The 144,179-nt window shown below is 39.0% G+C and overlaps 1 long non-coding RNA gene across 1 annotated transcript; it reads right to left on the bottom strand.

Moving 5' to 3' along the window:
* Positions 1 to 73,402: 73,402 nt before the first annotated feature.
* LOC106998871 (uncharacterized) lies at positions 73,403 to 140,978 on the bottom strand. The gene is made up of 5 exons (XR_001445435.3): positions 140,858 to 140,978; positions 139,825 to 139,920; positions 135,534 to 135,655; positions 97,976 to 98,093; positions 73,403 to 74,175 (listed from the first exon to the last, which is right to left on the bottom strand). It is a non-coding gene; the product is annotated as an uncharacterized LOC106998871 (long non-coding RNA).
* Positions 140,979 to 144,179: the final 3,201 nt, after the last annotated feature.

Raw genomic sequence — 144,179 nt, 5'->3', positions numbered from 1 at the left:
TTGTGCATACTGTTTGTTATTATACCCAGGAACCAATGCAAACCCTCTCCAGCTAAATTGCACACATACTTCAGCGCCTGCATACTCATGTTGACTCTCACTATTCTAAACTCCATACCTCTTGTTTTAATGGCCACTTGTCACTCCAATACTTCTTCATATTATTAAACTTTTTGTATGTATCTTTTCTCATCAACTGTATTCATTTAATCTTCAAATATTCACCAAGTACTTCACATGGTAGGCACTGTTCTGAATTCTGGGAGACCATGTTTATCAAAACAGACAAGAACATGAGCTCCTTCCAATCAGAGTCAATGCTTCTTTGATTTCTCTAGTACCTACAACAAAGTAAGGATACAGTAAGTGAATGAAAAAGATACTCATCAAGTAGCTATAGAGGTCTAAGTTTAAAAGAAATAAGTGGAAAACAAAAATAGGGAATATTTTGACAGGAAAAAATTTGATGCCTTCCCACTGGGTTTACAGTCTAAGTTAGATATGTTCATTGGGTCACTTACATAATATTTTATGATTACATTTATGACAGCATTCAACCCACTGCGTCATTTTCAGAATTTTTTAAACATCATCGAGTTATTAAGTCAATTAACTATCACATACACGAGGCTATCTGCTGAACTCTTTCATAGAAGAGAATATTTACCTTAATCATAAAAGGTGAAGCGTAATAGTTACAATAAAGGCTAAGCTACTTTTAAAAAGTGAGAAAAATTACTGGCCTATATAAGATATAATTTATTTCTCTTTCATGTAATGATCCCAAGGGGAGTGTTCAAGGTTGCTGAAGTGGCCTTGATCCACAAGGTCCTTCGGGCTCATAGGTGCCTTTCACCTTATTGCTTTACCACTTCCCCTAAGGTGTTATTTTCATCTGCATGTTTGAAGTTGGGTCACAAGAACATTATGTTCTATTTACAAGAAGGAAAAAAATACACAAAACCCAGGGTAGTTTTTGTTTTTAAGAAAATAAGACAAAAATTGTCCAAATCACTTCTATTTCCACTCCACTGGTGATAACTTAGTTGGTGAGCACCAGCACCCTTGACCAAGAGTCCCAAGAAATGTAGTTTCTAGTTTTGTGGCCATATGCTCCAACAGAGAGAGAGAGAGAGAGAGAGAGAGAGAGAACAGTAGAAGGAAATTGGGAGCAAAAAAATCATCTGCCAATCAAGTTACTTTAGCTGTGCTATCTGTAGAAGCTAATGTCTTAGATTTTTATTCCCTTTGTACATAACACATTAGGGAACTACCAAAAGGCTTCTAATCCTAAGCCTATGCCTGTTGAAGAAAGCACTATCGTGTTCTGTTCAGAATTCACATTGTCAGTTTCCAACATTTTACGTATGCCCTGGAAGAAGACTGGTAAAAGGAATGTTTATCAATTAATGAGTTTTAATAAATGTTATTGATTTATTATATTACTACTTTATAAAATATATGGGCCTGCCTCAAAGCTCATATGACTTCTGAGGACACCAGCAGAATGCAGCAAACAGAATTATAAATGCATTTATAATTCTTACACAGTGCATTTAGCATTAGCTCAGATGAAATTATAAAGTATGCAATATATGACACCTCTCTTTTTTCCCTATTTCAACATTCAGTATCTTCCCAAGAATAACACCAATTATCTTTAAAGGCTCCTCTCTTCTTAGAAAAAAACCAATATATATGAAAATCTCTAACATCTGAGTAAGTTTATTCCAAGTACTAGTCTCCAAGAGAATATTCACCTTTAATAGACATTCTGGAGACAAAAAAAAAAACTGAATCGGTAGTGGTATCATTTTAGGATCCAGACCTCTATATGAAACAAGAACTTAAGGTAATCTAATCCTTTATGGATCTTCCAAGTAATAGAATATAAGGATATAGCTCATTATAATCCACACATGGCCTGACCTGCCTGAATTCACATCATTTAACAACAATGTTTGTATTCCCTGTTTCTTGAACAACTTCACATGCGCAGTTCTCTCTAGTGGCTAAGTTTGCCCACCAGTTATACCGTACATTGACATTGCCACCCAGGACAAACTGTTGAGTTTGATGCTTCCTTAAATGAAATGATTATGGTCTTAGAATTCTAGTTTATGGCAATGACCCAGAAAATTATAAGAATATTGCCTGCTGGCAACCTTGAAACATATATCTCATTGAACCCAGTCCTTGGCAATGTCACTCAGACTCAAATATTAACCCACAAACTTGTCTCAGCTGGCAGCTAGGTTGCAACTAATACAAACAGATAGGTAGGTATAGGTATGTGGATAGACACATAGTTTGATACATACATAAATAAAAACAAGAGATGTAATTCATATTCATTTCTCTAAATCCCGTAATTGTTCAACCATATTCAAATGTTGGTTTTAAAAAAACACCTTGTTATGATGGTGTTAGAAGACTTTTAGGAATAAAATCTTAATAAGGAAAAATACAGTGTTCTAGGTTTTTATTGTGACATAAACAGGTATTATTATGATCTCTCACATTTCTAACTTGACCTGAACAGCCAGACAGCTTTTTTGGAATCTCTGGCTGATTGCATTCAGAAAGAACCTGGAGCTCAATGAAATCCTCTGAAGTCTCTGTTGGACTAACATCCAAGATGACTCACTCATATGACCAACAATTGATACTGACTGCAGGATGGGGCATTCACTGGAGCTGTTATCCAAGTCTTCTACACATGGCTCCCATGGGGCTTTAAGCCATACAGGACGGTGGTTTCATTCCAAGAGTATCAATTCCAGAAGACAAGAGGAAAAGCTGCCATTGCCTTAAGATATAAACTTGTTGGGAGGCCGGGGAGGGTGGATCACGAGGTCAGGAGATCGAGACCATCCTTGCTAACACGGTGAAACCCCGTCTCTACTAAAAATACAAAAAATTAGCTGGGCGTAGTGGCGGGCGCCTGTAGTCCCAGCTACTCGGGAAGCTGAGGCAGGAGAATGGCATAAACCTGGGAGGCGGAGCGTGCAGTGAGCCGAGATCGCGCCACTGCACTCCAGCCTGGGCGACAAAGCAAGACTCCGTCTCAAAAAAAAAAAAAAAAAAGATATAAACCTGAATACTTGCACTGCATCATCTCTGCCTTATTCTAGTTTCAAAGCAGTCACAGTGGTCACCCAGATTCAAAGGAGGGACTATAGCCTTCACTTAACAATGGAGAAGTGTCAAAGTATTTATGGACATCTTTAATTGGTCACACACGGCTACATACTTACTGCAGATGTAAGGAACAGCAAAAAGATTATTAAGAAACTTTCCTTGTAATAACAGGTAATTAAAGTAAAAGTGATACTTTAGAACAAAATAATTGACTTTCAATTACTTCAAATGAAGTTCATCTTGCCTCTGAGGAATTTTTAAAGTCCTGTTATGATTATTATTTTGTAAGTAATGAAGTTCTCTTTAACAGAACCAAAAGCTTAATAATTAAAGTAAGATCCTAAGGTAACAATAAATATAAAAAATAAAAACTTAATGGTTAAAGTCAGAATACCCTAAATTGTAAGGAAAGAAATAATGAACAAGTCTTTTATGAAAAAGCAACAAGGATAAATTTAAATTAATACATCAGCTACCACCTGTTCATCATTCAAAGTGAATTTTAAATAGAGAGATCTAATTTCCCCAAAGATATGCCAATTACACATAGAACATTTGTAAACAAAAAGGCACTGTGGCAGAGACAGACTGTTTGCCAATTCCATTTTCTCTTTCTAGCACTCAAGAAGACTACATATCCCTGCTTCCTTTGAAGTTAGTTAGGGCTACTTCATTGGGTCCTGCAATGTATACAGAATTGATGAGTGCAACTTCCAGAACTAGCCATGAACAACCTGTGTGATTCTGCATGCTTTCCTTCTTGGCTTCTTAGCCAGGCTGATGAAGGAGATCCAGTGGAAGACTCCTAGTGGCCTCTGAGGGTCAACAGAGACAAGTCACCCTCTGGTACAGCTATGCCCTGTCAACCACCTGATATAATCAAGACAAAATATAATTTGTTGTGCTAAGCCACCGACATATATGAGTGTTGCTTGTTACAGCCATTTGCATTAAATAGACTGATCAAAGTATTTAAAAAAGTGAAAGTTAGTATCCCAACTCCATCCTAAAAGAGACACTACAATCACTTCTTTTGGAATATTCAATATCTTAGAAATTCAAAGTTGACAGTCACCATAGATGTCATCTGGCTGATCTATTTACTCAATGCCAATAACCACGCACTATCATCAATGAATAAAACACTTATAAACACCCTGACTCAGAAAAACATACAGTGAGAAAAGCAGGAGTGTGGAATCTTGTGTTGCCATGACGACAAGAACCTAATTCCACTTCAAAAGGATCACCAGCTCCTGTATGAAAAATAAACTTCTCTTCCAAATAAGGTTTTTAAAGTGTTACATGTAGAAAGGAAAGTACTGAACATCTCACTCCAAATAACTGATGACATTTTTCAGTACCATCAATACCAACTATGACCAATAATAGTAAAAACCAGTTTGGTTTCCTTAGGTATCCCTAAAATGTGAATGCCAAAAACAAAATGAAAATTCCAGATAACATTGTATGCCAGGGAATAAAGTAGCTTTGCCTTGAATGAAAATAATCATATAAGCTTGGTAGTTGCCTCAAAAATGAAATGCTTTGATCTAATAAGCTAAACTTACGTATAAACTCATATTCTAAAAGTCTTGCTGCTTTAAGTAAATACATGATTACATCAACACTGCATGATACTGAAGTTCTTTGAAGTTGTGTGATAGCAATATTATAGATATAGGCCATTTTTGAATTTTAAATCCTACAGATCATTCAGTCCAAATTAGGAAACTGAGACTCAGAGAAGTCTAGTAACTCAACGAAAGCCACAAGGTAAATTAATGCTTTTTTGTACTATTTTACCATTTTTGTATTACTACACTGTTGATACTATTTTTTTACTGTACAGTGTTTTCTATTAAAAGTAATTAAAGTACACATACTTCCAATAATTACTTTACAATGCTTACATAGTCAATATTGTAATCTTTATGTTTTTTTAATCTTTTGCCAAAATTATACTTCAGCATGTAGCAGTAACTTCTAAAGTAATCTGACTCTAAGAAGCTTATGAAACAATATATTTATTTCTTAACTGTTTCAAACTCTTCTTTGTCCTTTACTGTCCTTTGCAAAAACTAATGCTGTAAAACTTTATCAAGTTGTATTAATTGTAAAAAAAAAGTATCTAATAAAAAATTGCCGTTAATATATATCTCATTATAAATATAACAAATTTTAGGTGTATAGCATTATTATTCCAGTTGTATACATTAACCAAGTTATCCAACATTAAAGTCCTGCTATAATGAATATACAGGAACACTTTTTAATTAAATTATTGAAGAACCTGAAATTGAATTTATGTGTTTATAAATAGCAATTACACTATATTACATTTGGAGTGTTTCTAAGCTGGCTGAAAACAATTCATTTATCTAATTAGGTAGATGCACAATTGAAATTACACTCACTGTTAATTTCTTAGTATTTTTTCTTTGAAAATATAAAGGTACATATCTGTTAAGCCTGTATTCAAACTGACGTAGATACATAATCAAATTCCAAATAAAATATTTTTGTATATTAATAATGACAACATTTAAATGACAAGAAAAATTAAGTGTGGAGGAAATATCTATTCTCACATTTTCAAAAATGCAAAGAATGGGGAAGGTTAACAAGAAGCTTATAAACAAATAAGTCTTTTCCTTGAGCCCCTTGTAAACTCTAATTATTTTTAAGCCTTAGCATTGAAAAATAATCAGTTTAAAAAATAGATCCATCAATATTCTGCCTCAGGTAATTCCTTATTTATTTTAGATAAAGGTGGAAGAGCAAAACTACGGAGAAGGACAAATATATGGATTGATAATACATGAGTTTCCCATCTTTCACCACTACTAGAACCTTGCTTTTCTTGAGGTTTTCTTTGCATCACAGCCAACATCATAAAGTAGATATACCCACCTCCTCGCAGTTTCCACACACACACACACACAAACGCTGAAAGGAGATCTAGTCTTAACCATCATTATTTGGCATGTATTAGGAACAAGGTCTGAATAAAAACAGAAGCAATGGGCTAGACATACCTACCAGCAGCTCATTTCCTATGCTATATCAAATTTGATATTTATTTAACAAATGTCTTCTTTAATTTAACCCTTTTTCCATCTTAATAAAATTAGTATGGCATTGAAAAGAGATTATGGGTCTTATTTTTAATCACAAAACAGAAATAATAAATATTCAAATGGAAAAAGTAATTTTGGCAGCAGGAGATTTATAAATTGTCCCTTTATCTAAAGAACCACACCGTCTCTTTATTCACAGACATACCTGTGTGGAATTACTGACAGAATAATATGAATATATGATAAAATCATCATCAACATCTATACTTGAGACTGGCCAAAGATATTTGTCTCCATCTCAGTGTAAAAATCTCAACACAATCACAAAATGTTGTAAGGTTTTTGTGTGTGTTTTCTGTTTGGTTTGGTTTCAGAATAATGCATCTTGTCCACTTAATGTAATGAAAATCAGTGATAAAATGTTAAAGTGAAAATTAAAAACTCAAATTTAATTTTAAAAATTTATTTCTATTTTTAATATAACTAGAAGATAAAGTTTTCTTAACACCATCAATCACATTATCTTTGGACACTGAGGTCCAACCCTAATGTGGGAACTTAGGAACCAGTCCATCTCTTTGCCAGTTTGGTGGCCTTGGGGAAAAAGTTGTCTGTTAGCTTTCCCTCTATATCCTTTGCTCTTCAACTTTTCTCCTCCATTACTTAGCCTGAGAACCCTGGCAATTTCTCTATAAAAAAGAAGTGGTCATGATTGAGATATTCGATGTGCAAGACTAAAATCTAATAAAAGAAAAATTGGGGCATTATGAGTAACTCATAACCTAGGAACTAAACAGGAGTAAATTGAGGACAAAATGACTGAAATACATGAAAACAAATGTCCATAGTCCATGGATATATTTTCAAGAAAAATATATTTAAAAGAAAATAACGCTTCTAATCCCATCTCTTATAACTAATTTTCAGTGTTCTTACAACTAACATTCAGTTATTGGGTATGTCTTGCAACATTTAGATGTGTAAGGAAGGAGATACAAGTGACTCCTGTCACACTCTGGCCAATGTTTAGTGTGTTTTCAATGCCAGTCTTTACGGACACTGGTCAGCTCCCTCTGGCATCTCTTTAACGTTAATGAAAAATAGTAGATGCCATGTTAGATTAGAAGCCCCACTAATTAGAAATACAGAAGAAAAGAAGTAGCATCCATGACTCTTGAGCAATGAGTGCCTCAGATTTGATTTATAACTGGGTCGTCTGAATTATATTACTCAAGTTTACTTAGCAAGTAAGGGATGAAATTTGTTTAATCCATATTTTTGCTTAAAGAGAGGACAATGAGGACAATAAAATCCAACCCCTTCAACTTTACCAAGCCACAGAAAAACACCAAACCATACTAGAAAAAAGTGTAATCTCCTGATGTAAATCATTAAATTTCTAGATTTATATCCTATATGGAGAGAATTTAAGAATACACATGAGGATAACTGCAAAATAATGCAGCAGCACTTCCAAATCTAATGAAATGTTATTTTAAGTGTTTTATAATATGGTTATATCATATATAATAAGATCTAATTTGTATATAAAACAAATGTGTTTATTTGCAATATGTTTCATAATAATTTTATCCTATTATAGTTTTCACTTTGGCAACAAATATATTTAGACACATTTATTACTATCCAGAGGTCTAAATAATGTTCATTGAAATGTTGGGCATAATGGAATGCATCAAATAAATAGTAGCAAATACAGAGCTTGATGACTAAAAAAAGACATAAATTAATAAATTATATATACCTGAAAAACATATTTAATGCACTGGAAAGATACTGTGCTGTGGACATGCAACTTTAGAATTAATAAAACACTGCATATACCCCAAACATCATTATGTAAAACCAAAGCCTGTGATAACTAGCCCTGAAGACATCTATGCATACCTATGCATATTATATCTTTCTGTAAGTGAAAATTAGTTACTCATATTATTTAGCACTGAGAATATCTGAAAGCCTGTTTTTTAGAAAGAAAATAGGCACACTCAAGCAAGAAGATTATAGATAACAACAGAGTTCCTTTTGGTTATTCTTTATCTCCATTACTATAGGTCTTTCTCACTCAGTTCATTCTTGCTGGGTATGGTATGAAGGGAAGTAAGATAAACAAGTCATTTTCCAAAGGTGTTCACTTGCTCTAGAAGCTATCATGAATTTAATTACATGCCACCTACCAATTTTCTGACCACTTTTTTTAAAAAACAAACCTTAAAAAGCTGTTTAGCTTTTATAGATTTTTAGAGTGTCCTAGATCTACCTTTGAGAAAGGCCAAGAATGTCTCCCACACTCCCATTATTGGTTTGTCTGTGTTTGAATTCTAAAGACTCTCTAATTTTCAAGGCAGCCTGCCACCACCAAAGAGAGAGACAGCGGAGAATATTAGGAAGAAAAAAAAAAGCAACCAACCTCAAGAAGAATTAAAAAGCATGAGAAGGAGGGGCAGTTCCAAGAAGGCCAAACAGGAACAGCTGCAGGCTACAGCTCCCAGCATGAGCGACACAGAAGATGGGTGATTCCTGCATTTCCAACTGAGGTACCGGGTTCATCTCACTGGGGCATGTCGGACAGTGGGTGCAGGACGGTGGGTGCAGCCTGCCGAGCGAGAGCCAAACCAGGGTGAGACATCATCTCACCCAGGAAGGGCAAAGGGTAAGGGAATTACCTTTCTTACCCAAAGGAAACCGTGACACACAACACCTGGAAAATCAGGTCACTCCCACCCTAATACTGCGCTTTTATAAGGGTCTTAGCAAACGGCACACCAGGAGATTATATCCTGCACCTGGCTCAGAGGGTCCCATGCCCACAGAGCCTCCCTCATTGCTAGCACAGAAGTCTAAGATTTAACTGCAAGGCAGTAGCGAGGCTGGGGGAGGGGCACCCACCATTGCTGAGGCTTGGGTAGGCACACAAAGTGGCCTGGAAGCTCAAACTTGGGGGATCCCACTGCAGCTCAAGGAGGCATGCCTGCCTCTGTAGACTCCACCTCTGGGGACAGGGCATAGCCAAACAAAAGGCAGCAGAAACCTCTACAGATTTAAATGTCCCTGTCTGATGCTTTGAAGAGAGTAGTGGTTCTCCCAGCATGGAGTTTGAGATATGAAAATGGACAGACTGCCTCCTCAAGTGGGTCCCTTTCCCCCGAGTAGCCTAACCAGGAGGCACCCCCAAGTAGGGGCAGACTGACACCTCACACGGCCGGGTACCCCTCTGAGACAAAGCTTCCAGAGGAACGATCAGGCAGCAACATTTGCTGTTCAGCAATATTCACTCTTCTGCAGCCTCCACTGCTGATACCCAGTCAAACAGGGTCTGGGGTGGATCTCCAGCAAACTCCAAGAGACCTGCAGCTAAGGGTCCTGACTGATAGAAGGAAAACTAACAAACAGAAAGGACATCTACACCAAAACTCCATCTGTACGTCACCATTATCAAAGACCAAAGGGAGAGAAAACCACAAAGATGGGTAAAAAACAGAGCAGAAAAGCTGAAAATTCTAAAAAGCAGAGCGCCTCTCCCCCTCCAAAGGAATGCACCTCCTCGCCAGCAATGGAACAAAACTGGACATAGAATGACTTTGACGAGTTGAGAGAAGAAGGCTTAAGATGATCAAACTTCTCCGAGCTAAAGAAAGAAGTTCGAACCTATCGCAAAGAAACTAAAAACCTTGAAAAAAGATTAGACGAATGGCTAACTAGAATAACCAAAGCAGACAAGTCCTTAAATGACCTGATAGAGCTATAAACCATGGCATGAGAACTACGTGACAAATGCACCAGCTTCAGTAACTGGAAGAAAGGGTATCAGTGATCGAAGATCAAATGAATGAAATGAAGTGAGAAGAGCCGTTTAGAGAAAGAAGAGTAAAAAGAAACAAACAAACCCTCTAAGAAGTATGGGACTATGTGAAAAGACAAAATCTACGTCAGATGGGTGTACCTGAAAGTGACAGGGAGAATGAAACCAAGTTGGAAAACACTCTGCAGGATATCATCCAGGAGAACTTCCCCAACCTAGTAAGGTGGGCCAACATTCAAATTCAGGAAATACAGAGAATGCCACAAAGATACTCCTTGAGAAGAGCAACTCCAAGACGTATAATTGTCAGATTCACCAAAGTTGAAATTAAGGAAAAAATGTTAAGGGCAATCAGAGAGAAAGGTCGGGTTACCCACAAAGGGAAGCCCATCAGACTAACAGTGGATCTCCTGGCAGAAACTCTACAAGCCAGAAGAGGGTGAGGGTCAATATTCAACATTCTTAAAGAAAAGAATCTTCAACCCAGAATTTCATATCCACTTAAGTTTCGTAAGTGAAGGAGAAATAAAATCCTTTACAGATAATCAAATGCTGAGAGATTTTGTCACCACCAGGCCTGCCCTACAAGAGCTCCTGGAGGAAGGAGTAAACATGGAAAGGAACAACTGGTACCAGCCACTGCAAAAACATGCCAAAATGTAAAGACCATCAATGCTAGGAAGAAACTACATCAAATAACAATCAAAATAACCACCTAACATCATAATGACAGGACCAAATTCACACATAACAATATTAACCTTAAATGTAAATGGGCTAAATGCTCCAATTAAAAGATACAGATTGGCAAATTGGATAAAGAGTCAAGACCCATCAGTGTGCTGTATTCAGGAGACCCATCTCACATGCAGAGACACACATAGGCTCAAAATAAAGGGATGAAGGAAGATCTACCAAGGAAATGGAAAACAAAAAATGACAGGGGTTGCAACCCTATTCTCCGATAGAACAGACTTTAAACCAACAAAGATCAAAAGAGACAAAGAAGGCCATTACGTAATAGTAAAGGGATCAATTCAACAACTAGAGTGAACTCTCCTAAATATATATGTACCCAATACAGGAGCACCCGAATTCATAAAGCAAATTCTTAGAGATTTACAAAGAGACTTAGACTCCCAGACAATAATAATGGGAGACTTTAACACCCTACTGTCAACATTAGACAGATCAACAAGACAGAAAGTTAACAAGGATATCCAGGAATTGAACTCAGCTCTGCACCAAGCAGAACTAATAGATATCTACAGAGCTCTCCAGCCCAAATCAACAGAATATACATTCTTCTCAGCACCACATCGCACTTACTCCAAAATTGACCACATAGTTGGGAGTAAAGCACTCCTCAGCAAATGTAAAAGAACAGAAATTATAACAAACTGTCTCTCAGACCACAGTGCAATCAAATTAGAATGCAGGACTAAGAAACTCACACAAAACTGCTCAACTACATGGAAACTGAACAACCTGCTTCTGAATGACTACTGGGTACATAACGAAATGAAGGCAGAAATAAAGATGTGCTTTCAAACCAATGAGAACAAAGACACAACATACCAGAATCTCTGGGACGCATTTAAAGCAGTGCATAGAGGGAAATTTATAGCACGAGATGCCCACAAGAGAAAGCAGGAAAGATCTAAAATTGATACCCAGACATCACAAATAAAAGATCTAGAGAAGCTAGAGCAAACACATTCAAAAGCTAGCAGGAGGCAAGAAATAACTAAGATCAGAGCAGAACTGAAGGAGATAGAGACACAGAAAACCCTTCAAAAAAATCAATGGATCCAGGAGCTGATTTTTTGAAAAGATCAACAAAATTGATAGACCGCTAGCAAGACTAATAAAGGAGAAAAGAGAGAAGAATCAAATAGACTGAATAAAAAATGATAAAGGGGATATCACCACCGACCCCACAGAAATACAAACTACCATCAGAGAATACTATAAACACCTCTACACAAATAAACTAGAAAACCTAGAAGAAATGGATACATTCCTGGAGACATACACTCTCCCAAGACTAAACCAGGAAAAAGTGGAATCCCTGAATAGACGAATAACAGGCTCTGAAATTGAGGTAATAATTAATAGCCTACCAACCAAAAAAAGTTCAAGACCAGAGGGATTCACAGCCGAATTCTGCCAGAGGTACAAGGAAGGGCTGGTACCTTTCCTTCTGAAATTATTGAAATCAATAGGAAAAGAGGGAATCCTCCTTAACTCATTTTATGAGGCCTACATCATCATGATACCAAAGCCTGGCAGAGACACAACAAAAAATAAGAATTTTAGACCAATATCCCTGATGAACATTGATGCAAAAATCCTCAATAAAATACCAGCAAACAGAATCCAGCAGCATATCAAAAAGCTTGTCCACCATAGTCAAGGAGGCTTTATCCCTGGGATGCAAGGCTGGTTCAACATATGCAAATCAATAAATGTAATCTAGCATATAAACAGAAACAAAGACAAAAACAACATGTTATCTCAATAAATGCAGAAAAGGCCTTTGACAAAACTCAACAGCCCTTCATGGTAAAAACTCTCACTAAATTCAGCATTGATGGAAAGTGTCTCAAAATAATAAGAGCTATTTATGACAAACTGACAGCCAATATCATACTGAATGGGCAAAAACTGGAAGCATTCCCTTTGAAAACTGTCATAAGACAGGGATGCCCTCTCTCACCACTCCTATTCAACATAGTGTTGGAAGTTCTGGCCAGGGCAATCAGACAGGAGAAATAAATAAAGGGTATTCAATTAGGAAAAGAGGAAGTCAAAATGTCACTGTTTGCAGATGACATGATTGTATATTTAGAAAACCCCATTGTCTCAGCCCAAAATCTCCTTAAGCTGATAAGCAACTTCAGCAAATTCTCAAGATACAAATCAATGTGCAAAAATCACAAGCATTCCTATACACCAATAACAGACAAACCGAGAGCCAAATTGTGAGGGAACTGCCATTCACAATTGCTTCAAAGAGAATAAAATACCTAGGAATTCAACTTACAAGGGATGTGAAGGACGTTTTCAAGGAGAACTACAAACCACTGCTCAACGAAATAAAAGAAGACACAAACAAATGGAAGAACATTCCATGCTCATGGATAGGAAGAATCAATATCGTGAAAATGGCCATACTGCCCAAGGTAATTTACAGATTCTATGCCATCACCATTAAGCTACCAATGACTTTCTTCACAGAATTGGAAAAAATTACTTTAAAGTTCATATGGAACCAAGAAAGAGCCTGCATTGCCAAGACAATCCTAAGCCAAAAGAACAAAGCTGGAGGCATCACGCTACCTGACTTCAAACTATATTACAAGGCTACAGTAACCAAAACAGCATGGTACCTGTACCAAAACAGAGATATAGATTAATGGAACAGAACAGAGCCCTCAGAAATAATACCACACATCTACAGCCATCTGATCTTTGACAAACCTGACAAAAACAAGAAATGTGAAAAGGATTCCCTATTTAATAAATGGTGCTGGGAAATCTGGCTAGCCATATGTAGAAAGCTGAAACAGGATCCCTTCCTTACACCTTATACGAAAATTAATTCAAGTTGGATTACAGACTTAAATGTTAGACCTAAAACTGTAAAAACCTTAGAAGAAAATCTAGGCAATACCATTCAGGACATAGGCAGGGGCAAGGACTTCATGTCTAAAACACCAAAAGCAATGGTAACAAAAGCTGATATTGACAAATGGGATCTAATTAAACTGAAGAGCTTCTGTACAGCAAAAGAAACTACCATCAGAGTGAACAGGCAACCTACAGAATGGGAGAAAGTTTTTGCAATCTACTCATCTGACAAAGGGCTAATATCAGGAATCTACAAAGAACTCAAACAAATTTACAAGAAATAAACAAACAACCCCATCAAAAAGTGGGCGAAGGATATGAACAGACACTTCTTAAAAGAAGACATTTATGCAGCCAACAGACACATGAAAAAATGCCCATCATCACTGGCCATCAGAGAAATGCAAATCAAAACCACATTGAGATACCATCTCACACCAGTCAGAATGGCAATCATTAAAAAGTCAGGAAACAACAGGTGCTGGAGAGAATGTGGAGAAATAGGAACACTTTTACACTGTTGGTGGGACTGTAAACTACTTCAATCATTGTGGAAAACAGTGTGGTGATTCCTCAAGGATCTAGAACTAGAAATACCATTTGACCCAGCCATCCCATTACTGGGTATATGCCCAAAGGATTATAAATCATGCTGCTATAAAGACACATGCACATGTATGTTTATTGTGGCACTATTCACAAACCAACCCAAATGTCCATCAGTGATAGACTGGATTAAGAAAATGTGGCACATATACACCATGGAATACTATGCAGCCATAAAAAAGGATGAGTTGATGTCCTTTGTAGGGACAGGGATGCAGCTGGAAACCATTATTCTCAGCAAACTATCACAAAAACAGAAAACCAAACATCGCATGTTCTCACTCATAGGTGGGAATTGAACAATGAGAACACTTGGACACAGGAAGGGGCACATCACACACTGGGGTCTATTGTGGGATGGGAGGAGTGGGGGGGGATAGCATTAGGAGATATACCTAATGTAAATGACGAATTAATGGGTGCAGCACACCAACATGGCACATGTATATATATGTAACAAACGTACACTTTGTGCACATGTACCGTAGAACTTAAAGTATAACAAAAAATAAAGAAAGAAAACAAAAAAAAAGAATGAGAAGATAATTTCCTAAATGACCCTTCCTTTTTCTTTTACTCTGAGATTATTTATCTCAACTTTACTCAGAATCTTTCCTTCCTTGTCATCTAATTTCCATTATATTTATTTTGGGCCATGAGATGATGTCTAGTTAATCTTCCTAGTATATACATCTATGTCAGATCATTAAATTATATCCCTTGGGGTGCCCTCCCTGACACATTCCTCCACAAACACAATAATCTCAAAGTATTACTTAGATTAGGAAGCTAAGACCCAAAGAGATTGAGCTTTGGCCATTGTCTTAAATGTTTACTTCTTTTTTTGAGCAAATATTAGGTTTTTTATATCTAGCACATATTGTCAATTAACCCTAACACAACACCAATAAACCAGTAAGCTCTATCAAGAGAGATGCCTAAGTTTATCTGGTGGTTATCCAATGAGTATTTCCTTTTAAGAGAAGTTTCAATGCTGTCTTAGTGTTGAGACAAAAAGAAAAAGGAAGAGAAAGATTGGCAACTCAGAAATATTTTCTGATTATCTCAGCAACAACCTCATTAGTTATTTCTATTTCTGATTCTATTAAATCCTTTCTAAAATTTATATTTAATGAAAAAACACAGTATTTAGGATTTTTACCTAAAGAATGTCCTATATGAATCCTCTTTTTATTTTTCTCCTAGAAGTAAAACAATAGCTCAAACTGAGAAAGAAAACTGAAAAGATCAGAAATGACACTCATATGCAATGGCTTTGTCTTCTCCTCAACATTCTTCACCTTTATCTGTTGAATTTTTCTGAAAACTCATTTAAAACATGTAACTTGCACTTTTACTCCCTCATTCTTTTGTATCTGTATTTATTTCAACACATTATACATTGTTGCACATATTAATTGTATTTAAAAAAAATCTATGAGAATTAATTGTATTATTGATTTAAATATGTTCTTTTCCATCTCAGTTTAAACCTGGAGGTGATGCATTGTGATTAATTATCTGAAGTAAGCAAATGAGTCCCTGGAACCAGTTCCTTATTCAATAGGGAGAGATTTTTCAGGACAGTAATAGAATTGATAAACTATGGGACTGAGGACCTCTGCTGGCTGTTTTGTGAATTGATTTTTTTTTTTTCTTTTTAACTGTGATGAAGTTATCCTATTTAATCTAAATATTCCTTTTTACTGAGAATCCTTTAATTGCCATCCAAAAACCTTGTTCATTGGTTCAGTCTCGTTGTAGAAATCTGAGTCTTTAATTTCCACAACAGTTGCTTTACCTTTTGGAAAATGATACATGAAAGCTAATATTATTGAATGAAAATATCATTAATCTTATTGTTTTAAAGCAAATTAAATTTGTTCATGAATAATGCCTTAATTTTTCTTTAAATTGATAGCTGCATATAGATTGATAGATAGATGATAGATAGATACTGGTTTACGTGTAGATATATAGACACATCCTTACAGTATAGAACATAGAATTTAGTATAAAATCAAATAAGATGTTATGAGAATAACCACAGATATTTCTCACTTTTCAGAAACTAGAGTTTTTTCATATGTAATGTATACCTATATAGCTTTGGAACCCAGGTTTTATCTAAATGTCCTGTACAATTATGTAAAGCTTGAAACTGCAATTGCGCTGATCATCTTTCACTCTACTTCACCACTATTACCCACCAGTGCATTAATTTGATTATTTATAAATTCATAGATTGTTATGACTGAAAGAGGCCTTATAAGTCATATAGTCTAACCCTTTTATTTTACAAGTAAAATATCTGAGACTTAAGGAGGTGAACAGCAGCCTCTGCCTTTTCTTGCCAAGTCAGGGTGAAATGAACAAATAACTCCCAAAAACATCTCATGTTCCATGGGGATATTGCCTCAATCAGGAGAAAGGAAGAGCAGATTTGAAGCCCTGGGCCACAATAACCTACCCTTGTTATGAATATAGGAAGACCTAATATAAGCCTGATTCCAAGAATTCAAGCTGGTAGGAAGAAGTTTGGAGCCAGGGTCTAGGAGCAATGATAATTGTAACTGACATTATTGAGCACTAAACATATGCCAGACAGGCACAGTTCTAAGCACTTGATATTGGATAGCTCATGTAACAACCATAGCAAGCCTGTGAAATTGGTATGATTGCTAGTATAATTGAGGAAACTGAGGCACAAAGATTGAATATTTGAATCCCCCTTTATAGCCCTTAAGGGAACACAGAACACTAGATTTTGAAATTCTTCCTTAGTCTAACCTTCACAGTTCACAGTTTATATGAAGTTATTTGTCTCATACCCCTGTACCCAGAGCAAAGATGCTGGCCTTGTAAATGCCAGTACCGTCCAAGTGTTCTCACACGATAGCACACATAGAAAATCATATTGTATGGCACATGGGCATAAAAAGGGGAGCCTTTGCAAGTCCAGAGGTGACTAACTCCAAGAATTCAGCCTCCCAGACCTCACCAAACCTCCCAAAGAGTGGAGAGGAATCAATATCTAAAAACATCTATGCCAAATTCCTAGCTTACCAGTTGAGAAGCCCTGGCTCAGAGTCTTCCAATAAATAAAGTATAAATTGACCTTTCGGCTGCACACAGTGGCTCACACATGTAATCCCAGCACTTTGGGAGGCCAGAAGGGTAGATCACTTGAGCCAGGAGCTCCAGACCAGCCTGGCCAACTCGGTGAAATCCCATCTCTAACAAAAATTAGCCATGCGTGGTGGCTCATGTCTGTAATCCCAGCTACTTGGGTGGCTGAGGCACGAGAATCTCATGAACCCTGGAGGCAGAGGTTGCAGTGAACTGAGATCGGGCCACAGGACTCCAGCCTCAGGGACAGAGCTCAACTCTGTCTCAATCAATCAACCAATCAATCAATAAACTGGCCTAGGATACTAGTGCTTAACTTTCCTTCCCACCGCTAGATCCACTTAAAATTCTTACCACCTACTACTAGCCCCCACTTACTGTAGATTTAAACCATCACCTCCCAAATCTTCAAAATGATAGCTACATGTATTAGTTATTGATTGCTGCATAACAGATTAATCCAAGCTTAGGCACTTAAAGGAGAAGTATTTATTATCCCACAGTTTGGGTGGGCCAAGAATTTAGGAGCAGCTTAGCTCAGTAGTTCTGGCTTAAGATGTCTCACAAGGCTGCAATCAAAGTGTCAGCTGGGGCTGCAGTTATCTGAGGCTTGATTAAGTCTGAAGGATCTGCCTCCAAGCTCAAGCACAGAGTTATTAGCAGGAAACTTTAGCTCCTCACCACATGAGCCATGCCATGTTCCTCATACAACATAACTTCCCCAACAGCAAGTGATATGAGTAAGAAAGAAAGAACCCCAAACGGAAATTGCAATCTTTCTATCACCTAACCTCAAAAGTGACGGTTCTGCTGTATTTTATTGTCACAGACCAGCTCAGATACTACATGGGAAGGAACTACACACAGGGGTGTAAATACTAGGAGGTGGGGTCATTGAGTGTCATCTCAGAGACTGGCCACCACCCTAGTGTTTGACTGTCCACTTTGTTACAAGAACTTTAAGTTTGTATTCATGTAATTTACTTTTTACAACACTGATGGAAATATCTCCATTTTATGGCTGCGGAGACTAAGATCAAGGGCAGTTAATAAGATTACCCAGGTAAGTGGCAGAAAAGAATACCAGAACAAGGCCTATTTGTCTCAAGGCTCACATTCTTTTCAACTTTTTACTCTATTTCCATGCTGTGCTTGTCTTTCCAAATCTCAATTCTCCTAGCCCCCAATTTCATATATATATATATCCCCTTTCACCTCCTTTTCAGTTCTGAACATCATTCTATATTTGGTCCATTCTTGCTGCCAATTCCAAACTCTCTTATTACTTAGATGAACAGTACTTCCTTAAACATATTTAATTCCATCTCATTATGTATCAAAATATTATTGTAACTTTAGTAATAGGCGTTGGTAAAAAAACTGTACAAGAAAAAAGGTGACCGGGTGCGGTGGCTCACGCCTGTAATCCCAGCACTTTGGGAGGCCGAGGCGGGCGGATCACGAGGTCAGGAGATCGAGACCATCCTGGCTAACACAGTGAAACCTCGTCTCTACTAAAAAATGCAAAAAATTAGCCGGGCGTGGTGGCGGGCGCCTGTAGTCCCAGCTACTCGGGAGGCTGAGGCAGGAGAATGGCGTGAACCCGGGAGGCGGAGCTTGCAGTGAGCCGAGATCGCGCCACTGCACTCCAGCCTGGGCGACAGAGCGAGACTACATCTCAAAAAAAAAAAAAAAAGAAGAAGAAGAAGAAGAAGAAGAAAAGAAAAAAGGTGTAAAAATGTTGCAGAACAATCTTGAAAAATATCACTGTTTCATTTGCAGAGGTGAACAAGTGTGTTCCACTACCTGTAAACATGGGCTAAGGTTTCAGTTAGGAGGGAGAATGAAGCAAAGTGGAAGTTCCGTTGATTTGATTATCATGTGTTTCCTGAAGACAAATAGAAGACTATTGATTAAACAGATGAACAACAATCTACAGGATAAAAGTGGGCCTACAGAATGTCAGGTGGCCATACAAGTTTTCACTTCAGAAAAAGGCAGGAGTCAAATATGAAATATTGTCTCACTTCCTTACACTTCCGTTTATTAACTAGACCAAATGGTTCTTACTGCACTGGACTGGTGAGTATTTATTGATTAAAGGAATATCACCACTCAGAAGCAACCACTCTGAACATGTTTCTGTGTATCCTTCCAGAATTTTCAAGGTATATATTAAAATATTTATAGTCTTTTTTACAGTAATAGAATAATATTATCAATATCCATTTGTAGATTACATTTCCCATTTAGCAATATATTGGGAAATTAGTTAATTGTAATTAAGTAGAGATATTTAACAATTATTAGTGGTTTTATAATGTTGCCTTATATAGACATATCCTGATTTATTTAACTAATCTCTGCCTGTAGTCATCTAGGATTTTCTGATTTTTTATACTCAAAAATTGTGCCATAATACAAACACACACATTGCACTTATCTGATTATTTTTAATAAATTTCTACAGGTACAATGGCTGGCTTAAAAGGTGTGCACATGTAATTGTTTGATACAAAATATCAAATTCTAGAAATAGTGTACAAATCACATAGCACACTAAACTACCTATTACATATTTTTTTAATCTTGATCTTGGAGTCAAGTATATATGAACACTTGTATGCCTATAATATTTGTAACTCACCTTTCCATTTACATAACTGTTAAAATGACAGTATTTCTTTCCAACTTCTTCGTAGCCTATTAACAAAATATTGGTAACAAGTGTGCATTTTATATGACTTTCATCATGTTTATAAATCAGCTGTTGTTATTTACAAACTGTTGATAAATAAAACTACAATACCTATAGTGGCTAATTGTTGAGTAGAATGAAAAAGGTATGGAAAAGGGCCTGTTAGCCTCTTCCTTAATTCCCCAGAGAGTTCTTCTGCTTCTTCTTCCCCACTTTTTAGGGGCCTCTCACTCCTCTGGAGTTGAAAGAGGTGTGGCAGGGCAGATATATTTATTGATGCTACTCTTTTGGCACTGATTTGTGTTAGTTTCCTCTGGCCATGATAGATGTGTAAGGTCAACTTTTACTGGCTAACATGCTGATATGGTTTGGCTCTGTGTCCCCACTCAAATCTGGAATTGTAATCCCCAGGTGTCGAAGGAGGAACTGGTGAGAGGTGACAGGATCAATGATTTATTTTGCACCTGCCTTAAAACTTGAACAGAGTCATTGATAGAGAAAATACTTACTCAAGGAGGGTGAAACTGTTCTTTCCCTCTCCTATAGAACTTTTATAGTTACTTTGGAAGGTAAGTTGTATTCAAAGTTCAATACACTTTTATTCAAAAAGTGTTGATTTTTGTCTCAATTTCTCTATTGGCACTTAAATAATAGCTGCCTGGCAGAAAAATAATGTGATGTACATTAGATAATTACTAAATTCTCCACACACAAGTTCCAGGCACTTTATACTATTATTATCACAACCTCATTATGAGACAAGTAGGAATATTATGAAGAAACTGGTGTGACAAAAATGTAATAGTCAGTGGTAAAATTACCAGAAAAAGAAAACTATCATAACTTAGATTTTCCCACTTCATAGCTATCAAATAAATAGCCCTTGAATAGGAAATGATCATTTCCTGAACTAATTAGTGATTCTTCGCTTGTGACAGGATCTAAAATAAAACTCTATATCTTAGATTTGGTTTAGGCCCTTGGACAAGAGGTAGCAATCAGTCTCAAATTCCAAGGAGAGATTTGAGACTACCAAAGCAGGACTTGCAAATGAGGTGCCTGAAACTGTGTTGATCCCCCACCCCGGGCTCATTGTGGGGCCACACAGACCCTTAGCTGAGAGATTAAAGCAGGAAGAAAAGGAAAGGTGACAATTAGAAGAGATTAGGAAGAGGAAGGTTGTTACGGACCAATAAGCGCATAGTAGCACCACCCAGAAGCCTATGGAAAGACATGTTGATGCCTAGTCAGAAAGCTGGACATAAGTCCTCTGGAGTTTGGGGATCACAGCTCCCTAACATAAAACTCACACATGATAAATCTGCCTGGCCAATCTCTCTGAAGGCAGAATCAAGAGAGATTGTTCCACTGGACTTGATGTGGTCGTGGCTTGAGAAAATTGGCCTGGGTGTTGTCCTGACCAAGAAGATTGCCTGAATGCATGAGATGACCCAGCAGGGAGTAAACTTTCTAGATTCCTAAGAGGTGAAGGAGGAGCTATAAACATCCAGAAAATGTATTCACTGACATCAAGAAAATGCAGGTGCAAGATCTCCAACAATGGCGTGTGTATTAGTCCATTTTCACACTGCTATAAAGAATACCTGAGACTGGGTGGTTTATAAAAAAAAAAAAAGAGGCTTAATTGACTCACAGTTCTGCATGGCTGCAGAGATCTCAAGAAGCTTACAATCATGGTGGAAGTGGAGGAATCAGGGATCTTCTTCACAAGTCTGCGAGAGAGAGAGAGAGCAAAGCGGGGAACTGCCAAACACTTTCGAATAATCAGATCTCATGTCCACTCACTCACTATCATGAGAACAGCATGGAGGAAACTGCCCTCGTGATCCTGTCACCTCTCACCAGTTCCTCCTTCGACACCTGGGGATTACAATTCCAGATTTGGGTGGGGACACAGAGTCAAACCGTATCAGCAGGTTAGCCAGTAAAAGTTGACCTTACACATCTATCATGGCCAGAGGAAACTAACACAAATCAGTGTCAAATGAGTAGTGTCAATGAATATATCTGCCCTGCCACACCTCTTTCAACTCTAGAGGAGTGAGAGGCCCCTAAAAAGTGGAGAAGAAGAAGCAGAACTCTCTGGGGAATTAAGGAAGAGGCTAACAGGCCCTTTTCCATAGTTGATGGCCCATCCTAACAAAGGGGGAAGTCTGTAACTTCAATGAACTTTACATTTCTATTTTATGAAAATGATATTTTAGCTAGTGACCCGAGATTGTCTAGGAGACCTAGAAGTAACTTGAAAAGTCAAGATTGGTCTTAATTTTACCCATGGGGCAAGAGGAGAATTGTTCCAGCAGAAAAAATGTTAAAGAATAATGAGGGAAAATTAAGTTGCTTCATGATTGTACTATCTCTCTGTGTCCTACTCCTTCAATATAATACTTGTACACTAAACCAAAAAAGCAGTTTTATTATGCAAAATATAATAGCATCTATACAATGCATACAAGTATTTGACATGCATAGTCTGTCAAATAGCAATTGGATATTCACAATGTAAAAAAGGCAAGTACTTATTACAGTTCTTCAATTAAAAAGGCATTGTTAACAGACTTGAATTTTATAATGTGAATACCAATCAGTTCAAAGGTATTGACTGAGCTCTTTCTACGTGTCTATTTCTCTTTTTCTCTCTGCAAAGGCATTTAAGTCCTAATTTAAAAGGCATTGAAATACTTATACAGTCTGGTTCAAACTAAAAGTGTAAGTTTTGAAATTAAATTTAAAAAATAAAAATATTAGAAGAGGTTAATAAAGACTGCTTTATAAAAAGTTGAATATTTTAAATGTTTTAGTATTCAATTAAGCTTGGTTCTGTTTGAACTTGACATATGCTCATTCCTGAAAATAAACAGGATGCTTGATATTAACAAATTCTGAAAAAAGCTTAACAGTAAACATACCATACCTTATCTATCCAAATATCAGCAGGTGGCCCAAATCTATTTATACTTCATAAATATTTCAGTTACAGAAACAAAAGAAAGCAGTAACATAAATACCAAGAAAATCAAGACCACAGAGACTGCTAACAGTATGTGAAGCTTTTATGATTTATATATTTAACATAAATGTATTTTTCATATTTTCTATGTCTACATGTCTTTAATAACCATGCATTTTAGTCTCACATCAGGATTCTCTAGCACATAATCAGGGATGAACTTCTCAAACTATTTGCTTAAATACATTATTATAAAAATTATTATGACAAAAATAATCTCAACCACAGTAAACCTTCAGATCATATTTTCTTGCTAAATTATTTTCTCTCCAAATTTTTTAATATTAAATAAGATATTTAAATTAAAAATCATATAGATATAATATTCTAATTATTTTTTAAATGAGAAGTGTTTAAAAAAGAAAAGAGGGAGATAGAGGAAAAGAGGGGAAGTTGAGGAAAACCTTTAGGTAGTAAATTAATGAATAATACATCAAGTGGTTGCAATTTCAGTAGAAGCAGCAAACATTTTGATTTACAGAATCCCACTAAATTTGGATCAACGAAAATCATTAACTAGATTTTTTTTCTTTTTAAGACAGGGTCTCGCTGCTGGAATACAGTAGTGCAATCATAGCTCACTGTAGCTTCCACCTCCTGGGTTCAAGGGATCCTCCTGCCTCAGTCTCCCAAACATCTGAGACTACAGGCATGTGCCATGTGCCACCGTGCCCTGATAATTTTTTAATATTTTTGTAGAGATGACATCTCCCTATGTTTCCCAGGTGTGTCTTAAACTCCTGGCCTCAAACCATCCTCTCACCTCAACCTCCCAAGTCACTGGGATTATAGGCATGATCCACCATGCCCAGCTACATTAACTGGGTTTTATTGACATTATAGGGAGAAACAGAATCTTTCTATGTCCTGGGGTTCCAAGATAGAAGAATGCTGGAGCTACTGGTGGCCATCTCGCCAATAGGAGAGGAAAGCCGAGCCCAGAATAAACCCAAAAGAAAACAGAGTTAAAAGATGAAGAGAAAGTTTCCTATCAACATATTTGACCCCTTGAACTCAATAGAGCATATCGATTAAAGCTCTACAACTTTAATTTATGGGAGCTAATAAAGACCCTTTTCCTTGCCAAAGCCAAATTGAATCGTTTTTGTTCTAAAACTTGGAAATGACAGTTCTGATTAATGCAACTCAAAAGTAAAATTGATTCTACAAAAATAAAAACTTGAAACAAATTAGCTGAGTCTTGGTGTGGTAGCTGAATGATGGCTTCTAAGTGTTTATATCCTCATCTCCAGAATTTATAAATATATTACCTTACATGGTAAAGGGACTTTGCAATGTGATTAAATGAAGGATTTTGAGGCAATTGTTTTGGATCACCCAGTTAGGCCCAATGTAAACACAAGGGTGTTCCTTCTTACAGAGGAAAGCAGGAGGAGTTAGAGTCAGAAAGTGAGAAGACCAGTTACGGAAAGTGGGTGAGGGAAGCAGAGATTAGAGCGGTGAGCTTTGAAGATGGAGAAAGGGGCCACAAACCAAGAAATACAAGTGGGTGCTATAGCTGAAAAACAGATTCTCCCCTACTGCCACCAGAAGGAATCAGCCCTTGACTTCAGCCCACTGAAACTGATTTCAGATTTCTCAGAAGTCCAATTTACCTCCAGAACTGAAAGATTTGTCTTATTTTAAACCACCAGATTTCTGGTAATTTTTATAGCAGCCATAGGAAACTAATGTAGTTGCACATTTCATGAAAGCATTTTTTGTTACCCAGGATCCTTTACATTATTAAGAGAATTACCTCTCTAGCAAAGTTAAAAATAGATATGGGTATGCTGAATTGTAAAACAGAATTCTGTCCTCTATCAAAGCAGCAAGATTGAAGAAGAAACTCCAGGTCTTCTTCCAACTTCTCTTCGCTGTAATCTATTCTGATCTATTCTGATAGCCTTTGGTGTTGGATTGGGGTTGGGATTGATGGTATTGGTTTGAACTTAAGTATTTTCCCTACTTCTGACTACTGAGACTACTGGGCAACACTGACACCCCAACAACAATAAGTATATCTAGCACCCAAATCTGAATACTGGTTTCCACCAGAAAGAAGCAGAACCCGTTGGGGAATTGTCTGATTCTGGTATGGAATTGGGAAGTACAAGATTAGTCTGGGACATCTTTTTGCGCCATAAAGTAACACAGTGCTCAGTGAATGAAAAGGACAGGTCAGACTGACATAGCAGCTAGTCTGAAAGAATCCTTACTGACCAAATCAAGAACAATGTGGGTATCAAAATAAATAATAAGAAAAAATTATAGCCCATTTTATAAACTAGGAATTCATGAGCCCATATTAATATAAACAAACAGGAAGAAGAGAACTTTCACACTAGAATAGCATCTAATAAATATAGAATGAATGCCTAAATTAGAAAAATCAAATATATAGTAACTATTGTCATCATCATAACTGACTCAGTCAAAATATATCAATGAATGTCAAAACTAGTAGGTGAAAATTTAATAAAGATCGAATAATTTACATCTTTACATATTAACAGAACTAAGGAAATTGCAAAATTTTTAAAAACGCATTGAGTAACCCTGAAGTCCAATTTACCTCTGTATAGAAACTCTCTCCACATACTTATTAACTGTAAAGAAAATTGAGTAATTTTACAGTGGAAAAGCTTAACAGACAGCACTTCAATTAAGGATTCAAAGTGAACATCACCAATAATGGAACAAATTAAAGTTGTAGACTACCTGATAGGATACAACGAAAGGAATGCACCATCACTTCTATGTTTCTGTGATATTCCTGTCACATATACATAATCTGAATATAATAATGAGGAAACCACACAAACCCCAAGTGAAGGGTATTCTGCCTCGTAATTTGTCTGTAAAGATCATGAAAGTCAAAGAAGACTGAGATTCAAGATTAAGGGAGATAAAAAGAAATAACAAACTCAACATGTGATCCTCAACTGGACCTTCTTGCTATGAAACATTGGGATAATTGGCAAAACATGAGTGGAGTCTGCAACTAAATGGAACTAATGTAGAGAATTAGTTTCCTGATTTTGGCCAGGTGTGGTGTCTCATGCCTGTGATCCCAGCATTCTGGGAGACCAAGGCAGAAAGATCATTTGAGCTCAGGGGTTGGAGGCTGCAGTGAACTATGATGCTACCACTATACTTCAGCCTAGGGGACACCGTGAAACCCTATCTGGAAAAAAAAAATAAAATTTCCTGATTTTAATGATTACATGGTGTTTTGGTAGGAGCATTTTCTTGCTTTTGATACATTAAATATCAGGCTATAATGGGGCATCATATCAGTAATTTACTTTCAAATTGATCCAAGAAAAAAAACAAAAAAGGCCTTTGTACAATTCTTGCAAATCTGCAAGTTTAACACTACTTCAAAATAGAAAAAGATACTATGATTAATTTTTTTTTTAAAATAAGCCCAGAAACTACAGTTCAAATTGTGTAGCCCTGGTGCCAGTGTTAGCACCACGGACAGACAAGATTGATTATGCCGATTTGATTATGCCTGGTTTTTATAACCAAACATACCCCAAAAATGATGTACATAATCTAAAAGATCACTTTATGGAATTTATGGAATTTAAAGGTCCGCTTAGCTGCAACTTGTTCCTCATTCAGAGATAGCTATTACTGACACTGATGAATTTCTAAATCTCCTCCTACAGATAACATAGCCTATGTAGTCATCAGTAGTTGCTACACTGTATCCATTCCCCCTTCTTCTCTTCTGACACAATTCCACTATGGTTCAGGCATCTATGCCTTCCACCATTACCAATGTTTTTAAAAGTAAGTTGACAGACTCTAGCACCGGAGTGGGCCTCATTTATCTGAGGGTAATCCCATCCATCATACTAGAGAGATTGGTTCAGCTAATCCAGTTAGCTCTTAATACTCTCCTAGCTCAATTTTTCAGAATTAGCTTGTAACTTAATCTGAGCCAGTGAGTCATAAAGGAGGGCTTTCTGGGTGTTTCTGGTAAGAAACTTTTTCATATTTAAAAGCAAAATGGACTCCCTCTCATCTTCTACATATTCCATTATATAGAACCTAGAACTTCTAATGGCATTTTGCCAGCATGAGGCAACTCAGTCTAAGGAAAAGGACATCACACTTAAAGCAACAATGCTGAAGAAAAGGAGCTGTGCTCACTGAGTGAAGCCAGCCCTGAAATCCATCCTGCCATTCTACTATACTTTGTCAGCCAATTTAAACCAATGGGATTGAAATAAATTTTGTTACTTGATTCCAAATCTATGCTAACTGATATAATCTATAATGTCAGGTTTGAAAAGGTGGCATGCACAGGCCAATTTTTCCAGGTAATTTCTCATTTTGTCCTCCTTCTGAAGCCTACTATGAGAGTAGAGGGTAGAAGAAGAGAAATAAAGGCAAGGAAAAGAAGGCAAATTAGTCTATTTGTTGGATAGAAGTCTGGAGATGGAGATTTGCATATACATTTAGAACAAGATTCTTGCCAGCAGAAATGTGAAAAAAAGTTAAAAATTTAGAAAAAAGAACAAGAAAAAGTATTTTATTTTTTAACAAATACATATCACACTATGTGTCTGGCACTATTAAAATGTTTTATAAAGTTAACTGATTTGATTCTTGTAACAAATTTATGAGAAATTATTATTATATCCTCATTTCCAATTGAAGAAACTGAGATGAATTAAGGTTTAGTAATTGGCCTGAGGGCATACATCTGGCAAGTGGCAAGGCCAGGATTGAAATCACTGTCATATTATTTAATAATACCAGACAGAGAAAAATTTATCTTAATGAGGACACCTTAATATTATCGATATATTATAAGATATGGCATGCGGTTTATTCATGTTCTAAGATTGTATCAGAAAAACTAGATGTTTCTCAAATATCCAAAAAAAATGGAATTATTAGTCATTTATCTTAAAAAATACAATTGTTGTGTGTCTATGTTTATCTAAAATCAACACATGAGCAGACAGTAGTACAAACTCAGTAATTATAAAGTACAGTATATTATAATAGAAAAGCCTGTTAAAAGTAGAAAAAGAGGTCTGGTCTGGTGGCTTACGCCTATAATCCTAGCACTTTTGGGGGCTGAGGCAGGTGGATCACGAAGTCATGAGTTCAAGATCAGCTTGGCCAAAATAGTGAAACCCTGTCTCTATTAAAAATACAAAAATTAGCTGGGCATGGTGGCAGGTGCCTGTCCTCCTAGCTACCTGGGAGACAGAGGCAGAGAATTGCTTGAACCCAGGAGGCGGAGGTTGCAGTGAGCCGAGATCGTGCCACTGCACTCCAGCCTGGGTGACAAAGCGAGACTTTGTCTCAAAAAAAATAGAAAAAGAAAAATTTCTCTTGTTAAAAGCACACAATAGTTGAAGTCCATAATGGAAAATTTAAACTATAGTTTTGTCATCAGGAACTAGCACAAGGCACAATTTTCTTGTTTGCCCGATACATTTTGTATCTTTGCTCATTCAAGTCTGCCTAATTGACACCTAAACTTCATGTCTTCTGACTTACACGTGCTTATTCTATAGTTCCCATAGGCAGTTGGTCTAATGAACCTTCTGTAGGCTTGAAAGGGAAGGAAAAGAAGGAGTTAGACCTCCCAGCTAATGCAAAAGAAAGACCTGTGTTTTCCAATAGTTTGTATTTGACTTAAGGAGCCTGCCTGTTTCTTTGAACAAATCTTCCTTCAATTTTTCCCTTTCAAAGCAGCCCATTAAGTTTAAAGTGGTTTTAGCGAGGAAGAAGACTAAAGATAGAACAAAGAAAAGATGAGTAAAAAGGAAATTCTCTTCAATCTATCATGACTGAAGTATTTAATGATGCCTTTAAGTATTTAAATGCTGCAATGTCTAAATTTTCAAAGGACAAAAATAAATTTGAGCATGCAGTAAGGTTAACAGCATAATTTAAAATATTTCGGCTTGCTACAAAGAAGCTGAACAAACACAAATCATCAGTAAAATTTCTCTGGACAGTTTTTAAGCTGTCTGGCTCATTCCTATCGGTCCCCAAACTTGTCTAAATTATCGTAGGTAGCATCTTGATTTTAGCTATGTCTAATATATGCCATTTTCACTACAGTTTTTAAGTTCTTTCCATTTCTGAATGACAGCAAACATGCCTTTGCATTATATTGCCCGTAGTTCAAAAAACAGAACAGCTATTAGATAAATACATTTGAATAAATACATTTGAATAAATATATTTGAATAAATACATGAACATTAGAATACACTAGGCTCTCAACAAATACAGAGAAAACATTTTTCTAATTAGAAAACATTTTTCTAATTTTATTATTAAGTTTATAATGAAGATTTATCATTTTATCTGTGTTTTTGTAATATGTTGCTGTGACAACCACAGCTTATTTGATGGTGAGTAACTGAACAAGAATGCAATCACCTATATAAGTTCCTGTGGGAAAATGCAATGTGTTTATGATGCATTTTCCAGAAATGAACTGGAAAAAGTGATGATTATCTTGTGATTTTGTTATCTTACAAATTCATATGCCTACTAAGCTAGATTTAACTCTCTTGGTATAATTAGTTTTGATTTCAGAGTTTACACATTTTTCTGATAAAAATATAGATTGTGGCTAAGATCATTAATAGTTTTTAAAGTAAGTTTGATAGCTATGAAATATAAATAGGTAAAATTTGCATCATGGCCAATCAAATTTGGTTCTGTTTTCTCTCAGTTTATATTCCACATCAGAAAATAAAGTAAAAAAAAAATCCAAAAATCTCAGGAATGCTTACCGAGCATCTGAAGGTAGTTTTCAAATGTTATTCAAACAAATCGGGGTAAAGAATAATACAGGTATACAGAAATTCTACAAAACACTTTTATTTGAAAATGTATTTGAAAATTTATTGCATGAATTCAATGTATACAGGTATGTCTGCATAGACTTCTGTGATACACATGTGCATTAAATAACATAAATTAGATGTACAGGAGATCTTACAGTAAATAAATTTCTGACACATATGATTAACGCAATGGTGATTTTATGATTGAATAGGTTTTCCTGTTGGAATTATAAGAAAAGTTTAGATAATGTCATCTCCGAAATGAAATCGATTATGCCTTTTCTAAATGAGTATTAGCGGTCTGGGAAAGTAACACTCTGAAATAACATTTGTAATTGTTATGCTGGTAATTCTAGATAATATACTAAAATCCTTTCAGGAAAACACAATAATAAATATAGCTAATACAAAATAAATGGTCACTCTCATGACTTCTTTTAAAAAACTAAGTCCAAAGGGTAAAATCCATTTGCCTCCAATTCATCCTTTCAAAAGAAAGAGTTCCCAGGTTTGATAGTTAATTTCATGTGTCAAATGGACTGGGCCACAAGGTGCCCAGATATTTGGTCAGACACTGTGGTATGTCCATGAGGGAATTTTTTGGATAATATTAACATTTAAATCAGTTGACTAAATAAAGCAGATTTCCCTCCGTCATATGAGTGGGCTCATTCCATCAGTTGAAGGCCTGAATAGAAAAAAAACCCTCAAGGGGAGGGTATTCCTCCTACCTGTCAGCTTTTGAACTAGGAATCCATTTTTTCCTGCCTTTTCACACAAACTGGAACATCACATCTTCCTGGGTCTTGAGCCTGCCGGCCTGCAGACTGAAATGACATGATAGGGTCTCCTGGGTTATCAGCTTGCTGACTCATCCTGCAGATCTTGAAAGGTGCCAGTCTTCATAGTACCATGTAAGCCAAGCAACTATAATAAACAAATATATAAATATCTCTTATTGGTTCTGTTTCTCTGGAAAACTCTAATTAATACACAAGGCCATCCACAATGTTAGTTTGCTAGTCTGCTTACTGCATATATACCTGTTTTATAGATGGCCCCATGATGCTATCTTATCTTGAAGGCATTATGCTTTAAGAACATCTAGCTCTTTTTTATCATTGAATTGCTTTATTAACTTTCAGATATTAATTTGGTCTCATGGGAATGTTTTGTCACTGGTAGAAGAATATTTAGACCACTAAATATGTATTTTCCAGAAACTTTCTATCTAGAGATTTCATTTTTCACCAAGTAATTTGCAAGATTAATACATCCATTTCTTTAGGATACATTTGTTTCTCAAAGCCTGATTGTTCCAGATAGATGACAATAGAAAGGTCCTCAGTACAAAGGCTGAAAAACAGAGTTAGATTCCAGGTGCGCTCACATGAGGACCTGCTCCACATGTTCTCTCTGAAACATAGAACTTCAATCACTCAACCTTCCTCTTTTCTCCTTCTTTCCTACCCCTCATCTTTTCACTTCATCTCATCTCATTGGTAATAGTAGTACATTTCAGAATGTTCCACATTATACAATGTGTTAGGGAACAGATAGTAAGCATGGCTTAATCTCAATTTCTGATTCTAATTCATTATTACTGGCTGTCTCACACACTAAGTTTAGCATGAACAGGTATGGGCCATTTGATAGAGTGATCAATTAGCTATATCTGCCATGAATGAGGAAGAAAGCAGTAGCTACAAAAGTCAAGCATTTTCTCTCTCTTCTCCAGATTTTTAAGCTGATACCCTTTTAAAATATACATGAAGAGCAATATTGCAGGATAATTTATTGTGATAATAATTTCTGTCTTATTCTTCTATGTGAGACTCTCAGAAGAAATGCAAATGTAATTGCATTGCAGTTACCCAGACCCTTAGAAATAGGAATGTCCAGCATTGTATTCATTTTCTTTATTTTAAGGGCTTGTTAAAATAAGCCCTTATAGGGCTTGTAAAAAGCTTTGAGTTTCAGAGTCAGGAACAGAGGTTGTCTGGTAGCAAGAGGACTTGGGCTTTTGCTTGGGAATCAAAGTAACTTTCATTAATTAGGCTGGGTAGTCCCAGAGGGAGGAGGGGCTAGAGGCTGTGCTTGCAGTCATTTTGGAAAATGAGTCATTTGGGGAAGAAAGGGTAGCTTCTGGAAGACTAGTGAAGGGACAAGAGGACTATCTAGTATTCTTATCTGGTGCACATTCTCAGACTTTTCTCCCAATGCCAGAGACTAGGGAAGATGAAGCTTTTGGACCTCTTTGGAATCTGGCCTCTAAGTCCTGAGACCTAGAAAATACAGGTCACTGTGTGACAGAGCCTGTGGTCAGTACAGAGAAATATTGTAAAAATATCTGAGTCATTCTGGAGCAGCAGTCCCTGAATAATGGTAGAGAAGCAGCTCTTCACAGCAGTGTCCCTTGATAAGAGGAACAATAGTAACGGCAAACAACACAACGGACAATGGACCAAGGACTAGGATCTTCTTCCATTTTCCATGAGCTTGAATGTTTGCACAGCCCTAGGATAAGTAGTCATCTAGTCCCCTCTTCCCCTTAGAAAAATGATTAGGATAAAAGTAGAGAGCTAAAATCCACATTCAAGATGAAAAAAAAATTCTATATGGTTCCCCGAATATTGCATAGCAAAATTATGCCTAACACCAAAAATTAAAACTAAAATAATACAAGATTAACTTAAAATATGTGCAAATTCAGTGGCGTCACTAGAAGTTCCATGAAGCTGGAAGCAGGGGTCAGAGGATCTCTTGGGCAAATGAGAGGGATAAAGAATGAGGATCGAGGCACTGATAGTTTAAACCACCTAACCGAGATCACATAGCAAGTATGAGAGAGCTGGAATACTAACATGGATCTTCTGATTCCTGTAAGACTAAAAGACCCAAGGTCACTCAGGATTCAGAAGCATGATTTATGTTGTAGCGCTTGGAACTATGTAGGGGACTAGGGATCGGTATGTAAAGCTGTCTCTGGAGCCCCCATGCATATGAGGGAGTGAACGGAGCATCTTCAGGAACAGGGTGAAACACCATAACACCTGGGTATGTGAAGGGCATATCATTGGAGCAGATTGAGAAACTGTAGAAGAAATGTGGAATCGGGAAAATCTAAATTATTCTCACTTCTGTGAGAAAAGTTTCTACACTCTCTGAGCTTAGAAAATGCATGTAATGGCTTGACACGGTGGGTCATGCATGTAATCCCAGCACTTTGGGAGGACAAGGCAGGCGGATCACGAGATCAGGAGTTCGAGACCAGCCTGGCCAATATGCTGAAATCCTGTTTCTACTTAAAAAAAAAAAAATTATATATATATATATATATATATATATATATATATATATATATATATAAGCTGGCTGTGGTGGTGCACGCCTGTAGTTCCAGCTACTTGGAAGGCTGAGGCAGGAGAGTCGCTTGAACCTGGGAGGTGGGGGTTGCAGTGAGCCAAGATTGCGCCACTGCACTCCAGCCTGGGCAACAGAGTGAGATTCTGTCTAAAAAAAAAAAGCATGTAATGTGCTCAGGACATGGTAGATACTATACTAACATACTTTGAATAGTGAGCCGTGCAGTGAGCATGATGAAGAAAGAGAAAAAAAAAATATCTGCCACAACAGATCAAAATATCACAGAAAGCTTCTTGAAGAAAGAGGTTCAATAAATAAATTATCTACTGGTGCAGGTTTTTTATAGCTTTGCTTTGTGGCTTGTTTTGGAAATAGACACTTGTAAAATTGTATTTATAATCTCTTTATATATCTATATTTTGCTATATATTGCAATATTTACTGAAATTCTGTTGATTTTCAAATTTCTGTGAGAATGTAATTCCTACCAACTCCAGTTTTGTCATGCCTATTAAAAGTCAGAAACATAATTCCAAAACTTGGCAGGAAATTAACATATGCCAAATTGTATTGTTCTCCCAGTCTTTGATTAGACTTCCTTTAAAAGATATGTATTATATTTAAATTTATGTACATAATATATATATTTGCTTTCTATATATGCAGTCAATATTTTTGCTTTTAAAAAAGTAAAGGAAAAAGCAAAAGAAAAGGGGCTTTGAATATTTTTTCTTCTTCACAGCAGCCAAACAATCCTAATTTTGCTCAAACTGCTCCTAGATCTCTTCAATGATTTCTTATAAAATTTTAAATATTTTTAGCAAATGTTCAGTGTGTTGTTACATATACAAAAGATTTATAATTGTGTTCATATATGGTATTTATATTTATTAATTATGGAAAATATATACCACAAGATGAATCAATAATCGATATGTATGTATATATAGACACACATCTTATAATCTGTATAAATCAATAATTTCCATAACTCATACAGCAACTTATTACATATTAATACTATAACATAACTGAGAAACCAGGAGCCTTTTTTTTTTGTTGAGACAGGGTATCTTGCTCTATCACCCGTGGAGTGCAGTGGTGCCATCTCGGCTCCCTGGAACCTCTGCCTCCTGAGCTCAAGTGATTCTCCCACCTCAACCTCCCATGTAGCTGCCACCACAGCTGTGCGCCACTACAGCCAGCTAATTTTTTTTTCTTTTCTTTTCTTTTTTTCTTTTTTTTTTTTTTTTTTTGTATTTTTTATAGAAACGGTGTTTAGCCATATTGCCCAGGCTGGTCTTGAACTCCTGGACTCAGGCTATCCTCCTGCCTCAGCCTCCCAAATTGCTGGGATTACAGGCGTGAGCCACTATGTCCAGTCACAAGCAGATTTCTGTTTGAATACCTTTTTTTCTATCAGACTAGTTTTATTCACATTATGAAAAATAGATTAGGATGCGACTGAATAGTCAACTTGTTAATTACTCTCTGAACAAGTTCTAAATGTGTCATTATTATCTAAATAATGAATAAGTGTGGGTGTGATTTCAATATGGAATAACCTGCCCTTGGCTTTTATTTCTTGAGAGATGAAATATCACTTCAATTGCTTTCGATCAGATGTGACATCTTCTGTACATTGATAGATGTATTATTGATATTCCTGGTCTTGATGTGACAAAGTATCTCTTTTATCTTTGATTAAAATGAATTATCACATTGCAACAGTTACTCTCCCAGTTGTCAGTTGCATAGCTGGCTTGCCACTCATTTACCACAACACTTTGGTTTTAAAAAGCATGTTCAGTGAATACACTGGTGTTTCTATACATGTAACTCAGCTTCCTTTCTCCTGAGATACCAGGCATATAAACTTCCATCCACTGCAGTGCCAGTCTATTGCTTTTGCCTGCCTGACTTCCTTTCCATGTGAGGTCACCACAGCCCAACTTTCCATTCAAGAATCTCGCCTCGTCCATTTTCAGTCCCTGTGATATGGGTGGTGTTGATCTTAGCAGTCCTTCAATCACCCCCTCTAAGAATAAGCATGTGAATAAACCTGACCAGTGAGTTTGGTCCATGACCCAGCCACAGTGAATGGTTCAGGGTTAGGAACATAACCCAGTTGAGTGAATCAGAATCATTTCTTAGACTTTGTTGGTCTGAAAAAAATAAGTAAATAAAAGTGTAACTTAGACTACAAGTTGGATGCAAATCCTGCTGACCTGTTTTGATTCTTTGGATTCAGCTGTGCCTAAATCTGAAAAATCCACTCTTGGACTTTTCAATTATATAAGCCATTCAATTCCCTTTCTTTGTAAACAAATAAATTGAGAGGGATTTTCATTCACTTGCAAAAGACCCTTGATTCATATGGGATAAACTCCGGTGAAATAAATAAAATTAGAAATTCATCCACACAGTATAAATTATGGTAAAATAAATACATTTTAAGGCCGGGCGCGGTGGCTCATGCCTGTAATCCCAGCACTTTGGGAGGCCAAGGCATGCAGATCACTTGAGGCCAGGAGTTCAAGACCAGCCTGGACAATACGGGGAGACCCTGTCTCTACAAAAAATACATAATTAGCCGGGTATGGTGGTGCATGCCTATAATCCCAGCTACTCAGCAGGCTGAGGCAGGAGAATCACTTGAACCCAGGAGGCGGAGGTTGCAGGGAGCCAAGATCAAGCTGCTACACTCCAGTCCAGGTGACAAAGCAATAATTCATATCAAAAAAAAAAAAAAAAAACATGACACAGATCACTACGGCTCACAGCCCATTGTCCAGTCTGGTCACTTGGCATTAAACTAACTCCAAGGAAGGTTGGGAAAATGGAGGGAAGCACATCCGTACTCACTGGGCAGCAGCAATCTGTATCAGTCTGAGTCGCCAGAGAAAAAGAACCAATAAGTCTTATACACACCCACACCACACACACACACACAGGTATTTATTTTAAGGAATTGACTGACATGACTATGGTGGCTGGTAAATCTGAAATCCATAGACCAGCAGGTTGGAAACTCAGGCATGAGTCGATACTGCGGTCTTGAAACAGAGAATCTTCTTTGGAAAACCTTAGTTTTCACTCTTAAGGCCTCAGTTGATTAAATGAGACCAACTAAAATTACTTAAAGTCAATGGTTGTAGATATTAAGCATATCTACAAAATACCTTCACAGCAGCACCTTGATTTATGTTTGATTAAAAACTGTAAACTATAGCCTAGCCAAGTAGACACATAAATTTAACCATCTAACTAACTCTGCCCCAAATGAAATGCCCTTCTTTTCCACTTTTTTTTTTTTTTGCTTTAATATTGCTGTAGATATAAGTAGCTGTGCTGTATGGTGGGAGATTACTGTCATGTCCTATTGCTGCACATATTCTATGTGTCTCCTCTCACAGCACAAAGCTAAATGTTTTTAACATTATAAAATTATTTCTCTGCTCATTAGGATGTTAATTCATTTCTGAAATCTTAGAAACTTTCAATGCCATGTTTTCAACTGCTTCCATTTATGTATTCATTAATTCATTCAATTAATATTTTTCAGTACCTACTGTAAGCTAGATATACCAAAGGTCATCATCTCATGTCATAAATTTGCATCATCATATTGATAGAGAATAGTAACTGTAGTAACCATTTCTTGTTTTGTAACAAATCATCCTAAAACTTAGAGACTGAAAGGAAGACCAACTTATTTCTTATGGTTTCGGTAGGTCAGGAATTTCAGAGCAGTTTCATTGGGTGGTTGGTTCTCTCTCAGGAGCTTTCATTTGAAATGCAGGCAGATATTGGCTGGTGCTACAATCATTAGAAGTCTTGACTAGGACTGCAGGACCACTTTCAAGGTAGCTCACTCAATTGTCTGCAAGTTGGTGCTGGCTATCAGCAGGGCTTTTGTGGCTCTCCATATGAACATCCTCTCAGGGCTGCCTGTGTGTGTTCTGAGAGCTGGCTTTCTCTGGAGCAAGAGATCCAAAAGTCAAAGGCAAAAGCTTCAATGACTTCAAAAGCTTTTATGACCTATATTTGGAAGTCACACACAGTCACTTCCACTGCCTTCTATTGGTCACACAGACCAGCTCTGAATCAATATGGAAAGAGGTGATACAACGGATACATCCCAGCTGACGGTCACAGGGGCCATCTCGGAGGCCGATTACAGTAACTTATGTTAATCCTTTACTACAAATATCTTTTGTTTAGAGATCCAGCTGGCTCACCCTATTGAATATATGGTCCCATCATTCACATATTCAGGTCTGATTACATCACGAGCTGATGTTTTACTTAAATTTAGCATGGACCTAAAACTGCTACCTTAGGTGAGAGTAACATGAAAAAATTACACTTCTTTCCTCACTGGACTGGTAGCCCAGATATTCTCTGAAAAGGTTCAGCTGGAGGTCGTGTACACCAGACACATGTACATACACACCAGTCATTTACCCAGCACCAAGCACACCATTCAGGGGCCCACCAACTCCTACACAAATAGAAGTTTCCTAACTTTGGTCACAGAAGCAATGCAGGTAAGAACTAAGTATTATTTGGACATTACACTTAATAGAAAATAAAGAATTATGTAATATTGGCTTATTTCTATACCTTGATCTCTCTGAAATTTCCATCTTATTACATTAAAACATCTAGTAAGTTCATTCTTAAGAAAAGACATAAATAGTAACAGAACAACATTGTATTTATTTTATTGTAAGGGGTGCATAATTGACATGTGACAGAGAAGGTCATGGAAGCTCTTGGGAAGATTCTCATAGGTTGACAATTACCATGATGATAAAATGTGATAATTGCCATGATGGGCTCAGCCAACTTTGGGCTGGGTAATGTCAGCAGTATAGTTTCAGTTCTTATATCCATTAGCTGTAACAATAAAGCAGTTATATGCTAATTCCTATCTTTAATAAAGTGAAAAAATGCTTTGAATTTTTAAAAATCATGATTTAAATTCAAATAATTATTCTCTGTGTTCTCCTCCCAATTCTACAGGACTTCTCCTAAGTCCATTTACGTTTGGACCCCAATCCATAGACTGAGAATCTATTCAAGGTTTTATTAGGCCAGGTAGTTTGACTAATAGAGACACTAAAGGAGATGTTCAGAATAAACAACTAACAAAAATCTGAGTTAATTGGCCAAATAAATGTTTAAACGTTTTCAAAATTAAATGATCAATTCTTTTTTACTCAAAGGAAAATTTGATAGCATAATATTAGCTTTAATGATTCAATTAATGACAAATTATAACAAAATTTCTATAGACTTGTTTGCAAAATCCTGGTATACCACCAGATTTATTAACATTGTCATCGCTTTTTTTGTCATTACTTTAAAAAATATTAATATTAAGGGAGCAGTTAAACAATTAAAATAGGAATTCCAACTATCTCTTTGCAGATGATATTATTTGATACCTATAAACCCCATAGTTTCTGCCCAAAACCTCTTAGATCTGATAAACAACTTCAGCAAAGTGTCAGAATACAAAATCAATGTACAAAAATCATTAGCATTTCTATACCCCAGCAACGTCCAAGCTGACAGCCAAATCAAGAACACAATCCCATTCACAAGAGTCACACACAAAAATAAAATACCTAGGAATGCAGCCAGCCAGGGAGGTGAAAGATCTCTACAATGGTAAATAAAAATGCAGCTCGAAGAACTCAGATATGACACAAACAGATGGAAAAACATTCCGTGCTCATTGATAAGAAGAATCAATGTTGTTAAAATGGCCAGGCTACCTGAAGCAATTTACAGATTCAGTGCTATTCCTATCAAACTACCAATGACATTTTTCACAGAATTAGAAAAAATTATTCTAAAATTCATATAGAACCAAAAAAGAGCCTGAATAGCTGAAGCAAAGCTAAGGAAAAAGAACAAAGCTGGAGGCATCACACTACCTGAATTCAAATTACTATACTATGGGGCTGCAGTAACCAAAACAGCATGATATTGGTGCAAGAACAGACACATAAACCAATGGAACAGAATAGACATTCCAGGAATAAGACTGCACACCTATAACTATCTGATCTTTGACAAAGTCAACAAAAACAAGCAATGGGGAAAGGACCCCCTATTCAATAAATGGTGCTGGGATAACTGGCTAGCCACACGCAGAAGATTGAAAGTAGACCCCTTCCTTTCACCATATACAAAAATCAACTCAAGATGGATTAAAGATTTAAATGTAAAACCTAAAACTATAAAAACCCTAGAAGAAAACATAGGAAATATCATTCTGGACATAAACCCTGGCAAAGATTTCATGACAAAGACTTCAAAAGCTATTGCAACAAAAACAAAAATTAACACATGGGACCTATTAAACATAAGAGTTTCTGCACAGCAAAAGAAATTATTAGCAGAGTAAACAGACAACCTATGGAATAGAAGAAAATATTTGCAAACTATGTGTCTGGCAAAGGTCTAATACCAGAATCTCTAAGAAACTTAAGCAAATCAATAAGCAATAGACAATCCCATTAAAAATGGGCAAAGGACATAAATAGACACTTCTCAAAAGAAGACATACATGTGGTCAACAAGCACACGAAAAGATGCTAAACATCACTAACATCAGAGAAATGCAAATAAAAACCACAGTGAGATACCATCTCATACCACTCAGAATGGCTATTAATAAAAAGTCAAAAAATAACAGATGCTGGTGAGGTTGCAGAGAAAAGGGAACACTTATACACAGCTGGTGAAAATGTAAATCAGTTCAATCGCTGTGGAAGGCAGTTTGGAGATTTCTCAAAGAACGTAGAACTACCATTTGACCCAGCAATCCCATTACTGGATACATACCCAAAGGAATGTAAATCATTCTACCATAAAGACACATGCACACAATAAGCCCCAGGGCGTTAACTGCAGCACTATTCACAATAACAAAGTCATGCAACCAACCTAAATGTCGATCAGCGATGGACTGGATAAAAAATATTTGGTACATAAAAAGGCAAAGCAAAATAGTGGAGTAGAAAGCTTCGTTGATCATGTTCCCCGCAAGGACATCAAGTTAACAACAATCTACGCAGAAAAACACATTCAAACAACTAAATATCAAGTGAGCACTCACAGAATCTAGTTGTAACTTCATGTTTCTGAAAGGGGCACTGTGGAGATCAAAAAGCAGCACTAATCACCGACCCCCACCAAGCACCCACAGCAGCAGAGGGTGTGAAGAGCATCTCTGGGTACTAGGGGAAAGAGAACACAGCAATCATGAGGAATTGAACTCAGTGCTGTCTTGTTATAGTAGAAAGGAAAACCAACCAAACTCAGCTGATGCCCACCCACAGATGGAGCATTTAAACCAGCCCTAGCCATAGGGAAATCATCCATCCCGGTGGTCTGAATTTGAGTAGCTGCAAACCTCACCCCTGAGGTCTACAGCATTATTTGTTTCTGAGGAAACTTGAAAGACAGTGCAGGCCATAAGTACATGCAACTATTAGGCAAGTCCTACTGCTGAATTAGGCCCAGAGACAGTGGACTGGGGGCTCATATGACATACTGAGACATTAGCTGGGGAAGTCAAGGGATTCCTGGTGTCACCCCTCCTCTAACCCCAGGCTGCACAGCTCATGGCTCCAAAAAAGACCCCTCTTTCTTCTACATGAGAAGAAGAGAGGCAAGAGTAGGGAAGAATACGTCTTATATCTAGGGTACCAGCCCAGCCACTGCAGGATAGAGCCCTGGCCAGAGTTATGAGGTCCTTGTTTCAGGCCCTAGCTCCCAGACATTTCTAGACACACTCTGGGCCAAATGGGAACCTGCTGCCTTGAAGGAAGGATTCAGTCCTACCAGTATTCATCACCTACTAACTGAAATGCCCGTGAGCCCTGAATAATCAGCAGCGATACCCAGGTGCTACATCGAGGACCTTGGGTGAACCTCTGAGACTGGATGGGCTTCAGGTGAGACTCAGCACATAACCAGCTGTGGTCGCTAGGACCAAAAACTCCTTCTCCTTGAGGAAAGCAGAGGGAAAAGTAAAGGGACTTTGTTTTGCACCTTAGATAACCACAGTTGCAGAAGGGTAGAGTACCAAGTGGGCTCTAGGGGTACTCAATTTCTGGACTTGACTCTTGGATGACATTTCTGAACTTGCCCTTGGCCAGAGGGGAACCCATTGCCCTGAAGAGTGAGTCCTAGGCCAGGCAGCATTCATGACAAGCTAACTTAAAGGACCTTCGGCCTTAATAGACCATTAGTGGTAGTCTGGCAGTATTCCTCATGACCTGGGCTGGCAGTGGCTCTGGGGTGAGGCTCCTCTGCCTTCGGAAAGGGGAGGGAAGAGTGGAAAGGGCTGTATTAAGTGCTTTTAAGTTCCAGCTAAGCCACTATGCAATAGAACACCAAGTAAACTTCTGAAGTTTTTGACTCTAGATGCTGACTCCTAAATGCCACTTCAGGGTTCACCTGGGACTTGGGGACCTCACTGCCCTGAAAGAAAGGACATCGGCCTGGATGGCTTCACCACCTGCTGACTGAAGAGCCCCAGGGCGTTAAGCATATATAGGCAGTAGCAAGGGAGTGGTTACAGCAGACCTTGGGGAAAACACAGCGCTGTGCTGGCTTCAGTTCTCAGGCAGTGCAGTCATAGTGGTGGTGGCTACAGGAATGCTTGTGTCATGCTGCACCCAGCTTTAGGTGGCTCAGAACAGAGAGAGAGACTCTGTATGTTTGGGAAAAAGTAAGGAAAGAGAGAAAGAGACTGCCTGGTAATCCAGAGTATTCTCCCAGATCTCGTTCAAGACCATCCAGATGGCACCTCTACGAGTCTGCAATAACCACAGTGTTATTGGACTTGAGGTGTGCCCTACAGCTGATATCACAACATCCAAGTCCTTTCAAAAATCTGACAAGCTTTCCAAAGAAGGATGGCTATAAATAAACCAAGACGGTGAACACAAAAATAGAGTCCTAACCCTTCAATGCTCAGACACTGAGGAACATCTACTAGCATCAACACCATTCAGGAAAACATGACCTCACCAAATGAACTGAAAAAGGCACCAGGGACCCATCTCGGAGAAACAGAAATAGGTAACATTTCCAAAATATCAGTATTAAGGAAATTCAAAGAAATTCAAGATAACACAGAGAAAGAACTCAAAAAACAAAATTTTTTGAGACAGAGTCCTGCTCTGTCACCCAGGCTGGAGTACAGTGGCATGATCTCAGCTCACTGCAATCTCCACCTCCCAGGTTCAAATGATTTTCCTGCCTCAGCCTCCCAAGTAGCTGGGATTACAAGTGCATGCCACCACGCCCAGATAACTTTTGTATTTTTTAGTAGAGACAGGGTTTTGCCATGCTGGACGGGCTGATCTTGAACTCCTGACTTCAAGTGATCTGCCTGCCTTGGCCTCCCAAAGTGCTGGGATTACATGCATGAGCCACTGCACCCGCCAGGAATTCAAATTTCTATCAGATAAATGTAACAACAATACTGAAATAATTAAAAAGAATCAAGGAGGAATTCTGGAGCTGAAAAATGCAGTTGACATACTGAAGAATGCATCACAGTCCTTTAATAGCACAACTGACCAAGTAGAAGAAAGAGTGAGCTCTAAGACAGGCTATTTGAAACTACATAGGCAGAGGAGACAAAAGAAAAAAGAGGCCAGGCACAGTGGCTCACGTCTGTAATCTCAGCACTTTTGGAGGCCAAGGTGGGCAGATCACAAGATCAAGAGATCGCGACCATCCTGGCCAACATGATGAGATCCCATCTCTACTAAAAATACAAAAATTAGCTGGGCATAGTGGCATGTGCCTGTAGTCCCAGCTAGTCGGGAGGCTGAGGCAGGAGAATCACTTGAACCCAGGAGGCGGAGGTTGCAGTGAGCTGAGATAGTGCCACTGCACTCCAGCCTGGCAACAGAGCAAGATTCCATCAAAAAAAAGAAAGAATAAAAAACAATGAAGTACTAGAAAATAGCCTCAAAGTGGCAAATCTAAGAGTTTTTGTCCTTAAAGAGGAGGTAGAGAAAGGGATAGGGGTAGAAAATTTATTTAAAGGGATAACAGCAGAGAACTTCCAAAACCTAAAGAAAGATATCAATATCCAAGTACAAGAAGATTGTAGAATACAAAGTAGATTTAATCCAAAGACTAATAATAACCAAACTCCCAAAGGTCAAGGATAAAGAAAGGATTCTAAAAGCAGCAACAGAAAAGAAACAAACAATATACAATGGGGCTCCAGTCCAGTTCATAAGGCAGCAGACTTTCTAGTGGAAATATTACAGGCCAAGAAAGAGCAGCATAGCATATTTAAAGTGCCAAAGGAAAAAGCATTTACCCTAGAATAGTATATCCAGCAAAAACATCCTTCAAACATGAAAGAAAAATAAAGACTTTTCCAGACAAAAAAAAATGTTGAAAGATTTAATCAATACCAGACCTGTCCTACCAGATCTGTCTTACCATACCTGTCCTACCAGACCTGTCCTACAAGAAATGCTAAATGAAGCACTTCAATCAGAAAGAAAAGGACATTAATGAGCAACAAATAACCACTTGAAGGTACAAAACTCAATGGTAATAATAAGAACACAGAAACACACAGAATTTTTTTTTAATTATACTTTAAGTTCTGGGATACATGTGTAGAAGGTGCAGGTTTGTTACATAGGTATACACGTGCCATGGTGGTGTGCTGCACCCATCAACACATCATCTACATTAGGTATTTCTCCTAATGTTATTCATCCCCTTGCCCCCAACCCCCTGGCAGACCCCAGAGTGTGATATTCCCCTCCCTGCGCCCATATGTTTTCATTGTTCAGCTCCCACTTATGAGTGAGAACATGCAATGTTGGGTTTTCTGTTCCTGTGTTAGTTTGCTGAGAATGATGGTTTCCAGTTTCATCTATGTCTCTGCAAAGGACATGAACTCATCCTTTTTTGTGTCTGCATAGTATTCCACGGTGTTTATGTGCCACATTTTCTTTATCCAGTCTAACATTGATGGGTATTTGGGTTGGTTACAAGTCTTTGCTATTGTGAGTAGTACTGCAATAAACATATATGTGCATGTATCTCTATAGTAGAATGATTTATAATCCTTTGGGTACATACCCAGTAATGGGATTGCTGGGTCAAATGATATTTCTAGTTCTAGATCCTTGAGGAATCACCATGCTGTCTTCCACATGGGTTAAACTAATTTACATTCCCACCAATAGTGTAAAGGTGTTCCTATTTCCCCACATTCTCTCCAGCATCTGTTGTTTCCTGACTTTTTAATGACTGTCATTCTAACTGCCATGAGATGGTATCTCATTGTGGTTTTAATTTGCATTTCTCTAATGACTAGTAAAGATGAGCTTTTTTTCATATATTTGTTGGCTGCATAAGTGTCTTCTTTTGAGAAGTGTCTGTTCATATCCTTCGCCCACTTTTTGATGGGGCTGTTCATTTTTTCTTGTAAATTTGTTTCAGTTCTTTGTAGATTCTGGATATTAGCCCTTTGTCAGATGGATAGATTGCAAAAATTTTCTCCCATTCTGTAGGTTGCCTGTTCACTCTGATGGCAGTTTCTTTTGCTGTGCAGAAGCTCTTTAGTTTAATTAGATCGCATTTGTCAATTTTGGTTTTTGTTGCCCTTGCTTTTGGTGTTTTAGTCATGAAGTCCTTGCCCATGCCTATGTGCTGAATGGTATTGCCTAGGTTTTCTTCTAGGGTTTTTATGATTTTAGGTCTTATGTTTAAGTCTTTAATCCATCTTGAGTTAATTTTTGTGTAAGGTTTAAGGAAGGCATCCAGTTTCAGTTTTCTGCATATGGCTGGCCAGTTTTCCCAACACCATTTATTAAATAGGGAATCCTTTTCCCATTCTTGTTTTTGTCAGGTTTGTCAAAGATCAGATGGTTGTAGATGTGTGGTGTTATTTCTGAGGCCTCTGTTCTGTTCCATTGGTCTATATATTGGTTTTGGTATCAGTACCATGCTGTTTTGGTTACTGTAGCCTTGTAATACAGTTTGAAGTCAGGTAGCATGATGCCTCCAGCTTTGTTCTGTTTGCTTAGGATTGTCTTGGCTATACGGACCCTTTTTTGGTTCCATATGAAATTTAAAGTAGTTTTTCCTAATTATATGAAGAAATTCAATGGTAGCTTGATGTGAATAGCATTGAATTTATAAATTACTTTGGGCAGTATGGCCAATTTCACGATATTGATTCTTCCTATCCATGAGCATGGAATGTTTTTTCATTTGTTTGTGTTCTCTCTTATTTCCTTGAGCAGTGATTTGCAGTTCTCCTTGAAGAGGTCCTTCACATCCCTTGTAAGTTTATTCCTAGCTATTTTATTCTCTTTGAAGCAATTGTGAATGGGAATTTGCTAATGATTTGGCTATTTGTCTATTATTGATATATAGAAATGCTTGATTTTTACACATTTATTTTGTATCCTGAGACTTTGCTGAAATTGCCTATCAGCTTAAGGAGTTTTTGGACTGAGATGATGGGGTTTTCTAAACATAAAATCATGTCATTTGCAAACAGAGATAATTTGACTTCCTCTCTTCCTATTTGAATACGCTTTATTTCTTTCTCTTGCATGGCTGCCCTGGCCAGAACTTCCAATACCATGTTGAAGAGGAGCAGTGAGAGAGCGCATCCTTGTCTTGTGCCAGTTTTAAAAGGGAATGTTTCCAGTTTTTGCCCATTCAGTATGATATTGGCTGTGAGTTTGTCATAAATAACCCTTATTATTTTGAGATACATCCCATCAATACCTAGTTTATTGAATGTTTTTAGCATGAAGGAGTTGTTGAATTTAACCAAAGACCTTTTCTGCATCTATTGAGATAATCATGTGGTTTTTGTCATTGGTTCTGTTTATGTGATGGATTACATTTATTGATTTGCATATGTTGAACCAGACTTGCATCTCAGGGATGAAGCTGACTTGATCATGGTTTAAGAGCTTTTTAACATGCTGCTGAATTTGATTTGCCAGTATTTCATTGAGGATTTTCACATCGATGTTCATCAGAGATATTGGCCTGAAATTTTCTTTTTTCATTGTGTCTCTGCCAGGTTTTGGTATCAGGATGATGCTGGCCTCATAAAATGAGTTAGGGAGGAGTCCCTCTTTTTCTTTTGTTTGGAATGGTTTCAGAAGGAATGGTTTAGCTCCTCTCTGTACCTCTGGTAGAATTGGGCTGTGAATCTGTCTGGTCCTAGGCTTTTTTGGTTGGTAGGCTATTAATTACTGCCTTATTTTCAGAACTTGTTATTGGTATATTCAGGGATTCGATTTCTTCCTGGTTTAGTCTTGAGAGGGTGTGTGTGTTCAGGAATTTATCCATTTCTTCTAAATTTTCTATTTTATTTGCTTAGAGGTGTTTATAGTATTCTCTGATGGTAGTTTGTATTTCTGTGGGATCAGTGGTGATCTCCCCTTTATCATTTTTTATTGTATCTATTTTATTCTTATTTCTTTTCTTTATTAGCCTGGCTAGCAGTCTACCTGTTTTGTTAATCTTTACCAAAAACAAGCTCCTGGATTCATTGATTTTTTGAAGGGTTTTCTGTGTCTCTATTTCCTTCAAGTCTGCTTTCATATTAGTTATTGCTTGTCTTCTGCTAACTTCCAAATTTTTCTGCTCTTGCTTCTCTAGTTCTTTTAATTGTAACGTTGGGTGTTGATTTTAGATCTTTCCTGCTTTCTCCTGAATACACAGAATATTATAGCACTCTAACTGTGGTATGTAAAACTACACTTGTCCTAAGTAGAAAGACTAAACCATGAACCTATCAAAAATAATAACTACAACTTTTCAAGGCATCATCAATACAATAAGATATAAATAGAAACAACAAAAAGTTAAAAATCAGGGAGATGAAGTTATGGTGTAGAGTTTTATTAGTTTTCCTTTGTTTGTTTATGCAAATAGTATTGTTGTTATCAGGCTAAAATAACGGGTTATAAGATTGTATTTGCAAGCCTCATGATAACTTCAAACCCAAAAAAACATACAATGGAAACACAAAAAATATAAAGCGAGAAACTAAATCATATCACCAGAGAAAATTGCTCAATAGAGGAAGACAAGAAGGAAGGAAAGAAGAAAGAGAAAACCACGAAACAACCAGAAAACACATTATAAATGGTATGAGTAAGTTCTTACTTATCGGTAATAATGTTGAATGTAAATAGACTAAACTATCCAATCAAAAGACATAGACTGGCTGAATAGATGAAAACACAAGACCCATTGATCTGTTGACTACATGAAACACACTTCACTTATAAAGACACACAAAGAATAAAAATAAAGGAACGGAAAAAGATTTTCCATGCCAACGGAAACCAAGAAAGAGCAGAAGTTGCTATACTTTATCAGACAAAATGGATTTCAAGACAAAAACTATAAGAAGAGACAAAGAAGGTAACTATATAATGATAAAGGAGTCAAGATATAACAATTTAAAATACATATGCACCCAACACTAGAGCATCCAGATATAGAGAGGATATATTATTAGAGATAAAGAGAGAGACAGGTTTTGATGCAATAACAGCTGGACACTCCATTGGGGAACATCTCCAGCACATTGGTCTAGGCAAAGACTTCTTAAGCAATACCTCACAAGCACAGGCAACCCAAAGCAAACATGGTCAAATGGGATCACATCAAGTTAAAACAAAAACGTCTGCACATGGTTGGACACATTGGCTCACATCTGTAATCCCAGCACTTTGAGAAGCCAAGACAGACAGATCACTTGAGGCCAGGAATTCGAGACCAGCCTGGCCAACATGGTGAGACCCTGTCTCTACTAAAAATATAGAAATTAGCCAGGCATTATGGTGCTCACCTGTAATCTCAGCTACTCAGGAGGCTGAGGTATGAGAATTGCTTGAACTCGGGAGGCAGAGGTTGCAGTAAGCTGAAATGGCACCACTGCATTCCAGCCTGGGAGAAAATATTTGCAAACTACCTTTCTGACAACAGATCAATAACCAGAGTATATAAGGAGCTCAAACAATTCTATGGGAAAACAAATCTAATAATCCAATCAAAAATCAGCAAAAGATTTGAATAGACATTTCTCAAAAGAAGACATACAAATGGCAAACAGGCATATGAAGAGGTGCTCAACATCACTCATCATCAGAGAAATGCAAATCAATACTACAATGAATTATCATCTTACCTCATTAAAAATGGCTTATATCCAAAAGACCGGCAATAACAAATGCTGATCAGGATGTGAAGCAAAGGGGAACCTTGTACGCTGTTTGTGGGAATGCATATTAACACAACCACTGAGGAGAACGGTTTGAAGTTTCCTCAAAAAAACTAAAAATTGAGCTACCATTTGATCCAGCAATCCCACTGCTGAGTATATACCCAAAAGAAAGGAAATGTATCTATCGAAAAGATACCTGCACTTCTATGTTTGTTGCAGCACAGTTTATAATAACTAAGATTTTGAAGCAACCTAAGTGTTCATCAGCAGATGAATCAATAAAAAAAAATGTGGTCCATATGCGCAATGGAGCACTATTCAGTCATAAAAAAGAATGAGATCCAATCATTAGCAACAACATGGATAAAACTGGAGATCACTGTGTTAAGTGACACAAGCCAGGCACAGAAGACAAACATCACATGTTCTCACTTATTTGTGGGATTTAAAAATCAAATAAATTGAACTCATGGACATAAAGAGTAGAAGGATGGTTAACAGAAGCTGGGAAGGGTAGTTGCGGGTTGGGGGTCAGGGGGATGGTTAATGGGTACAAAAATAATAGAAAGAATGAACAAAATCTACTATTTGATAGCACAACAAGGTGATTATAGTCAATAATAACTTTATTGTATATTTTAAAATAAAGAATATAATTGGATTGTTTATAATTCAAAGGATGAATGCTTCAGGGAATGGATATCCCATTCTCCATGATGTGCTTATTTCACAATGCATGCCTATATCAAAACATCTCATGTACCATATAAGTATATACACTTACTATGTACCCACAAAAATGTTTTTAAAATAATAAAAAATAAATTTTAAAAAAAGAAAATGTGGGACACATACACCGTGGAATACTATGCAGCCATAAAAAAGAATAAGATCGTGTTCTTTGCAGCAACATGGATGGAGCTGGAGGCCGTTTTCCTAAGTGAATTAGCACAGGAACAGAAAACCAAATACCAAATATTCTCTCTTATAAGTGGTAGCTAAACTTTCAGTACACGTAGACACAAAGAAGACAACAATAGACACTGGGGCCTACTTAAGAGTGAAGCATGGGAGACGAGTAAGGATTGAAAAACTACCTATCAGGTACTAAGCTTTTTACCTGGGTGACATAATATTCTGTGCACCAAACCCCCAAGACATGCAATTTACGCATGTAACAAACCAGCACATGTCCCAGCGGAACCTAAAATAAAAGTTGTAAAGAAAAGAAAATGGGACCTCATTTATATCCTATTATTTTTTTCCCAAGGCTTTTCCCTAGAGGTTTATATAGCCTCTGGGTTGAAACTGGAAATAAAAGATTTTCTTGGTTAAAAAAAAAAAAATTAACCTTTCTAGTTCTTTTAGAATAAACAGAAGTAGAACAGAGAGTGGTATGTCAAATGACTAATCATTTTTTTATTGTAAACCCTAGCCTTCAGAGGATAGTAACAAACTCATCAACTAATATAAACTAGCAAACCAAAACAAATTTATATTTATTTCAAATGCCCAGAACAAAAGCAACAGCACTTCAGTTAAAAGCAAACACACAGCATAGTTATGTTGTTGATGTGGCTATAATAATTAATCCCATCAACCCTTATTAAACCTTAATGATCAAATCTCTGAGATTTTCTTCAGTTTATAATGGGCAGTAAGTTCACCCGGTATTATTAAATCATTCACAGAAAGCTTACAGTGATACTATTAGTGTTATGCTATATTAAGCTACACTAGACTGTACTTGATTTTTTTAAGTGGAAGAAAATGTAAAAACATCCCCAAGTTTATATTTGTTGAGAATGATACAGAAGAAAAATTTAAATGGGGTGTATTAACTAACATCTATTGAAGTGGCATTAATTACCCCAAAACTTAGCACTATAGCACAATAGTATGATCTCAGTCTTTCTGCAAGTCAGGAATTCAGGTGCAGCTTAGCTGGATCCTCTGGCTTTGGATATCTCACAGGGATCATCTCAGAAGGCTGAAATCAAGCTGTCAGTCTGAAGCATCTTGAAACATGACTGGTAGTGGAACGACTTCTACACTACAATGGCTGTTGGCAGGATTCAGTTCCTTGCAGGCTGTTGGAGTGAGAGCCTCAGTTCCTCACTGACTGTGGACTGGATGTCACCTTTGGTTCTTTACCGTGTAGGTGTCTTATTGGTAACTCACAACATGACAACTTGCATCATCAGCGCAAACAAGTGAGAAGAGTCAGAGAGTCTGCAGGCAAGACAGAAGTCACACACTTTTACAACATAATCTCAAAGTGGTATCTCATCGCTTTTGTCTACTCTATTTACCAGAAGAAAAGTCACTAGATCCACACAAAAGAGTGTGACTACCAGGATGTGGAGATCATTGAGAGTTATTTCAGAAACTGCCGACCATATGGAGCTACTACTACTAAACTCGGCAGGTTGTCTGGGTTGAAAAGTGTCCCCCTAAAATTCACAGCTTTCCCAGATCCTTAAAATGTGACCTTGTTTGGAAATAAGGTTGTTGCAGATGAAATAGTTAATTTAAACTTAAGTCATACTGCAGTAGAGCGTGCCTTTACTCCAGTGACTGGTGTCCTTATAAGAAAAGGAGACACACAAGGGAATGTGATGAAGTAATTGAGGTAGAGGCCGGAGAGATGCATTCTCAAGCCAAGGAACTCCTAGGATTTTCAGCAACTACCAGAAGCTAAGAAGAGGTAAATGATTCTACCTTGGCGCCTTCTAAGGGAGTATGGCCCTGCTGAGAGCTTGCTTTTGTATTTCTAGCCTCCAGAGCCTTTAGAGAATAAGTTTCTGTTGTTTTTAGCCACTCAGGTTTGTCAGACTTTGTACAGGAGCCCTAGGAAACTAATACAGGAGTATTGGGACTTTTATTTCGATGCTAACTTAAAGAATAACTGTATTCACCATCCTGAAAACAGTCTATAAACCAGTGTTTTCTTCAAGTTAAGTTGAGTTAACATACAATTCTTTTTGAAGACGAAAAATTATCACATACTATCAATGTGAAACTATTTTCATTATTAATTACATTAATTTTATGTGATAGATGATGCTGTTTTGCTGAACATGAATGGCAACGGTTAGGGTTAATAGCAGAAGATTATTTGCAAATTTTATACTTCATTTATTGTGAGTTGGACAAACTTGTGGGTGGCCTCCTGATCCCTGTCTCATGGTATTCACACCCTTGCATAATCTCCTCTCCTTGAGTGTAAGTAGGATCTGTGACTTGCTTCTAACCAATAGAATATGGCAAAGGTGATGGGATGTCACATTCATAATTACAGTGCATCCTATAGGATTCCATTCTGCTAGAGACTCTCCACTGCCAGCTTTGAGGAAGCAATTTGCTATGGTTCCTATAGCAACAAGTAAGTGAATACTGTGAGCAACTTGAGTGAGCAAGGAAGCAGATTCTTCCTCCATCAAGTTCTTTATATAAAATGGCATAGTATTTGCACATAACCTGTGCACATCCTCTTGTATACTTTAAAGCATCTCTAGATGATTTATAATATATAATACAATGCAAATGCTATGAAATAGTGATTATACTATGTTATTTTATTTGTTTGGTTTTTTTTTTACTTTTGTATTGCTACTTTTTTTTTTTTTTTTTTTTTTTTGAGGCAGGATTTTACTTTGTTGTCAAGGCTGGAGTGCAGTGGCACAATCACAGATTAATGCAACCTCCTCCTGTTGGGCTTAAAAAATTCTTCCACCTTGGCCTCCCAAGTAGCTGGGACTACAGGCACGTGCCACCCACCCAGCTAATTTTTTTGTATTATTTTTTTCTTTTGTAGAGATGGGTCTTGTTATTTTGCCCAGGCTGGTCTTGAACTCTTGGCCTCAAGAGATTTCTCAAAGTGTTGGCATTACACGCATGAGCACAGTGCCCAGCCTTGTATTGTTACTTTTTATCAGTTTTTTAACCCAAATATTTTTTATCTTCAGTTAGTTAATCCTCAGATGCAGAACCACAGATGTGAAGGCCAACTGTTCTCAGAACTAAGAGAATTATTAAATTTGGGGGTGGGTGGGGATGGGTAAAAGTGTGAGATTTTTATAAGATGACCTTTTGTAATATTAGTATGGTGCTACCTGATGCCATAAGAAGACTCGATTCTTCACTCACTTTTCTCAATTTACTCTGAAAACTTAATCCATGCAGCACCTTATGCTGTCGTTTATCCTTTACTGGGTGAAGCATAAGTCATAATCATAAATGCAGACTCCACAGGGACCTTTGGGTCATTCTCAGTTATAACTGTTCAACCAGATGATCTAGAATATATTTATTTTTGCTTATATTAAAATTGTAGATCATTTTGCAAATGAAACTGCAAAATATAAGTTTTCATTAATAAATATACAAAATTATCCCCACAGACACTTAGATCTGCACCTCTTCTCATTAAAACAGTAGAACAAAAGCAAGTAAAAGTGATATTAAGAGGATAACTTGAATTATTTTAATGTACAGTTAATGTATTAATGTGAATGATTTGCTACATTTGTTTCAGTAACAATTATTAGTTACAAAAAAGACATAATTCCCCTTTGTCACCAGCTTGGGATGCAAAGATATAGACAGGCTCCAACCTTATTCCTAAATCAAACAGCCCTCCTCCACCCCCATCACTTTTCAGTTATGCCATAGAGATTTACCAAGGACCCAGGAATATCCCCACAGTGGATGTTTAGGCAAGATGCTGCACTCATATCCATGTGGTGGGGTGCCCTCACCTGGTCATCAGCTCCAAGGTGAGGTACTAGGTGAGTCCAGTCTCTGCTTTCAATAACGCTTTGACACCCCACAATCAATGCTCAGACCTTAGAAACCCAGGACTTCTACCTTCTTTGGAAGGATAGATGTGTTGGGGCACATAGAACAGGAATACCTTGCAACCGTCACTGGTAATTAACCTATCACCCAAGAACAGAAAAGAGGGTGTCTTAGTCCATTTGGGCTGCTATAATAGAATACCATAGTCTGGGTGGCTTATAAACAATAGAGATGTATCCCTTACCATCCTGAAGGCTGGGAACTCCAAGATCAAGATGTAGGCAGACTTGGTGTCTGGGAAGGGCCCACTTCCTCGGGCACAGACAGTCATTTTTTCACTGTGCCCTCACATGCTGGAAGTAAGGAGGGAACTGTCTGGGATGTGTTTTATAAGGGCACTCACTTCATTTATGGGGGCTTGACTCTTATGACCTAATCACGTCCCAAAGGCACCACCTCCAAATACTATCACACTGGGGACTAAGTTTCATTATATGAATTGGGGGTGGGGGAGGAAAACAGAAACATTCACTCCTTAACAAGGGGCTTCTTGATAAAGCATAAAATAAGGAAATTCATTGGTAAAGTTTATTTGATGACACTTACACTCTGAATTAATACATTTTTAGCAGCACATCTCATAGCTGGTAGCAAAACAATGATGTTATGATAATGTATATTTTTTAAGAAACATTGCCCAAATATACGTTTACATTTACTTGGTAGATTTCAAGAAAAACTTAAAAGTATGCTTGTTATGGACTGAAGTTCTGTATCCCCTCGAAATTCTTATGTTAGAGCCCTAGCCCTCCATGTGATGATATTTGAAGATGGAGCCTTAGGAGAGTAACTAGAGTTAGATTAGGTCATGAGAGTGGGGTCCTTGTGATGGGATTAGCATCCTTCTAAGAAGAGAAAGAGAGACCAGAGTGTGTGCACTTTCTCTCTCTCTCCTTCCCTCCCTCTCTCTCCCCCTCCCCCTCACCATCCACTCCTCTTTTCCCTCTCTCTGCATCTCTCTTCCAACATGTGAGGACCCAACATGTGAGGACTCAGGGAGAAAGCAACCATCTACAAGCCAGGAAGAGGGCCCTCAACAGGAACAGAATTGGCCTGCACCTTGACCTTGGACCCCCAGCCTCCAATACTGTGAGAAACAAATGTTGTTTAAGCCATTTAGTCCATGGTATTTTGTTAGGGCAGCCTGAGTAGCCTAAGACATCAGTACTTAAATGTAGTCGTAAATCTGCATTGCCAACAAAAGGAACACTACAAATCTTCATTATAGCAATTCCACTTCTAAGTCTTTAGCCAAAAGAAATAAAAACATGTCCACAAAAAGATTTATAAAGAGCTTCCAGTTTCCAGTCCAACATGTAAAGAACTTGGCAGGTGTCACTCCATCAACAAGTAAGGAGCTGAACAGACTAAAAATCAGCACCTACTCTTAGATCTATCAGAGAAGTGAAGTCTCAAGGCAAACTGCTGCTCCAAAAATTAAAGAGAGAGATAGGCAGATACAGAGAATGACAACTTATCAGAGCAAAAGCCTCTGTGGGAACCACTGCTGGAGTAGGAAAACCTGAACTGTAATTGATGAGTTGCTGGAGGCTCAGTGTGGGCAGCTCTGAGAGTTAAGACCTCGGGGTGGGGGAGCCGTCATGGGGAAGAACCCACATTTTCTGACTTACCTCTAAGAGCTCTAGTAAAATCTCACAGTATAGACACCTTCCTTCTTCTGGCTGCGGGAGGATAAAAGCAGTCATTTTGAAATAAGTCAGGGCATTTTGTTCTTAATAAGACCTGCCCTCAGGAGAAATTATTTTACCAAAGCCTAACCTGTTGGGGTTTTATCAGAGCCTAATTAAACTATGGCAAGGGAAATACCCAACTCTCCAAACCCTCTAGATATCATGTCTCACCCAAGGAAGTAAAAAAATATAAGAAGCATTTCTGAGGTTTATAGTCCATGGACAGAAGCTCACTGGAAGACTGAGACCTAATCATGGGACTATGGAAAGCTTCCCCCACGCCCTGCCCCTTACCACCACATTGCTAAGGTCTATTTACTCAATTCCTTTTACCTAGTACATCCTACTCTGCTTTTAACAAAAAAAATTACAAGCATACTAAAATGCCAAAAAAGCACAGTTTGAAGAAAATGAGAAAGTACCAAAAGCAGAATCGGATATGGCAAGAATCTTACAAATATCAGGCCAGGACTTTAAATTAACTATAATTAATATGGTAAGTAATCTAATGGAAAAAGTGGGCAACATGAAAAAATCAATGAATGATGTAAGCAGAGAGACAGAAGCTCTACAAAAGAATAAAAAAAAAATGCTAGCTAGAGATTTTAAAACTCTATAGTAGAAATGAAGGATGCTTTGGATGTGCTCACTAGTAGACTAGACACAGCTGAAAAGAGAACCACTGAGCTTGAGGATGTGTCAATAGAAACTTCTGAAACTGAAAGGCAGAGATAAGGAAACTAAAACAAAAGAAAACAGAAAAGAATATCCAAGAACTATGGGACAGTTTTAAGAAGTGTATGAGATAAGTAATGAGAATATAAGTAATGAGAATACCAAAGAAGAATGAGAAAGGAAAAAAAGAAATGTCTGAAGAAATAACGACTACAGATTTCTCCCAAATTAATGTCAAACAAAGATCTAGCAAGCTCAAAGAAACACCAAGCAGGATAAATCCCCCCCCCAAAAAGAAAAGAAAACTGACAAAACAAATTGTGCCTAGGCATATCATATTCAAACTGCAGAAAATCGAAGATAGAGAAAAAATCTTGAAGTAAGCCAGAGAGCGCTGGTAGGGGAAAAACCCTTAACAGTAGAAGAGCAAAGATAAAGATTACAACCGGTTTCCTCGGAACCCAAGGAAGCAAGAAGAAAATGGAGTGAAGTAAACCGAGAGGGGAAAAGACACCAACCTAGAACTCTGTGTCCTGCAAAATTATCCTTCAAAAGTGAAGGAGCCAGGTGTGGCTCCTGTAGTCTCAGCTATTCAGGAGACTAAGGTGGGAGGATCACATGATGCCAGGAGTTCAAGGCCAGCCTGAGCACCATAGTGAGACCACTGTGTCTTTAAAAAAAAAGGGGGGGGGGGTTGGGGGGTGGGAACAAAGAGAAAATAGGCTTCCACAAAAAAAATTTTTATCAACCTTATTAAAAATAGCCAAAACCTGGAAACAACCCAAATGTCTAAGATAGGAGATAAAAGATGGTATGTTTATATAAGGGGATACTGTTTGACAATTAAAAAACAAAAAACAAAAAACAGCAACCTACTAATACACACACCAGGATAGATAAATCTCAAAAAAGTTTTTTTGTTGTTTTTGTTTTTTGAGACAGAGTCTTGCTCTGTCTTCTAGGCTGGAGTGCAGTTGCTCACTGCAACCACCGCCTCTGGGGTTCAAGCGATTCTCATGTCTCAGCCACCCAAGTAGCAGGGACTACTGGCACGTGCTACCATGCCTAGCTAATTTTTGTATTTTTAGTAGAGATGAGTTTTTGCCATGTTGGCCAGGCTGGACTTGAACTCCTGGTCTAAAGTGATCTGCCTGCCTTGGCCTCCCAAAGTGCAGGCATGAGCTACCACACCCAGCCTGGATCTCAAAAACTTTTGTTAAACCAATGAGGCCAAACCCAAAAGTGTACATATTGCATGATGCAATTTACATGAAATACAAAAACAAATAAATCTAATCTATAATAATAGAATCAATTTTTGGCTGTGATATGGAATGGAGTAAAAATTGACTGGAAAGAAACACAAAGGACTTTCTACACAATGAGAAACAATATCTTGCTTTGGGTAATAGTTACAGGAATGCACATAATTGTAAAGTTCATCATATGAAATACTTAAGATCTGAGCATTTCATCGTATGTTAATTATAACTCAATTAAAACTTTATTTACATATAAGCAATTTTAAAACAAAATTGTATCATACCTGCATCATTTTAAAATAGAGCTAGGCAACATAAAGACTGGCCAGAACGCTGACCTTGAATTGACTTTTTTTCTGGTCTTAACTCCAGCTGCAAAGCACTTCAAATGGCTCACCTTATAAAAAAAGGAGGAAACAGAATGTTACATCCCACCTGATTACTTTGAGCCTAGTGTCTCCATCTAGTTTTCAAGAACTATAGTGATAATAATAATAATAACTAATGTTTGTTTAATGTTTATTATGTGCTAGGCATTGTACCAAGTATTTTGTATATATTATCTCATTTCATCTTTACAACAGTTCTTTAATTCCATTATTTTCATCATATTACAACAATAATATTGAAGCTTAGAATGGTTGAAGAGCTTAGGCATTAGAAGGAAAGTTCCTCTTGAGTTCATGTCGTTTGTAGGGACATGGATGAGGCTGGAAACCATCATTCTCAGCAAACTATCGCAAGGACAGAAAACCAAACATCGCATGTTCTCACTCATAGTTGGGAATTGAACAATAAGAACACTTGGACACAGGGTAGGGAACATCACACACTGGGGCCTGTGGTGGGGTGGGAGGAGCGGGAAGGGATAGCATTAGGAGATATACCTAATGTAAATGATGAGTTAATGGGTGCAGCACACCAACGTGTCACATGTATACATATGTAACAAACCTGCACGTTGTGCACATGTAACCTAGAACTTAAAGTGTAATGATAAAAAAAGGAAAGTTCCTCAACATAATAAAGACCACTTCTGCAAAAACCTCAGCTGACATTGTAATCAATTTTTCCACTAAGATATGGCACAAGACAAAGATATACACTTTCATTACTTCTGTTTAACAGAGTACTGTAAGTACTAGCAAGAGCAATCAGACAAAAAATAAGAAAGAAAGAAAGAAAGAAAGAAAGAAAGAAAGAAAGAAAGAAAGAAAGAAAGAAAGAAAGAAAGAAAGGAAAGAAGGACATCCAAATCTGAAAGGAAGAAGTGAAATTATCTCTATTTGCAGATGACAAAATCTCATAAGCTAAAAAAAAAAAAAAAAGACTCCACACCAAAAAGAAAAACTGTTAGAACTGTTACTAAAAATGAATTTAGTAAAGTTGCAGGATACAAAATCGACATATGAAAATCAGTAGCACGTTTATACACAAAAAGCAACCCAGGAGGTGGAGCTTGCAGTGAGCCGAGATCGCCCCACTGCACTCCGGCCTGGGCAACAGAGCGAGGCTCCATCTCAAAAAAAAAGAAAAAAAAATTGCAAACAAAATCAAGAAAACAATTCCATTTGTGATAGCATCAAAACAATACCTGGGAATAAATTTAACCAAGGAGGTAAAAGATCTGTATACTGCCTGGGCACAGTGGCTCATGCCTGTAATCTTAACACTTTGGGAGGCCTAAGTAGGCAGATCACTTGAAGTCAGGGGTTCGAGACCAGCCTGGCCAACATGGCGAAACCCCATCTCTACCAAAATATAAAAATTAGCCTGGAGTGATGGCACATGCTTGTAATCCCAGCTACTAGGGAGGGTCAGGTAGAATCACTTGAACCTGGGAAGCGGGAGTTGCTGTGAGCTGAGATCATGCCACTGCACTCCAGTCTGGGTGACAGAGTGAGACTCTGACTCAAAAAAAAAAAAAATATATATATATATATATATTTAGATATTTTATTTATATATATATATGCTGAAAACTATAAAACATTGATGAACAAAAGACACAAATAAATGGAAATATATCCTGTGCTCATGGATCAGAAAATTCATATTGTTAGAATTACATACTGAGCAAAGCAATATAGAGGTTTAACATTATTCCTATCAAACCCCAATTGCATTCTTCAAATTCCATATGAATTTTTCTTAAATTCATATGGAACCACAAAATACCCAAAAGAGCCAAAAGAATTCTGGGAAAGAAAAAGTTAGTGGCATCACACTTCCTGTTTTTAAATTATGTTACAAATTTGTGGTAATCAAGAGTATAGTGCTAGCATAAAAACAGACACATCGACCAGGAGAATAAAATAGAGACCCCAGAAATAAATTCAAACATTTACAATCAACTAATTTTTGACAAGGGCACCAAGAGGACACAATAGGGAAAGGATGGTCTCTTTAATAAATGGTGCTGGGAAAACAGAATTTTCATGTAAAAAAGAATGAAACTGGACCCTTAAGTACCTTATACAAAAATTACCTCAAAGTAGATTAAAGAATTAAATATAAGTCAAGAAAGTGTAGAACTGCTAGAAGATAATGTAGAGAAAAATCTCCTGGACACTGGTTTTGGAAATGATTTTTTTTTTTTTTTTTTGTATCACACCAAAAGCTCAGGACACAAAAGCGAAAATAAATAAATGAGACTACATAAAACTAAAAGCTTCTGCACAACAAAGGGAACAGCCAGCAAAATGAAATGGCAGCCTATGGAATGGGAAAAAATATTTGCAAGCAATATATATGATAAGAAGTTAGTATCCAAAATGTATACAACTCAATAGTGGAAAACCAAATAACCTACTTAGGCCAGGTTTGGTGGCTCATGCCTGTAATCCCAACACTTTGGGAGGCCAAAGAGGGTAGGATCACCTGAGGTCAGGGGTTTGAGACACCCCTAGGCAACGTAGAAAGACCCTGTCTCTCCAAAATACTTGTAAAAAGCTGGGCATGGTGGTGTGAGTCTGAAATCCCAGCCACTAGGGAGGCTGAGCTGGGAGAACCACTTGGGCCCAGGAAATCAAGGCTGCAGTGAGCCAAGATCACACCACCATACTCCAGCCTGGATGACAGAGTGAGATTCTGTCTCTTAATTAAAATAAAATAAAATATGTTGATTAAAAGATGGACAAGGGGCCGGGCGCGGTGGCTCACGCCTGTAATCCCTGCACTTTGGGAGGCCGAGGCGGGCGGATCACGAGGTCAGGAGATGGAGACCATCCTGGCTAACACGGCGAAACCCCGTCTCTACTAAAATACAAAAAATTAGCCGGGCGCGGTGGCGGGCACCTGTAGTCCCAGCTACTCGGGAGGCTGAGGCAGGAGAATGGCGCGAACCCGGGAGGCGGAGCTTGCAGTGAGCCGAGATCGCGCCACTGCACTCCAGCCTGGGCGACAGAGTGAAGACTCCGCCTCAAAAAAAAAAAAAAAAAAAAAAAAAGATGGACAAGGGACTTGAAGAGACATTTCTCCAAAGAAGATATAAAAATGGCCAACAGGTATAGGAAAAGGTGTTCAACATCATTAATTATCAAGGAAATGCAAATCAAATGATTATGAGACACTATGTGACATCTGTTAGGATGGCTATTATCAAAAAGTCAAAAGAGGGGAGAAAGAAGGAGGAGAAAAAAAGTCAAAAGATAACAAAAGTTGACTAGGGTGTGGAGAAAAGGGAACTCTTGTACTCTGTTGGTAGGAATGTAGATTGGTACACCCATTATGAAAATAGTATGGAGGTTTCTAAAGAAATTAAAAACAGACCAGCAATCTCTCTTCTGCACATATACTCAAAGGAAATTAAATCACTACCTTGTAAAGATATCTGCACACTCCCTTGTTCATTGCAGCATTATTCACAATAACCAAGTTATAGAAACAACCTAGGTGTCCATTGACGAACAGATGGATAATTGGTGGTACGTATGTTAATGGAATATTATACAGCCCAAAAAAGGAATGAAATATTGTCATTTATCACAACATGGATAGGCTTGGAGGACATTATTCTAAGTGAAATAAGCTAGACACAGAAAGAAAAATATAGCATGATTTCACTAGTATGTGAAATTAAAAAAAAAAATCAAATATACAAAGAAAACAAAACAGAAGTTACCCCTGTGAGGGTGGAGAGAGAACTGGAGGTATAGGTAAGAGAATGTAAAGTAGCAGATATGTAGGATGAACAAGTCTAGAGATCCAAGGTACAACATGAGGACTATAGGTAATAAAATTGTACTGTATATGGGATTCATGCTAAATGAGTAGACTCAGCTACTCCTCACTCACACACACACACACACAAATGGGTAACAATGTAAGGCGATGGATATGCCAATTTACTTTACTATAGTAACCATTTCACCATCTATATGTATCCCATAATATCATGTTGTATACCTTGATTATACACAATAAAAATTATCACAAAATAAAAAAGAAAGAAAGACTGAACTATAACTAAAGTTTGAAACAAAGCCAGGACTCGACTCCAAAGTCTATGCTTTTGACCATTACACTGTATGGTCTATCCAAAACTATTCCTGTTAACGAGACTTGGAAACTAGTAAGTTATCTGTTTTATGATGGTGGTATGGGAGAAAGAAAGAAATCAGAGAAGACATAGGGAACAGTAGCTTATTAAGGTAAAAGTTGTTACTTATAATCCTAGATCTACTACTAGTTCAATATGTCACCTTGGCTTGATAACTTTATGAATAAAGTGAAGAGAAATGGACAGACCAGATCCAGGTTTTCCCCCTATTAGACTGGAGTATGCTAATGGGCTTCAAGAGATCTAAAAACACTAAGATTCTGTGATTCTGGGTATGTATTGTGAACACACCAGAGCATATGCATTTTTCTGGGAAAAATATCCATTACTTCAGATTCTCAAGTAGGTCTGTAATCCCAACATTTTAAAATAATCTCTAAGATCCCTTCAAATTTCAAAAGTATGAGCATCTTTCATTTTGAATCATAGATCTCTATCTTAATTTCCATCCATTATAGAGACTGTGTTCATTCCAAAATGCATAACATTTGAAGGGAAAACAACAGAAATACATACAGTCACTGTGCCAATTTGTTAAAACTAGAAAATCTGAATTTTTGGTAATTTTAAGCAACTTTTATAGACTAAGTAAACATGAAATTTGTTGGAGGAAATGTTTGCTGTGTCCTGAAGAGATGTCCTGTTAAGTATTTTTTAGTTAAGTGGCAATGACAAAAATCTTTGCACATTTTCAGAGAAGTCCTGAAATTGGTAAGTAATCCAAAGGTAATACTTAGGGGTGGATTTATGAAACATAAGCATTCCCTGGGGATTCTACTGGTTTAAAAGCACAATGCTATATTATTTTTCACATTTCTCTGTGTTCACTGGGTTGTTCTGTTCCATGTATTGATAACTGAGATCTCTCACATGACTACACTCAACTGGAAACTTGGCTGGGGCACTTTGGTTTTCGTTCAAATAGTCTCTCTCTTCATGTGTTGTCTCACCCTTGGGGACCTATATTAGTCTGTTCTCACACTGCTATAAAGAACTACATGAGACTGGCTAGTTTATGAAGAAAAGAGATTTAATCGACTCACAGTTTCACAGGCTGTACAGGAAGCATGGCTGGGGAGGACTCAAGAAACTTATAATCGTGACAGAATATGAAGGGGAAGCAAGCACATCTTCACATGGCAACAGGAGAGACAGAGCACGTGCAAAGGCGGAAGTGCTACACACTTTCAAACAACCAGATCTCTTGAGAACTCACTCACTATCACAAGAACAGCAAGGGGAAACTGCCCCCATGATTCAATCACCTTCCAACAGGTCCCTCGGCCAACACAAGGGGAATTACAATTCGACATGAGATTTGAGTGAGGACGTGCAGGGATATTCCACATGGTGCTTCTCTTTAGTGATATAGCCTGTACTTTCTTACAGCACAATATCTGGGTTCCAAGATGGAGTTTTCTAAGAAGACAACTTGAATGTGAAAGCCCTCAACAAGCCTTGCTTGTGTCACACTGGCTGATGTCCACTGATAACCACAGCAAGTTACATGACCAAACCCAGAGTCCTAGTGGTGGGGGGCTATATAAGGACATTAGTGTCGAAAGGAAGAGTTTGGAAAGAGGGAAATCAAAGCACCGGGCTGCCACAGATTCCTATATAAATTTATATATAAGCCTTTTTCAGAATCAATAAGAAGATGCCAAAGAACTGATTTTAACTGGAAGAGTCTTTAGTCCTGTGAATAATGAAAGCGGAATTGAAGCTGACTTAATGTTCCTTTCAATCTGATTCTCTGTGTCAGATGTGCATGGCCCTATTATAGAATGAGAATTTAGAAATAATAGCAAAGTCATTTCAAAGAGCTAAGGAAGAGAGAATAAATCATGACCTCATAAGCACCACTCCATTCTACCTCTTAATGTACTAAAATAGGTGTCATAGATTATGATAATCATTCATATAATAACACACACATAACATCACCATCATTAGGGTTGCCATTATAACCATTACATTTTTATTAACATTTTCTTCCTGAAATTTCCATTTGAAAGCCAACGGCAATTTTCTTTTGAAATAATTTCTAACTATGAATGGCTTCACTACGTATTTTGTTCTAAAGTCAACCTCCCCTGACAAAACCTGTTTAACTTTTTTCTTGCTCCTTTCCTGTGCCCTTCTAGGACAAAAAACAAAAAGACATTCTTTAAAGAGAGAACTATTTTTGTATGTCTGTCATAATTACACACAAGATTCAATTACACTGCTCTGAAATATTCATTGCAAATGTGTGATTTAAAGATATTTCATTTCTATTCACGTGGAGTTCCCATACTCACAGTATAAATATTTACAGTTAATTACGGAAAATTTCACACAATAATTCCAGTAGCAGGAATATATATTATTAAATGAGTCTTTAAAAAATTATCTTGAAGTGCGAAAAGAGACGGGTGTGATGTATCTACAGTAGCCAGTGCTGAAGCTTTGGGATCTCTCATTTACCCAGGTCCTTTCCAAGGCCACATTCACATAATCATAAGGTTCTGTAAATTTACCAAATGGAGATACTTTCTCTTAGGATGACCTCTGTCTCTTTCCACTGTGAGTTTCCTCCCATTGCCTGTCTCCTCAGGTAGAGTGGTATTGACGTGGCCATGGCATTTTTAGGATCTGCTTAAGGCTACATTTAAGGTCATGTGGCATATATTTATGTGGTTTGCAGCTGCTTCAATATATAGTTAAGTTACTGCCAGTCATACAGAAAAGGCTTTCAAAAATACATCTTTCCTGTAAACGCTGCACACATTCATACAATGTGGTCACATAAAGGCTCAGACCGGAGGTCCTATCTCCATGTGAGTGTGTCTTACGGTATCTGGCATGGAAGTTGATATGGTTTGGATCTGTGGCCCTGCCCAAATTCATGTGGAATTGTAACTCCCAGTGTTGGAGGTGGGGCCTGGAGGGAGGTGACTGGATCAGGGGGGCAGATTTCCCCCTTTGGTGCTGTTCTCGTGATAGAGTTCTCACAAGATCTTGTTGTTAAAAAGTGTATAGCAACTCCCCACTCTTTCTCTCTTCCTCCTGCTTTTCTTTATTAATTACCCAGTCTCAGGTATTTTTTTCTAGCAATGTGAGACTGGACTAATGCAGAAGTTTACTGGTAATGGAGGAGAAACATAGTTTGAAATGTATGAACTAAATTGCCTTTCTATTCTGAAGGGGCAACCAAAAATATACACCGAAAACTGGAGGAGGAAGAGTAATAAACATCGATTAGGCAATTAAAAGTATATATTAATTATACATATTGATATATACTAAGTATATATATTAATTAAAAGTATGCATTTCCTTTCTGGATTTTGTTGTGTTTACAGTATTTTTCAGCTTTTAAAATTTTGTAAATTGTTATGATTCTTTTTCTCAATCTATATAAATATTCACTTCATACCTAATTTCATTTTAGTACTTTTGTATTAACTTCTTAAAGAAAGGTCCCCAAACTGTGCAGGCAAAACCTGAATCTGCTTCCAACGGTAACTAACCCCTGATACTGTGAAATATTCTCTTACTTGAGGGGGTGAGTTCTTGAGCAATAATAAGATCATGTAGAGTAAATTCTCTTCTCGTTTTGGGGTTTCCATTTTTATTCTCTTTATTCATGAAGACTGATTTCTGCAACTATGAAATGTGACTTTAGTCTCATACTTTTACATTAAACTCTAACCTGTAGGAATAGTGATGAATTTTGGCCAGAGGTAGATCATTAATCATACTTGACTGATTGTACTAGCCAGGGCTCTCCAGAGAAAGAGAACAAATAGGAAATATATATATGGAAAGAGAGATTTATTTTAAGAAATTGGCTCATGCAATTGTGTAGGCTGGCAAGTCCCAAATCTGCAGGGTATGCTAGCAGGCTGGGCACCAAGAAGAGTTGGTGTTGCAGCTCAAATCTGAAGGCAGGTGGCAGGCAGAACTTCCTCTTCCTCTTCCTCATGGAGTCGGTATTTTTGCTCTTCAGGCCTTAACCTGATAGAGGGAGGTCCACCCACATTATGGAGGGTAATCTACTGTACTCAAAGTCCACTGATTTAAATGTTCATTCTATCTAAAAAATACCTTCACAGCAACATCTAGACTAGTGTTTGACCAAATATTCGGGTCCTGTGGCCTAGCCAAGTTGGCACTGAAGAATACACAGTGAAGGCAGAGAAGCAGTATTGCTACATTGACCAAAATTATGACATGAAAATATATATCCCATATTCTGTTCATTTGTCTGGAGGATGGACTCTATAAAATCGAGTGCAAAATTAGTAAGTAAAGGACTGGATAAAGCAATCTTTATCCAGATGCCAGAAAAGTACACAAGTTCTAACTCTAGATACAGCGCATAAGAAGAATGTTGAAATTTGACCAGATTATAATGTTGCTGCAGTCCCTAGGAAACACCTAGAAAAACAAAGATTACTTTGTATTGTATTTCTTTTAATCCTTTCAAGAATTCAAAACAAAAAAAATAAAAACCACAAAGATATAACCATGTGAATGAAGATCCCTTGCAGTTTTAATATCCTATAACTCAATTTGATTTTATGAAATGAAATTTAGAAGAGATCGGGAGGAACTATTGAAACCAGAAGATTGGGTAATAACTCTAGATTAGGTGTGTTAGCAGCATATGCTACCTTCTACCTCAGAGCCTATTAAAAAATTATCTAAAAACGACAGCTTTGAGAGGCAAAGGGGGTTTTAAAATCAGACATTTATAGCTTGTATAATAACTCAAAATAGCTGATTCTCTAAACAATGTTTTAAAAAACTGCTTTTAAGGTGACTCCTAAGAAGTGCTTGAGAAGTTAAACACAAAATAATCACTCTTTTTTTTTTTTTGAGACTGAGTCTCGCTCTGTCGCCCAGGCTGGAGTGCAGTGGCTGGATCTCAGCTCACTGCAAGCTCTGCCTCCCGGGTTTACGCCATTCTCCTGCCTCAGCCTCCCGAGTAGCCGGGACTACAGGCGCCCCTCACCTCGCCCGGCTAGTATTTTGTATTTTTTAGTAGAGATGGGGTTTCACCGTGTTAGCCAGGATGGTCTCGATCTCCTGACCTCGTGATCCGCCCGTCTCGGCCTCCCAAAGTGCTGGGATTACAGGCTTGAGCCACCGCGCCCGGCCAAAATAACCGCTCTTTATGATCTGAGACTTTAACATTTTGGAAACGGAACTCATGAGGTGAAAAACTTTTAGCTCAGGTTTCTTCTGACAAGCATCATTCTCTTCATGCCACTTTGCAATTTAATATGATACATCATCTATCAAATTGTCTATATGATACATCGTCTATCAAATCAGCCTCCAGACAACATTCCCTCCTGTTAGTCTCTAATTTGATTCCTCTCTGCGTTCTACTAAAAGCCTGTCTGCGCATCTCCTTTCACCTACACTTTATTCATTCTCTGGCTTATAGGTCCTATTTCTTAATTCTAATCCAAATCTAATACCTCATTCAAAGGTCAGATCATGTCTTAACCCCTTAATAAATATGAGTGCAAAACAGAGAATCATCAAGACAGTGTTAAATCATTCAATATTTGTAGCAGTGGTTTTCAAACCATGCTTTTGCAAAACACTGCCTTTCCTCAAACTGATATAAGATTTCTTAATATGAGAGAATGTAACTGCTAACATTTTAATATCGGTAGTCTTTCCCCAATCTGCATATTTTTAATGTAATTAGTCGATAAAATTTTTGATGCTAAAGAATTTGTTCTATAAACTTAAATTAATTTTTAGTATCAGCTAGAATTCACCAGATGATAAAATGAATGTCAATAAATGAATATTAATGAAAATTAAAGAACTTATTTATTTTATCTTCTGGTGGGTATTAGCTGTCACTAAATTTTGTGCAAGCATTCTCCTCTCTTGAAAGGAATATCCTTCACTGTAAATACATCAATATTCTGATTATCCATCATATTGCCCAAAGAATAAGTTTCTGGTAGCCATATTGGCTCAAAGAGCACTAACAAATTGAGTTTCTATATCTGACATTTTAGGTTGTTTGTTTGTTTGTCTTTGAGATGGAGTTTTGCTCTTGTTGCCCAGGATGGAATGCAATGGCACGATCTTGGCTCACTGCAACCTCCGCCTCCCAAGTTCAAGCAATTCTCCTGCCTCAACCTCCCAAGTGCCACCATGCCCAGCTAACTTTGTATTTTTAGTAGAGATGGGGGGTTACTCCATGTTGGTCAGGCTAGTCTCAAACTCCCAACTTCAGGTGATCCGCCCGCCTCAGCCTCCCAAAGTGCTGGGATTACAGGCGCGAGCCACTGCGCTCAGCCAACATTTTAGTATTAATCCTGAGCTTTGACATCTCCACCAAAGCATCGCCATCACACAAGATCATGCAGAAACAGTCAGCCTTCCAACTTATCCTCATCACTCATTCTAGAAATGCAATGTGGATTTTGTGTTTATCCAGTTGTAAGTTATTCAAATACATGGACTATGACTTCCACTTCTTGTGTATCCTCCACACCACCTATCACATTATTGACATGTCAGAGACACTTAGTAGATGTTTGTGGTATTGTTATTTCTGCCATGGTACCCTCCAATGTTAGAAGGTCTACCAGTCTTCACCCAACTACCACCACCCACATGTGGTAGTGTCTTCCCAGCACCAATCCTAGCTGCTAAACTCTTGATCAAAACCAGGGAGTAATTGTAGACTAATGTTTTGTTTTGTCCCCAAACCTCAACCCCCTCAACACTGCACTGTTCCCCTCAGTGTATACATTTGCTCTCCTAGCTCTGAACTACTGAAAAAGAAGCAACAGAAAATGACACCCTTACTCACCTCTTTTCTGGCAGCTAAATTTCTAGAAACTCAAAGTGCACTGCCTGAAAGCCAGAACATCTGCATCAACAGCATTAGTAATATTAACTACTTTTATTAGAGGCTTCATTTATATCAGGCATTGTACTAAGCACTTCAGAAGGATCACCTTGTTTATTCTTCTTAATACACCTATGAAGTATGTTCTGTAGCCTGGGGACTGTTTTCCATAAATCCCACATTGGATCTGTTATGGAAAAGAGAACTAGGATTCCTAATGAGGCCTTGCAGTGGGAATGAGAAAGAAACAGCAGTGATGATGACTAAACCCCAGGCAGTCAAGAGAATGTCCCTAGGAGAGATAGATGACAACACCCAGGATCAAATACTCTTTGCCTCCTTACCTTAGGGCTATTCAAGGAAGAGGGAAGATTTTGTGTATATGGGCTAAGTGAACCTGAATTAACTGAGATTGTTTTCCTTAATAGATAAATTAGACATTCATAATAGAAATTAACTCCAGTTATGAAAAAATAAACCTGTATTTCTTGCACAACTCTATTTGTGGACTCACATAATAATATCACCCTTCTGCTTCTGGAAAAAATAAAAAATACAAAATCCTGAGATTCTGACATTAACATGCCTGTCCATGATCATACAGCTATTTATTGATGGTGTCCAGATTTAAAGTCATAAGGTCTAAATCCAATCTTCCAGAAAGTATGCCCTCTCTGTGTATCTTCGGGTCATCAAGGAAAGGTGAAAATGTATGTGGCTCACAGCACTGTTTGATAAAAATCTAATTCAAAATACATATATAATTTTAAGTTTCCTAGCAGTCACAATTTAAAAAGTAAAAAGAAACAGGCAAAAATAACTTATAACATATTTCTTTTTAAAAATAGGTATATAAAATATTACCGATTTAACATGTAATCAATGTTTTTAAACTTTTAATAAACTATTTCACATTCTTTTTTAATATAAAGTCTTCAAAATCTGGTGTGCATTTTATACTGACACTACATCTCAATTCAGCTTAGACACATTACAAGTGCTCAATAGCCATGTGTGGCCAGTGGCTACTGTATTGGTCAGTGCTGGCTCAAGTGAAAGAGTAAAGTGATGATACAAATTCATCAGAAGGGACACTTTATGGTCCCCACTCATGTTGCCCCCAGATACTCATTCCAGGAATACTCTTCCTGCATTCCACACTATGCAGCAGGAAGCACAGCCCTCCTGTCTTTCTCAGAACTTTACCTTCTTTGAAAGAAAGCTAAGATTTTTCAGGAGTCGAACTTAACATTTTCTTCCAGTAAGACAACTTTCATTTTAAAAACGTCTCTCATTTTAGTTAACAGCTTTATTGAGGAATAACTGACATACAAAAACTTACTTTTATATAGGGAGAAAAGTTTTATTTTGCCTTAGTAACTGTCCTTGGTTTTATTGATGAACTCAGTTAAGTCTTGCCACCTATAAGGTAGGTACCACTAGTGTTATTTATCCAATGTCCTAACATCAGGAAATTGAGGCTCAGACTATTGAGAGAACTCGTCCTAGGCGATTCAGCTAGAAAATTGGGGCATCTGAGTTCAAAACTAAATAGGTTGCCTCCACTTCGCAATACTGTAAATACCAGGAGAATCTGTTTTTGTATTTTTGGGCCATAAAATGTGAGCAGCAGAAATGGGGAGGTGGGAGCATCTTAATATAATTACCTTGCAAAATAGAAGAAACAAAAATGTCTTTATGCAAATTTCTAGCTAAGCAGTCAAATTAGCATACCTTGTTATGCTTTCTATTGTTTTATGTAATAATCTGGCAATTTGGCAATTGCATAAAAGGATATGTACCGATGATTCTAATAACAGATAATGCCTTTAGGTAATGCCTATTTACTTATATATGCATTTGTTTGGCCATTAGGTGTCTTATAACTTTAGTATTTGTAAACGATGAGCTTAATAATAATTTGGCATGTTTGCTGAACACATCACAAAGTGGGAGTACTTTATAAGACAGAAGAGTGTGAGATTTTTAGTATTATGCTCTCATGATACATTCAAGCACTTTTGAAACTGTACTGAAAGTTTTCATGGATGTACTCCCCCCAAAAGAGCAATTTCTGCAATATTTTAGAAATATGAGGGCTGCCAATATTTTTCCTCTAAAGAGGTTCCTTCCCTCCTCATAACCTGGTCACCACTGTCCACTATCGCCTTTGTCACCATTAACTAATATGGAGAGAATCCCACACACACCTAAGTTGCATTCTTCCTAGATGCAGACGTGCCTGAGCATTTCTGGAGAATGGATGAATCAGAGCCACAAGGAATCAGTTTGAGAAAATTAAAAATAGCCTTAGAGCAAAGAAAGAGAAGTGATGTTTACTGTTTCATCTAATAAAAATGCCCTGAGTAAAAGAGTGCGAGGAGTGATATAAAGCGAGTGCGTCTCATCTCGTTCTGTGACTTCCTCTCTTCCTCATAGGCTCTCTCTTCCTTCTGTCTCTCCGGGAACCCGAGGGGAGGAGCCTTTGGCAGAAATATAAGACAGCTGCCTAGCTCAAAGGTCTGAGAGATACTGAGCACACAAAACAGCACTACTTTTGAACTTTGGAAGACTATAGAACAAGAGTGGGATTTTTTCGCATTTGGAAATGAAGCCAATACAGATCTAAAAAGTCAAAAAACTTGGCGAAGCCTTGACATACCTAGAGCACTAGCACATCAGCAGTGACCAAGACATGTCTCGACACAGAGCATTGCCCCAGTGACCTCAGCTGGCCTTAACAAGGCAAGAGCAGCCACCTCAGGGCAACACATTCATGAGACACCTACATATACACAAACAAGCAACACGTGGCAGCCTGCATCTCCTAGAGTCCAGCTAAAGAAAGGAAAGTGTTTGTGTGGTGGCCAAGAAAACTGTTTGAACACCTATGGGAATTTACAGGAACTCCCAGAAATAGTTGAGATAGGGACACCTGGAAGCGGCTGGAGATCTCACAAAGGCAGGTATACAGTCAAAGAAATAATTTACATGACCACTGCTATGAGCCTAATTTTTTTCCTAGCTTTGTATGGTCTGGGCATGGGTTATACCCTGACTCATTAAGCCCTATTATCACATTAGCACTGTGCTAATCCCTCTACTGTTAGTTACTCAGACTCCAGCTCATCTTAAATGCCCACTGATGCTCAATTAAGCTTTCCTGAACACAAGAAGGAAAATTAATGTGTCAGTGGAGGACAGGATGAGGAGGATGGGCCAAAGGAGAACACTGTTGTAGGAGACGCTAGGAAAGGAATGGCAGTAGGATGGGTTATGGAATTGTGTTGGAGGACCCATCCTGCAGTAGCAGACCGCCGGGGCTCCAGTGATCATGGTGAGTCCTGACCCTGGAGCTGGGAAAACAAATGCTGAATGGAAGCCTCCCCGTTAGTCAAGTCCTAAATTGAGAAGGAAGGAAGCAGACATGATTGGTATTCTTGCAATTAATTATTATCAATACAAGTTAGAACCAACAATCCCATCTAACAAATCAAAAATGTAGTAGGAATTTCATTGCTTTATCGGGAGTGGTTTTTTTTTTCAATGCCTTATGCTTGCTTTAACAGAAATTTCTCTCAGTTCTCCAATTCTGTAACTGAGCAACAAATGCCACACTATTTCAGAAATTCAAATTATTTTGCGTAAATAAATAAGAAAATGATTCGTTTTTTCAAACTTCCCTAAACAAGAGAGCTGCCAAAAACAGTAGGAGCATTTGTCCACAAGAGGGCGCCAGAAGCTGACGGTTTCTGAGTTTGATGACAAAGTTAAAGGAGGAAAAACACCAAGTAAAAAGCGATAGGTAGATGTATCTGGTTCACATGCTTGCCTTATGCTAATGCTTACATGATATTGAACTCCCTTTAGAGATTCGGGATGTTAAATATGTAAATAGCAACCTCTGAGCAAGGGAGATAGTGGTATCATTCTGTTAAAATTGCCTTGCAACAGTGGGGTTTTTAAAAATGAATTAATTTGAATAGGTTCTCCTCCACTTAAAGGGGAACTGGAAATGGCATTTCAATTATTAGAATCATTGATACATGTCTTTTTATGCAATTGCCAAATTGTTACATAAAACAATAGCAATCATAACAAGATATCTACCGAAGTATATCATTGTTAATTTGCTAAGCAATGCCAATTGTAAGGATTTGGATTTGAAATGAAGCTGCAATGTAGAATACAAACAGAAGACTTCAGAATACTCTATTATAAAAAGAGAGAGAAATAACGTTGTTTTTAAAAGGGAGAGGAGACAATATGTGATAGCAAATTACAGTAGAAATAGATTTAATGTTTTTTTTTTTTTTTAAAGAAAAGGTCAATGGTACCGAGGAACTAAGGGCTCAGCTATTTTCAGCAGGAGCATGTGGAACTGATGACTGTATGACAGGTGCACACCATATAATTTTACTCATATTATTCAGTATCTCACAACTGTATTTAGTTACTTTTACATGTAAATAATAACAGTGTTAATGAGTTATATCATTTCATTGTATCTTATATTTCTCCTTTCGGCACTTAAAATTGTAACCAAAACACCACACCCTTTATTTTATTTATTTATTTAACTATCTGTTTGCTTACTTCCAGAGACAGAGTCTGACTCCGTCACCCAGGCTGGTCTTGATCTCCTGGCCTCACGATGTTGCCCAGGCTGATCTTGATCTCGTGGCCTCAAGTAATCCTCCCACCTCAGCCTTCCAAAGCACTAGGATTACCAGCATAAGCCACCTCACCCAGCCTACACGCTTTATTATGTAAGGGTAGGGTAGTATACTTGATAATCCTAGAGTCTTGTGGGCCAGTCAGGCAGACACAGAATTTAAAAGAATAAACAAATGGACAGTGGAATCTTGGAGTGGATTCTCTATTTAATTCATCTCTTAGCATATTAGTTTTCTATTGCCACATAATTAGTTATCTCAATACACAGTGGCTTAAACCAACACAGATTTATTATCTCATAGTTTCTTCGGGTGAGGAATTCAGGAGAATCTTAGCTGCTGTTGCCTTAGGGTTCCCCATAAAGTTGTAGTCAAGATACCAGCCCAGGCTGTAGTCATCTGAAGGCCTGAATGAGAGGAAAGGATCCACCTCCAAGATTGCTCACTTGGAGGGGGGTCTCAGTTCCTCACCTATGGACCTCTCCACAGAGCTGCTTGAGAATCTTCACAACATGGCAGCCATCTTCTCCATGATTAAGTGGTCCAAGAACCACATGTCTTTCATGATCTAGCCTCAAAAGACAAACTCCATCATTCCCACAATATCCTATTGGTTACACAGGTCAGCCCTTTTCAATGTTGGAGGAGACTATATAAGAACATGAATACCAGGAGGCTAGAATCCTTAAGGGCCATCTTGATGTCTGGTGCCACACCTAGCTCCTCCAGTGTTCAAAGTATTTATGGCATCCCCATATGGCCAACATAGATGTAGGCAGAAAAGTATCTTTGCCGAAGGCCTTTTCTATCTCCTTCCTCCCACAGCCTCTACAACCCTCTTCATATCCCTTTTCTCCTTGCCCTCATCTCCTTCAACCAAACCCCATGAGTCAGTCGTCTGGTCCTTCCTTGTTCGGCTCCTTCACATTCCATTGCCAAGTTGTTGCAGAGATTTTCAGTTGCTGAAGGCAGAAGAGAGAAGAGAAAAAAATCTTCATTAAGGTCGGTCTTTTACATTTTCGGTATAAGGCCATTAGCTTCTTCATACTACCACATATTAGTATATTGTTTGCACTTTATTGTACTAAAGAATACCTGTCTCCTTTTTGAATCAAATTTGCCACAGCCTTGTATTCTGGCTCTCAATAAGAGTCAGTCTTCACATGAGACATGTGGTGGGGAGATGAGGGGAGGGGAGTCAGAAATCCATACTGCCACACAACAATTGCAATCCACAAATTACGTGTAGATTATTCCTTTGGTATACATCTTGTCTAGTAAAATATAAGCTTGCAAATGTACACAGTGATTACTTAGGAGAAGATTAGAGATTCACTGAAGAGGGGGAGTTTTTGAAATGAATTAAAGGAAAAGAATACCATGGTGTCTCCCTTCACCTACATGAGAGGACAGGGGTGTGTTTCCCTAAAAGCAAGCCAAGGAAAGGGGACCCTAAGAGGACCACTCAGAGATGAAAGTTTTCTCCAAGAGATAGTTCACTCCTTAGGTGGAAGTTTGCTGAGTGGCAACACTCTGTAGGCAAATTGATGAGAGTATTTGGGGAAGCTCTGACATGTCTCCAGGTATTTCTCCATGCATGAAGAAATGAAGGCACTCTAAAGGAATCTGTAAGCAGGAGACCACTGGAACAGCCCATAATGGTAGAGCAAGAACAGACACTTACAGGCAAAATGGCCTACACCTCCAGCATTTAGCTGGCCCTAGATGCATGAATTTTCCCATTTTCCATCATTTTGCCTGCTCTGGGAAGGAAACTGCATGAGTCTAGCAGGGTAAGAACTGAGGTCAGCCAGTAAGAGCATTACAAACACCAGGAAACTACAGTGCAAAGATCCCTGTGGGTGGAGAGGAAGGCAGAGAACACAGAAAACCATCCCACAAAAGAGAACTAGTGATGAACACCTGCCAAGGTAATCGGCATTTGTAAAACAGCCCCAGGCCAGACACAGCGGCTTATGCCTGTAATCCCAGCACTTTGGGAGGCCAAGGTAGGTGGGTCACTTGAGGTCAGGAGTTCGAGACCAACCTGGCCAACCTGGTGAAGCCCCGTCTGTACTAAAAATACAAAAACTTAGCCAGGCATGGTGGCACATGCCCATAATACCAGCTACTCGGGAGGTTGAGGCAGAAGAATTGCTTGAACCCAGGAGGCAGAGGTTGCAGTGAGACAAGATTATGCCACTGCACTCCAGCCTGGGCAACAGAATAAGAGTTCATCTCAAAAAAAAAAAAAAAAAGGAAGGAAGAAAGGAAGGAAAGAAGGGAGGGAGGGAGGGAAACAGAGAGAGAAGGAAAGAAAGAAAGAAAAAGAAGGAAGGAAGGAAGGAGAGAAAGAAAGGAAAGAAAGAAAGAAAGAAAGAAAGAAAGAAAGAAAGAAAGAAAGAAAGAAAGAAAGAAAGAAAGAAAGACCCAGAAAAAAAAGAATAATAATGAATCCCATAAAATATCCAGTAACACCTAACAATTACTGAGTAAATGCTTTACATAAATCAATTTATATGATTCTCAGGACTATAAGTCATTATTTAAAAAGTCATTATTGGGATTGTGAGGAAGGGACACTGTGGAGACACACAACCAAGGTGACCAAGCTAGTGGGTGGTAGGGGCTCCGATCCCAAGTCTCTCACTCAAGAGTTCATGATCTTAACCCCTTTTTACTGCCTCCTTTTTAACCTCTTTACCTCTCATCACACCCCTGCCCCCGACCTGGACGCTGGAAGAGCCAAGAACAGCGTAGTGAGCTGGAACTGAAAGAGGATGTGAAATAAGGAGACAGAAAAAAGAGTTAACACCTCACCTGTCCCCACCCACATCACTAATTCCTGAAACAGCGTCCAGCTGGAGGCTGAGGCAGGAGAATGCATGAACCCGAGAAGTGGAGGTTGCAGTGAGTGAGATCACAGCACTGCACTCCAGCCTGGGCGACAGAGCGAGATTCAATCTCAAAAAAAAAAAAAAAAAACAGAGTCCATGCTAAGCCTAAAGGGAAAAATTTTTAAACTGGAGGCAAGATTAGAATGCTGGTTTAGAATGGACTTTTAAACACTTGGTGGCCGGGCGCCGTGGCTTACGCCTGTAATCCTAGCACTTGTGGAGGCTAAGGTGGGTGGATCACCTGAGGTCAGGCGTTTGAGACCAGACTGGCCAACATGGTGAAAGTGCATCTCTACTAAAAATACAAAAAGTTGGCTGGGCATGGTGGTGCATGCCTGTAGTCCCAGCTACTCAGGAGGCTGAGGCAGGAGAATCTCTTTGAACCCGGGAGGCGGACGTTGCAGTGAGCCGAGATCGTGCCACCAGACTCCAGCGTGGGCAATAGAGCAAGATTCCATCTCAAAAAATAAATAAATAAGGCCGGGCTCGGTGGCTCAAGCCTGTAATCCCAGCACTTTGGGAGGCCGAGACGGGCGGATCACGAGGTCAGGAGATCGAGACCACCCTGGCAAACCCGGTGAAACCCCGTCTCTACTAAAAAAATACAAAAAACTAGCCGGGCGAGGTGAGGGTCGCCTGTAGTCCCAGCTACTCGGGAGGCTGAGACAGGAGAATGGCGTAAACCCGGGAGGCGGAGCTTGCAGTGAGCTGAGATCCGGCCACTGCACTCCAGCCTGGGCAACAGAGCGAGACTCCGTCTCAAAAATAAATAAATAAATAAATAAATAAATAAATAGATAAATAAATAAATAAACACTGTTAATGACTGACAAACTAAGAGATCTGTTAAAAAAAAAAAAATGCTGTCAAATAGTGGAAAAGGAGAAGTCCAAAAATCAGCAGTGATATATAGTGGTGGAAAAATAAAGCTATTTTCTGATTATATACTACGGAATCCAGATCATTCAATAAATGCTTACGCTTTTATAGCTGCCTTTAGTAGTTTGAAACTGACAAAGTTGTGCTTCTACCATGCAGATCAAGAGAATTAACTCACCAATGTGTGGAGAAGATTAATTTTAGTCATAAATTTATTAAAATATAAGTCTGGAAGGACCTTGAGAAGTATCTATCTATTCTCCTTTCAAAAGAATGTGTTAAGTCTGACCAATAATGAAAAATAATTGGGCACACAATGTAAATGAAATATAAAGGAAAAATGATGATTGTTTTCAAAGAGTAATTGAATCATGACTTAATAAGAAAAGAAAAAACTAATAGGATATTTGCATGTTTTTTCAAAAACTCATAACTCTGAAAATTTACAACTTTAAAAATTTTTCTTATTAACTGATTCATCTTTTTACTTTAATACTGGCAGTAACAATAAATAACTCAAAATAGTCAAAGCTGTAGGATACATGGTGAAATATTCTAACTTCCATAAACCACAACTCAAGAGTTTGAAATAAGTTAGACAAAGAACCTTTATTTTTCTTCTGTTCACAGATATAAACCATTCTTTTAAAAAAAACATATTTTCTAAAGACCTCTTTTGTTTCTAGCAGGTTTACACATCTAAAACTCTCTCAACAATTCTTGAGGAAAAAAATGTCAAAAACATTGATATTTTGTACCAGATTATTTTTACCTATTTTTACTCTGCTCATTATGATGAATCATGAAAAATTCTTTCCTTAATATTTTTTTATTGACTAAATGACTTTCCTAAGATATTTTCCATATAAAAGAGGTCTCAAGAAAAAAAAAAAAAAACACCCTTGTTAGAAAACCTAACTTGTCTACATAGTCTTTAAATTTCACTAATCTTGGAAAGGAGGTAATCTCTGGATGAGAAAAGAAGCCATTTCAAGGAGCTGAAACCCCAAACAATGGTTTGGTCTGGAGTTTGTAACTGCGCTCACAGAGGGCACAAAAATAACCGCTACCTCATTTTGCTTCCTTCCTGACCTATTGTAATTTACAAGTGTTATATATATTTTGAAAATTAATTTTGTCAGCATCTCCATTTTGAACTGAGGATAAAATTGAAGGGAAAGAATTCCAACATTTTTACTAACAGTAATAAATGTTAGGCCATATCTCCAGAAATTCTGAGTTGTAATGCATCTTGGGCGAAAACTGAATATTAGTATTTTTTAAATCGTCTCCCTAGGATGAGAATCACTGCTCTGGTTCATTTGTATATGCAGGTATGCCTTGTTATTCCTTTATTAATAAGACCTTATGTCCAAACCTAAAGAGTAGGTAGATGCAAACCTCCAGCTATACCTTCATGCAGAGTCTGCCTTGTGTGTTCAACATTCCTGTAATTCTGCAACTACACTGTTCCTGGTCATTCGCTGTAGTTTTCCGAGTATTATAACACATATCTTAATTGTGAATCTAAATGAGTCCTAAATGGAATTTAAAAGCTGTTTTTTAAACCATTAAACATATTAGGTGCCTAGACACTACACATTCATTGAGCCTTTGTTAAAACTGAAATTAGGGTCTTGTTTTTACTTCAAATGACCCTTATTACAAATGTATTTCATATTCATTGGAATGACATTTTTTGGAATGACATTTGTATTTAAATGCATGTGTATTTATTTCTGTAAATATTTCATTAATTCAGTCTTTGATAAAAAGTTGTTGATACTTCCTCAATTGCTTTATTTGGATGGAGATGAGTCCTCCCTTCTTTCAGAAGATCTCTGAAGCTGGCCTGATCAAGAGTTCTGGGTACATAAGGCAAAGTCTATGGTCTCATTTTGCCATACAAGTCAATCATCATTATTGCAACTGAATCCTCACTTGGTGAGAAAATCAGGAAAATGTTCATTCTCCAATTATAATGTGGCATATAAAACTGCACAATAATGGCAAACATAGACCTGGAAGCTAAGTAGGAAAAATCATTTTCCATTTGTAAAATATAAGGGTGTCTTTTCAACCAGCAAGGCCATCGAGTCTTTTATCTAACTGCTGATGTTAAAAATTAAATATAAGTATTTATGCATTTTTAATTCAACAAGAATAACAGTTACTATTTAACTAGCATTTATATTACCATTCATATATTTTCTCATTCTCATGGCAAATCAATGAGACCAAAAAAAAAAAAAAAAGGCAAGCTTGAGCTTAGAAATATTTAATCATTTTTTTCAGAGTGAAACTAGCAAAATGATGGCAAAAGCAAGACCAAATTTTGAATCTCTTAATTTTTTTTTTTTTTTTTTTTTTTTTTTTTTTTTTTTTTTTTGAGACAGAGTCTTGCTCTGTCATCCAGACTGGAGTGCAGTGGAATGATCTCGGCATGATGGGACTACAGGTGCCCACCACCACGCCTGGCTAATCCTCGGCCTCCCAAAGTGCTGGGATTACAGGTGTGAGCCACCGTGCCTGGCCTTGAAACTCTTAATTCTTACTTTATCTCTAATATAAACGTTAATATATTTTAGTTAAATGCAGGGGTATTTCTCTCAATAATTGTATTAGTCTGTTTTCTGTTGCTTATAACAGAGTACCTGAAATTGGGTAATTTATAAAGAAAATAAATGCATTTCTTAAAGTTACGGAGGCTGAGAAGTCCCAGGTTGAGAGGCAACATCTGGAGAGAGCCTTCCTGCTGATGGGGACTCTCCGACGAGTCTTGAGGCAGTGAGGGGCATCGCATGGACAGGAGCTGAGTGTGCTGAGGTGCTCGTTCTCTCTTCTTCCTCTTAGAAAGCCACCAGTCCCACTGCCATGACAACCCATTAATCCATTAACCCATTAATCCATGAATGAATTAGTCCATTCATGAGGGCAGGGCCCTCATCACCCCATCACCTCTTAAAGGCCCCACCTCTCCAATATTGCACATTGGAGATTACATTTCAACATGAGTTTTGGAGGGGACAAATATTCAAACTATAGGAATAATTAATCAAGCAACAAGTATTTCTTATTTGCCTAGCACTGTATCCTCACACCCCATAGGATGCAAAGAAGAAAAAAGCATGATCTCATAGAATTTAAAGTCTGGTTGGATCTTGCTAAATTACTACCTCATTTAAATTTTAAATTCTTATTTTTTTAAGTTAACATTTTCAATAACACTGTGGCAGTTACAACCAGACAAACAAGAATGTGAGAAATGTTACAGAATTAGTTATGTATTTTTTAAACAAATGGAAACCAATTTTCAAAAAAGAAAAAAGAAATAAACCTACTGATGAACAACTGTTAAGACAAATGTCAATCAACTTTAATGTGTGGCCCTTGTTTAGATCCTACTTTGAATCAACCTAGTGTGGGAATAGGAACACTGAATATTTAATGATAGCAAGAAATCATGGGTCGTTTTTTTGAAGAGCAATACTAATATTTTAGTCACATTTTTAAAATAGTCATCAAATTTTAGAGATAAAATTAAAAGGTTAAGAGCTAGTTAATAATAGCTAAAATTAAAAGGTTAGCAGACAGCTATTGTTTACTGAGCATGTCATATGCTCCAAGGACTGTTGTAAGTATATTGCATGTATTATCTCATTTAAAACTTACAGCATTAAACATTGGGTCTCATTTTACAGATGAAAAACTGAGAGTCAGATTTCTTAAAAGCAATACCTACAATCACAGAGCTAGCAAATGTCTGAGCTAACATTTCAATCGACGTCTGTCTGATTACAAAGTTCACGCCTTAGGTACTCTGTCTGCAGTTAATTGTGTTTTTATATACTGCAGAGCGCTAAGCTACGCTTTTAAAGGGAGAAGAAATTTAAAAATTTTGTAATTTTCTTTTTGAAACCAGAGCAATCAAAACTTTTACTGCTACTGAGAGTATATAAGAAATGCTCTCACAAAGAGCAAATCAGATTTTCTTTTGATTGTCACTGTGAGGAATTTGAGGAATTTCTTAGGGGACGCAGAAACATTGTTCTTCTCCTAAATTGGTTCTACAAATTCAGCAAGTGAGTGAACACATTCAAGAACAAGGGATATGGCAGAACAGGCATTTAAATCACTTCAGCTTCAAAATGCTTCATGCTCTCTAACTCCTTTTGATCATTAAGCCAGCAGTAAGAGGATATCTAAGTTAGAACATTTGGGGGAATATTTTCCAGAAAGTTTGTAAGAAATACTGGATCTTTGAAACGAATGAATTTTCTTCAATAACGTATTTGAAAGCAGATGAACCAGTGCCCCAAGGAGATAGCCTATTGTTATGAGCGCAGTGAATCCTTTATGGAGTCTTAGAAAATAATTGGATGTGGTTAAACCCAAGGGGTAGAGAGCTAGGACTGGAGAGATATTTCGAGCTACAGAAGCAGCAACGTCTCTCAGATGAACATGTTTGTCCTAGTATCTTCTCATGTGAAAGAATGGTGTGAGCCAGCATTAACACATTTTAAAATTTCAGAAAGGGAAAAAAAGAACTATTGCCTCATCTCCCGTCCATCCACCTCTCTACATGTAAAGCAGAGGATGTACCGTTCAGTACAGCAATGTTATTCATATGCGATACTTTGTATTTGTAAAATACGTGCAAGGAAAGAGCTAGCAGAAGTACATTATATCCATCCTGTAATTCCAGCTACTTATCTCCACCTCTAGCAAAAGATGAATTTGCAGATAAAAGAAAGTGCTTCTTCTCTGAATACTCTCTTCAGATAATAAAATTTTAAATCTGTTATCAGAGTCACAACAATTTAAAATTAGGAAAGATTTTGAAATTACCTAGTCAAACTTTCCTGTTTTGCATATAGAAAAAGTAAACCCAAAGAATTGACTCTCCCATATATTGTACATTTTCAGATACTTTTTTATCAAAAAAATTGACTAAATTATTAGTCAACTAATTTACCTAAGGTAATAATAGAGCTGGTTAATGAAAGATCTGGGACTAAAAATAAAACTTTCTTATCCCTCAGGATCATTGTGGAGCAAAAGACTACCTACATATATTGGGAAATTATAATTAAGCCTTCAAGGATAACTGTGCATATTTTAGATAAATCTTGCTTTATGACATAAACAATATCCCATGGGATGAAAAATTTTTAAATTTCAAATATGACATGAGAATAACTGAGTTCTGGAAATATGTATTTTTCTCCATTTCAAAGTGAAAACATTAGTGACAAGTATAGAAAATATTCTGAAAGGACTATAAAGAAGTAATAGCTTCCTTAAGAAGTAACACATATCAAGCCATTCTATGAAAAAGGCACGCATTGGGCATTGTGTGAATATTAAAGTACTTTTTCACCAGGAAAATTATTTGAAAAGGTCCTGTAATTTAGCATTTCTGAACAAGGCTGGATTGTTCATCTGAAAGTTCCTATGGCATTTTAATTTGTTTTTAAACATTCAACTGGATTCAGAATTCTGAAAGTATATGAAATTTTATCTAATTTTAAAACCCACAAGGAATCTCATAAAAGAGTTAACACTAACAAAGTGGTATTGAGCAAAAAATTGCAGATAAAGTTATACCAAGAAGCAAACGCCAACTAAACTCTATTGTTATCATCTCTAATGCTAGTCTTTGAACTTAATAGAAATATTTTTTCTTAAAAAGACATAAATTGGCCAGGCACGGTGGCTCTCACCTGTAATCTCAGCACTTTGGGGGCTAGGGCAGGCAGATTGCTTGAGCTCAGGCCATGTTGCAGCCCGAGCAACATCGCAAAACACATCCCTACTAAAAATACAAAAAAAAGAAAAACCAATGGTGGTGTGATGGCACTCCAGCAGTCCCAGCTACTTGGGAGGCTGAGGTGGGAGGATCCAGATTGAGGCTACAGTGAGCTGTGATTACACCACTATACTCCAGACTGGGTGAGAGAGCAAGACTCTACCTAAAAATATAACAATAATGACATACTTTACCATGGTATATAAAAACATTAAATTTTGTCTTTTCAAAACATCTTGTCCTGAAGATATAGAGGAGACCAAGTAATTGTTTCAAATGACTAAGTCATTTATATCTGTGTGGAAATGCATGTGGGAAATATCAAAACAGTAACAAATCTAAAGCTTAAATCTTCCAAGACATGAAGTCAAGAGGAATTCAATGTAATGGATGAATATGATCATGGCAAAAACATAAAAGAGCAGGTCTGAAGAAGCTCCTTCCGGCCAAATTTGGGATAATATGACATCAAAATAATAATCATCATAATGAATTATAATGCATTAAAATTTCTTCATTATTCAAAGTGTTAACAAGGAAAGAAAGAAAAATGAGAGAGAGGAGATAAAGCTAGTTTGTCAAACTATTAATAACTGGTAACTAAATAAAAGATATATGGAAATTCATATGTCATAATTGGAAAGCTTACATTCAATCAATTTATTGATGTTAGCTATTTCTATTTTTTAAAATATACATATATATATATAGACAAACATGGAGTGGTCTTCTTGTTATCTATGAAAGAAGAATTTGGAGAGCCTAATTTGAGTGGTGCTGGGTTTCTAGCACTTTCTGGAGGACAGGGCGTAGGACTTTTTATTAATTTGACAGTTAAACCATCATTATGAAACTGAGTATGCCAGGTCAAGCACGGTGACTCACGCCTGTAATCCAGCACTTTGAGAGGCTGAGGAGGACACATCACTTGAGGTCAGGAGTTCAAGGCCAGCCTAGCCAACATGGTTAACCCATGTCCCTACTAAAAACACAAAAATTAGCCAGCCATGGCGGCGGGCGCCTGTAGTCCCAGCTACTTCAGTGGCTGAGGCACAAGAATTGCTTGAACCCAGGAAGCGGAGGTTGCAGTGAGCCGATATTGAGCCACTGTACTTCAGCCTGGGCGACACAGTGAGACTGTCTCAAAAAAAATTTAAAAAAAGAAAATGAGTATGCCAAGTGCCAACTCTAGTGACACAAGTTATTAAATTCTTCTGAGTCTCTGTTCATGAAGACAACTCAATAGATTTGGGTAGGCATAAGGGAGGAGAACTATGCTGAGTACTCAATATGCTCTACTTGGCAGACAAATTTTTATTGACATTCTGATTGATACATCTATTTTCTCCTGTTTTAGTAAGTATACATGGTTAAATATGTCTAGTCAACTAGGAAAAATTGTGTTTCTGAGTTTTTAGACATGCAAACATTGGCAACAGAACAAAGATATGATCAATAACATAATACTTTTTTTTTAATTAGAGCCTTTATTTTACTACCAAATATTTCTGAAGTGACCTTGAAATGTAGTAATAATAACAGTAAGAAACTGACGTCAGAGGATACAAAACAGATAGCATTTTATGTTATAAACATCTTCAGGAAAGGCAAAAGAACTTTGACACACTTTCCAATAAAAGACAATATAGACTCTTAGTTACGAGAGGTTTCAGCCGGGCGTGTGGCTCATGCCTGTAATCCCAGCACTTTCGGAGGCCAAGGTGGGAGGATCACTTGAGGTCAGGAGTTGGAGACCAGTTTGGCCAACATGATGAAATCCTGTCTACTAAGAACAAAAACTAGCCAAGCGCTGTGGCAGGCGCCTGTAATCCCAGCTATTCAGGAGGCTGAGGTAGGAGAATTGCTTGAACTAGGGAGGTGGAGGTTGCAGTGAGCAGAGATCATACCACTGCACTCACTCCAGCCTGAGGGACAGAGTGAGACTCTGTCTCAAAAAAAGAAGAGGAGGCTTCAACAAGACAATTTTTTCAACTCTCATCTGTGGATTTCTTTGAAGGATCTCTAATTCCTACAGATGAGTAAGTTGAAATTAATTCATTCAACCAGCATTTGTTCAGAGTCTGTTACATGTGAGGCTTCACTCTGGAGATTCAGTACTAGTCCCTACTTTCATAAATGTTTTGTTATATATTGTTTGTAATTTATTATAAAATTCTTCAACATGGATGGCAAGGTAATATTCTTCCACAGAGGCCTTTGTCTGTCAAACCACACTCTATTTCATGTGTTATACTGGCCTAATCTTCCACAGAGGCCCTTGTCTGTCCAACCACACTCTATTTCATGTGTTACACTGGCCTAATTAATGCATCAGATTATTTCAGTTTCCAGCACAACACCAGAAGACAAACTAGGCGGACCCCATAATGACAAATCCGGGTAATGCCAAATCTAAGACAGTCTTACAACTAATCAAAATTGTCTAAAGATTATGTCATGCCAGATGTCCTAGATCCTCAGTATTTATTCTGTAACAAATATTGGCCATATAAATTGTTTCTGGGAGCAGCTACAAGACAGTGCCATAATCTGTCTGGATACCCAAGGAGAGGGTTAGTGGTAGCAGGTGGAAAGTAACAGGATATCAGCATTGGAATCTGACTAATTTGTGGGAACCTTCTCAGCACCAAATAAATATTATAGATGAAATCATCAAGATGAAATGGAAATTCTGGAATATCATGGGAAAAGTCTGGAAGGAAAAGCTTACAGTAAATGAATCAAATACACCCTTACATGGAAATACAATGAATAAAAAAAGAACAATGATTAGTATATTTACAAATGCTTAGGGGATTTTACATAACAACAAGAAACAAATAAGAAATGCAATACACTATAACAGTTGTTCCTGGATAGCCATTTTGGCACAAGCACAATGGGAATTATTTTAAAAAATTAATAGAATATGTATTATAAAGCACCCACATTGGACAGGTCAATTAGAGTTCTGAAGACAGATATCTGCTCAGCGCCTCCAAATTGTAGAAACAAAAGAAAGAATTAACATTTATTCCAACTTTTTAGAAGGAATTGTGATTTAGAAAATTAAATAGACCCAGTTGAAGAAAAAACAGTCTACGTGACGAAGAAAGCTAACTAATAAGTGTGAAATAAATGATAAGAATCATAGATATAACTATTTGCCCTGATTAGATTATTGATGCAGCCAACTCTTATCAGTTGGTGTTAAAATAAAATAACATAAATGGCTGTTGGTGACCTGAAAATTCATACAGTTCTAGACAAAAAAATTTGATCACAATCTGAGAAACGTAATTTTGCGATAGAAGAATCAGACTTATATTCCCTTGATCCTGTGGCCCAATTTAATATCACCACTGGTGGGACAATCAGACATTTATGACCGTCAATGTGATGCAATGTTAAGTGTACAACATCACCTATGATTTTAACTTTGACAAAAATGTTTAACTTGAATTTAATGCAACCTTTAGATTTGACTGCCAGATTACAGAGATTACTGGAGATGAAGAAACAAATAAAACATCACCACAAGAAAGGGATCAAACAGCATAAGATCTTCTAAAGGACAACTGGGAGGACTTCAGCAAGTCAGAGTATCATTATAAAAGGTACTTTCAAAGAATAGAAGAGACTCATGGGATTTAACAATGTACTCAGACTGGATCTTGATTCAGATTAAACCACTTGAAAAGGGAAAAATAGGAGAAATTTAAATATAGAGTGAGTATTACATGATACTAACAAACTAATAACTTTGTTAGGTGAGATCATGTCATTTTGGCTACGTAAGGTGTTTTCAAGGAAGCATATTGTTATATTGGGGGAAATGTTTATTTTACACAAAATAGGTCATCATAGGCAATGCAATATATACATAAGCATAGGCTTTAATCTGCAAACTATAAGCAGAATACTTATACTAAGGATAATTAGCATTTGGAAGACTATTCAAAAGCCCTTCAAGAGTAGCTTCAATTATCTCTATTTCCAGTCACCAAACCTCCATATGCACCCCCTGCATCTAAAATAAAAGTGAAAATTATTTTTAAATAAATAAATAAATATGCCACTCATACCTACGTTGTGGGAAAAGAGATATATAGAGTCTACCTACATCTAACTATTAGAAGTAGTTAACTATATAACTACCAAAGGAACCTGATTGTGAACAAGCAATGTAGTTAATGCCAGTTTGAGTTAGAGTCTAACAAACTGCAAGAGAGGTAACTTCGGGCACTCCTGTAAACACTGTGTTGAAAGCAAAAACTCACTGTGTTAGCTAAACAGGAAATTGTTCTCAAAGAGTTTACATTATGTAAAATAAAAGTAACATCTGGATATCTATTTTCAAACCAAAATTTAGTGCTTAGTTAAACTTTAACCAGTTTAATTCCCAATTCCTTGCCTTTTTATTTTCTCCACAACAGTATCACACTCCTTAAAATAGATTTTTACTATCTTTTTAACATCAAAAGTATATTTATGTTAGTTCTTTGAAGCTAATCCTAAAACATTTTAGACCTACAAGTCCCACAAAGTGAAAAAACAAAGGATGTTTCATAGGACTTTGGGTTCCATCTTATTAATTGATCATATATCATTGCTTTCCATTTACATGCTAATTCTGAATAAGGGCAAGAAAAAAAAATCTCAGGTTCTTTGTTCAAAAAAGTATTCCTCGTATTGAATCTTGTCACAGTAACTACCAGCTTTGTAGAAGCACAAAAGGAGAAAGAAGCTCCTTAATATTAGATTATTCAGGGCTTGACATTCTTGCTGAGTAAGCAACATATTTCAAAAAAATCAAAGGTCAGATGTCAAATCTTCCTGGCCAAGTGATGACCTGTTTTAAGATTCCCTAGTCACAATTTGTTAGAGCATCTGGCTTTCAATATTTCCTACTACTAAGCCTTTATGCGTGAAGTAATTTATACAAATAAACAATTTATATTTGATGCTGTTTTAATTTGGAACTAATTACATGATATTTAAATACAAATTTGCCCCCATTTTATGTAATAAGGCTACTCCTGACAAATTATCCAAACATTAAATATTTGTGGAGTATATATTTTAACTTCACCAGGAGTCCTTACTTAAAATAATAGCATCTACAATATACAATGGAAAAAATTCTTTATGTAACAGCAAAAGTAATTTATGCTAAGTTGTGGGTGCTTTTGGACAGCAACTTTATATTTGCATTTCTTTCATGTGCGCCTAAATCTGTGTGTCTAAATAAGGTGACACATAGATTTTAAGTCTCATTATTCCAGCTAAACAAGTGGAAATTTAAATTTATTGACATTTCATATATAAAGGCTTGAGTCACATTTATAAATGAACCATTGTTTTATTTCTTCTTAGGATATTTGCAAAGTTAGGATTAAGGCCAGCTGAAGAAAAGTTGATATATTTCCTCTAGGACAATATCACTGTCATTGGTGTGCTTCCACCAGTGAAGGGTGGTGCTTTGAGACCTTACTATGTCGCCAAGCTTTCCTCCAGAGCTGAGAAAGAGCAGAAGTGGCTCACATGCCACCCAGTTATTCCAGTTCTATTAAAAAAATGTTTCCCTACAGAGTATACTCTATTTACTAACATTTGCAGAAACATGTAGGAAAAATTAAATATGAAGCACTCTTTCAAGAAACACAGAAAAGAGAGTATCTTAGTCTGTCTGAGCTGCTATAACAAAATATTATAAAGTGGATAACTTTAGGCCAGGCACAGTGGCTCCAACCTGTAATCCCAGCACTTTGGGAGGCCGAGGCAGGCCGATCACCTGAGGTCAGGAGTTCAAGACCAGCCTGGCCAACATGGTGAAACTCTGTCTCTTCTAAAAATACAAAAATTAGCTAGGCATGGTGGTGCATGCCTATAGTCCCAGCTACTTGGGAGGCTGAGGCAGGAGAATCGCTTGAACCCAGGTGGTGGAGGTTGCAGTGAGCCGAAATGGCAACACCGCACACCAACTTGGGCAACAGAGCAAGATTCGGTCTTAAAATAAACAAATAGGATAACGTATAAATAACAAACACTTACTTCGCACAGTTCTGGAGGCTGGAAGGTTCAAGATTAAGGTGCTGGCAGATTTGGTATCTGGTGAGGGCCTGCTTCCCTTCATGAGGGCTCGGTGCTCAAGACTTAATCATTTTCTAAAACACCCCAACTTTTAATACCACCACTTTGGGGGTTAGGATTTCAACACAGGAACTTTAGGGGACACAAATATTTAGTCTGTAACTGGACAAAGTCTTTCAAGATCACCAGCTTCAAGGTAGATAACAGACTTTGTGATCAATTTAAAATTTTTTAGGCACTTCCTTCTTCCTATTTTAATCTATTTCAACAAGACTTCTTCCTTCTGGCAGCTGATGGTGTTAACTGCACTCTTGCCTAAACTGCTTTAAGCACCATCTTGTATTTAACTGGTTTATAATCCTCAGGAGCCTCAAGTCCCCACCCAGTATTTGCCTTGAACTGGAGGCCATTATATTAAGTGAAATAACTCAGAAATAGAAAGTCAAATACTACATGTTCTCACTTAACAAATGGTAGCGAGGTAACATGTACACTTGGACATAGAGTGTAGAGTAACAGACACTGGAGACTCAGAAGGATGGGAAGGTGGGAGGGGAGTGAAGGATGAAAAGTGGCTTAATAGGTGCAATGTACGTTATTCAGAAGATGGTCACAGAAAAAGCCCCAGACTTCACCACCATTATCCAAAATATCCATGTAGCAACACTGCACTTGTAGCCCTTAAATTTATGCAAATAAAAAAAATGTTTTAGATGTACCTACTTCTGATAGAAAGTAGATACAAAAATCACCCATTATTTCATAATCAAAGAGTAAGAAAATTACATTGCATGTCTTCTCAATATGTTTTTATATATGCTTTTAATTTGTTTTAAAATTTTTACCAAAAAAGTCATATTATATAAATTTTAGCCTATTTTCCCTTAGTAGCATATTATAATATTTTCACATATCAAAAAATATTCTTCTATAATATGATTTTAAAGGAATCATAGTAATAATGGTGTTTTTAAGTAATTGAACAATATTCATCTTATGAGTACCTCCTTAGAGATAAAGCAACAGAAAGAATCCATAGCAGCAAAAGTGTATTGAGCTTTTCATTTGTTTTTACATATCAAAGCAATTTTTGCCAAATGCCTACTATTTGTCTTTTATGTACTAGGAAAACAAAGATAAGTTTTTAGAGCAGTTATAGGTAGGTTAGTCAAATATTATGTGTTGGATACTATGACAGAGATAGGCCTACATGGTACAGGAACACAGAGAAGAGGCCTCTAAGTAAGAATGGGAGTTACCTGTTAAGTGACACTAAGTAAACTTTTGAAGGACAAGGGGGATGGAAATTGCAGTACAAACAGCATAAGTACAAGGAGTCCTAGAAACAGTCAAGCATTAATTCACAAATTGGCTTGATCATAAAAATCAGTAGAGACTGGCAGGCGCAGTGGCTCACACCTGTAATCCCTGAACTTTGGGAGACCGAGGCAGGTGGATCACCTGAGGTCAGGAGTTTGATACCAGCCTGGCCAACAAGATGAAACTCCATCTCAACTAAAAATAAAAAAAATTACCCGGGCGTAGTGGTGGGCACCTGTAATCCCAGCTACTCAGGAGGCTGAGACAGGAGAATCACTTGAACCCAGGAGGTGGAGGTTGCAGTGAGCCGAAATCATGCCACTGCACGCCAGCCTGGGCAACAAGAGCAAAACTCTGTCTCAAAAGGAAAAAAAAAAAAATCAGTAGAGACATTAAAAAAGTCAGTAGAAAAATAAGCCCCACTCCTAGAGATTCCAATTTAATATGTTTAGGGTCAGGCCAAGAATCTGCATGTTTAATTATGTCCCAAGAAATTCTTACATTCAGTCAAGGTTAAAAAAAATTCTAAGTCCCTCCAACTGGAAACCTGCTTGTTTTACAATATAGCAGTAAGGAAGTAGCCATCACTGAAGCTTGGAAAGTGGCCAAAGACAGAATGCGTGGGTTAAGCCTTGAAGTTTATCCTGAAAGATAAAGGACTGAATCCAAGTTTGCAGAGCAGATTAGCATTTTAGAAGGATCACTCTGTAAGAAACGGGAGTATGACGTGTAAGGAAACCTGCTTTTGAGGAAGCTAATGCGGCAATCTAGGTGAGAAGTCATTGAGACCTTAATTTAAAAAATGGTTATGAGTTTAGGAAAGAGGAGAACAAGAGATACCAAGGAATTAGAAGCCACGGGGGTTAGGGATTGATTGAGTATAAGTGAGAGTGACCTAGGAAGACTCCCAGGGAAGTGGATTGGGTGACTGGATATGAGATATGCCATTTATGAAAATGTGCCATTCAAGTAAAGCGCAGGTTTGAAATGCATAAGTTCAATTTTAGATATACTGAATTTTATTGGAAACTCAATTGTAGGTTCCATCGCAAACTCAAAAGGAAGATTTGTCAGGAGGAAGTTTGTAATGTAACAGTGATCGAAGTTGAAGCCATGAGGAAGATAACACTTAATGTTTAAGCAGAAATAAAGAGACCTACAATGGAGACTAAAAAGAATTATCTTTTTTCTTTTTAAGGAAAGAATAATGCCACAGAAAACAAAGGAGGACTCCAAAAGGAGAAGAACTGCTACAGATACATCAAACAAAACAAGGACAAAGCAAAGTTCTCTGAACTGTGCCATATGGAATTCAGTGGTGCAGGTATCAGGAGCATCTCCTCTGCACATGTTTCTGGTGGGCTTGGCCAATCAAATGTTTCCTTCCTAGGAGCTGAATCTTAAGTGGTGACACAAGGAGGAAAGGTAGTTGAACCTTAGTAAACATACATGATTATGAATGTCCACGGTTTCATTTCAGTGATCCTGTGCTTTCTGCCCTCAGGAAGCTTGACTGTTTAGCATTTTCTTCTATTCTGCATTATACCAGTATATTTCCAACGAATACCATTTTTTTCCATAAGTTGTTCTCAATTTGTTTCTTTGGCTTTTAATTAGACACCCAAAACTGCCAAAGTAATTTTACTTTTGCTTTCATTTTTCAATAAGACAAACTACTGTTCTGTTTATTTTCTGAAGTAAAACAGGAAAGAGGGAGATGATTGATATAATGAAGTCATTGAGTACACAGAAGAGGATGGAATCCAATCTACAGGTTGAGAAATGAGCCTCGAGTTAGATAGGCACCTTTTCCATCAGGAAGGAAAAGTACAAATGCCAATAAATAAGCATGTAAGTAAGAAGGAGAGGAAGGTGCAGTTTTCACTTTGTGCCCTTGGCTTTTCACAATGAAATGGACAGAATCATCATCTGCTGAGTGTAAGAAGAGTTGGAGGTTTTGACAGTAAGGGAAATGTTTTGAATACCCACTGTCAGTTGATCAGAAGCACCTTCACCATAACTGAGGACTCAGCCTTGGTCAAAAAGCAACAACATACAGTGACATCAATTGGTATGGCTGTGTGATTTTTCTCCAGGAACTCTCAGCTGCTCAGTTCCAGAGTCAGAGAAACAGGATGGCTGGATTAAGAGTTGAAAGTAATATTGATAGCGTAATTTAAGTAGTGGACACCAGTGTGTGGGGCTGAACAGGGAAAATGGGAAGACAGAAGGAGACTAATTGATTAGGAGAAAATGGAGGGCTCAAAGCATATGGGGTCATGAGGTCAAAGGGCAGACATAGTTCAAACAAGGACAAGAAAGTTACCAAAAATAAATGGTGGGGAAAAGCAGATGTCTTGCCTAAACATCAAGCCTGTATCTGAATCTCTCTGTGAATGGAGGGTTCACGTTTATCTGCCTTCCGACTGCTCTACTCAGCTAACAGTCAGACTTTCTAAGGATTCCTAATCTGTTTTTCTGACTTTCGCCCACAAGCTGGATGACCACTTGGTGGAGCTCCTGCAAAGAGAATATCAGCCCATTGGTTAACAAGATATCCTGAAAAACTTGAGATTCTGTAAAATTATGCAGTTTACTTTAGCCCGGTCCAATAAATGGTGGACTGATTGAGAAATACTTTAAAAAAAAAAAAAATTGTGAGCTACCCTTTCCCTATTGCTTCCAATACAATGACAACTGACTTCTGGTGCTTGGAGCAACCAAGATTTTGGAAGTTTCTTTGATCTTAATGCAGCAATGAGTCTTCCCTCTATTACTAGCCTAAGCTTAATCTAGTCCTTCATCAGTTGTAGAAATATAATATCTTTAAGAAAGGATCGGAAAAAGAGATCATAATTAAGACACTGCTCCTTTGGGCCTAGCCTATTAATAATACCTTTAATCTATTTTACCTCACAGGTTTAAAAAAAATTCTGCATATTGCTTAGTGCCACCCATACTGCTGATGATGAACAATGATCTGTTGCATAAATTGCCACCTACCTTTTATTCTGTAGCAGCCATTCATTACAACTCTAAAGTCAGTAATTACCAGTGATGAAAGTGGCATTATCTGCCGTGACTTCCTGTTTGGTTTTACTTTGAAAGTGCCTTAGCTGGTTACCTTACTTGGATAGTGTAGACTGTTCCAGTGCCATAGACAACTTATCTCCTGTCCTGGGCATAGTCCCCAAAATAGTGCCTTCATTACTGCTAGGAGAGACTGTGGCTTAATTATACTATATTCATCTCTATGACTAGCCAGACAACTCAAACCATAAGGTTTCATTACATGGTTATTATAGTTTCATCATGGTTTATGACCAAGAGCACACACTTTCTAATGCAGCGTGAGAAAATCAAGAAGATGTAGTTAGATTAATTAATTTGCAGCAAAATACTATCTGGAGGCTCAGGAAGACTGGCAGGTGCTTACAGTTCAACTCCATGTCATAGATCAAATTTTAAAATTTCAATAAGCAGTTTCTTTTCTTTTTTTTCTTTTTTTTTTTTGAGACGGAGTCTCGCTCTGTCACCCAGGCTGGAGTGCAGTGGCCGGATCTCAGCTCACTGCAAGCTCTGCCTCCCGGGTTTATGCCATTCTCCTGCCTCAGCCTCCCGAGTAGCTGGGACTGCAGGCGCCCGCCACCTCGCCCGGCTAGTTTTTTGTATTTTTTTTAGTAGAGACGGGGTTTCACCGTGTTTGTCAGGATGGTCTCGATCTCCTGACCTTGTGATCCACCCGTCTCGGCCTCCCAAAGTGCTGGGATTACAGGCTTGAGCCACCACGCCCCGCCAGTTTATCTTTTTTTAATTGACAGATGTAGTGGTTACCTTTAGCTGTCATAGAATTGAATAAAAATCTGAGATAATGAGATAATACGATGTTGACATGTTTATAGGTGGCAAAAATAAACCTTAATATTGTGTCATCAATTTCTTCTTCTCTGCACCTATAATTATGCAGGCTGTGTGGATTTCATTCTTTCCATACTGGTGGTGTTATATGATCCTCGGTCACATTCCCCCTAAGATAATGAGGCTGAATTGTAGATCTGGAGCAAACTTTTGCCCTTGGATTGTTGACAGGCGCTGCAATTTAATTAAGTTGACATTTCTAGCATAAACTCCCAGAGATAGAAGACACCACAGAGAATCTTTTATCTAACCTTCTGCCCAGTATAGGAAATCTCTCCACAGCACACCCAGCAGGTTGCTTTTCCAGTCTTCCTTGATTTCATCAGCATCCCAAATTATTCACTGGGTGTTTAATCATGGTTCTGCTTTCTTCTAGGAAACATACATACACAGAGTCAAATTTTCTATCAGAGAGGACAAAAGGGAAATGAGTTGTCTATCAGAGAGAAATGGGCAAGGACAAAAGGGAAATCATTAGTGGAAAGAAAAAGGAGCGCTAAAGGGCAGGATGATGAGAAACAGGGGGAAGAGATGCATGCAGTTTAAGCAGAGCAATCACTTTCACTAAGCCCTTTCCATTCTCTTGCAATACTCTCAGGGATTACAGATTGGAAGGCACTGCACTGGTGTGGAAGTAGGCTGAGAAGAAACATGGGTCGGGCACAGTGACTCATTCCTGTAATCCCAGCACTTTGGGAGGCCAAGGTGGGAGGATCACTTGAACCCAGGAGTCTGAAACTGACCCTGGCAACATAGCAAGACCCTTTCTCTACAAAAAAATTTAAAAATTAGCCAGGCATGGTGGCACATGCCTGTAGTCCCAGCTTCTCAGAAGGCTGAAGTGGAAAAATCACTTGAGCCCAGTAAGTTGAGGCTGCAGTGAGTCATGACTGCACCACTACACTTCAGCCTGGACAACAGAGTGAGACCCTGTCTCAAAAAGAGAAAGAAAAGGAAAGGAAAGGAAAGGGAAGAGAAGGGAAGGGAAGGGAAAGGAGGGAAAAAAAGGAGAAGAGAAAAGAGGAGAAGGAAAGGGAAGGTAAGAAACATCGACTGGAGAGAAGTGTCAATGTCATTATCAGAGCCTACAGAGGCATTAATGTGGCCAGTACTGTGTCTTTGTTTGGGGGTTAAGAAGGAAGGTCTACTTAGGTCAGCATCTAAGAAAGATGCATTCCTCTATTTGTACTGCGAACTTCTAATCTGTCCCCTACCTGACCCACTAACTGTGGACCCACTAACTCTATTAACAGTAGGTATAATTGTATTAGTATAGATCTCTTTTTAAAAAGATGAAACAAGGGCTTATGTGCAAGGGATTATTTTGGGAAATGATCCTAAGTTTTAAGGAGTGAATGGACTGGAGAGAGTAAAATAGGGAAGAAAGGCAAGCAGTATCAGGGGAAGAAGGTCTCAAGCTGAACATGACCACAGATCATGATCCATTGAAAATCCTCTAAAGATCCATATAGAATGAGCCTCAAAATTCTGCAAACAAGGTATAGAAGAAGGTGGCATTTATCCACTGGGGTCTGTCCCTGATAGGTCATGATTTGCCTTAATGATATTAACCTCTCGTATACAATGTGTGAGGCAGATCTGTTACCCACCACAGACACCCCAGTTGCCCTGTAGAGTTAGCAATGGGGCAGAAATTAAGAAAAGCCAAGTGTGGCCTGGCACAGTGGCTCACATCTATAATCCCAGCATTTTGGGCGGCCGAGGCAGGCTGATCACGTGAGGTCAGGAGTTTGACACTAGCCTGGCCAACATGGTGAAACCCCTGTCTCTATTAAAAATAAAAAATTAGCTGGGCTTGATGGCAGGTACCTGTAATCCCAGCTACTTGGGAGGCTAAGGTGGGAGAATCAGTTGAACCCATGAGGCTGAGTGCACTCTAGCATGGGCAGCACAGCAAGACTCCACCTCAAAAAAAAAAAAAAAAAAGAGGAAAAGAAAAGAAGAATTAAGAAAAGAGAAAAAAGAAAAGAAAAGGCAAGTGTAGGCTGAATAATGGACACTTCCAGATTAAAGGAGACTAAAAAGATATAAGAAGTAAAATGCTATGTGTGATCCTGTTCAATTCTGAACCAGTAAAAGAGTCACAATTCATAAAAGACATGATTAGAAAAATTTACAAACTTGTATTAGGTGTATTGATTAAAATATTATATCAATGTCAATAGTGATGTTGATTTTTACCTAGCCAAGAACAGTGGTCTCAGTGATGATTGGTGTAAAATTAGGTCCAAGAATCTACGAGTTGGGGCACACCAGGTGCCTACACAACAATTAGCCCTAGATTTTCTTTTTAAATAAAAACTCTGAACATCACTAAAAATGGAAAAGTAATAACTTTATAGTGGAGAAATCTGGTGGACATCACCAGTGTTGGGACAAACTGACATCACATGCCTCCTAACGTGATGTATTAAGAAGAAAACAGTATTATTCTTACATGGTATTTTTACATGCTAACTTGCATAACCTGGATTGAGTCATACAAAAGCATTAAACAAACCCAAATTAATTTCCTTTCTACAAAATAAATGCCCTGAACTCTTAAAAATATCAGTATCACAAAATAAAAAGAGTAATGGACACTTCCAGATTAAAGGAGACTAAAAAGATATAAGAAGTAAATGCTATGTGTGATTCTGTTCAATTCTGAATCAGCAAAAAAAGTCATAATTCATAAAAGACACAATTAGAAAAATTTGCAAACTTGTATTAGGTGTATTGATTAAAATATTATATCAATGTCAAATTTCCTAGGTTTGATCATTTTACTACAGTACATAGATGAATATGCTTGTTCTTAAGAAATACACACTGATGTATTTAGGAGTAAAGCAGCATGACATCTGCAGCTCACTTTCAAATGGTCCTGTATATATGTGGGCAGGGTGGGAGAAAGAAATCAAATGTGGTAAAATGTTAACAATAGTGAATCTGTGTGAAGTATATGGGTGATCTTTGCACTATTCTTGCAACTTTTCTGTAAGTTTGAAAGTATTTGAAAGTAAAAAGTTTAAAAACTGTAAGCTCTGGACCAAAGGGAATTATAGCGAGGGTTCAAAAGACCTGAGCTGTAGTCCAAAGTCATTGATGCTTGTTGTTTCTGTTTTCTCATCCACAAACTTTATAGAATTACTGTAAGAGCTAAATAAAGTGATTGATGCAAAAGACGTTTGAAAGGTTTAAAATTACACACAATTGTGTAGTACTGTTAGAAATGGGAGTCTGACATTTGAAGATGTCTTAATAGATGGGGTGTTAGACCATGTATCATCTAAGCAGTGACAGACACATACAGAGAAACAGAGGAATGTGTGGGTTTATAACTTGAAAGTAGAGAGCATTTTAGGTCATTTTCAGCTACTAACTCCTTATTCCAAACTGGTACCCTTTAACAAACTTTATCTACTGTATACTAGACAATATGTATATTGTAAGAATGGTAAGGATGAATGATTCATATTCTCAAGGAAATTAGAGCCTATTAGGGGATAAAACTACAAAACTAAAAATCAATAATATGATCTGTTAAGAAATGACTACAGAAACAAAAGTAAGAAAGCAGCAAATGTGAGGTTTGAGGATAGAGACAAAAGAATTTCTGACAGGAAGTAATATTTGAATTGAGCCTTGATGAATGAGAATATCACTTAGAAATAAGAAAAGGAGGACCAGGTGCAGTGGCTCACACCTGTAATCCCAGCACTTTGGGAGGTTGAAGCGGGCAGATCACCTGAGGTCAGGATTTTAAGACCAGCCTGGCCAATATGGGGAAATCCCATCGCTACTAACAATAAAAAAAGATTAGCCATGCATGGTGGTGTGCACCTGTAGTCCCAGCTACTCAGGAGGCTGAGGTACGAGAATCTTGAATCCCAGTGGCGAAGGTTGCAGTGAGCCAAGATCGTGCCACTGCATTGTAGCTTGGGCAACAGAGTGAGACTGTCTAAAAAAGAAAAAAGAAAAGGGCATTTTAGGCAAAGAGAATGGCTGAGGAAGCTATAAATATACCTTACATATTTAGTCTCTGCAATTTTTTGCCTCCTGTGTGACAGCTTCCCCACATTACCCTTCCTAACTAAATACCCATGAAGCCATGAGAATTCCCTCCATTTTTATTTCTTGTTTTGTCACCAACTTTGAAATTTTATAGTGTATTAAAATAATGGATGGTCCACCACAGTCATGAAGAATGAATGGAACCTCCTGATAAAAGTGGGTTTTGTGAGTTTTTTTAGGGATGGTTAATTTTTTAAAATCTGATTCTGGAACCCAAGAAGACTATTAAATGTTTTTAAATTAAAAAAAAAACAAACATCTGTATACCACGCTGTTCTTCTTTGCATTGGGATTTGGGTTATTTCATAGAGCATTTTAATTAATGGTGCAAATTAGTCTAATTACCAAATTAGCCTAAAGCTCTCAGAAGTGAGGTCAATGGATACACATGCCGTGGAAAGGCCAGACTTTTCATAAAGCCACAAAAACTATTTTTGGTTCCCAGAAGATGACTTGGTTAGTATCAAAAACAGTAAGATACACCTTCATTTAAGACACAAGTGAAAGACACTTCTGCGGTTAATAAATTTCACTTGCAGCAAGGGAGTAGAAGCCTCAAGGAGATACACTCCACTGCTTCTACAGAGAGGTAGAAGTGGAGTTTCAGTTTTAATTTTGTCCTGTCTTTCTTTGAAATGATTCTAGCTTCTGCTTTTGAACAAACTGTAACAGTTTCTCATCCTTGTTTTACTGTCATTGAATATGAAATGGAGAACTTGTTTTTGAGACAGGAAATGCTAGTGAAACTCCTCGCTCCTGTCAGCACTTTCTAAGCAAAGTTAGGCACACTGCTTGCATTCTCTGTATTTAGAGATCTTCATCTTTACAAGATGCTTATTGGAATCTGGAAGCTAGAATAATCCATACTCAGGCTTCAATAGCCTAAACCGTTTTTTGTTTTGTTTTGTTTTGTTTTTTTGTTTTGTTTTGTTTGAGACAGAGTCTCTCTGTGTCACCCAGGCTGGAGTGCAGTGGTAGGATCTTGGCTCATTTCAACCTCTGCCTTGTGGGTTCAAGCGATTTTCCTGTCTCAGCCTTCCAAGTTCCAAGTAGCTGGGACTACAGGCATGCACTACCATGCCCAGCTAATTTTTGTATTTTTAGCGGAGACGGGTTTTCACCATATTGGCCAGGCTGGTCTCAAACTCCTGCACTCAAGTGATCTACCCACCGTCAGTCTCCCAAAGTGCTGGGATTACAGGCATGAGCCACTGACCCAGGCCCAATAGTTTAATCTTCATATTTCACACCTGGAAAACTAAAATTGTAGTACTGCTGACTTTTCAAACTGGTACAAAGACTTCTATTAGGCAATGTCTAAAAAGTGCTCTAATCACCTTAGAAGAAAATTATGCACTCTACAAATCACAGACTTGGGAGGTATTGTTAGAAGTAACCTGCTCCAACTCTGCAATATATGAATCAAGAATCATTTGTACGATGCAGTGAATTAAGATGGGTACCCTGGGCATTTAGTTTGAAAGGTCAACAAAATGCAACTTGTTAGAACAATTTTAGCTCTGTAGCCTATGTCTACCATTTATGCTAAAATAAGTATTTTATTATACACAGTGACAAATTCTTCCATCTCTTCAGCTCTCTTCACCAATGCAATGTGTACTGGGTAATATCTCCCTCAGTTAGTTTAGGGCATCTCTGGCTCTTCTGGAATATTCTGTCCCTCTCAGGGCTGCATTTGATATGCATTTTAAAGGTACTTTGCCTATAATTTAAAAGATAGCAGGATGGGGCTGGGCGCGGTGGCTTACGCCTGTAATCCCAACAGTTTGGGAGGCCACTGCAGGCAGATCACTTGCGGTTAGGAGTTCGAAACCAGCCTGGCCAACGTGGTGAAATCTCACCTGTAATAAAAACACAAAAATTAGTCAAGTGTGATGGCAGGCCCTTGTAATCCCAGCTATTTGGGAGGCTGTGGCACAAGAATCACTTGAATCTGGGAGGAGGAGGTTTCAGAGAGCCAAGACTGCACCACTGCACTCCAGCCTGGGTAACAAAGGGAGACTGTCTCAAAATAAATAAATAAATAAATAAGATAGCAGGATGGGCACAGTGGCTCAAGCTTATAATTCCAACACTTTGGGAGGCCAAGGTGAGAGTATCAACTGAGTTCAGGAGTTTAAGACCAGCCTGGATAACATGATAAGACCCCATCTCTATAGCAATTTAAAAAATTAGCCGAGAGTGGTGGCATAAGCCTGTGGTCCCAGCTACTCAGGAAGCTGAAGTGGAAGGATCACCTGAGCCCAAGGGGTAGAGGCTGCTGTGTTTGCACCACTCACTCTAGCCGGGGCAACAGAGTGAGACCCTGTCTCAATCAATCTGTCAGTAATAAATAAACATAAAATGATAGCAGCTAGCAGTCAGGAGAGGCAGTAAGGGAGATTTCCCAAAATATGAAGTTCTCAAGATTCTAACCTCAGGATAGATTCTGAAACCCTAAGAGATTTTAGAAATTCTCGAAAGGTAGTTTTGCTAACACACAGCCACTTATAATCCACATTGTCTTTTCTCCGTTGGGGTGCAAGGCCTTAATTAACAATATTTAACTTAAACAGTCTCATAGTGCTACAACCAAGGGAACTCCTGAGCTACTTCCTGTTTCCAAGTCCCTGACCAAGCCACTCTTGAACTGCTCCATCCCCCAAAACAAACAAATTCTTTTAGTTAATATTTAAACTCTGTTCATTTGAGCTTTATTCCATTGACCCTAATGCTTTAACTTCTGCTAAAATAAAAATGCTCTTTGTACTATTATTAATTATTTATGCTCTACTGTGATGGAAGAATTCAAACAATTTTGATAGGTGACTGCTTAAGCCTCTGAGAGTGAATTAACTGTATTGATCTCTTTGAGAATAAATTAACTATTATTGCTCATTGCGCATTTACATGTATAAGCTCTGGACTGGATACATTTTTTAAGACACTTAATATTTTAAGGCACTTAATTATTGTGAGACTTTATATATACATATATAAATATATACATATATACACATATGTATGTATGTATGTGTTTTTAAGTCTCACAATAATTCTACCAAGTAGGCATTCTTTTTTGGAAATGGAGTCTGGCTCTGTCTCCCAGGCTGGAGTGCAGCAGCACCATCTCTGCTCACTGCAACCTCCTTCTCCCGGGTTCCAGTGATTCTCCTACCTCAGCCTCCCGAGTAGCTGGGATTACAGGTGTGTGCCACCACACCTAGCTAATTTTTGTATTTTTCATAGAGACAGGGTTTCACCATGTTGACCAGGCTGGTCTTGAATTCCTGACCTCAGGTGATCAGCCCGTCTTGGCTTCCCAAAGTGCTGGGATTATAGGTGTGAGCCACCATGCCCAGCCCAAGTAGGCATTCTTATCTCTATCTTATGAAAGAGAAAACTGAGGTTCAGAAGTTGTGAAAAGTTTACACCACCTGTAAGTGACAGCCAGAAACTAAACTCATTTGTGTCTATCAGATGCCAAAGCAGGGGTCACAATTTTGCCTGGATTCAAAATGACATATGCAGGTTCTTATTCTAGATGGTAGCAGGAAGAGAGTAGATGGCTGAGAACCAGAGACCCAGGAGAAGACTGGGGCGTGGTAGAGGAAACACAAGAATAAAAGAAAACTGTGGCCAGGCATAGTGGCCATGCCTATGATCCCAGAGCTCGGGGAGGTCCAGATGGGAGGATCACTTGAGGCGAAAAGTATGAGGCCAGCCTGGGCAACATAGTGAGGCTCTGTCTCTACAAAAAATTTAGAAACTTAGTTGCGCATGGTAGCACCTGTAATCCAAGCTACTCAGGAGGCCGACATGGGAGGATTGCTTGAGCCCAGGAGTTCAAGGCTTCAGTGAGCTGTGATCGGGCCACTGCACTCCAACATGGGTGACAGAGTGAGATCCTATCTCTAAAATTAATTAATTAATTAATTAAAATGGAATGAGAGTAGCAAAACATGAGGAAAAGTACATCTACTCAGTTAAGAACATTTATTGAGTACTTAAAAGAAGACACTACTAAATCCTGGCACAAATATGTGTGTATGTATATATTAATATATACATCTTTGTGTATATACATATATAAATATAAAAATATTTGTGTGTGTATATATAAATATATGTTAATACTTAATATATATTTGCTATTTAAGATAAAATACATAGATGTTCTTTAAAAAATATAGACAACAAGCTGGACACAGTGGCATTAGCCTGTAGACCCCACTATTAGGGAAGCTGAGGAAAAGGGATCATTTGAGGCCAGTAGTTTGAGGCTGAGGCTGTTGCATACTATGATCATGCCTGTGAATAGCTATCATACTCCAGCCTGGGCAACATAGCAAGACCCCATCTCTAAATATAAAACTAAAAAGAGAAATGGTAGCATACAATATAAGCTGTTTATTCTACATCTTGCTTTTCTTCTTAACATTTGTTATGTTAGTAAATATAGCACTATCTCAGTCATCCCAATGTCTACATAACATTCCATTGTACTGATGTACCATAGGTTATTTAAACAGTTCCTTTTTCATGGACATTTAGGTTGTTTACAATATTTTAGGATTAGATATGTGTTGCAATGACTATCCTTGCGCACATATGATTTTGCAAGTGCAAGCCTATTTATAGGGTAAATGTAGAGATGTGGAATTGCTGAGATGAAGAATATGTACATATGTATATATTTAATTTTGACATGCATTGCCAAAATGCTCTCCATAGAGGTATTCCCAACTCACATTCCCAGCAGCAATATATGAGAGTTTCTATTTCCCCACGCAACACCATTTGAATTTAGCCATTCTGTAGGTGGAATACAGTGTTTCTACAGTTTTTATTTGAATTGCCAATATTTCAAATACAGAGTATTTCATTTAAAGAAAAGGATTTCCAACTTCTCTTGAAAAATCTGAAATGTAGCAACTCTGGATCCACTTTCCACTGCTGAATAGTGACTACTTTCCTTAGGCAAGGTATATGCAGTCAATATTGTCCTTCCTCCACACACACACAATTCCATATTCATCCTGACACTGAAGCCAAGAGCCAGTTGTTATTCATCATTTTCCAATGCAGCCCCATTTACTAATCTATATTACCTTACTCGCTTCAGATATTTGAATTTTCAGCCAGTCTGAAGAGAAATTAATAATAAAAGAGAAAACAAACGAAAAAGAAGTAGAATAGATAGAATAGTGAGTGAATATGAAAGAAAGATATGTTAACATAGTTCATGAGTAACAAATTTAAGGTTCTTCTGGTCTCCCATCCTCTTGGAATTTATCAAGTTATATCCACAAACTTAATACAACTTTGAATAACTTTATGTCTCTGGCACAAACATGCCAGAGTAATGTCTTGAGAATCTTGAGGACGACTCTGGTTGTGAATCTAATTTTAGCAATGACCTTGGCCCTGACCTTCTAGAAGGCAAATACCTTCCATATATTCAGGTAAAGAAAGCATCACATTCCTTTATTTCCTTATATCAAATTAAATTTGGAGTTATGCCCACACTCACTATGGAATTAAAACAGTAGATATTAGTTATCATGGGGAGGCAAGAGAGAAGGGTCTCCCTGGGATAGATGAATGCTGCCCTGATAACTTGGAGAAGAACTCTAGTCTGTGCTCTATCATCTTCTAAACCTGTGATGTTCATAGAAGACCAGCAGCTCATTCCCTTCATGGCGGTTATGGGCACTGGAAGCTTTCACCATGATTCTCAAAGCGACAGCATCCATGCACTTTCTGGAAGAGTCCCCCTACCTACACCCTTGGCTCCACAAGGGGTAATGTGCACCCTCAGTCACCACACCACTGGGAAGCTACCTGGTGAAGATAAGCCACATTTATCTGTTCAACTCCAAAATCCAGTTTTAGTCCTTTCCTCCTCTGAGATAATCCAGTTTACTTTTCTCCTGTCTAAGCAGAGGTGGAAAGAGAAGTTCTAACTCAGGCCTTTAAAAACAAATTGCTGGCCATTCCTCTCTTGTTTGGGGAAAGGAGATGCTTTACTCTTCCCTTTTCAATTAACAGTAGGGAAAAAACGCCGCTTTAGATTTTGTTTTCTTAATAACATTTAGTCTGCTACTTAAGAGGGAAAGTTCTGCAAATTCTGCCATTTAAGAGGAGATTAGAAAGCCAGGTATGGTGGCTCATGCCTGTAATCCCAGCACTTTGGGAGGCTGAGGATGGAGGATCATTTGGGCTAGCAGTGACCAGCCTGGGCAACATAGCAAGACCTCATCTCTACTAAAAAATAAAAGAAACAGTTTTTAAATAAAGGGCAATTAGATCTACTCTAGATTGAACCATATAAGAGATATGCTCCTAGATTAACCAGGCCAAACTAGATAATAATTAAATTCCATAAACGAACCCAACTATTAAAATGTCTCTGAGATCTTTTTCTACACAATTACTTACAGAAATACGTCTGGTCTGGATCTGAATCCCACCATCATAGGGTATTAGCCATGTACTAATCTCTTCAATGTTGACCTGTCATTTAACCCATTTCCTCCATGAATCTGAAATGATCTCTTTGGAGTACAAAGAGAGTTATATTTATTATTCTCAAGCTTTCAGTTGAAGGGAAGGATGGAGGAGGTGAGGGAGGACAGTCAGATTCAGATTCAATTAAATTTGAAAGCAGATACGAAAGTTAGACTAAATCATCGTTCATACAGATTTACCTTATTCCCCTACTGACACACGGCCAAACAAATATGTATCTGAATATGTCTTTCTTTCTTGTAATAAACTTAGCTAGAGGGAAATAAGTACCATTGCAAAGAATAGAGACATATGAAGCAGTTTTCCTGCCTATATAAGATCTCAGCATTTCATCACAATCAGAAAATTTGCTCATTGTCTGTTTCTTTCAATATTTTGTAACTTTTCTAATAAATCTGAAATGTTTAGCAGAGTGTCTTACCATGCACCTATAATCCCACCTATCTGGGGGGGCTGAGGAGTAAGGATGGCTTGAGACCAGGAGTTTGAATACAGTTTTGACAACATAGCAAGACCCTGTTTCTAAATACTTAATAATAACACTCTGAAATTTTTTAGACAAAAATAAGGTGTTTCCAGTGACTAAAAATATATAAAGTTCTACATCTAAATGAGTTTTAGTAACAAAACGAGTTGACTTGCCAAAGTCCCCCCTGTGACTGTTTAAGAGATGAATGTAGAGAGCAGGAATCCTGACTGTTTCATGTGGGAGAAGGGTCAAGCCTCTATAAAAGCTCTGTACCTTGCCCTGTCAAGTGTATGCTTGCCTCCAGAATTCAAACTTTGGAAATACAATTAAGCAATTAGGTTGGATTTGCACTGATAGAGTTTTGTTTTGTCTTTGTTTTTCTTTATAGAAACAGGGTCTCGTTCTGTTGTGCAGGCTGCAGTGGAGTGGCATGATCATAGCTCACTGCTGCCTGGAACTCCTGGGCTCAAGTGATCCTCTCACCTCAGCCTCCCCAGTAGCTATGACTACAGGCAGATGCCACCATGCCTGGCCCCTGACAGAAACTTTCAGAAGGCATTTAGTATTATGATGAGAGGCTTTTGCACTGATTTCATGCAAAATGGCAACAGATAATTTGTACAGAGAACAGTTTTCCAGAAATAAAGTTGTTCTTAAGTGAGAATGATGTCATACTAAAGCCATATATCAAGGACAAGTGTCCAACATGTGGTCTGTGAAAATGAAGCTCATTATAGGTTTTATGTGATGAGTCACCACAGTTACAGTCACTGGACAATATCTTCAGTGTAAATTTCGAATAGACTTTCCAGTTCAGGGAAATTTTTGGCACCTTTTATACATAAAACATTGCAGATTTCTCCATGACCCAGTTTTTTGTTGTTGTTTTGTTTTGTATGGATTCAGCCCAGAGCTTCTCCAGAATTCTCCCAGAGAGAGCAGGGCTTCCCTCCACCATCCCATGCTGCTGCTTCCTCTGTTCTTTTTCTATCTTTTTGACACCATTTGCTTTCTACCTCCCATGTATTCCTCATATCTTACCTGTTTAAAAGTGAAGTTTTAAAACAAAACCAAAAGATAAAGCTTTCCAGTTATTTCAGTGAGAGCTTGCCAAGAGAGTAAGGGAGTTGCATGAGTTCAGTCCTACTTCTTGAACATTTTCAGTGGCTCTTCATCACTTACCTGTATTTTTTAAAATTAATTTCCTCAGCCTAGTATTCAAAGTTCTTTATGCCCCATCCTAGGAGCTCACTCCAAACTTACTCCTACTACTCTCAAATCATTGTTATATAAGAAGTTGTTGGCCAGGTGCAGTGGTTCACGCCTATAATCCCAGCACTTTGGGAAGCCAAAGCAGGCTGTTCACTTCAGGCCAGGAGTTCGAGACCAGCCTGGCCAATATAATAAAATCCCATCTCTAAAAAAAATAAAAATAAAATGTTATGGGTTCAATTGTATTCTTCAATAAACATATGTTGAAGTCCTAACCCCTAGTACCTCAGAATCTTCCCATGTTTGGAAATAGAGTTTTCACGGAGGTAACCAAGTTAAAATGAGGTCATTAAGGTGGAAATTTGGACACAGAGACAGACACGAACAGAAGGAAGATGATGTAAAGGTAGGAAGAACATCATGTGAAGAAGGAGGATTGAAGAGATTCATCTGCAAGCAAAGGAATGCCACAGATTGCCAGCAAACCCAGAAGGTAGTAAGAGGCAAGGAAGGATTCTTCTGAAGCCTTCAGAGGAAGCACGGCCGGGCCAACACCTTGATTTCTGATTTCTAAACTGTGAGACAATACTCTTCTACTGTTTTAAACCACCCAGCTCTCCAGTACTTTTTGTTGTTACAGCAAACTTAGGAAACTAATACAACTGCCACATTTTAAGCTTTTGTTGATGTTATTTCTTCTGCTTCTATTTCTCCCCTTTTTGCTCTTTAAAAAAAAAATTCTATTCATTTTTAGAAGCCCAGTCACATCTTACTTTCCTCTGTTGCTACCGTCTCTTTTAAAAACTGGGCCAGGCATGGTGGCTCACACCTGTAATCCCAGCACTTTGGGAGGCTGAGATGGGCAGATCACTTGAGGTCAGGAATTCCAGAACAGCCTGGTCAACATGGTGAAACCTTGTCTCTACTGAAAAATACAAAAAAAAAAAAAAAAAAATTAGCTGGGAGTGGTCATGGGCACCTGTAATTCCAGCTACTCAGGAGGCTGAGGCAGGAGAATCGCTTGAACCCAGGAGGCAGAGGTTGCAGCAGTGAGCAGAGATCTAGCCACTACACTTCAGCCTAGGCAACAGAGTGAGACTCCATCTTAAAAAATAATAATAAAAAGTAAAAATAATTATTCCTTGAAATTTGAACTCCTATATCATTTTTGTATTCTTAGTATCAATAATTTGTTATATTCTGTGGGTTATGAGGTTTAAAAAGCAATACATATCCTTGTATGTATATATTCTCTTCCTCAATCTAGGCTTTAAATAAGAATATGTCTTATCTGTTGATATTTAATAGGTTAGCAATGATGTAGATATAAGTACTCAATAAATATTTTTAGTGACATTATACTGTTATCTCCTAATTGATAAATACACTTGAATAATTTAAAATAAAAAACAATAATGACTTTCATTATTAGAAAGATGATCTAATTTTAATTAATCTTAATTATATAAATAATATATATGATGGTACAGCATTTTTCTCTCAATCATCTTTATATGTTATGAGCTTTAAAAAGCAAACTTAATCTATTCATTCAATTTCATATTCCACTTTATTTATTTATTTTTTTTGAGACGGAGTCTCGCTCTGTAGCCCAGGCTGGAGTGCAGTGGCTGGATCTCAGCTCACTGCAAGCTCCGCCTCCCGGGTTCACGCCATTCTCCTGCCTCAGCCTCCCGAGCAGCTGGGACTACAGGCGCCCGCCCCCTTGCCCGGCTAGTTTTTTTGTATTTTTTAGTAGAGACGGGGTTTCACCGGGTTAGCAAGGATGGTCTCGATCTCCTGACCTCGTGATCCGCCCGTCTCGGCCTCCCAAAGTGCTGGGATTACAGGCTTGAGCCACTGCGCCCGGCCCACTTTATTGATTTAATATATGACTTTAGAAATATTTTTTCTACTTTTGTATGTTTATGAGTTGTTTAATAAACAATACTGAAATCATAATATGCATTCACTATCTTGTTCCACTTTATTCATTTAATATTGTACTCTGAGAAAGTTATATATTAACCAGTTATTCAAAAGCATCATTTTATTGGTTATATAACATTTTATTCATATAGGTACACCGTAATTTATTTAACAGTTCTCTTTATGGTCATTTAAATGGTTGTAATATTTACTCTTATAATTTCATAAATATTATCTTTGCTCATATATCCTTGATAGTATCTGATATAGTTTGGATATTTGTCCCTCCAAATGTCATGTTGAAATATAATCCCCAATGTTAGAGGTGGGGCCTGGTGAGATGTGTTTGGGTCATGGGGGTGGACCCGTCATGCCATGTACTGTACTTATGATATTAAGTGAATTCTAGTGAAATACGGTTGTTTAAAAGTATGTGGCACCTCCCCAACCTCTTTCTTGCTCCCACTCTCACCATGTGAGATGCCAGCACCCCTTTGCCTTCCACAATGATTGTAAGTTTCCTGTGGACCTCACCAGAAGCAGATACTAGCACCATGCTTCTTGTATGGTCTGTAGTGTACAGTGAACCAATTAAACTTCTTTTCTTTATAAATTACCCAGTCTCAGGTAAATTTTTATAGCAATACAAAACTAATAAAATTGGTATCAAAAGTAGGGTGTTGGCTGGGTGCAGTGGCTCACACCTGTAATTCCAACACTTTGGGAGGCTGAGGCAGGTGGATCACCTGAGGTCAGCAGTTCAAGACCAGCCTGACCAACATGGTGAAACCCCATCTCTACCAAAAATACAAAAATTAGCCAGGTGTGGTGGTAGGTACCTGTAATCCCAGCTACTCGGGAAGCTAAAGCAGGAGGATTGCTTGAGACCGGGAGGCAGAGGTTGCAGTGAGCTGAGATCATGCCACTGCACTCCAGCCTGGGTAACAGATTGAGACTCTGTCTCAAAAAAACAACAAAATGTATGATGTTGCTTTAAAGATACCTGAAAATGTTAAAGCAGCTTTGGAACTGGGTAACAGGCAGAGGTTGAAGATCTCAGAAGAAGACAAGAAGACAAGCGAAAGTTTGGAACTTCTTAGAGACTTGTACAGTAGTTATGACCAAAGTGCTGATAGAAATATAAACAGTGAAGACTAAGCTAACGAGGCCTCAGATGAAAATAAGGAATTTATTTGGAACTGGAATAAAGGTAACCCATGTTACTCCTTAACAAAGAACTTTGCTGCATTGTGTTCATGCCCTAGGGATCTATGGAAGTTTGAACTTAAGAGTGATGACTTAGGGTATCTGGCAGAAGAAATTTGTCAGGCCTCTGAGCCCAAGCTAAGCCATCATATCCCTTGTGACCTGCATGAATACATCCAGATGGCCTGAAGCAACTGAAGAGCCACAAAAGAAGTGAAAATAGCCTTAACTGATGACATTCTACCATTGTGATTGGTTTCTTCCCCACCCTAACTGATCAATGTACTTTGTCATCTCCCCCACCCTTAAGAAGGTTCTTTGTAATTCTCCCAACCCTTGAGAATGAACTTCGTGAGATCCACCCCTGCCCGCAAAACATTGCTCCTAACTCCACTGCCTATCCCAAAACCTGTAAGAACTAATAATAATCCACCACCCTTTGCTGACTCTCTTTTCGGACTCAGCCTGCCTGCACCCAGGTGAAATAAACAGCCTTGTTGCTCACACAAAGCATGTTTGGCGGTCTCTTCACATGGATGTGTGAGACATTTGGTGCCGAAGACCCGGGTCAGTGGGACTCTTTCGGGAGACCAGCCCCTGTCCTCACCCTCCCTCCGTGAAGAGATCCACCTACGATCTGGAGTCCTCAGACCAACCAGCCCAAGGAACATCACACTGATTTTAAATCAGGTAAGCGGCCTCTTTTTACTCTCTTCTCCAACCTGTCTCACTATCCTTCAACCACTTTCTCTTTTCAATCATGGAGCCACCCTTCAATCTCCCCCTTCTCTTAATTTCAATTCCTTTCATTTTCTGGTAGAGACAAAGGAGACACATTTTATCCATGGACCCAAAACTCCAGAGCCGGTCATGCACTCAGGATGGCAGCTTTCCCTAGGTGTTTAATCATTGTGGGGACGCCTGCCTGATTATTCACTCATGTTTCAGAGGTGTCTGACCACCGGGGATGCCTGTCTTGGTCTTTCACCCTTAGAAGTAAGCACTGCTTTTCTGTGGGGCAAGCACCCCCGACCCCTTCTCCCCGTGTCTCTACCCCTTCTCCACTTTCCTGGGGGGCAAGCACCCCCCCACCCTTTCTCTCCATATCTCCATCCCTTCTCCCCGTGTCTCTACCCCTTCTCCACTTTCCTGGGGGGCAAGTAACCCCCCACCCTTTCTCTCCATATTTCCATCCCTTCTCTCCGTGTCTCTACCCTTCTCTTTAAACTTACCTCCTTCATTATATGCAACCTTCAACCCTCCATTGCCCCTTCTTCTCCCTTATCCTATATTCTCAAGAACTTAAAACCTCTTCAACTCTCGCCTGACCCAAAACTTAAACGCCTTATTTTCTTCTGCAATACCACTTGGCCCCAATACAAACTTGATAATGGTTCTAAATGGCCAGAAAACAGCACTTTTGATTTCTCCATCTTACAAGATCTAGATCATTTTTGTCAAAAAAATAGGCAAATGGTCTGAGGTGCCTGACGTCCAGGCATTCTTTTACACATTGGTCCCTCCCTAGTCTCTGCTCCCAATGCAACTCGTCCCAAATCTTTCTTCTTTCTCTCCTGTCTGTTCCTTCAGTCTCCGCCCCAAGCTCTGAGTCTTGTGAATCTTCCTTTTCTATGGACCTATTTGACCTCTCACTTCCTCCCCAGACTGCTCCTCTTCAGGTCGCTTTCTGCCAGGCTGAATCAGGCTCCAACTCTTCTTCAGCCTCTGCTCCCCCACCCTATAACCCTTCTATTACCTCCCCTCTCCACACCCGGTCTGGCTTACAGTTTCATTCCGCGACTAGCCCTCCCACACCTGCCCAACAATTTCCTCTTAAAGAGGTGGCTGGAGCTAAAGGCATAGTCAAGGTTAATGCTCCTTTTTTCTTAATCTGACCTCTCCCAAATCAGTGAGCATTTAGGCTCTTTTTCATTAAATATACAAACCCGCCCAGTTCATGGCCCGTTTGGCAACAACCCTTACACACTTTACTGTCCTAGACCCTAGAGGAAGGCCATCTTATTCTCAATATGCATTTTATCATCCAGTCTGCTTCTGACATTAGAAAAAGCTCCAAAAAATTACATTCTGGCCCTCAAACTCCACAACAGGACTTAATTAACCTCGCCTTCAAGGTGTACAGTAATAGAGTAGAGGCAGCCAAGTAGCAATGTATTTCTGAGTTGCAATTCCTTGCCTCCACTGCGAGACAAACCCCAGCCACATCTCTAGCACACAAGAACTCGAAACACCTGAACCACAGCTGCCAGGCATTCCTCCAGGACCTCTTCCCCCAGGAGCTTGCTACAAGTGCCAGAAATCTGGCCACTGGGTCAAGGAATGTCTGCAGCCCAGGATTCCTCCTAAGCCACGTCCCATCTGTGCGGGACCCCACTGGAAATCGGACTGTTCAACTCACCTAGCAGCCACTCCCAGAGCCCCTGGAGCTCTGGCCCAAGGCTCTCTGACTGACTCCTTCCCAGATCTACTCAGCTTAGTGGTTAAAGACTGACGCTGCCCGATCGCCTCAGAAGCCCCCTGGACCATCACGGATGCCGAGCTTTGGGTAACTCTTACAGTGAAGGGTAAGTCCATCCCCTTCTTTTTTTTTTTTTTTTTTTTTTTTTTTTTTTACAGTTTTTTTTGTTTTTTTTTTTTTATTATACTTTAAGTTGTAGGGTACATGTGCATAACATGCAGGTTTGTTACATATGTATACTTGTGCCATGTTGGTGTGCTGCACCCATCAACTTGTCATTTACATCAGGTATAACTCCCAATGCAATCCCTCCCCCCTCCCCCCTCCCCATGACAGGCCCCTGTGTGAGATGTTCCCCTTCCTGAGTCCAAGTGATCTCATTGTTCAGTTCCCACCTATGAGTGAGAACATGCGGTGTTTGGTTTTCTGTTCTTGTGATAGATTACTAAGAATGATGGTTTCCAGCTGCATCCATGTCCCTACAAAGGACACAAACTCATCCTTTTTGATGGCTGCATAGTATTCCATGGTGTATATGTGCCACATTTTCTTAATCCAATCTGTCACTGATGGACATTTGGGTTGATTCCAAGTCTTTGCTATTGTGAATAGTGCTGCAATAAACATACGAGTGCATGTGTCTTTATAGCAGCATAATTTATAATCCTTTGGGTATATACCCAGTAATGGGATGGCTGGGTCATATGGTACATCTAGTTCTAGATCCTTGAGGAATTGCCATACTGTTTTCCATAATGGTTGAACTAGTTTACAATCCCACCAACAGTGTAAAAGTGTTCCTATTTCTCCACATCCTCTCCAGCACCTGTTGTTTCCTGACTTTTTAATGATTGCCATTCTAACTGGTGTGAGATGGTATCTCATTGTGGTTTTGATTTGCATTTCTCTGATGGCCAGTGATGATGAGCATTTTTTCATGTGTCTGTTGGCTGTATGAATGTCTTCTTTTGAGAAATGTCTGTTCATATCCTTTGCCCACTTTTTGATAGGGTTGTTTGTTTTTTTCTTGTAAATTTGTTTGAGTTCTTTGTAGGTTCTGGATATTAGCCCTTTGTCAGATGAGTAGATTGCAAAAATTTTCTCCCATTCTGTAGGTTGCCTGTTCACTCTGATGGTAGTTTCTTTTGCTGTGCAGAAGCTCTTTAGTTTAATGAGATCCCATTTGTCAATTTTGGCTTTTGCTGCCGTTGCTTTTGGTGTTTTAGACATGAAGTCTTTGCCCATGCCTATGTCCTGAATGGTACTACCTAGGTTTTCCTCTAGGATTTTTATGGTATTAAGTCTAACATTTAAGTCTCTAATCCATCTTGAATTAATTTTCGTATAAGGAGTAAGGAATGGATCCAGTTTCAGCTTTCTACTTATGGCTAGCCAATTTTCCCAGCACCATTTATTAAATAGGGAATCCTTTCCCCATTTCTTGTTTCTCTCAGGTTTGTCAAAGATCAGATGGCTGTAGATGTGTGGTATTATTTCTGAAGACTCTGTTCTGTTCCATTGGTCTATATCTCTGTTTTGGTACCAGTACCATGCTGTTTTGGTTACTGTAGCCTTGTAGTAGAGTTTGAAGTCAGGTAGCGTGATGCCTCCAGCTTTGTTCTTTTGACTTAGGATTGTCTTGGAGATGCGGGCTCTTTTTTGGTTCCATATGAACTTTAAAGCAGTTTTTTCCCATTCTGTGAAGAAACTCATTGGTAGCTTGATGGGGATGGCATTGAATCTATAAATTACCTTGGGCAGTATGGCCATTTCCACGATATTGATTCTTCCTATCCATGAGCATGGTATGTTCTTCCATTTGTTTGTGTCCTCTTTTATTTCACTGAGCAGTGGTTTGTAGTTCTCCTTGAAGAGGTCCTTTACATCCCTTGTCAGTTGGATTCCTAGGTATTTGATTCTCTTTGAAGCAATTGTGAATGGAAGTTCATTCCTGATTTGGCTCTCTGTCGGTTACTGGTGTATAAGAATGCTTGTGATTTTTGCACATTAATTTTGTATCCTGAGACTTTGCTGAAGTTGCTTATCAGCTTAAGGAGATTTTGGGCTGAGACAATGGGGTTTTCTAAATATACAATCATGTCATCTGCAAACAGGGACAATTTGACTTCTTCTTTTCCTAACTGAATACCCTTGATTTCTTTCTCTTGCCTAATTGCCCTAGCCAGAACTTCCAACACTATGTTGAATAGGAGTGGTGAGAGAGGGCATCCCTGTCTTGTGCCAGTTTTCAAAGGGAATTTTTCCAGTTTTTGCCCATTCAGTATGATATTGGCTGTGGGTTTGTCATAAATAGCTCTTATTATTTTGAGGTACGTTCCATCAATACCGAATTTATTGAGCGTTTTTAGCATGAAGGGCTGTTGAATTTTGTCAAAAGCCTTTTCTGCATCTATTGAGATAATCATGTGGTTCTTGTCTTTGGTTCTGTTTATATGCTGGATTATGTTTATTGATTTGCGAATGTTGAACCAGCCTTGCATCCCAGGGATGAAGCCCACTTGATCATGGTGGATAAGCTTTTTGATGTGTTGCTGAATCCGGTTTGCCAGTATTTTATTGAGGATTTTTGCATCGATGTTCATCAGGGATATTGGTCTAAAATTCTCTTTTTTTGTTGTGTCTCTGCCAGGCTTTGGTATCAGGATGATGTTGGCCTCATAAAATGAGTTAGGGAGGATTCCCTCTTTTTCTATTGATTGGAATAGTTTCAGAAGGAATGGTACCAACTCCTCCTTGTACCTCTGGTAGAATTCAGCTGTGAATCCATCTGGTCCTGGACTTTTTTTGGTTGGTAGGCTATTAATTATTGCCTCAATTTCAGAGCCTGCTATTGGTCTATTCAGGGATTCAACTTCTTCCTGGTTTAGTCTTGGAAGAGTGTAAGTGTCCAGGAAATTATCCATTTCTTCTAGATTTTCCACTTTATTTGCATAGAGGTGTTTATAGTATTCTCTGATGGTAGTTTGTATTTCTGTGGGGTCGGTGGTGATATCCCCTTTATCATTTTTAATTGCGTCGATTTGATTCTTCTCTCTTTTCTTCTTTATTAGTCTTGCTAGTGGTCTGTCAATTTTGTTGATCTTTTCAAAAAACCAACTCCTGGATTCATTGATTTTTTGGAGGGTTTTTTGTGTCTCTATCTCCTTCAGTTCTGCTCTGATCTTAGTTATTTCTAGCCTTCTGCTAGCTTTCGAATGTGTTTGCTCTTGCTTCTCTAGTTCTTTTAATTGTGATGTTAGAGTGTCAATTTTAGATCTTTCCTGCTTTCTCTTGTGGGCATTTAGTGCTATAAATTTCCCTCTCCACACTGCTTTAAATGTGTCCCAGAGATTCTGGTATGTTGTATCTTTGTTCTCATTGGTTTCAAAGAACATCTTTATTTCTGCCTTCATTTCGTTATGTACTCAGTAGTCATTCAGGAGCAGGTTGTTCAGTTTCCATGTAGTTGAGCGGTTTTGATTGAGTTTCTTAGTCCTGAGTTCTAGTTTGATTGCACTGTGGTCTGAGAGACAGTTTGTTATAATTTCTGTTGTTGTACATTTGCTGAGGAGTGCTTTACTTCCAATTACGTGGTCGATTTTGGAGTAAGTACGATGTGGTGCTGAGAAGAATGTATATTCTGTTGATTTGGGGTGGAGAGTTCTATAGATGTCTATTAGGTCTGCTTGCTGCAGAGATGAGTTCAATTCCTGGATATCCTTGTTAACTTTCTGTCTCGTTGATCTGTCTAATGTTGACAGTGGAGTGTTGAAGTCTCCCATTATTATTGTATGGGAGTCTAAGTCTCTTTGTAAGTCTCTAAGGACTTGCTTTATGAATCTGGGTGCTCCTGTATTGGGTGCATATATATTTAGGATAGTTAGCTCTTCCTGTTGAATTGATCCCTTTACCATTATGTAATGGCCTTCTTTGTCTCTTTTGATCTTTGATGGTTTAAAGTCTGTTTTATCAGAGACTAGTATTGCAACCCCCACTTTTTTTTGTTCTCCATTTGCTTGGTAAATCTTCCTCCATCCCTTTATTTTGAGCCTATGTATGTCTCTGCGTGTGAGATGGGTCTCCTGAATACAGCAGACTGATGGGTCTTGACTCTATCCAGTTTGCCAGTCTGTGTCTTTTAATTGGACCATTTAGTCCATTTACATTTAAGGTTAAGATTGTTATGTGTGAACTTGATCCTGCCATTATGATATTAACTGGTTATTTTGCTCGTTAGTTGATGCAGTTTCTTCCTAGCCTCGATGGTCTTTACATTTTGGCATGTTTTTGCAATGGCTGGTACCGGTTGTTCCTTTCCATGTTTAGTGCTTCCTTCAGGGTCTCTTGTAAGGCAGGCCTAGTGGTGACAAAATCTCTAAGCATTTGCTTATCTGTAAAGGATTTTATTTCTCCTTCACTTATGAAACTTAGTTTGGCTGGATATGAAATTCTGGGTTGAAAATTCTTTTCTTTAAGAATGTTGAATATTGGCCCCCACTCTCTTCTGGCTTGGAGAGTTTCTGCCGAGAGATCTGCTGTTAGTCTGATGGGCTTCCCTTTGTGGGTAACCCGACCTTTCTCTCTGGCTGCCCTTAAGATTTTTTCCTTCATTTCAACTTTGGTGAATCTGGCAATTATGTGTCTTGGAGTTGCTCTTCTCGAGGAGTATCTTTGTGGCGTTCTCTGTATTTCCTGGATTTGAATGTTGGCCTGCCCTACTAGGTTGGGGAAGTTCTCCTGGATGATATCCTGAAGAGTGTTTTCCAACTTGGTTCCATTTTCCCCCTCACTTTCAGGCACCCCAATCAGACGTAGATTTGGTCTTTTTACATAATCCCATACTTCTTGCAGGCTTTGTTCATTTCTTTTTCTTCTTTTTTCTTTTGGTTTCTCTTCTTGCTTCATTTCATTCATTTGATCCTCAATCACAGATACTCTTTCTTCCAGTTGATCGAGTCGGTTACTGAAGCTTGTGCATTTGTCACGTATTTCTCGTGTCATGGTTTTCATCTCTTTCATTTCGTTTATGACCTTCTCTGCATTAATTACTCTAGCCATCAATTCTTCCCCTTTTTTTTCAAGATTTTTAGTTTCTTTGCGCTGGGTACGTAATTCCTCCTTTAGCTCTGAGAAATTTGATGGACTGAAGCCTTCTTCTCTCATCTCGTCAAAGTCATTCTCCGTCCAGCTTTGATCCGTTGCTGGCGATGAGCTGCGCTCCTTTGCCGGGGGAGATGCGCTCTTATTTTTTGAATTTCCAGCTTTTCTGCCCTGCTTTTCCCCCATCTTTGTGGTTTTATCTGCCTCTGGTCTTTGATGATGGTGATGTACTGATGGGGTTTTGGTGTAGGTGTCCTTCCTGTTTGATAGTTTTCCTTTTAACAGTCAGCACCCTCAGCTGTAGGTCTGTTGGAGATTGCTTGAGGTCCACTCCAGACCCTGTTTGCCTGGGTATCAGCAGCAGAGGCTGCAGAAGATAGAATATTTCTGAACAGCGAGTGTACCTGTCTGATTCTTGCTTTGGAAGCTTCCTCTCAGGGGTGTACTCCACCCTGTGAGGTGTGGGGTGTCAGACTGCCCCTAGTGCAGGAAGTCTCCCAGTTAGGCTACTCAGGGGTCAGGGACCCACTTGAGCAGGGAGTCTGTCCCTTCTCAGATCTCAACCTCCGTGTTGGGAGATCCACTGCTCTCTTCAAAGCTGTCAGACAGAGTCGTTTGCGCCTGCAGAGGTTTCGGCTGTGTTTGTTATTGCCCTGTCCCCAGAGGTGGAGTCTACAGAGACAGGCAGGTTTCCTTGAGCTGCTGTGAGCTCCACCCACTTCGAGCTTCCCAGCAGCTTTGTTTACCTACTTAAGCCTCAGCAATGGCGGGCGCCCCTCCCCCAGCCTCGCTGCTGCCTTGCCGGTAGATCACAGACTGCTGTGCTAGCAATGAGGGAGGCTCCGTGGGTGTGGGACCCTCCCGGCCAGGTGTGGGATATGATCTCCTGGTGTGCCTGTTTGCTTAAAGCGCAGTATTGGAGTGGGAGTTACCCGATTTTCCAGGTGTTGTGTGTCTCCGTTCCCCTGGCTAGGAAAAGGGATTCCCTTCCCCCTTGCGCTTCCCAGGTGAGGCAATGCCTCGCCCTGCTTCAGCTCTCGCTGGTCGGGCTGCAGCAGCTGACCAGCACCGATCGTCCGGCACTCCCCAGTGAGATGAACCCAGTACCTCAGTTGAAAATGCAGAAATCACCGGTCTTCTGTGTCGCTCGCGCTGGGAGTTGGAGACTGGAGCTGTTCCTATTCGGCCATCTTGCTCCGCCCCCGTCCATCCCCTTCTTAATCAATACGGTGGCTACCCACTCCTCATTACCTTCTTTTCAAGGACCTGTTTCCCTTGCCCCCATAACTGTTCTGGGTATTGATGGCCAGGCTTCTAAACCTCTTAAAAACTCCCCCACTCTGGTGCCAATTTGGACAACATTCTTTTATGCACTCTTTTTTAGTTATCTCCACCTGCTCAGCTCCCTTATCAGGTCAAGACATTTTAACTAAATATTCCTGGGCTACAGCCACACCTCATTGCCGCCTTTTGCCCCAGTTCAAAGCCTCCTTCGCATCCTCCTCTCATATCCCCCCACCTTAACCCACAAGTATAGGATACCTCTACTCCCTCTTTGGCGACAAATGATGCACCCCTTACCATCCCATTAAAACCTAAGCACCCTTACCCCGCTCAACGCCAATATCCCATCCCACAGCACACTTTAAAAGGATTAAAGCCTGTTATCACTTGCCTGTTACAGCATGGCCTTTTAAAGTCTATAAACTCTCCTTACAATTCCCCCATTTTACCTGTTCGAAAACCGGACAAGTCTTACAGCTTAGTTCAGGATCTGCGCCTTATCAACCAAATCGTTTTGCCTATCCACCCTGTGGTGCCAAACCCATATACTTTCCTGTCCTCAGTACCTCCCTCCACAACCCATTGTTCTGTTCTGGATCTCAAACATGCTTTCTTCACTATTCCTTTGCACCCTTCATCCCAGTCTCTCTTCGCTTTCACTTGAACTGACCCTGACACCCATCAAGCTCAGCAAATTACCTGGGCTGTACTGATGCAAGGCTTCACAGACAGCCCCCATTACTTAGGTCAAGCCCAAATTTCTTCCTCATCTGTTACCTATCTCGGCATAATTCTCATGAAAACACACATGCTCTCCCTGCTGATTGTGTCCAGCTAATCTCCCAAACCCCAATCCCTTCTACAAAACAACAACTTCTTTCCTTCCTAGTCAGGGTTAGATACTTCCGCCTTTGGATACCTAGTTTTACCATCCTGACTAAACCATTATGTAAACTCACAAAAGCAAACCTAGCTGACCCCATAGATCCTAAACCCTTTTGCCACTCCTCTTTCTGTTCCTTAAAAACAGCCCTAGAAGCTGCCCCCATGCTGGCTCTCTCTAACTCATCCCAACCCTTTTCATTACACAGCCAAAGAACAGGGCTGTGCGGTCAAAATTCTTACACAAGAGCCAGGACCGTGCCCTGTAGCCTTTCTGTCCCAACAACTTGACCTACTGTTTTAGGCTGGCCTCCACCCCCATGACTGTATCTCTCTGATTCACCTGACATTCACTCCATTTCCCTGTATTTCCTTCTTTCATGTTCCTCAACCTGATCACACTTGGTTTATTGATGGCAGTTCCACCAGGCCTAATGCCACACACCAGCAAAGGCAGGCTATGATATAGTATCTCCCACATCTATCATTCAGGTTACCACTCTGCCCCCCTCCACTACCTCTCAGCAAGCCGAACTCATTGCCTCAACTTGAGCCTTCACTCTTGCAAAGGAATTATGTGCCAATATTTATACTGACTCTAAATATGCTTTCCATATCCTGCACCACCATGCTGTTATATGAGCAGAAAGAAATGTCCTCACTATGCAAGGGTCTTCCATCATTAATGCCCCTTTAATAAAAACTCTTTTCGGCCGGGCGCGGTGGCTCAAGCCTGTAATCCCAGCACTTTGGGAGGCCGAGACGGGCGGATCACGAGGTCAGGAGATCGAGACCATCCTGGCTAACACGGTGAAACCCCGTCTCTACTAAAAAATACAAAAAAAAAACTAGCCGGGCGAGGTGGCGGGCGCCTGTAGTCCCAGCTACTCGGGAGGCTGAGGCAGGAGAATGGCGTGAACCCGGGAGGCGGAGCTTGCAGTGAGCTGAGATCCGGCCACTGCACTCCAGCCTGGGCGACAGAGCGAGACTCCGTGTCAAAAAAAAAAAAAATAATAAAAAAAAAAAAATAAAAACTCTTTTCAAGGCCGCTTTACTTCCAAAGGAAGCTGGAGTCATTCGCTGCAAGGGCCATCAAAAGGCATCAGATCCCATTGCTCAGAGCAACGCTTGTGCTGATAAGCCAGCCAAAAAGCAGCTAGCATTCCAACTTCTATCCCTCATGGCAGTTTTTCTCCTTCTCATCTGGCCACTCCCACCTCCTCCGCACTGAAACATCCACCTATCAATCTCTTCCCACACAAGGAAAATGGTTCTTGGACCAAGGAAAATATCTCCTTCCAGCCTCACAGGCCCTTTCTATTCTGTTTTCATTTCATAACCTCTTCCATGTAGGTTACAAGTCGCTAGCCCGCCCCTTAGAACCTCTCATTTTCTTTCCATCGTGGAAATCTATCCTCAAGGAAATCACTTCTCAGTTGTTCTATCTGCTATTCTACTACTCCTCAGGGATTGTACAGGCCCCTTCCCTACACATTAAGCTCAGGGATTTGCTCCCACCCAGGACTGGCAAATTGACTTTATGCCTCGAGTCAGGAAACTAAAATACCTCTTGGTCTGGGTAGACACTTTCACTGGATAGGTAGAGGCCTTTCCCACAGGGTCTGAGAAGGCCACCGTGGTCATTTCTTCCCTTCTGTCAGACATAATTCCTCAGTTTGGCCTTCCCACCTCTATACAATCTGATAACGGACCAGCCTTTATTAGTCAAATCACCCAAGCAGTTTCTCAGGCTTTTGGTATTTAGTGGCTCCTGATTTTACCTCAAATCGCCACCCTTAAGTCCCTCCTGAAGTGGATGGAAGATCTTCAGTGGCAAGGTACCCTCCGATATTTTCACCCTGATGAAGTCCTATTCTTTACTTTTATACTCACTCTTATTCTGGTTCTCGTTCTTATGCCACTCTCTACTTCTCCCCAGCTATCTCCACCACACTATCAATCTCACTGTCTCCTAGCCGTTTCTAATCCTTCTTTAACAAATAGTTGTGTTATGCCCAGACCGTTTATTCCCCGAAGAAGACCACCAGAGTCCAGAGTCAAAGCTAAGCAGCAAGGATCTTTATTACAGGTTCGAACCTGGAACTCTCCCTCGCTCGTGAAACGAGACGGGCAGGAGAGCTCCCCCACTCAGCTCCGAACAATGTTATATAGTCTAAGAAAAGTGGGCATAGAGTTATTATACAAATCAGATATATGATTGGCTAGTGTTTGAACAAGGCGATTTGGCTAACTATGATTGGTTCCTGCCATTTCTGATATTTTGGTTCAAACTTTGAGGCGGGAGAGCAGGTTTATGGCAGCAAGAGTTTATCTTACTTAAACACGTCTTGTGACCTTGCCTCAGAACTTACAAAATCTCTGGTATGTGCAAAACAAAATCTCTGGTACGTGCAGAAAACCAGGTACTCACAGAACTTACGAAATCTCTGGTATGTGCAAAGATTAGAGAGCAGAACAAGGGTGTAGCGGGTGGGGGGCGGGTACACATCTATCTTTGTGTCCTTTCATTTCTCCCTTCTCATAAGTAACTGGATGTCTAATCTTGGATTTCCAGAGTCTTATAATATAGCCTCACTTTCTGGGTGCAGGAGAGGCTGGTGATGGCTACGGAGGACCATTAGTTGGATGGTATCAAACCTTTCTCTGACAAATCGTAAAATTTTATTTACCACACAGGGGCCTATAGTGAATAGAAGTAGTAAAGACATTAGGGGGCCTAAAAGGGGTGCCAGAAGGGAAAACATTGAAGAGCTCCACCAATAATTTTTACAATTATATTCAGTTTGATCATATTCAAAACAGATCATGGGTATTGCTGGTTGGGCAATCTGGAACCTAGTGAAATTGAGGTAAACTATAGTATTACACCCTGAGGGGGGGCAGTCTGCGCTAGCTAGCAGTTTACCCGCTTGGGGGGTTTCCCCGGGGTGAGTTTTGTTCTTATAGAGCCAGAACCTCCAGACATAGGGATTAGACGGCGCAGCAGTAAGGAGAGTCAGATGCATAAGGCATAAAAGCATAGGTAAGCTAGACATGGTTACAGCTATGGGGATGACGGCGCAGGGTTAGCTTTAAGGGATTGTTCTTAGCTTTGTCTACAGTCCATGTAACCGGTGCTCCAGACGGCTCGAGAAGGTCGGATGTTGGGTCCACTGGTTTGACGTGTGTGTAGTGAATCCACGAAGCGATGCCTTCTACTTTGAGAGCGGTGGGAGTAGTCAGGAGTACTTGCAGTGGTCCTTTCCACCTGGGTTGAAGAGTTTCTTGCCAGTGGCGCTTGACTAGGACCCAGTCTCCCGGCTGGAACGGATGAGGCGTCGGCGGAGGTCCTGCCTCATACAGTTCTCGTAGTCTGGGCCAAATTTCCTGGTGAATTTTCTGTAAGGCTTGTAAGGAGAACAGGAGCTCAGAGACATTTTCAGTTTCAGGTTTGAGTAAGTCATCTTTTAGACTGGGGACCAGGGGTGGGGGTCTGCCATACATGATTTCATATGGTGTGAGGCCTAGTCTGTAAGGGGTATTTTGGGCCCGGAACAGAGCGTAGGGGAGAAGTACTACCCAATTAGCGCCAGTCTCCATGGTCAATTTAGTTAAGGTCTCCTTCAGAGTCCGATTCATCCTTTCTACCTGTCCTGAGCTTTGGGGCCTATAAGCACAATGTAATTTCCAATTTGCCCCCAGAATGGAAGCCAAATCCTGACTTACCTTAGCAACGAAGGCTGGTCCATTGTCTGACCCTATTTGGACAGGAAAGCCATACCTGGGGAGGATTTCTTCCAAAATTTTCTTTGCTACAACCTGAGCAGTTTCTCTCTTAGTTGGGAACGCTTCTGTCCATCCTGAAAAAGTATCTACAAAGACAAGTAAGTACTGATACCCATATTTTCCAGGCTTTATCTCAGTAAAGTCTATTTCCCAATAGATACCAGGCCTAGTTCCTCTACACCTAATTCCTGCGGTGGTCTGGGTTTGGGGGCAAGCGTTGTTTAGTTGGCAGGCTTTGCAATTTGTTGTGACATCGCTGGCCAGTTCAGCTATGCGCCTGATTCTAAACTTGGCGTGCCTGATTAAGTCCATCATTCGCCGGGCACCCAGGTGGGTTGTCCGGTGGATGTGTTCCAACACCTGCCGTCCTGATTTTTCTGGTAGGATGGTTTGGTCATTTATATCAGTCCACCACCCATTTTTAACCTGTTTTAGGGGAAGCGTGTTCATCCATTCGCGATCCTGTTCGGTATAGTCGGGAAAACATGGCAAATTTCGCGGGCCAGGATCGGGGAGCTGGAGCACGAGGAGCTGACTGGGAGCTTTTGCTATGCTCCTTGCGGTTTGGTCGGCTAAGAAGTTGCCTCGAGCAATTGGCGTAGTTGGTTTCTGATGCCCAGGGCAATGTACGATAGCCAATTTCTTTGGTTTCCACAAAGCAGTTAATAGAGCTAGGATCTCTTGCTTGTTTTTTATTTCTTTGCCTTCGGCTGTTAATAGTCCCCTTTCTCTGTAGATGGCCCCATGTATGTGCGCAGTAGCGAAAGCATAGCGGCTATCCGTGTATACTGTTAGTTTTTTCTCTGCCCCTAGGGTGAGGGCCTGTGTAAGGGCTATCAGTTCGGCTCTTTGGGCCGATGTCCCTGGAGGCAAGGGTTCCGCCCAGATTACCTCAGTCTCTGACGTTACAGCTGCTCCTGCATACCGCTGGCCTTGGTGGACATAGCTGCTGCCATCAGTGAACCAGGTGAGTTCTGTGTCGGGGAGCGGACGATCTTGCAGGTCCTCCCGCACCCCATGCACCTGAGCCAGTATCTCAGTGCACTCATGGGATGGGGCGTCCAAGTCTGGATTTGGCAGCAGTGAAGCAGGGTTTAAAGAGGTTGGGGGCAGAAAAGTTATTCTAAGGGGGTTTAACAGCAGTCCTTGATAGTGGGTGAGCCGGGCGTTACTCATCCATCGGTCCGGCGGCTGCCGGAGGACGCCTTCAATGGCATGCGGGGTTATAACGTGCAACTCTTGCCCCATGATAAGTTTATCAGCGTCTTGGACCATTAGGGCGGTCGCCGCGATTATCCGGAGGCAGGGTGGCCAGCCAGCAGCCACTGAATCTAATTTTTTTGACAAATAGGCAACTGGCCTCTGCCAGGGGCCTAGGTACTGTGTTAACACGGCTTTTGCAACACCCTTACTTTCATCCACGTATAAGTGGAAGGGCTTGGAGACATCAGGGAGCCCCAGCGCGGGGGCTGATAACAAGGCACTTTTGATTTGCTGAAAGGCCAGCTCAGCCTCTTCCGTCCAATTGAAGGGCTGCCGTTCCTTTGTTGCCTGGTATAGGGGCTTGGCTAACTCAGCAAATCCGGGTATCCATAACCTACAGAACCCTGCCGACCCCAGGAATTCTCTCACTTGCCGTGTTGACTGGGGTCTAGGGATGCGTAGGACTGTTTCCTTTCGGGCTTTGGTTAGCCAGCGTTGCCCCCCTTTTAATAGGTACCCCAGATAAGTTACCTCCGACTTGCAGATCTGAGCCTTTGTTGCTGAGGCTCGGTAGCCTAGCTCCCCCAGAGTCTTGAGGAGGTCCTCAGTCCCTCGAACACAAGTTTCCGGGGACCTGGCCGCTATTAAGAGATCATCAACATATTGCAAAAGAGTTATTTCAGGGTGTTGCCGCCGGTACTCACCCAGATCTTCATGAAGGGCTTCATCGAACAGGGTTGGCGAGTTCTTGAACCCTTGTGGCAGTCTGGTCCATGTTAGCTGACCGTTGATGCCCCTCAGGATCCGTCCATTGAAATGCAAAGAGTTCTTGACTTTTGGGAGCCAGAGGAAGGCTGAAGAAAGCGTCTTTTAGATCAAGAACGGTATACCACTGTTTTTTGGGATGTAAGGCACTCAGAAGGGTGTATGGATTGGGCACAGTGGGATGTATGTCCATGACCCTTTTATTAACTTCTCTTAAATCCTGTACTGGCCTGTAGTCCGTACTGTTGGGTTTACGAACAGGTAACAGTGGAGTATTCCAGGATGAGTGGCAAGCCCGTAGGACTCCCTGGTCTAGGAGTCGGCGGATATGGGGCGTAATTCCTTCTCTTGCCTCCAGGGGCATAGGATATTGCCGAACCCGAACCGGGTCCGTCCCTGGCTTAACTTCCACAAATATGGCAGGTCGATGTTTAGCTAGCCCCAAGCCCCCAGTTTCTGCCCACGCTTCAGGGAAACGCTGGAGCCAAGAGTCAATTCCCTGATCGGGGGGCTTTTGCTCTTGATGGAGTCGGTACTCATCTTCTAAGGTGACAGTCAGGATAGATATTGGCCTGTTTTGGGAATCAGTTATCTTGGGCCCTTCTGGCTCAAAGTGGATTTGGGCCCCCATCTTTGTCAGCAAGTCCCTCCCTAGTAGAGGGCAGGGGCTCTCTGGGATGACTAGGAAGGAATGGGAGACTTTTCCCGTTCCTAAGTCTACAGTCCTCTGGGTTGTCCAGGGGTATTTTTTGATGCCTGTGGCCCCGTGCACCCAGGATGTTTTCTTAGACATTTTTCCAATTGGTTTGGTTAGGACTGAGCGTTCCGCCCCAGTATCGACCAAGAAGCGAACTGGGGACCCCTCCACTTGCAAAGTTACCCTGGGTTCGGGGAGGGGGTCCGAACCCCGTCCTCCCTAGTCAGAGTCCTGGGTAACGAGTACGGAGGTAGGGTTAGCTGGTCTCCGTTTCTTTGGGCAGTCTTTAATCCAGTGGCCACGTTCCTTGCAATAAGCACACTGATCTTTTTCTAATCCTTGCCTAGGGCCTTGCTTTTTCTGCTTTCTGTTTTGGCCATTTCCTGCCTGGGGGAAAGCTGCTACTAAGACTTTGGTCATTTCTTTGGTTGCCTTGAACTGTTTTTCTTCTGGAGTATCCCTATTATTATAAACTCGCTGGGCCATCTGAAGGAGGTCCTGAATCTGCTTTCCCTCTAAACCTTCTAATTTCTGGAGTTTTCTTTTAATATCTGGTGTTGCCTGGTTTACAAAGGACATTACTACCACTGCCTGATTTTCCGGTGCTTCCGGGTCCATAGGGGTAAACTGTCTGAAGGCTTCCATTAATCTCTCTAAATACACAGCGGGGCTTTCTGTCTTACCTTGTAACACAGAATATACTTTAGCCAAATTGGTGGGCTTGCGAGCTGCAGCCCGGAGACCCACCATTAGAGTCTGGCGATAAATGAGCAGTCGTCCCCTACCTTCTGCCGTGTTGTAGTCCCCTCTGGGCTGGGTCAAAGGGAAAGCCGCATTAATGAGGTCAGGATTTGCAGTTGGCTGGCCGTCATCTCCTGGAACCAGTTTTCTGGCCTCAACTTGGATTCTTTCCCGCTCCTCCGTTGTGAACAGGATTCGGAGGAGCTGTTGACAGTCATCCCAGGTCGGCTGGTGAGTAAACATGACACTGTCTAACAACGAGGTTAGATCTTTGGGATTATCTGAGAACCGAGCATTTTGGGACTTCCAATTGTATAAATCACTGGTGGAAAAAGGCCAATACATGAGACGGGAGAGCCCGGTATCATCGAGCGATCCTATTTCTCTGAGAGGCAGGGCTACAGTGGAGTCAGGGAGTCGGGAAGCTTGGTCCCGCTGTACGCGGCCTCGTGTTCGGCCGGCCGGTCCCCCCAGGTTACTTTCGCTCTCGGCTGCTTCCGCTTCTCAGTTTCCCTCTACGGAAGCACCACCCTGGGGGGCTGGGTCCTGCGGGATAAGGTGCGGATATGGTGGGGGAAATGTGGGTTCCAACGTTAGGGGGTCCTGGCTGTCCGGCAGCACAGGGGCCGAGGGAGCAGAGGGAGTCTTTTGTCTTGTAGGTCGCGTTACTAGGACTTTGCAGGGCTCAGGGATGAATGGAGTTATCCAGGGTGGTGGGTTTTCCACAAGATCCTGCCACACTAGAATATAAGGAATTTGATCAGGATGTCCTGACTGCCCTGGCAGGAAAATCTTAGTTTTTACCTTAGTAATAATAGAGAGACAGAAAGTTCCTTCAGAGGGCCACCCTACGCCGAAAGAGGGCCACTCCGAACGGCAGAAAGTAACTAGCTTTCCCTTCTTTAGTTCTACACTTAAGTTACGCCCCCGAGCCTTCACATCCTTAAAATTGGTAACAAGGAGTGAGAGCGGCGTGCTCTGGTTGTTGCCCATCTTTGGACTGCTCCTACAAAGAGAAGGGGGGACGAAAATGAGTGTGAAGCAGAGGGGAGTATCCAACAGGTCCGGTCCTGGAAGGGGAAGAAAAGGTTTTATGTTTCGTTTTGGGCTTACACTTAACACTTAACAATAACGGACAGACAGTAATAACGATGAGCATTCGCGAGCGCGTGTCGGACTTCCGACCTGAGTCAGACGGGGCAACCAAGGATGGAGGCCCCCAGATGGGCACTGGGGAACGTCTCCCATCAGTCCCGAGTGGCTGTCTTCTAGCGCGTCCGCCAAGACTGTGCCACTTACAGAACAGACCAATACAGATTACAGATTACGGATTTCGCGAAATTTCAGGGAGACAGACAGAGACAAAGACAGAGACAGTGACAAAGCCGGCTTACCTACAGATTAAGATCCGTTGACTTGGGGGTCTGGTGGGCTTGGGGGAAATCCCGGACGAGCCCCCATTTGTTATGCCCAGACCGTTTATTCCCCGAAGAAGACCACCAGAGTCCAGAGTCAAAGCTAAGCAGCAAGGATCTTTATTACAGGTTCGAACCTGGAACTCTCCTTCGCTCGTGAAACGAGACGGGCAGGAGAGCTCCCCCACTCAGCTCTGAACAATGTTATATAGTCTAAGAAAAGTGGGCATAGAGTTATTATACAAATCAGATATATGATTGGCTAGTGTTTGAACAAGGCGATTTGGCTAACTATGATTGGTTCCTGCCATTTCTGATATTTTGGTTCAAACTTTGAGGCGGGAGAGCAGGTTTATGGCAGCAAGAGTTTATCTTACTTAAACACGTCTTGTGACCTTGCCTCAGAACTTACAAAATCTCTGGTATGTGCAAAACAAAATCTCTGGTACGTGCAGAAAACCAGGTACTCACAGAACTTACGAAATCTCTGGTATGTGCAAAGATTAGAGAGCAGAACAAGGGTGTAGCGGGTGGGGGCGGGTACACATCTATCTTTGTGTCCTTTCAGTTGCTGGCTTTGCATTTCTCTTTCCTACAAAATCACCAAGGCCTCGACCTACTCACTGCTAAAAAAAAAGAGGACTCTGTATATTTTTAAATGAAGAGTGTTGTCTTTACCTAAATCAATCTGGCCTGCTATATGACAACATAAAAAAACTCAAGGATAGAGCCCAAAAACTTGACAACCAAGCAAACAATAACGTTGAACCCCCCTGGACACTCTCTAATTGGATGTCCTGGGTATTCCCAATTTTTAGTCCTTTAATATCTATTTTTTCTGCTTCTTTTATTCAGACCTTGTGTCTTTCATTTAGTTTCTCAATTCATACAAAACTGCATCCAGGCTGTCACCAATAATTCTATATGACAAATGCTTCTTCTAACAACCTCACAATATCACCCCTTAACCCAAAATCTTCCTTCAGCTTAATCTCTCCCACTCTAGGTTCCCACATCGCCCCTAATCCCTCTTAAAGCAGCCCTGAGAAACATTGCCTGTTACCTCTCCAAACAACCCCCCAAAATTTTCACCATCCCAATGCTTTACCACTATTTTGTTTTATTTTTCTTATTAATATAAGAAGACAGGAATGTCATGCCTCTGAGCCCAAGCTAAGCCATCATATCCCTTGTGACCTGCATGCATACATCCAGATGGCCTGAAGCAACTGAAGATACACAAAAGAAGTGAAAATAGCCTTAATTGATGACATTCCACCATTGTGATTGGTTTCTTCCCCACCCTAACTGATCAATGTACTTTGTCATCTCCCCCACCCTTAAGAAGGTTCTTTGTGATTCTCTCCACCCTTGAGAATGTACTTTGTGAGATCCACCCCCAGCCCGCAAAACATTGCTCCTAACTCCACTGCCTATCCCAAAACTTATAAGAACTAATGATAATCCACCACCCTTCGCTGACTCTCTTTTCGGACTCAGCCTGCCTGCACCCAGGTAAAATAAACAGCCTTGTAGTTCACACAAAACCTGTTTAGAGGTCTCTTCACATGGACGCATGAGACAAAATTTCTAAGTAACAAAGCATTCACAGTGTGGCCTGACTGCTTCTACCAACCTATGTTCAGATGCAGGAGCAAAGAAATGGATTAAAGTTGGAAATTATATTAATATGAAGGGGAAGCAGAGCATAAAAGTTTGGAAAATTTGTAGCCTAACCATGTAGTAGGAAAAAAAAAAAAAAGCCTATTTTCAGGGCAAGAATCCAAGTGGCTGCGAGCAACCACTTGTTAGGGAGATTACCAAGACTGAAAGGGAGCCAAGTGCTAATCTGCAAGACAATGGAAAAAAGGCCTTGAAGGCATTTCAGAGACCTTCAAGGCAGCTTCTCCCACCACAGGCCACAGGGACACTGTGCAGCCTGGGGACACTACTCCCTGCATCTAGGCAACTCCAGCTCCAATCTCTGCTCAAAGGGCCCCAAATACAGCTCGGTCCACCACATGGAGGCTGCCAAGACTTATGGCTTGCACCACCAAGAGGGTTAAAATTAAATCCCCAGTGTTGGAGATCAGGCCTGGATGGAGTTGTTTGGGTCATGGTTGTTAATCTTTTATAGCTTTGTGCTGTCCTCACAATAGTGAATGAGTTCTCGTGAGATTTGACTATTGTTGGTTTTTTGTTTGTTTGTTTCTGAGATGGAGTCACCCAGGCTAGAGTGCAGTAGCACAATCTTGACTCACTGCAGCCTCCACCTCTCCGGTTCAAGCGATTCTTGTGTTTCAGCCTCCCAAGTAGCTGGGACTACAGGCATGTGCCACCATGTTCAGTTAATTTTATATTTGGTTGTTTAAAAGCATGTGGTACCTCTCCTACTTTCTTGCTCCCACTGTCACCATGTGAGATGGTGGCCACCCCTTCACCTTCAGTCATGATTGTAAGCTACCTGAGGCTCACCAAAAGCAGATGCTTGTATCATGCTTCTTGTATGGTCTGAAGAACTGTGAATCAATTAAACCTCTTCTCTTTATAAATTACCCAATCTCAGGGTTTTTTAATAGCAATGCAAAACTGACTAATACAGTATCTAAGATTATTTTCTTCAGTCAATTTTTGGGAAAGGAATTAGTAGGTCAAAGAGCATGAATATATTTATATTGACACAGGTTCTTGACATGGGTCCCCAAATTGTTCCTCACAACTGGTTATTCTTATTTGAAATCCATCAGCAGTGTATGAAAAGTACCTATCACTCATAAGCTTGAAACATTTTGATATTACATTTTCTTTCTTTTTTTTTCTTTTTTTTTTTTTTTTTTTTTTTTTTGAGACAGGCTCTTGCTCTGTCACCCAGGCTGGAATGCAATGCATGATCTCAGCTCACTGCAACCTCCACCTCCTAGGTTCAAATTATTCTCCCACCTCAGCCTCCCAGGTAACTGAAACTACAGGCGCACACCACCACACCCAGCTAATTTTTGTATTTTTAGTAGAGATGGGATTTCACCATGTTGGCTAGGCTGATCTTGAACTCCTGACCTCAGTTGATCTGCCACCTTGGCCTCCCAAAGTGCTGGGATTACAGGTGTCAGCCACCACACCTGGCCTTGGTATTATAAATTTTAATGGCAGTATGACATATAAAATTGTTATACTGGTGTATTTGTCTGTTTTCGTGCTGCTGATAAAGGCATACCAAATACTGCTCAATTTACAAAAGAAAGAAGTTTATTGGGCTCACAGTTCCATGTGGCTGGGGAGGCCTCAAAATCATGGTGGAAGGCAAGGGGTAGCAAGTCACGTCTTACATGGATGGAAGCAGGCAAAGAAAGCTTGTGCAGGAACCCTGCCCCCCCTTATAATAACCATCAGATCTCATGAGACTTACTATCACAAGAATAGCACAGGAAAGACCTGCACTCTTGATTCAGTTACCTCCCACCAGGTCCCTCCCACAACATGTGGGAATTCAAGATGAGATTTGGGTGGGGACACAGTCAAACCATATCAACTGATCCAACAATATTTTGGATTTCCTAAGATGGCAAATGTTTATTAGTGATTTGTATTTTTGTGGATTTTCTGCTTAGGATCTTTTGTTATTTTTCCATTGTTGTATTAGTATTTTTCTTACAGAATAGGGTGTTAGGTAGACTTTTCTACTCTCTTCAATCTAGGTTTAGACTTAAAGCTGAAGTCCAGAGGTTCCAAGTAACCTACATGCTAAAGAAAGACATAAAAATACCATCAAATTTGTGAACAGAGAGTTTTCCTTACCCTCAAGGTTTACAAAAATAGCCCTACAGCCTCTTCCCACCCCCATCTGCCACTCCATACAAAGTACAGGGTTAAGAAGTAAGAATAATACAATTCAGAGACTAGTTATTTTGGCAATTCAAGAACTATTTTTGTAGCATTTTTCTAATCCCTATACCCATTTCTTGAAGTCACTCCTAGTAGCCAGAAACTCAGCTTTTGGTGGTACTAGGAATGGAGACATGACCTGGTGGTTTGAAACTATGCAGGGCACAATTAATTAAAAAAATAACCAGCCCGGGCGCAGTGGCTCACGCCTGTAATCCCAGCACTTTGGGAGGTCGAGGCTGGGGGATTACAAGGACAGGAGTTCAAGACCAGCCTGGCCAACATGGTGAAACCCCGTCTCTACTAAAAATACAAAAATTAGCTGGGCATGGTGGCAGGTGCCTGTAATCCTAGCTACTCAGGAGGCTGAGGCAGGAGAATTGCTTGAAACTGGAAGGTGGAGGTTGCAGTGAGCCCAGATCTTGCCACTGTACTCCAGCTTGGGCAACAAGAGTGAAACTCCAACTCAAAAAATAAAATAAAATAAAATAAAAAACCAGAAGATTTTGGAATCTGCCCAAGAGTGTGCTAAGGGATGAAAAAGAAATTTTGACACAGTACATTTTCAAACAATAGTTAAAAAAAAAAAAACGATTTCATTTCTATACCCAAACAAGTAGAAATAACTCAATGATCTATTATACTTATTAAAATAATTTAAAGTGCTATTTCTGACAGTGTTAATATGTGTTGAAATAGTTTTCTCAATTTGTCTTTTGCCTTTTATTTAAATTTGTTATTCAATATACTGTGTTACATTAAAACTATTAGCCTAACTTGCACTTTAAATGAACCTTTTACCATTCATGATTTTGTAACATCATGCTTTGAACATTTGGAAAATACTGCATTACTGAATTATTCAAACCTTCCAAGTAGTGACACATTTCATGATACGATAAAATAAAATGACAATCACTAATATCACACTAACAATATTTTTAGCATCTTAATTCTGAAGTTTTCATGCTCAGAGTACTGGATAGTTTTCCAAAACACTAACTTTTAGTTGAAAGCTTAAATTTTTTTTTTTTTTTTTATTGATAACAAAATACTGTCAGTTGTTTTCCTTGAGATGACAGGCTTACTTCATTCATTTTTGAGAAAATGTCTGCCAAATATCCAAGTCTGAATAATCCTAATTTGTCTGTCAATTGTTCTTTCAAGTAAAACTAGTGCCCCATGAAAAAAATCAGCTAGTTTGGCTCACAACTTCATCACACAAGTGCTTTTCCACAAGACAAATATTGTATTTTTGTATGCAGCAAAAGTGCTATATGAATGACTTATTTGCCACACAGCATATTTAGAAGCCATGTACTAAAGAGTTAATATTTAATCAAATTAGTTGGGCATGGTAGCATTTACTTGTAGTCCCAGCTACTTGGGAAGCTGAGACAGGAGGATTCCTTGAGCCCAGGAATTCGGGTCCAGCCCGGGTAACACAGCAAGATTCCATCTCAAAAAAATAATTAGTAAGTAATCATTTTTACTACCTCATCAGTATATTCTTGATGTGAAACTACATTTTTTTCTGAGTCCCCAGTGGCAAAGAATCTTAGAACTCAGTACAGTTTGGTGCCCCTGCCTTGATTTGTGCTAAGGAGACAGAGGTTTGACCCAGCATTGCTTTTGCATTATCAGTATAAATGTAAACACAAAAAATGGCAAGTAATGTCTTAGTTCTGTTTTAAAAATTGTTCTGGCCTTATAGATCCCCTGAAAGGGTCTTGGAGATCCCTATGGTTTCATGGGTCATACTTGAAGAAACACTATTATGTGTGATACCATGATAGTGAGTGAAATATTCATAGGTTAATTGATGGTGATGCTGACAGACATTTCAGACAAGTAACACAAATTTTAAAGCCAAATTTATCCAAAGTGACAGTATAGTCAAGAAAATCAACCTGCCACCAGATTGGTAACTGGTCTCCCAGGAGAATCCTGCTCTTTCAGAGGCTCAGCTAGGCTACTGGCCAGGCAAGCACTCAGCAGTGACATTAATCTGATTAGCCTTGATGAGAGTTCATGTTGTTGAACCCATGTGTAATCTCCATTCCTGTTGTCAAGGCCACTTTGTTCATAAGCCCTTGATGAAGCACTTATTGATGAAGCTAGAAGCTGGATGTTATGCATACAATGGGTCTTCTTGTCTAGCTGGTAACTGCAAGACTCTTCAGTCAGTGACTTTTGGTAGGAATTCGCATGAGACAAATCCTCATATTCTGTTCTTATTCTGGAGGTACACAAAAATACCTTTTGCCCAGATCTCCTTATCTTCATTCCTCCAATTGTGTATCTTTCAAGTCATTGAATTTCCAGTGACAATCACTAGTGACTGTCAATATGATCCATATTTTTGGCCATCTCTCCTTCCAGGCAGAGGGGGCAAGCAGACCAATATACTGCTTGAAGTCCTGCTCAGTAGAAGTATTTCATTTCCTTACTGTCATCTCAGACCACCTCTGAGTTGGGCCATAATTATGCATCAATTCACTTCCATCTGTGTCAGCATATCACTCAGAATCATATGTAAACCAGGCCTGAATTTTTTTTCTTCCTCAGTCAGGGGGAACGCCCCATGAGGTCAGAAGTATGAGTTGAAGGACAGGCAGCAATGCAATAACAGTACATTTCATGAGAGCCTAAACCTCAATTCATGCAAATCACATATTCAGTATCTCTTTGAGCTCAGTCTCCTACCACTATCACTTTATAATGGGGTTTCACTGTTGATGTCCAACTTTAGAGCTTTTGGGATCAGATACATCCAGTTCATGATACTCATCTCAGATTGCCTGGTCATTTGATGTCCCATGGTCAGATATTTAATCTCTACCAGCACTGAGTGGCAAGAAAGATGCCATTTCTAAAAAGGTGAATGAATATCTACATAGCTTTGTTTTAAAATCTTACAAGCATGTATTATCATTCTTGTATGGGGATTTGCCAGAAGCTCCATGGAACAGCCCTAAAAGTCACAGACCTGCTGATTCATATGGCCTAAATGGTAAAATAACTTGTACTGTAACCTGGACCAGCTTCAGAGTCTTCTTTTGCTCTGAGCTCCATTCAAAACTCAGTAAATGGGCAAAGCAAATCACACAAATTAGATATATGTTGGCTCCAGATCCAAAGGAGGTCTACAAAATAACCACTTGTTTAATGCTAGTGGGTGGAAGATACATCAAGTTAACTTTTACTTTGGAGGAGAGATCTCAGTATATCCCGAACCCCAGGACCTTGGGAACCCAATACATTTTCATGGGATTTATCTCCTCCCCCAGCACAAATGTGTCTTAATAAAGTTTTGCAATAGATCTATAAGCATGATTTCATATATTATGTAGCCTAGATTATGACAGACAGCCACAGAGCTGAAAGCAACAGTGAATTTTTTTTTTTTTTTGTCTTAATAATGCAACAGCAAATTGCTTCTTGGTTGGAATAGAGAGAATAAAGCATTTGCCAGAGCAATAGCTGCATACTAGGTATCAGAGATTTTGTTGTTTTGATCCAGTAAAGAGATTACATATATAAAAGCAGCAGCATTTCCTGTCACCACCTGATTAAGTTTATGAAAATTGGCTGGGCACGGTGGCTCATGTCTGTAAACCCAGCACTTTGGGAGGCCAAGGCAGGTGGGTCACTTGAGGTCAGGAGCTCAAGACCAGCCTGGCCAACATGGTGAAATCCCATCTCTACTAAAAATACAAAAATTAGCCAGGTGTGGTGGCACTCACCTGTAATCCAAGCTACTTGGGAGGCTGAGGCAGGAGAATCACTTGAACCCGGGAGGTGGAGGTTGCAGACAGCCAGTATCAAGCCATGGCACTCCAGCCTGGGCAACAGGGCAAGGCTCCATCTAAAAAAAAAAAAAAAACTTTATGAAAATCCTCTATCACTCTCCAAAAGCCTACTACCATCATCACAAGCTAAATCTACACTCTTGCATCCCTCAAGACTTTCATGGTGACATTAATCTCCACAGACCTCACAGATGCACTATGGCTTTTGATTTAACATTTCGGTTGGTCAGAGTAATTCTAGTGGTTTCTCCTTGGCCCTTTTCACATTAGCCATCATTCTACAGGCAATGGAGCCAATTTGAAGAGTCTGTTAGTTTTCAAGTGTTTTCTGGGGAACTACAAATTCAGAAATAAAGAGAATTACCATAGGGTTCTTTGTGTGGACCCACTTGGCCCACTGTGAGAAGAAATTAGACCAAAGCTCCATATAACATCTAATGTCTATAAATTTCCACTCTATTCGGCCAAAGAGCATTTGAGTTCTCCAGGAATTAGCATCAACTCTTAAGTCTGTCCCAGTAATCCCAGAAAAATCTGGATGTTGCCCTCTTTCCAGTACACAGATAACCTATCAAACAGCCTCTAGTGACTTTGAGGAAGGCAAAGTGGAAAATTAACAGTATACTCTACTGGTAGAACTGTAGAATTGTTCCTCAAGGAGACGACCTTGCTCATATCTCAAAATCGGATGTCTATTCCTGCACCAGTTCCACAGTGTTTCTATTAATATAGCTTTATAATGTGTCTTCAAAACTGATGAAGTAATTCCTAATATTGTCAAAGATTATTTTGGCCATTCTTATACATTTGCTTGTCCTAATGAATTTTGGACTCCATTTGGCAAAGTACACACACACACACATACACACACACAAATCCTATTAGCATTTTTATTGAGATTGTTTGTTTGGATTTATAAATTAATTAAGGGAACACTTAGATTTTTGTAGCACTAAGTCATCTCATCAGTGAACATGATGCACCTACTTATTTGGAAATTTTATATCTTCTATTAAATTTTGTAATGTTCTCAGTAGAGGTCTTGCACATTTTTATTAGTTTTATTTCTAATTGGTCTCATCCCCAAAAATTAAGGTTTATTATAAGCTCACATTCTCATCCATCTACTCCCTTCTCCCCTTTATAGTCAAACTTCTAGAAAAGTCCACACTACATGTTTCCATTTACTCACTTCACTTCCTCTTAAACATAATGCAATTTGGATTCAATGAGCCCCACTTCATCAAAACTGCTCAGTCACCAATGAAATGCATAACGAAAAACTCAAAAAGTCTTTTCTCAATTCTTATTTTGCTTAACTTTAAAAAAAATTTACAGATTTAAAATTTTCATAAATTCACTTATTATAATTTATATTTCTATGTATTTTGACACATTCATAGAACATCATCACAGTCATAGACAAAACAGTTTCATCAGGCTAGGCACAGTGGCTCTCACCTGTAATCCCAGCACTTTAGGAGGCCAAGACGGGCAGATCACCTAAGGTCTGAAGTTCAAGACCAGCCTGGCCAACTTGGTGAAACCCCATGTCTACAAAAATTAGCTGGGAGTGGTGGCCTGCACCTGTAATCCCAGCTGCTCAGGAGGCTGAGACAGGAGAATCGCTTGAATCCAGGAGGGCAGAGGTTGCAGTGAACTGAGATCATGCTGCTGTACTCCAGCCTAGGAAACAGAGCAAGACTCCATCTCAAAAAAAAAAAAAAAGTTTCATCTCTCCCCAAATTCCTTCCTGCTGCCTCTTTATGGTGAGCCTCCATCTCTACCCTACTCCTGGCAACCACTGATTTGTCTCCCATCTTAATATTTTTGCCTTCTCTAGAATGTTAAATAAGTGAAATCATACAATATAAATGTTTTGCTTCTATCTTCTTTCACTTTCACAAAATATATTTGAGATTCATTCATGTTGCTACATGAATCCATATTTCCCAACTTTTATTGCTAAGAATTCCAATGTATAGATACACCACAAATTGCTAATTCATTTATTCAAGTTTGAGTTGTTTCCAGGTTTTGACAATTACTAATAAAGCTGCAATGAACATTCATGTACAGATTTCTATGTGAACATAACCTTGCATAAATCTTGGGTAAATATCTGAGAGTCAGACTGCTGCATTATGAAAAGCATGTTCTTATATGATAGAATATATGATGGCAAATCATAAATGTTTAAATGATTAAACCTGCTTAAGTCAACAAGGTTGTCAAACTGTTTTTCAAAGTGGCTGTGACAGCAAAATATTAGGATTCCAGTTGATCTACATCCTCACCAACATTTGGTAATATCAGGAATTTTTCCCTATTCTCATAGGTATTTTGGGCATTTCACTGTGATCATACTTTGCATTTCCATAATGAGTGCCATATCTTTTCATATGCTTATTTACCATCAACATATCTTTTTGAGTTGATTTGTGTATATTTTTTGCTTTTTTAATTGTTGAATTTTGAGCATTCTTTATATATTCTGAACACAAGTTTTTGTCGTTGGTGGTGGTGGTGGTTTTTTTGGTCAGAAATGTGACTTTAAATGTTTTCTCCCAGTCTGTAGGTTTGTCTTCATTTTCCACCAGTGTCTTTTTCAGAGCAAAAGATTTTAATGTTAATTGTTGGACTTTTCAGCAGCATTTGACATACTCACCTTTCAGGTCTCAGCTTCAGAAGGCTTAGCTGAATTAGCCTTCTTCAATATTTTTATCTCACTAAATTTCTACCATGCTACCCTCTATATTTTCTTTATGGCACCTCTTACACGTTGTAATTATTTTATTCATGTATTATGTTTCTTATGTATATTCCCCACGGAGTTGTAAACTCCATGAGTATTAAGTGGCCGTGTCTGCTGTTTCACAATAGTACTCTCAGTGACTAACAGAGAATCTGGCAAATAGTTATGGGAAGGAGGAAGGGACAGTAGGTCTTGAAGGAAAGGTCAAAGGTTATTCTGAGAATTTTAGCTCAAGAAATTGGCTAATTGTTAATAATTTAAATGAAAATCGAATATAGGCAGGAAGAGATGGCTTGAGAAAAAAGTTAATACATTTATTTAAGGCCTACTAATTTTAAACACCGGGAGACATGGTGGTATCTGCCAAATTTCTCCATGTAATTATCCCTCTTTTCCCATTATTAATAAGTACGTTAGGGGAAATAATTTGAGACTATACAAATATCTTATTTTTCCTCAAACTTTTGTCCACTGATTTTAGAATCCTTCCACATATTTTACCTGCAACAATCGTGTTTGTCTAATGGAAATTTTAAAGTTTCCTCATTCTTTTCTCATATATTAATTGGATTTTTCTATAAAAAATAAACTTTCCTTTCTCTCTCAAATATTTATTCAACTATTCCAAATCATATTCCTTCTGTTCGCCTTATTTGCCAGGCAAGTGAGGATTTAGCAAAACAACAAAAGAAGAGCAAATACCGTTTAAAAAGACAAATCACAAAGAATTTTCAAATTTTTCACATTAGCCTGTCAAACCGGATGAACTGGTCAAACAACAAAAAAGTTAGATTAAGATGAGGCACACAAATACCATTGATCAAAGCAACATGAGTCCATAGAAAACAAAGTTACCACAAAAAGACAAAAGTGCTTACTGACTGTGTGTGGTGTCTTAAGATCAAAAGCTAAGTCAATGCATTTTGATAACTAATGTTCACTTTGTTCCTCTCCGACCCTTACTGGGTAGAGTTTCTATATACAAGAAGAAATTAACTGCTTTATTTCAAAATGGGTAGTGGGTTTTTTTCTCTTTTTTTTTTAATCAACTTTTATTGTATTCAAAACAATGGATAGTGGTTTTAATGGTTTATTTGAGCTGAGGCTTTTTCCCTCCAACCAAGACATCTATTATTTTTCAGAGAAAACCCAACCAATACATTGTTAGGTTGAAGCAGTATAAATACTGATACCATCAAATGTTTCTGCCTTAAGAAAGATTATTTCCATGCCTGTATCAATAATCTTTTTTTTTTGGAAAATAGGTTGTCTTTGCAACAGATTGGTATACTGTGAAAAACAAACAAACAAATAAACAAACAAACAAAAAACCCACATCATTTGTCTGTAAGGAGAATAAGCATTGATTTTGGAAATAAGCCACAATTTCTTGGGTGACCTAAGAACAAGTCACCAAACTTGCCTCAACCTGATTTTCCCATCTATGAAACAGTAATAGTTTTTACCTACCTCATTAAGCGATGTCAGACATTAATTAATGTTCATAATGGGCTTGAGATCTATGATTAAAAGCTGTCATCATTGATGGAAAACAGAGCCATTCAACTGTTGAGGAGGAGTAAACAAATCGGAGAAGATGTGTAGTCCATGAGAAGAGATATTGAAGAGTGAAAAATTAGTCAGGAAAGCGGAAATGGAGACTGAGTCAAAAATCTCAACTGATCTATAAGTATTTATGATTTTTTCCCATGGAATTAAGTAATATACCTCCCTAATGTCTCAATAGGAACTAGTCTTTCCTACACTAAGATTCTTAACCTTTTAGTGCCATGGAGCCTTTAAATATTTTAGCAAAGCCTATGGACTATTCTTGTAATCATTTGTAAATGGTTTTAGAAATATGCAGGATTACGAAAGAAACCAATTTTATCAAGACACAGTTTTCAAAATGTTTTCAAATGTAATTTTAGAGTAATATGTATGCTTCTTTATTAAATTAAATGAAATCTCAGTCTGGTAACTACCATAATTTTAAAGGAGTGATGATTATAAACAACACTTTGAGATATTTGCAGCAACTCCAATGCAATATAAAAAATTCTGTGTTTTCTACTGATGACAAAGTTAGGGGAATTATTCTTAATACTGTGCTATGTTGTCTACATTTACAATTTTTTTAATGTTAGGTTTAATTAGGAGTTACTGAAAATAAAGATGTATTTTACCCCACCCAAGTTCGTGAACCCTTTAGATTTTATTCATAGGTTCTTTTGGGATATTTGGATCTCAGGTTACAAGAAACCCTATTCTATACTTATCCTAGAATTTCTAGGGTAATACTAAGAAATAAATATTATTTCTCAATGTGTAATCAGGTAATCACAGATACAAGTGTTTATTAAAATGCAAATATGTTGGCCTTTTCCTAGACTTACTAAATCAAAACTAGGGCTGGAGAATAGCTGTGAATCCCTATTTGTAGTAAGTACCCAGCTGACTGACTTATATACTAAAGTTTGAGAATTGCTACAAAGTTGATTACCTCAATAGTCATCTTCAGTGGAATCATAGTTATCAAGCCAGAGAGTCTCAAATGTTAGTTTGAGATATTATAAGACAGTAGCTCTGAAAGGGATTAAGAAATTTTAATTTTTCAACAGGCACTTCAAATATTACGAGGAATATATTCTCAATTCCATTAGGAAAAATATTCCTAACCAAAGACATTAAAAGTCCAAGTAAAAAATCTGCCTGAAAATGAGAGGTGCTGCTGAGCAGCTTCACATCAGAATCTTCATAACAGTACTCCACTCCTTTTCCTTTTCTGCACCAATTAACATTCTTTTTTTTTTTTTGAGATGGAGTCTCGCGCTGTGTCACCCAGGCTGGAGTGCAGTGGCGCGATCTCGGCTCACTGCAAGCTCCGCCTCCCAGGTTCACGCCATTCTCCTGCCTCAGCCTCCGAGTAGCTGGGACTACAGGCGCCCGCCACCACGCCCGGCTAGTTTTTTGTATTTTTAGTAGAGACGGGGTTTCACCATGTTAGCCAGGATGGTCTCGATCTCCTGACCTCGTGATCCACCGGCCTCGGCCTCTCAAAGTGCTGGGATTACAGGCTTGAGCCACCGCGCCCGGCCAACATTCTTTAAAAGAGTGTCCTTACATACAACAGTTAAATACAGAATCAATGCATTATGTCACAGAAGATACAAAGGAACAGTGGCACTTTTTTCTGCATTTAAAACATCATGCACTAAACTGGTAGGCAAAAATTTGTCATCAACATGAAAAGCAATAATTATAGAGTAATAGGGTTGCAGAAGATCTAAAGATCATCTCAAGCTTTCAGTTACTACCTTTTTTGCTTCTGCCTCACAAATCTTTATCCCTATCCAGAACTCTCTGTAATTTGATTTCAGACCAGTATATCCAACCGCCTGCTAGACATCTATTCCTGAATATTACAGACAGCTACAATCCAAAACTGAAATCATCACTTTCTCTCTTATATTGTTTGTCTGGGGTTTTGGAACCCCCATCTTACAAGGCATTCAGAAGTTATCCTGGACTTCTTCCTAATTTTTTCTTTGCTAGGAGACACTGCGACACTTTTGGGGTGTTTGACCAACTTTAAAGCGTCAGCAGTGGCCTAGCATCCCTTAAATCTGCATTTTTCTTTCTTTCTTTTTTCTTTTCTTTTTTTTTTGAGATGGAATCTCACTCTGTCACCCATGCTGGAGTGCAGTGGCGCAATCTCAGCTCACTGCAACCTCTGCCTCCCGGGTTCAGGCAATTCTCCTGCCTCAGCCTCCTGATTAGCTGGGACTATAGGCACATACCACCATGCCCAGCTAATTTTTGTATTTTTAATAGAGACGGGGTTTCACCATGTTGGTCAGGCTAGTCTCAAACTCCTGATCTCGGGTGATACACCTGCCCCAGCTTCCAAAAGTTCTGGGATTACAGGCGTAAGCCACCGCACCCAGTCAAGTCTGCATTTTTAGAGTGCCAGTCTCCAATATGTCTAATGTTGTAAGATGGACATAGTGCTTGGATGCTGTGTATCCTTCTGATACAGCTTTCGTGCCCCAAACTAACTCCAAAAACACAACTACAGCCCTAGGAAAGTGTAGGAGATTATGTTTTACATGAGTTCAGATTTAGGCCTCTTTAAGAAATGCCTTTCATGCCTATGATTCATTTTTCTTTGTATTCATCTTTACTTTCCCCTCACTCCATTCAAGTCATAGGATTTCCAGATCTCAATTTAGGGTATAGTTCTTGGTGAACACTCTTTCAGTCTGCCTCTGACATAAATAAGAGAAATCCTTGGGGGCCCACAAAGTCCTGATTGAATCACGAGTAGAGTACATTGGGATTGGAGTCCAAAGCCCAACCTAGTAGTGTATGACTCAGAAGTTGGAATTCTAGCCAGGTGCGGTGGCTCATGCCTGGAATCCCAGCAGTTTTGAGAGGCTGAAGTGGGATTGTTGAGTCCAGGAGTTCAAGACCAGCTTGAGCAACATAGTGAGACCCTGTCTCTACAAAAATAAAAAATTAGTCCAGTGTGCTGGTATGTGCCTATAGCCCCAGCTACTTGGGAGGCAGAGATGGGAGGATCACTTGAGCCCAGATCATTGCACCACTGCACTCCAGCGTGGACAACAGAGCAAAACCTTGTCTCAAAAAATTTAAAAAATTTTTAAGAAGCCGAATTTGGAATTCTGATCACCAACATCTCGTGTAGTTAAACTGATCAAAGTGCATACACAGCTAAGGTTTAGGAGGTAAGATCACTAAAGAATCTTAAACTTTAAGGACTGTTGTCCTATTTATGGATAAATCCCCACAAGAAGAGAAAGGCTAATGCACAAGTATGGGATCCAGTAAGTAGACCATTGTCTTGGTGAAGACGAGGATTCAGTTCTAGGGTGTCTGGCTGACCTCAAGACAGAGCCTCAGCATGTAAACTTCTGACTTAAAAATACCAAGTACTGCTGGATTGCTCTGTGTTCTCCACTCCAAGGTCAATTTTCTTCTTCATCCTATTCCTCAGCCAGGGTTGAAGGAGTAATATTCAATGCTAGAGAAAATAGGCAAATTCCTCCTGGAACAGGAAAATGGGTTGCAGAAAAGAATGCCTGCATCAGCCTGAGAAGAACAACTTTAACCAAGGTTTAGTGATTTCAACACTGAAGAAAGGTGAGATTTAGGGAATGAGACTCCGCAGAGATAACATCCTTCTCAACGAGCCCCTGTATGCACAGTGCTGGAAGAACTTGGAGCAAAGAAAGCTAGGGTTCTGCTGGGATTAAAGTAGCTCATAGTGGCCTCCGTTCACATGTTACTGAACTCATATTTAGTGGAAGATGGCCTAGAATATACCTTAGAGGAAAAGACTTAGGCTGAAACATGCCCTGGGTTAGTCCCAACAGTGGGACTGCATGGATTTAAAAGAAAATGTGCATGGTTGCAGGCAAACAGGAGGGAGATATGCAAGAGGGCCTGAGACACTGAATCTGATATTAGAGCTTTGATTTATCTGTGGGAACAGAGAATTGGCTTGATATTGGGAAAAGATTTGTACTGTTAAAATGTATAAGGTATATACAGAAAATAACTGACATTATGTGGTGCAGACATCAAGGGCTCAGTATATACTATAGTGATTGAGAGGTGGATTTTGGAGTCAGACCATCTGGGTTTTAATACTACTTTCTCTATGGGCAAGTCTCTTAACCTCTTTTCTTCTCTTAAAAGTAGAAAAAATAGCCGGGCGCGGTGGCTCAAGCCTGTAATCCCAGCACTTTGGGAGGCCGAGACGGGTGGATCATGAGGTCAGGAGATCGAGACCATCCTGGTGA

Source organism: Macaca mulatta, chromosome 6 (assembly GCF_049350105.2).
Source record: "Macaca mulatta isolate MMU2019108-1 chromosome 6, T2T-MMU8v2.0, whole genome shotgun sequence".
NCBI lineage: Eukaryota > Metazoa > Chordata > Mammalia > Primates > Cercopithecidae > Macaca > Macaca mulatta.
The sequence above is the reverse complement of the archived record's forward strand: the minus strand, read 5'-3'. Positions and strand labels throughout refer to the sequence as shown.